This window comes from Triticum aestivum, chromosome 5D, assembly GCF_018294505.1.
Source record: "Triticum aestivum cultivar Chinese Spring chromosome 5D, IWGSC CS RefSeq v2.1, whole genome shotgun sequence".
Classification (NCBI taxonomy): domain Eukaryota; kingdom Viridiplantae; phylum Streptophyta; class Magnoliopsida; order Poales; family Poaceae; genus Triticum; species Triticum aestivum.
The window spans coordinates 92,167,773-92,311,951 of record NC_057808.1 but is presented as its reverse complement, the minus strand read 5'-3'; the positions used below and the strand labels follow the sequence as shown (position 1 = coordinate 92,311,951).

The 144,179-nt window shown below is 47.1% G+C and overlaps 2 protein-coding genes across 3 annotated transcripts; one reads left to right on the top strand and one right to left on the bottom strand.

Annotated features, from left to right (window-relative positions):
• Positions 1-53,730: 53,730 nt before the first annotated feature.
• LOC123119635 (endoribonuclease Dicer homolog 2a) lies at positions 53,731-87,950 on the top strand. The gene is made up of 20 exons (XM_044539496.1): positions 53,731-54,050; positions 54,119-54,545; positions 55,040-55,127; positions 55,236-55,297; positions 55,399-55,539; positions 65,695-65,820; positions 65,905-66,040; positions 66,484-66,574; positions 67,210-67,402; positions 67,486-67,646; positions 73,336-73,554; positions 73,659-73,885; positions 74,578-74,852; positions 74,970-75,388; positions 75,460-75,563; positions 77,072-77,268; positions 77,697-77,906; positions 78,891-79,304; positions 86,227-86,505; positions 87,178-87,950. Exons 1-20 carry the CDS (start codon positions 53,956-53,958, stop codon positions 87,517-87,519), a joined length of 4,206 nt encoding a protein of 1,401 aa, XP_044395431.1. The 5' UTR covers positions 53,731-53,955; the 3' UTR covers positions 87,520-87,950.
• A 21,954-nt stretch (positions 87,951-109,904) lies between these two features.
• LOC123119634 (disease resistance protein PIK6-NP) lies at positions 109,905-118,202 on the bottom strand. 2 transcript variants are annotated; one of them, XM_044539493.1, is made up of 5 exons: positions 117,901-118,202; positions 116,751-117,804; positions 114,763-114,825; positions 112,416-113,090; positions 109,905-112,078 (listed from the first exon to the last, which is right to left on the bottom strand). In XM_044539493.1, exons 2-5 carry the CDS (start codon positions 117,798-117,800, stop codon positions 110,159-110,161), a joined length of 3,708 nt encoding a protein of 1,235 aa, XP_044395428.1. In that variant the 5' UTR covers positions 117,801-117,804; positions 117,901-118,202; the 3' UTR covers positions 109,905-110,158. The 2 variants fall into 2 exon arrangements, with proteins under 2 accessions (XP_044395428.1, XP_044395429.1); XM_044539494.1 differs by lacking the exon at positions 114,763-114,825.
• Between the last annotated feature and the right edge of the window lie 25,977 nt (positions 118,203-144,179).

Sequence of the window (144,179 nt, the reverse complement as noted above, 5' to 3'; positions counted from 1 at the left end):
GTGCTCCCGACGCCGCTGCGTCCAACAGCTCGGCAACACGCTCAAGCAGCATGTCCCGGCCGCTCTCCATCAGCCTGCATCGCAGCAGCTCCCTCGCCACAGTGAGCGCTGCCCGCATGTTTGCTTGCTCCCGCCGTGAGTGCGGCGCCGTTGCCGCGGCATGTCTTGCTGCTCTTGCCGCGGCCCGTACCTGTCGTGGGGTGAGGGTGGATTACGCCTGGCCGCACTGCCCGCGCCCGGCGGGGTTTGGCGGCGCCCGTACCGCTTGGAGTGCAGGGTTGAGACCTTCATGGGAAGGCGGCGCTGCCCGGGCTGGCCAGGCTGCCCAGCGGTCGGAGTCGGCCCTTGAATCGCCAGACATCGCGGCTGGGGAGCGTCGTCAAGCTGGTTGGCGGAGAAGAAGCTCCGGCGCACCCCAACCTGGCGCGCCAAATGTCGGATGTGGGGTTCCGGCAAACCCTTAAGGTTCGAACACTGGGGTGCGCGCGAAGTCTTTTCCTCCTACCAATCTACGCTCTAGCTCACTAAGATCTTGCGGAAAAACTCGACGAACTCGCAACACAGAGAGACACGAGGTTTATACTGGTCCGGGCCACCGTTGTGGTGTAATACCCTACTCCAGTGTGGTGGTGGTGGATTGCCTCTTGGGCTGATGAACAGAACAAGGGAAGAACAACCTCCTGAGGTTGAGGTGTTCTTGTGCTTGTGAACTTGTGGCGTGAGGATTCCATATCTCTACTGTGGTGGCTAGCTCTACTCATATAGGCCCTGGTCCTCTTCCCAAATATCGAGCGGGAAGGGAGCCAACAACGGCGGGCAAATTTGAAGGGGGACAGCTAGTACAAGCTATCTTGACAAAAGCGGTCTTCGCCTGCGAAAAGCTCTGGGGTGACGCCGTCTTGGGATCCACGATGACCTCCGCCTTGCCGTCCTCCGGTCTTGGTCTCGTTGCACCAATATGGCAACCTTTGCCTGATGCCTCGGTACTCTTCGCCTGCGCTGTCCGCCTTAGCACCAAAGAGGAAATAGAGACGTTGCACGCACTGGCGCCCGCCTGGCACCCGCCTGGTGCCGTTCGTCATGGCTCATGTCACGAGAGCCTCGTGAGGTTTGCCTCGCCTTTATATCTCCGCTCCTCGTGAGCTTGCCTGGCTAGGCCACTCCAGAGGAGGTCTTGCGTCGTCCTCCTCGTGAGGCTTGGACCCTCGTGAGGGTCTTGGGTGCCTTGTTGATGAAGATGGGCCGTACGGCCTGCTGCTTAGCCACGTTGTGGGCCGCAGGCAGGCAAGTCTGGGGACCCCCGTTCCCAGAACGCCAACAGCCGCACTGAACAAGGGAGTAATCATCACTACGCGACTGCCAGGCATTCATAACGTCTTGAGTTGCTGGGAAAATGGGTGCGTCACCTAGCGGTGCTTCAAGGACATATGCTTTCTTGTAAGCTATGAGGATGATCCTCAAGTTATGGATCCAGTCCGTATAGTTGCTTCCATCGTCTTTCAGCTTGGTTTTCTCTAGGAACGTGTTGAAGTTGAGGGCAACATTAGTGTGGGCCATTGGATCTACAGGATAGATTGTAAAGACAATTTTAGACTAAGTTCATGATAATTAAGTTCATCTAATCAAATTATTTAATGAACTCCCACTGAGATAGACATCCCTCTAGTCATCTAAGTGATACATGATCCGAATCGACTAGGCCGTGTCCGATCATCACGTGAAACGGACTAGTCATCAACGGTGAACATCTCCATGTTGATCGCGTCTTCCATACGACTCATGTTTGACCTTTCCGTTTCTCGTGTTCCAAGGCCATGTCTGTACATGCTAGGCTCGTCAAGTCAACCTAACTGTTTCACATGTGTAAATCTGGCTTACACCCGTTGTATGCGAACGTTAGAATCTATCACACCCGATCATCACATGGTGCTTCAAAACAACGAACCTTCGTAACGGTGCACAGTTAGGGGGAACACATTTCTTGAAATTTTAGTGAGGGATCATCTTATTTACGCTACCGTCGTTCTAAGAAAATAAGATGTAAACATGATAAACATCACATGCAAATCATAAAGTGACATGTTATGGCCAATATCATCTTGCGCCTTTGAACTCCATCCTCGAGGTGCGGCATTGTAGGATTGAAAGTAGGTCTAGGGGGGTGATTAGACTACTTGACCAAATAAAAATCTAGCCTTTTCCCAATTTTAAGTCTTGGCAGATTTTAGCAAATTATCACAAGTCAAGCAAACAACCTACACATGCAAGTCTAAGACTATAGGAGCGGAATGTAAATCATTGCATATGAAGGTAAAGGGGAGGAGTTTGGAGGGAGCAAACGCAATGTAGACACGGAGATTTTTGGCGTGGTTCCGATAGGTGGTGCTATCGTACATCCACGTTGATGGAGACTACAACCCACGAAGGGTAATGGTTGCGCGAGTCCACGAAGGGCTCCACCCACGAAGGGTCCATGAAGAAGCAACCTTGTCTATCCCACCATGGCCATCGCCCACGAAGGACTTGCCTCACTTGGGTAGATCTTCATGAAGTAGGCGATCTCCTTGCCCTTACAAACTCCTTGGTTCAACTCCACAATCTTGACGGAGGCTCCCAAGTGACACCTAACCAATCTAGGAGACACCACTCTCCAAAAGGTAATAGATGGTGTGTTGATGATGAACTCCTTGCTCTTGTGCTTCAAATGATAGTCTCCCCAACACTCAACTCTCTCTCACAGATTTGGAAAGATCATTTGAGTGGAAAGCAACATGGGGAAGGCTAAAGATCAAGATTCTTGTGGTTGGATTGGAATATCTTGGTCACAACACATGAGTAGGTGGTTCTCTCTCAAAAAATGAATGCTGGAAGTGTAGGCACGTTCTGATGGCTCTCCTCACGAATGGAGGAAGGGTGGAGGGGTATATATAGCCTCCACACAAAATCTAACCGTTACACACAATTTACCAAACTCGATGGGACCGAATACTCAAACTCGGTCAGACCGATTTAGTTCCAAATGTGAACGTTAGGATTTTTCGGTGGGACCGACATGTCAACTCGGTGGGACCGATTTCATTAGGGTTAGGGCATAACATAATCTCGGTGAGACCGGTCACATGAACTCGGTGAGACCGATTTCTATAACAGGAAAACAGATAGTTGGTCAGGCAAACTTGGTGGGACGGATCGCTCATTTCGGTGAGACCGAAATGTTACGAAAAGGAAACAGAGAGTTTGCATTGCGAACTCGGTGGGACCGATCGCTCACCTCGGTTAGACTGAAACATTACGAAGGGAAACAGAGAGTTTGCAATCCCATCTCGGTGAGACCGAGATCCCTATCGGTGAGACCGAACTGATTAGGGTTTCTAGCTATGGCTATGTCAAATGAACTCGGTGGCGCCGGATAGATCAAATCGGTGGGGCCGAGTTTGACTTTTGGTTTGGGACGTATGTGGATATGAGAAAGTGGTTGAGGGCTTTTTGAGCATATCACTAAGCATTTTGAGCAAGCAAGCCATTAAACAACACCTCATCCCCTTTTAATAGTATTGGCTTTTCCTATGGACTCAATGTGATCTTGGATCACTAAAATGGAAATGTAGAGTCTTAAGCTTTAGCCAATATGTGTCCTTAGCATTTTGAGGGGTCCACATCTCTAGTCCATGACATGCCAATCATTGAACTTTCTGAATTTATCATCTTGAAAGAGTATTAGTTCAATGAGCTATATGTTGTTAGGAATTACCAAAAGCACCAAGGGATTAGTTGCACTTTCTCCCCCTTTTTGGTAATTGATGACAACATATAGATCAAAGCTTCGACAAATCAGAATAAGATTGAAATATATCGTTGCTTTGAGAAGTATGTGATAAGCAAGAGCTCCCCCTAAATTTGTGCATTATTTAGAATTTGCTTTTGAATGCAGATGCAAAATCGATTAGGATCATGGGTTACTCTTCCATGTCACATACATCTTGGTGGAGCGCTCAAAATGATAGAATATAAAATATGCACTTATCACCAAGGCAAAGTGAATGATCATACATAAGATATAAATAATATCATCATCCAAGCACAAGCATTAAAGTATGATATGATCAAACACATGACCATACAAATATATCACAAACACATAAAGTATCATCCAGGCAAGCAAACAAATAAGTATCAAACAAGTAGCAAAAGAGATGGCAAAAAGAAGCAAATCTCTCTCTCTCGAAGCCTATGATCTATACACTTTCTCCCCCTTTGACAACAAGTTACCAAAAAGCTTGAAAATGCATAGTGCTACGCGTCTCTCTGGGCTTGATCTTCGGGAGGTGGCGTGGAGAGGACTCCAAGGACGAATGCATCTATTGAAGTTGTTGGAGCTGGTGGAGTGGAAACTGGAGGGGCTACTGAAGCTGTAGCTCCAGGTGCTGACGTAGTAGCTCTTGTGTCTGTCACAGGCACTGCTTCAGATCTCTGTGCCCTAGGCACTCTCTGAAAAGCATCAGTTGTAGCTTTCCCTTTCCTCTTTTCAGCTTTTTCCTGGAGCTGCTCAACAGCTGTTTGCATCTCTGTCACCTTCAAGTCAAGATCATAGAACTTTGTCTCAACGATCCTCTCCAGGCTCTCTTGATTCTGAGTCAGGGTGGCCAATCCTTTCTCAATCCTCAAAGTGGCTTGAATAAGATATCCAAGTTGATCTTGCTTTGATTTGAGGAAGACTTGTGAAGCCTCTTCAACACTTGGCATCTTTGCTGCCTTCTCAGCTTTTGCTTTCAACCTCTTCTCTTGCGTCTCTACTGATGTGGGATCTTCAGCATCCATGACAATTGTGTTGTCCTCAAAGTCAGGCCTCAAGGGAAGGTGTTCTTTATCTAACAAGTATGTGTCAGTGCCCGTCTTGGAGTTGATGAGCATCTGAATGTGTGGAGCATACCCACATGATCTCTTCTGGTCTGCTGCTGTCCTCTTGATTGTCTCAACAATCAAAATCATCACTTTAAACTTTTGGGGCACATCAAACAACTGCAGCAAATTGATGGAGTGGCCTCTGATCATCCCGTGATCTCCTAATTTGGGCAACAAGGTGTGCCTCAAGATGTTGTTAATAGTGGCCAGTCCAGACAACGGGTAATATACAGACCCTAGCTTATGTGTCTCCAAGGCCTTGTCAGGAATCTCCTTATACATGTTGGCCATGGAGTTGTGATCTTTCTTTTTCTTGGCATAGACATCTATGTCATCTTCATGCTCTGCAGGGGCATTGATCAGCTTGTCCCACTCAGCAATTGTTGATTGGTACCTTGTACCTTCAGACATCCATACAATCCTTCCATCAAGATAGAAATGAGATGTAGAATAGAATTGCATAATGAGCTCATCATTCCACTCGGTCAGTTTCTGACCCACAAAAGTGTCTACTCCATTGAGTCTGAAACTTTCATGTACTCCTGGAAAGTGGTCTTCATTGTTGTCGATGTATTTCCAGTCTGCCCACTTCATGTCACACAATATGGGCTTTTTATCTAAAAGAATTGTCTCATAGAAGTCCTGCTGCTCCTTGGTGTGAAATCTATAGTCCACAGCAGTCCTTCTCCTCACAACATATGGATCTGATTCTCTCCACAATCTGAGTCCTGCATCTTTTCTGATTTTCATATTTTCTGCCACTAGATGATCATCATCATGGTCAGGGATCTTGGGCTTTAGCTTCCTAAGCACTTGGGCTTCAGCAACTTCTTCTTCTTCAATCTCAGGCACTAGGGCCTTGTTCTTTTCAGCAGCTGGTATGTTTCTTGTGCTCCTCTTTGGTGCAGTCTTGGGGGCTGGAGCAGAAGCTTTGGGGCAGTCTTGGGGTTTGAAGGGGCAGCCCCAGACTTGATGGCATCCCCCATCAGCTTTTGAGCTTTAGGTGCTGATGCATCATCCTCTTCTTCCTCATCAGACTAAATCATCATGGAGGGTTTTCCAATAACTCTGGCCATGGTCTTCTTGACCCTTTCTCTTCTTGCCCTCACCAGCAACCTCTCCACCAGTTGATTTGGAAGTTTCAAGAATGGAGGCTCTGGCCTTTCACATGGGCACTCTCTTTGCAGGAGCCTTCTTGTTCAGTCCAGGCTTGGTTGATGCAGTTGTGCCAAATTCCTTCTTGACAACCTTCTTCTTGGAGCTGAGCTCCTCCTCAGAAGCAACATAGTCTTCATCCTCTGAATTAGAATTTCTCTTCCTCCTATGCCTAGTAGCAGCCTTAGGCAGGTTGCTAGGAGTACTTCTGCTGCCTTCATCATAACTGCCAGAGGGACTAGTGCCCTCACTCAGATTGACCTGCTCCTCAGACTTGTTTTGGCTATCACTTTGATCTGACATGTCTGACACGGCAAACTGAAAGCTGACCCTGTGAATAGTTATAGATGAGATAGAGTGGATGAGCATCACAAAGTGCAGAGATTTTGCAAAACAAATGAGTCAAAAACTTAGTTTTAGTTTTCCACAAAAAGCATTTCGGAGCTACCGATTTGTTAAACTCGGTGACACCGAAGCAACTTTGGAGTCTAAACTAGTGGAATTGGTCAGACCGAGACACAGTTCGGTGACTCCGAGATTGCTAGGGTTTCAATGAGAGTTGAACTCGGTCACACCGATTTGCAAGTTTCGGTCGGACTGAAAGTTGCAAGTGCAATGGCCTAAGCCAAATCGGTGAGACTGATTTCCACAACTCGGTCGGTCCGAGATGAGTTCAGCGGAAACCTAACCCTAAATTTTTGAATCAAAACTAATCTAAAGGATTTTTTTACTGGATAGGATGATCTCCTACATGGTAAGAAACATGGCATTGACTCTGTGCTAAGAATCAGAGGTAAGGATTGCACAAAGGTTCGACCCTAACTCGGCGATGAGCTCGCTACGGCGGCAACGGAGATGAAGAATTCTGTTGACGGCGACAGAGACGAGCGGCGGGAGGTCGCTGGCAACGAGAGGACGATACGGAGACCCGAGTCGGCAGAGCAGGACACGTGCGGGCAAAAAGGTTTCGGAGAAATTTCCAAAATTTGACTCGTCGGTATATATATCCTGACCCTGTCGGTGTGACCGAGTGGAACAACTCGGTGGCACCGAGTTGCAGAATCGCAAGCGGTTACTGCAACTCGGTGTGACCGAACGGTTCTAATCGGTTGCACCGAGATTGAAAACCTAGATCAACTCAGTGAACTCGGTATGACCGAAAAGGATGAATCGGTCAGACCAAAATGCACAGTGAGGTTTTGGAAGTTTAAGTCTATGACGAATCGGTGCTCCGAGTGCTCCTCACCCAGAGGGTTCGAATCTGACTTGATCAAACTTTGGGATGTAGCATGAATAGAGTTTGAGACGAGAAAAGCATAGATAGCTAGAGGAAGTTCTTAGGCATTCTTGTCATCCATTTGGCAAAATAAGAAAAGCCAAACAATCAAAGCAACAAATGGATGTCCTCGAATGAGAAAAATATGCAATCAACGTGCTCACACAATAAGATAGCAAATGAAATATGTGACAAAGCATGCACAAACACTCTAGCATCTATCAAGCAATTGGCGATGACTAGGTCATCTATATATGAGTATATTGACTTAGGAGTCAAATGAGAACATTTGATCATAGGTCATACTCATCGTTTAAGCGCAAGTGGGGTTACCACTTTTACATAAAGAATTGTTGTGTTCACACCATTAGAGTTGCTTTAGCTCAATTCTTAGAGTAAAGCTCCCCCTGGATGTGATATCCCCCCTAAGAGGGATGACCTAACCTTGGGTTTTGTCGATGATGACTTCATGTAGATGTTGAAGATGTGGATGCTCAATGTTGATGTAGATCATTTGGAGCAATCCATTGGAGTGAGTTGCACTTTCAATACCTACACGGGTTAGTCCCATAAGGAACAAACAAGGATATCCATAGACATAGAGTGAAGTACACACAAGATGATGTCCATGAAAACATTAGGTTACCTTGTCCCTTGTCTTACCAACAAGAGGGTTTGTGACTCCTTGAACTAGTGCAAGATGTGGAAGTTGTTTGCACTTGTTCTTGCCAAAATGACATGAGTGAAGTATGTTGGCGGAGTCACCCTCAAGAACTCTCTAGTTCTTCTTCTTCGGGATCCACATCAACTTGATGGGAATCCTTGGAGTTGTAGTCGTACTTGATGAAGTAGAACTTGATGTAGTCTCGGGAACCCACTTGACCAAGGCTTTGGGAGCTTCTTCAAATGCATTAATCTCCTCTTGAAGCTTGTCCTTGCCTTTTTGCTTGTGGTCTTGAGGTGGAAGATCATCTTTAGCTTGTGTCCCCTTGAAAGAAGTAGGATCATACTTCTCTTGTTGTGGAACAAACTTCGTCTTGGGGTATTGATCTTCTTCCCACTCAACTCCATTGGCATTGAACTTTCGTTCAAAACCAACACCTTGATTCTTCCGGTTCCTTGCTTGCGTACAATTTCCTCAAATTGCTTACTTCCGGCAAGGCTCTTGTAAACACCTTTCTCTATAATTCCCTTCAATAAGCTATTTTCTAGCGCAAGTGTAACTTGGCTAAGAGAATCATTAGTGGAATCAAGAGAACTACTAGAAGCAACAACATTGGATTTAGCATGAATATTGTTACTACTAGAAGAAGAATCTTTCTTGCTCTTGTTACTAGATTTTACTTGTGGCATATAAGTAGACAAGAGTAAACGCTTGGCAATGTAAGAAGAACTTTTCTTACGAAGATCATCATTGATTGCTTTTAAGAACTCGTGCTCTTGCTCAAGGTTGAGCTTTTCAAAGCGTAGCTTCTCATGAGTCTTTAAAACCTCTCGATGATCTTCCAAGGTAGTTTCATGAGCTAACTTAAGAGTGCTTAGTTCTTTAGTTAGACACTCAATCTCCTTCTTATCATCGTCATTCATTTTATCTTGATTAGCATGATTAATAGCAAGTTCATCATAGTTTTCATCACTAGAGTTGTCAACAAGTAAATCATCATCACCTAGCAAATCATCTTCATCACTATTGAAAACAACATACTCGGGGTGTGATACCTTTGGGACTTTAGCCATGAAGCATATTCCAATTCCTTCATTTGGTGAGTCAAATATGTCATAGGAGTTGGTTGACACAAGTGCTAGACCGGCAACACCTTCATCTTGAGTATATTCTGAGTCGGAGTGATGGTCGGAGTCGGAGCCGGATACCCATTCACCAACGTGAGCTTGATGTCTTCTTCTTGTGTAGCTCCTTGATCACTTGTCCTTCCTTTCCGAATCCTTGCTTCTGCGAGAGGTTCTTCGTTCATAACGATCATCTCTACTCCTTCTCTCTCTTGGAGGTGATTCTTCTCTTCTACTTCTCCTTTTAGGTGAGTCTTCTCTTCTTTTGTAGGGAGCCGTACACTCATTGGAGTAGTGTCCGGGTCTTCCACAATTGTAGCAATTACGCTCACGACTACAAAATCTTTTATCATTGTAGGACCTTGACTTGGAACTTCTTTCTTTGCTTCTACTCTTGTAGAACTTGTTGAAGTTCTTCACCATTAGGCTCAATTCTTCATTGAAGGCTTGTTTCTCACTTGATGATGTAGGAGCATCACATGAGGCTTTGTAAGCACCACTAGACTTGTTGTGAAGCTCTTCTTTATCCTTGAGTGACATCTCATGAGCAACAATTCTACCAATGACTTCCGCTGGTTTGAGATCTTTGTAGTTGGGCATCATTTGGATCAATGTGCACACGGTATCATATTTTCCATCCAAGGCTCTTAGGATCTTCTTGATGATGAATCTGTCGGTCATCTCTTCACTTCCTAAGCCGGCAATCTCATTTGTGATGAGAGCAAGCCTAGAGTATATTTCAGCGACACCTTCACCATCCTTCATTGAACTTGTCAAACTGACTTTGAAGCACATCCAATTTGGATTCCTTGATGGAGTCGGTACCTTCGTGCATATCAATCAAAGTATCCCAAATTTCCTTTGCATTCTCAAGACGGCTGATTTTGTTGAATTCTTCAGGGCACAATCCATTAAAGAGGATATCGCAAGCTTGAGCATTGTATTGCAACATCTTCAATTCTTTCGCGGTAGCTTCACGATTCGGTTCTCTCCCATCAAAGAATTCACCTTGCAAGCCAATACACACAATAGCCCAAACGGCGGGGTTATGTCCAAGAATATGCATTTTCATCTTATGCTTCCAACTAGCAAAATTAGTACCATCAAAGTAAGGACCTCTACGGTGGTAATTTCCCTCGCTAGACGTCATACTCTCCTAGGTTGTGAAACCAAGGCTATGATCACCAAAGCTATGGAAATCAAGGCAAATGGAGACCAAAGCTCTGATACCACTTGTAGGATCGAAAGTGTGTCTAGAGGGGGGTGATTAGACTACTTGACCAAATAAAAATCTAGCCTTTTCCCAATTTTAAGTCTTGGTAGATTTTAGCAAATTATCACAAGTCAAGCAAACAACCTACACATGCAAGTCTAAGAGTATAGCAGCGGAATGTAAATCATTGCATATGAAGTTAAATAGGAGGAGTTTGGAGGGAGCAAACGCAATGTAGACACAAAGATTTTTGGCGTGGTTCCGATAGGTGGTGCTATCGTACATCCATGTTGATGGAGACTTCAACCCACGAAGGGTAACGGTTGTGCGAGGCCACGGAGGGCTCCACCCACGAAGGGTCCATGAAGAAGCAACCTTGTCTATCCCACCATGGCCATCGCCCACGAAGGACTTGCCTCACTTGGGTAGATCTTCACGAAGTAGGCGATCTCCTTGCCCTTACAAACTCCTTGGTTCAACTCCACAATCTTGACGGAGGCTCCCAAGTGACACCTAACCAATCTAGGAGACACCACTCACCAAAAGGTAATAGATGGTGTGTTGATGATCAACTCCTTGCCCGTGTGCTTCAAATTATAGTCTCCCCAATACTCAACTTTCTCTCACAGATTTGGATTTGGTGGAAAGATGATTTGAGTGGAAAGCAACTTGGGGAAGGCTAGAGATCAAGATTCTTGTGGTTGGATCGGAATATCTTGGTCTCAACACATGAGTTGGTGGTTCTCTCTCCGAAAATGAATGTTGGAAGTGTAGGCACATTCTGATGGCTCTCCTCACGAATGGAGGAAGGGTGGAGGGGTATATATAGCCTCCACACAAAATCTAACCGTTACACACAGTTTACAAAACTCGGTGGGACCGAATACTCAAACTCGGTCAGACCGATTTAGTTCAAAATGTGAACGTTAGGATTTTCGGTGGGACCGACATGTCAACTCAGTGGGACCGATTTCATTAGGGTTAGGGCATAACGTAATCTCGGTGAGACTGATCACATGAACTCGGTGAGACCGATTTCTGTAATAGGCAAACAGAGAGTTGGTCAGGCAAACTCGGTGGGACCGATCGCTCATTTCGGTGAGACCGAAACGTTACGAAAAGGAAACAGAGAGTTTGCATTGCAAACTCGATGGGACCGATCGCTCATCTCGGTTAGACCGAAATGTTACGAAGGGAAATAGAGAGTTTGCAATCCCATCTCGGTGAGACTGAGATCCCTATCAGTGAGACCGAACTGATTAGGGTTTCTAGCTATGGCTATGTCAAATGAACTCGATGGCGCCGGATAAATCGAATCCGTGGGGCCGAGTTTGACTTTGGGTTTGGGACATATGTGGATATGAGAAAGTGGTTGAGGGCTTTTGGAGCATATCACTAAGCATTTTGAGCAAGGAAGCCATTAAGCAAACCCTCATCCCCTTTTAATAGTATTGGCTTTTCCTATGGACTCAATATGATCTTGGATCACTAAAATGAAAATGTAGAGTCTTGAGCTTGAGCCAATATGTGTCCTTAGCATTTTGAGGGGTCCGCATATCTAGTCCATGCCATGCCAATCATTGAACTTTCTGAAATGATCATCTTGAAAGAGTATTAGTTCAATGAGCTATATGTTGTTAGGAATTACCAAAACCACCCAGGGATTAGTTGCACTTTCAGGCATGATCACCTTCATCACCGGCATGACACCATGATCTCCATCATCGTGTCTTCATGAAGTTGTCTCGGCAACTATTACTTCTACTACATGGCTAACGGTTAGCAATAAAGTAAAGTAATTACATGGTGTTTATATTGTCTCCCAGGTCATACAATAAATTAAGGCAACTCCTATGGCTCCTGCCGGTTGTCATACTCATCGACATGCAAGTCGTGATTCCTATTACAAGAACATGATCAATCTCCTACATCACATATATAATTCATCACATCCTTTTGGCCATATCACATCACATAACATACCTTGCAAAAACAAGTTAGACGTCCTCTAATTGTTGTTGCATGTTTTATGTTGCTGCTATGGGTTTCTAGCAAGAACGTTTCTTACCTACATAAAAGCCACAACGGTGATATGACAATTGCTATTTACCCTTCATAAGAACTCTCTTCATCGAATCCGATCCGACTAAAGTGGGAGAGAAAGACATCCGCTAGCCACCTTATGCAACAAGTGCATGTCAGTCGGTGGAACCTGTCTCACGTAAGCGTACGTGTAAGGTCGGTCCGGGCCGCTTCATCCCACAATGCCACCGAATCAAGATAATACTAGTAACGGTAAGCAAATTGACCAAATCATCGCCCACAACTACTTTGTGTTCTACTCGTGCATAGAATCTATGCATAGACCTAGCTCATGATGCCACTATTGGGGAATGTAGTAATAAATTTTAAAAAATCCTACGTGTCACCAAGATCAATCTAGGAGATGCTAGCAACGAGAGGGAGGGAGTGCATCTTCGTACCCTTGAAGATCGCTAAGCGGAAGCGTTACAAGAACGCGGTTGATGGAGTCGTACTCGCGGCAATTCAAGTCGCGGAAGATCCGAACCAAGCGCCGAACGGACGACGCCTCCGTGTTCAACACACGTATAGCCCGGGGACGTCTCCTCCTTATTGATCCAGCAAGTGGAGAGGAGAAGTTGAGGGAGAACTCCGGCAACACAACGGCGAGGTGGTAGAGCTCGTGGTTCTCCGGCAGGGCTTCGCCAAGCACTACGGGGAAGGAGGAGGTGTTGGAAGGGGAAGGGCTGTGCCAGGGGCTGAGGTGCGGCTGCCCTCCCACCCCCACTATTTATAGGGTGAAGGGGAGAGGGGGGCGGCCCCCCTAGATGCATCTAGAGGGGGGCGGCGGCCAAGGGGAAACCCTAGATGGGTTTGGGCGCCCCCACCCCTAGGAAACTTGCCCCCCAAGCCGGGAGGGGCGGCTGCCCTAGGGGAGGCGCCCCCACCTCTCCAGGTTACGTGAGATGGGGTGGGAGGGGCGCACAGCCCCTTAGTGGGCTGATGTGCCCCCTCCCCTTGGCCCATAAGGCCCCCCAACGCTTGTCGGGGCCTCCGAAACTCCTTTCGGTCACGCTGGTCGTCACCCGGTACTCCCAGAACAATTCCGGACTCCAATACCGTTCGTCCAATATATCAATCTTTACCTCCGGACCATTTCGGAGTTCCTCGTCATGTCCAGGATCTCATCTGGGACTCCGAACAACCTTCGGTAACCACATACGATTCCCATTACAACTCTAGCATCACCGAACCTTAAGTGTGTAGACCCTACGGGTTCGGGAACCATGCAGACATGACCGAGATACCTCTCCGGCCAATAACAAATAGCGGGATCTGGATACCCATATTGGCTCCCACATGTTCCACGATGATCTCATCGGATGAACCACGATGTCGGGGATTCAATCAATCCTGTATACAATTCCCTTTGTCCATCGGTATGTTACTTGCCTGAGATTCGATCGTCGGTATCCCCATACCTCATTCAATCTCGTTACCGGCAAGTATCTTTACTCGTTCTGTAATGCATGATCCCGTGGCTAACTCTTTAGTCACATTGAGCTCATTATGATGATGCATTACCGAGTGGGCCCAGAGATACCTCTCCGTCATACGGAGTGACAAATCCCAGTCTCGATTCGTGCCAACCCAACAAACACTTTCAGAGATACCTGTAGTGCACCTTTATAGTCACCCAGTTACGGTGTGACGTTTGATACACCCAAAGCATTCCTACGGCATCTGGGAGTTGCACAATCTCATGGTCTAAGGAAATGATACTTGACATTAGAAAAGCTCTAGCAAACAAACTACACGATCTTGTGCTATCACTACAAAAAAAGACACATCCGTGACATTTTGGGCCGAACGAATTTTTTTTCTGTCATAGATATGACACTTCTATGACGATAATTGTGACAAAACCCGGTATCATCATAGATGTGGTGGGCTCCTACTTCTATGACAAAAAATCATGACAGAAAATGGGCTTTTCGTCCTGGGCGGGCCGGAGACGCAGCTGCATGACATTCTTTGGGTCGTCCATGACGGAAAAAACCGTGGTAGAAGCAAGGGCGAGGAACATTTCGGGGAGTTCCCGGTTACGGTGGAAGGTCGAGGGCCGAGCGATGCGCGTTTCTCTCGTACACGTATGCGCGTGTGTGTGAGGCGTTGGCTCTAACTGAACCTGAGCGAGGCGTTGGGCTCTAACTGAACCCGAGCGATTGCACTGCAGGTTACGCGTTACTGAACCCGAGTGATCGATCGATGGCTGTTAACTGAACCCGATCGAGCGATTCCTTCGCTACTGCTGCTAACTGAAGCCGATCGATGCTGCCTCTGGATGAACAGCGAGCGTTGCTGGGGGGTTTGGATGAACAGTTCCCGGTGGGGGTGGATGAACAGGACCCCGTGGTGTTGCCTCTGGATGAACAGGACCTCGATCGATCGAGCCGGTTGGGGCTGGATGAACAGGACCCCGTGGAGGGCAGGATGAACAGGACCACCCCGTGGAGGGTAGAATGAACAGTAGACGGTGGAGGGCTGGATGAACAGTAGCCCGTGGAGGGGTGGTTGAACAGGAGCCCGTGGAGAGGGCTGGTTGAACAGTAGCCGGTGGAGTAGCGCGTGGTGGAGGCTGGATGAACAGGAGCCCGTGGATGAATAGTCGCAGGTGGAGGCTGGAGGAGGTCGACGGTGGATGAACAGTAGCCCGTGGAGGCTGGAGGGGGTCGACGGTGGAGATGAACAGTGTCCCGTGGAGTCCCGTTTTGCGGTACGCCACACCCCTCCCGATGAACAGGACCCCCGTTTCGACCGTAGCGCTCCAACACAAGTCCGTTTCCTCCATTTTGCGGTACGCCGCACCCCTCCCGATCAACAGGACCCCCGTTTCGACCGTAGGAGGTCCGTTTCCTCCGTTTTGCGGTACACCAGACCCCTCCCGATGAACAGGATCCCGTTTCAAACGTGGCCGGTCGAACACAAGGCCGTTTCCTCCGTTCTGCGGTACGCCAGGCCTCGTTTCCATCGGCTGTTCCGTCCAAGCCCTCCCGATGAACACGATGACGCATTCCGTTCCGACCCAGCCGGTTGGCTCCCACGCGTTCCGTTGCCTCCCGATGAACACGACGCATTCCGTTGCCTCCCCATGAACACGACGCATTCCGTTGCCTCCCCATGAACACGACGACGACGTTGTTTCTCCGTTCCGACCCAGCCATGTACACGAGCCCTGGCCGTACGTATGCGCAAGTACGCGTTCGAGACCCCGCCCGTATGTACACATACGTGGCCATATTTTCTTTCTTGCACCATGGCCGTTGTACGTACGTGTACATGCTACGTGCGCGGCTCTACTATGACACGTACGCGCCTCTACTACGACGCGTGCGCGCCTCTACATCCACCAGTATATATGTACGTACACGTTCGCGACCAGAATGACAAAGCTACGTACCCTTCGACCAGGTGGGTCCCGACTGTCAGGCACTTCCTTGCATGCGAAGATGTAGCTGGTGGGTCCCAGCAGTCAGGGGGGCGAATCATTTTTTTTTGCCCGGACGCACTTCCTTGCGTGCAAAGATGTAGCTGGTGGGTCCCAGCAGTCAGGGGCAAACATTTTTTTCACGAAATACGGTGGCCCGTCCGGTGGGTCCCAGCTATCAGGTGGAGGAATAATTATTTTGCACGTAATAAGGAGGCACTTCCTTGCTGCGGCCGTGGACCCAGCTGTCAGCCTCTCCACGTACAGTCCACGTCCGATGGAAGCCGTTCCTTGACCATGTTGACCACGCCGCACCGAGAGCACCAGGGCGGTGGACGACGGCGAGGCCTAGGAAGGGGACGACGCGGAGCCGGGGAAGACGCGACAGTGGATGCCCACGCGTAGAGGAGTACGAGGGTTCACTGGTTCGCTGCGGTGTGAGGCTGCCGTCGCCGCAGAATAACAGGGGGTGTGGGTGAGTAGAGGGATGGCCTGGCCAGCGGTGGGAGTAGTAGGGGGCGGTGAGGCCTCCGCCGCATCGCAGCCGGCCACGGGAGGTAGGAGCACGAGGCACGACCGGCGCTGGTTTGGGCGGCTGGAGCAAGAAGACCAGAGGTTGAAGAAGCACTACGGTCGTTGGATGGACATCGTACGGTCACTGGAGCTAGAATCGTGCATATTGACTAAGTTGACAAAGCCCTCCGTCCCCGTCAACTTAGTAGGCCCACAAGTCAGCCTGCCACTATACTGGGTCCCAGCTAACAGGGCGAGTATTCATTTTTTTGTGCGTAATAAGGAGGCACTTCCTTGCGTGCGAAGATATAGCTGGTGGGTCCGAGCTATCAGCGGCGGTAACGTTTTTTTTCGCAAAATACAGAGGCCCTTTCGGTGGGTCCCTAATGTCAGGTGGAGGAATCATTATTTTGCGCGTAATAAGGAGGCATTTCCTTGCGTGCGGCCGTGGACCCAGCTGTCGGCCTCTCCACGTACAGTCCACTTCAGATGCATGTCGGTCGTTGACCACGTTGACCAGGCTGCGCCGAGAGCACCAGGGCGGTGGACGACGGCGAGGCCTAGGAAGGGAACGACACGGAGGCAGGGAAGACTCGGCAGTTGTTCCCCACGCGGAGGGGAGTGCGACTGTACGAGGGTTTACTGGTTCTTCTACCGTCGCCGGAGAATAACAGCAGGTGTGGTGAGTAGATGGATGGCTAGGCCAGCGATGGGAGTACGGTGGGGCGATGAGGCCTGCGCGGCAGCACAGCCGGCCGCGGGGAGAAGGGAGCAGGCAGTCCCGCCGGCGCTTGTTTGAGCGGCTGGAGCAGGAAGAGCAGAGATTGAAGAAGCACGACGGCCGTTCGATGGACATCCAACAGTCACTGCTTGTGCGTCAACCTTTTTTCTTAGGAAAGCCTCAAATCTGTGGAAAACAGCATACAACCCATCTGCCATTAGTTCTAATAATTTACAGCCCATTTGCTAATTCTTAAGGTTTTTTTTGGAGCCCATATTCTTTTTGTTAGCATTACAGCCCATATTGTGGCCACGGTTAAAAAATTATACGAAATTTTGCATATTTCGGTGCGGTCCGAACTGTTTTTAATCCTGAAATTTCGACTCACATTCAAACTGATTTAAAAAATAAATGTATATTAATATAAAATCCAACAAATTCTCCACGCATAAAAATTAATGTAATTTAAAATCTCGAAATGAAAAAAAGATATTTGAAACTAATTGCCGGTTTGATGTGTTTTAAAAATGTACAGCCCATTTCTCATTACTGATAGGCCATTTTCTCGGCCAGCCGAATGAAGCTCTCCTTGTCTTGAAAGATTTGCAGCCCAACAGGCCTGACAAAGCGACTTACTTGGCAAATCACAAAAAACTGGGCTGTGGCCGTGGACCCAGCTGTCAGCCTCTCCACGTACAGTACTCTTCCGATGAAAGTCGGTCGTTGACCACATTGACCACGCCGCGCCGAGAGCACCAAGGCGGTGGACGACGGCGAGGCCTAGGAAGGGGACGACGCGGAGCCGGGGAAGACGCGGCAATGGATGCCCACGCGGAGAGGAGTACGAGGGTTCACTGGTTCGGCTGCGGCTTGAGGCTGCCATCGCCGCAGAATAACAGGGGTGTGGGTGAGTAGAGGGATACCCTGGGCCAGCGGTGGGAGTATAGGGGGCGGTGAGGCCTCCTCGGCATCACACCCGGCGACAAGAGGCAGGAGCACGCGGCACGACCGGCGCTGCTTTGGGCGGCTGGAGCAAGAAGACCAGAGGTTGAAGAAGCACTATGGCCGTTGGATGGACATCGTACGGTCACTGGAGCTAGAATCGTTCATATTGACTAAGTTGATAAAGCCCTCCGTCCTCGTCAACTTAGTAGGCCCACAAGTCAGCCACCCACTATGGTGGGTCCCAGCTAGCAGGGGGTATTCATTTTTTGGTGCGTAATAAGGAGGCACTTCCTTGCGTGCGAAGATATAGCTGGTGGGTCCGACCTGTCAGCGGGGGGAACTTTTTTTCGCGAAATACAGAAGCCCTTCCCACGTACAGTGCATGTACAGTGCGTAATAAGGAGGAACTTTCCTTGCGTGCGACCATGGACCTCGTGGGTCCCAGCCGTCAGGCTCTCCATGTACAGTCCTCTTCCGATGACTTTCGTATGTTGACCATGCCGCGCCGAGCGCACCGAGGCGGTGGACAACGGCGAGGCCCCAGACTAGAATGACCCGGAGATGGGGAAGACGCGGCAGTGGAGTCGCAGATGGAGAGGAGTGGGAAACTTGACTGGTTCGGGTGCGGGGTGGGCCTACACTCGGCAGAGAATAATAGGAGGTGCGGAGTGGAGGGATGGCCTGGCCGTCGGCGGGGTAGCGTTTTGTTGAGGAGCGCAAAACAACGCCGCTGGACGCCGAAGGCTGGAGCAGGCGGTTCCGGCAGCGCTGGGGGAAGAAGACGAGAGATTGAAGAAGAATGCCGACCGTTGGATGTAAATCCAACGCCTTCTTAGGCTTCGACCTACTGGCCCACATGTCAGCCAGTCCATTTGTTTTTTTAGTCCATTTGGTGGGCTGGGTGAAACAATGATGTAGCATCTATGCAGCCTGTTTAAATCCCATTTGCATTTTTCTCAAAATCCGCGGACTTAATGGGCTGGGTGAAAATATCACGTTGGGCTAGACGGAGAAATGTTATAAAAACATAAACACATGATTGCACGTCAGTAAAATCTTTGCAAGCTTATGTAGGCAATCAATAGGAGTTAACTTGCCAAGTTATATATAAACAATTATTATTATTATTTTGTAAGAACTTTCAACTTACGAAATAAAATATCATTTTAATTTGATGAGTTAATAGTACGTGGGGTATTATTATTTTTTAGGCTAGACGTGGGATAGTTGAGTTGGTTCTAGGGGAAAGTACTGGGAGAAAACTTAGTTTACATCGGAAAAGAAAGTGGGAGAAAATTCAGAGACCTGTTGGGTCCACCTGAGGAGGGGAATATGTTGGGAGGAAGGAGATTCAAAGCACGGCAGCCGAGTGAACTAGTTTTTTTTTCGGACAAGTGAACTAGTTTTTTTTACGGACAAGTGAACTAGTTTACATACATAAGCAAATAGCCACTAAAAAAAGCAATCAGGTTAATGGGTTCTTAAAAGAAATATTTCGGACAAAACAGATAATTACGACACATAGGCTAATGCATGAAACACTCAGATGATAAAGGTGCTTATAAACAGATAAAGTACAACATCTAGACCTTCCTGGCACACTTGATCATGACGCTATGGCTGTCCGTGTACTCGTCGGTTATGGGAAGCAGACACGCCCTCATGTCCAAGATCTGCCTGTACATGTCATAGCATGCGTATGCGTCCTTGGTCGCGTAGGTTATGTAGGCTAGATGCAGAGGTACCTCCCACGTGTTCAGGTCGTCTTCTTTCATGTTGGCGTATCAGGGGTCGATGATGGTCTCAGCGAGGTCAACCACGGAGTCCTTCTCCTGCCCGTTGCTGATGATCTTGTATTGCTTCTGGATGTCGACAAGCTTGTTGCACCAGATGGCCGAATCGTCGCGTTCTTCCTTCTCTCCACCGTAGCGAAGGTGCAGTCGGCGCTGCCGATGAAACGGGCGAATGCTCCAGAACCTGGTGCAGCCATAGGACTGAGGCGAGGCAGAGCTTCACCGAGTCCGTATCGTTGGTGTACATCACATTCAACTTGGTGCAGCCATAGGACTGAACGGCGAACTCAAAGGGGAACTCCTTGCTGAAGTCCATATCCAGTAGGCTCACCCCTCGGATCGCCATTGGAGTCTCTTCGAGTGAACGAGTGTGTAGGCGGCGGCAGTTCGTTTTTCAGCTCTTGGGGAACTGGATTCAACAGTAAGCTGAGTGTGTACAGGCGACAACAGTTACTACCCCTCCCTCGTCTGCTGCACGCCCGGCAGAAGATGCACCCTCGGCCACACGTCGGTTCACGAGCGAGTCTGTATTGGTACTGTAATCACAGGAGTTAGTGGTCACTTTACTTAAATTTAATTAACTTTAATAGAAATTTATACTTAAAACAAGCAATGCATTCGCTCGTTCTATCAGTGCCACAGGATCAACATGCACAACAATTAGAATTATTATTCTCAGGACGCTCATGATCAGCACATTTGTCGCACTTTCACAAAGATAATACTACCAAGTTTGAAATGTTTGTTATGGTTGTTGTCCTCTGCATCATCATGCCGTGTTTCCCAGCTTGCAAGATTCAGAACCAACAAATAAGATCCAAATAATAAGTACAACAAAGATGCCTACACATCTCATTGATTCCCAGCTTGCAAGATTCAGAACCAACAAATAAGATCCAAATAATAAGTACAAGAAAGATGCCTACACATATCATTGATTCCCAGCTTGCAAGATTCTGAACCAACAAATAAGATTCACATAATAAGTACAACAAAGATGCCTACACATCTCACTGATTCCCAGCTTGCAAGATTCAGAACCAACCCATTAGAGCCTTTTGATAAAGTGAATATCGGGATTAAATCCATCTTGGCTAGCCATGTCATACAATCAAAGAACTTGGCGAATGCTCTTGACCGTCACAACATCTGTAGTTGAGTATTCCTGTTTGCACAGCGCAGATAATAAAGAGCATGATTACTATAATAGTGGCACTAGTGGAAGTCAACCTGCAGCTCCACCCGATGATTCAATTCATGCCACTTTTTCTGCAGTTCGCCTGAAATGAAGCAAAGATTGCATCATTCAGCTATGGCTCATCTTGCAAAGGCTAATAAAATGTTGCACGAGATTACCAGCAGAATTTGACGAAGATTTTGGAAACTCCAATCACCATTTTGTGCAGTTCCACCAAAATTGAGAGATGTTGCCCATGTAATATTTTAGTTGAACTGCACAAGACACTCATTCCAAAAAAGTGTTTTGTGCAGTTCACCAAAAGGTCACAATAGCAACAAGGTGAAATGGATATCCCTATCTGCACAAAAAGATAGAAAGTAAACAATTGCTGGTCAATAAGAATATACGAAACATATACAAAATGAAAGAAGCATCTTAATTATGTTCATGGCAATCACGCAAGGACAGTAGAAATTTTAAAACGTCAACAATGCTTCATGTTACCAGAAGCATTACGATCAACAATGAGATTCCTCAAATATGGGATTACTTTAATGGTGGCATTGCTTGTTTACCAGACACGGTAAATCAACAGCAGCTAAAGAGTTGGTTTAAGGGCATGGGACCGTGGGGACACCAGGACACTCAGCAGCGTAAAGGAGCAACTTACTTATCATACTGGGGAAAACAGCAGGAGTGCCATTTGTAACACAGTTTAATTGCATCTTATCACTGGAGGCATTAGATTAACAATAACACTGGTTAGACATGTCCCTAAGGTAACAGTGTGATCGCTTCATTTTACATGCGCCCTTACATTAACAACAGCAAAAGGTTGGTATAAGGACATGCGACAGTGGACGCATCAGCACAATGTACCTACAAGGAGGCATAAAGTGGTGATGCCGAGTTTGTTCATGCTATGTGAGGGCAGCAAACCTAATCCTGGAGACCTGTACTATGTGAGGGCAGCAAATCTAATCCTGGAGACCTTTTACTATGTGAGGGCAGCAAATCTAATCCTGGAGACCTTTTACTATGTGAGGGCAGCAAATCTAATCTTGGAGACCTTTTACTATGTGAGGGCGGCAAATCTAATCCTGAGACCTTTTACTATGTGAGGGCAGCAAATCTAATCCTGAGACCTTTTACTATGTGAGGGTAGAAAATCTAATCCTGGAGACCTTTTACTATGTGATGGCAGCAAATCTAATCCTGGACATACTCTGTTGACTTGTCCACCAGCCGCCACTTTCTACCCTTTTTTCAACCAATAATAGATATGTTCCTTATCCAGTTTGTACTGCGTTTTCCCATTATTTCCCTTTTCAACCAAGAGACCAGTTGGGTATCCGGTCTCTACTACTTTCACCATATTATTTCCTCTTTGAATAAAGTCCTAGATTCATGCTACAACTTTCCCCCCCTTTCTTCGTTGTTTGAACAAAGCCCTAGATTCGAATGCATGAAGTAGCTTTACCTCTAATAATACTAAAAATTTAGGTGGCTTTGGAAGAGCTGATGGGAGTAGAAAAAGATGCACATGCAGACTTGGGGAGCTGGGGCAGTAGAGCAAGGCCGCTTTCGAAGAACTTATACCTGAGGGTCGCCGGGATGTCGGCGGCGGCAGGTCGGATCTGCGAACAATACGGCAGGGAGGAAGAAGGGTCGGAGGACCTCTCGAGCCGGCGCTGTGTCGGAGAGAACGGCACGGGCAGAGGATCGGGCCCCTCCAGCAGCTGTGGGTTTCCTCCCTCGGCGGCGATGACCGCGTGAATGATGCACCTTTTAGTCCTCTACACACACCGGCCGAAGGGATCCGGCCGGATCTGTGACCAGCGGTGAGCAGAGAGAAAATGTCACTACCGCTGTCTTGTTTATATCTGGAGAGGTTGAGAGAATGAAGAGAGCAACCCTAGTAAAGCAAGCGCTCAGGCCCCTGCGTCCATATATAGTGGAGTGATTATCTTTTTTCTCTCCACAACAAGCGTTTCAATTTGTGTACGTGGCATTAAAGAAAAGAAACTCTCTATTTAAGGTGACTACTGTACAACTCCTACTTACTACTAGTAGTACTACAGTATTGTTCACTTGTGCTCCCCGCCCCTCCATTCATTGAACAACCCCACGGGTGAATAAACATACAGTAAGTACTGTATTTATATAGAACGAAAAAGCTCGAACTATTTTCGCGTAGTTAAAAGTTGAGGGCGGGGATTTCCCCGGGCAGTACGCGCAGCAGTTTTCGGGTAGGCGGTTTGACAAAGAGGCGAGGAGGGTGAGCGAGTGGGGCTGTGCGATTTGACGGCGCGTTACTGCTGGAAAGACTTGTGATATGACCACTCACTATAGTCATGAATTACTGGCGCTCCGACCGGGGTGATGCCCCCCTTCCGTTCCACGCTCTAATCTGGTGCATGACACGTCAACCCGGATGCTGGCTCTCCCACATGTCGGAGTAGTAAGAAGGAGCAAAGAATGATGCGGTATATACTAGTACTATACTAGAGTACTACTCAGGTCGGAGGAGTGCGAACCACGGCAGCCCAGTGAACCAGCAGTGCGAACCACGGTAGCCCAGTGAACCAGCAGTAGAAAATAATGTGGTGATATGGCCATAAAAAACAATGTGCTACGGTCCACACTGTAGCATGTACAGTAACACTCCTCTTTGTTTGGATCCCTGAGTTAGAGCTAGTTTGGGTTGAAATAGCCTCAAATTATCGAAACAAGAGGGGTTAGTTTGAGCTAGTTTGCTCTAACCCAGCTAAAAAAACTAGCCCGGTGGAGAGGTTCTAATTGGGTTAGTTATCCTCGGGCCCACTAAAAGAGAACTAAAAAAATCTCCTCTGCCCGCACCAGATCGCTCCCCCCCTCTCGCATGACTCCTCTTTGTTCCCCATAGGGCCGCTCGCCCTCTCTCTCCTCCGGCCGCCCTACTCCGGCCGCCCTCTCCCTCCGGCCTTCGAAGGTCGCCCCGCTCCCCCTTCACTTTCTCCCTCTGTCGTGCGCGGCGGCGGCGCATCTACCAGGGAGGTCGCGAGAGGGGTGAGTTTGTTCGTTCCTTCTCTGTCTCATGGCCATATCATTGATCTTGCTTGCTCTAGCGCTAATTCTGATTTGGAAGAGTAGATCCTGATCAAACTTGGTATAGATTTGTGGTGCACGCATGGAATTGTTTGATGCTGCTTGAGGAGGTAATAAATCTTTCTAGAGGCCCAAAGATTCAGGTCACCTTTCTAGGTATTTCAATTTCAGGCTTGCATTATTTCTAGAGGCCCAAAGATTCAGTTCACCTTTCTAGGTATTTCAATTTCAGGCTTGCATTATTTCTAGAGGCCCAAAGATTCAGTTCACCTTTCTAGGTATTTCACTTTCAGGCTTGCATTATTTCTAGAGGCCCAAAGATTCAGTTCACCTTTCTAGGTATTTCACTTTCAGGCTTGCATTATTTCTAGAGGCCCAAAGATTCAGTTCACCTTTCTAGGTATTTTAGTTACAGGCTTGCATTATTTCTAGAGGCCCAAAGATTAAGTTCCCAATTGGTGGCAAGCAGCCCTGCTACCCATGCCGGTGTCGACCTCAACTCGCAAGGGCCGGCGTCGGAGGGGTTCCCGGGGCTTGGGCTCTATAGAGCCTTCCTCCAGAGCGACGATGGCGAGCTCCTCCCTCGGTGCGTGAGGGGCTCCGGGCTCCCTCCCTATCGTGAATGACTTCCGTGATGAGTTAGCTCATTCTTTGTTTCATGAAGTATTATTTTATTTTGTGAAGCTTGATTGACGACTTGTATGTTTAAGTGGGATATCTCATTTGTATGGACAAAGTAAAAATTATCATGTTTTGCATGCTTGATTTGTATAGATGGTTCGTTTATGTCAATTGTGAGTGGGAGGAGGCCACAGAAGAGCCGGCCACACCAAGAGGGTGCTTGGATCCAAGGGACTTATTTTAGTCTGACTAAAAATAGTCTCTTTAGAGGCTAAAGTTCCCAGCACCCCTGACTAAAGAGGGGCTAAAACTAGTCTTGAGACTAAAAAAAATTAGTCAGGGGTACCCCTACTAAAATGTGGATTAGTCCTCTCTCTCCTCATTTAACTCCTCTCCTTTAACACAGGCGAGTTCTGGATTGGAGGGTTTGGAGGATAATAAATGCTCATTAACTTGATTTTAGTCTCTTTAGTATTTGGATCCAAGCATGGGTGAGGCTAGCAAGTTTTAGTCCCACTACTTTTAGTCATGGAACTAAAACGTATCCAAGCACCCTCCAAATCCGGCAGGAAATAGGGTCCAAAGTAGTCAAATATTGAGATAGAGCATTTATTGTCAATCTAACCCTGCCATCCATACACCTCTTTGGTTTAGAGTTAGTTCAGGGTTAGAATCTAACTCTAACCTCTAACTGAGTTAGGGTTCTCCTCGTCTCGGTTCATTGCCATCATACTTTCCCCATTCCTGTGTTCTCAGTATCCTGCGAATCAAAGAGGCCCTTTTTTTGCGGGACAAATCAAAGAGGCCCTTAGACTGGCTTCGGTCCGGTCATTTTTTATAAACGTGTTATGTCCAAAATTTAATGAACGTGCTCCGGTTTCCACGAAAATAATCCGGTTTCATGTAGTAATTCATTCATTTATTTATTCTTCTGCGGGGGGTTTGCATGTAATTCATGAGGTCTGAAATGTAAAGTACCCAGGCATATGCTCCGAGTCGTGCATGCACTACGACCCAGATGCTCTATGTCCCACATGTCGGCGAATGAGAGCACGTGGAAATAGCCTAGGAGTACATATAGGAGGATAAATGCGTGAAATAATATGTAATGTGAAGCGTAGCCGCGGTTCGAAAAGGAGACCTAAAGTGATGACAGCTATAGGTCGCACGCACCCAACTAGTGGTACTAGACATACGACTAATTTTTCCCTCAAAAAAAAGAGGCACGAGTGCTCAGTACTCCTATTCTATAAACATGAGTCCCATCTGACAATAGCGTCTGTGCTACAACTAGCTCTCCTCCCTCGTTTCTCTCTTCTAATTCTAAACTCGGCCGACGCCCGGTGGGCGGGGTGGGTTTGCTCAACTGCGGCCCCACCTCACAGTGAAAATGTTATGACTAGAATAAAAATGCCATATACTCCCTCTGTTCATAAATATAAGCCTTTTTAGATACTATTTCAAATGGAATACATCATACAGATGTATGTAGACATAGTTTAGAGTGTAGATTCACTCATTTTGCTCCGTATGTAGTAGTCACTTGCTGGAATCTTTAGAAAGACTTATATTTGGGAACGGAGGGAGTACTATACTAATAAAACATTAAGGCCACGAGGCGATGCAGTGCTGGTTACAGGAGGCAAGAAGAGATGCATCCATCGACTACGTCCACCTCCTTGACTCAGGGCGCCGGCCCACCGAACGGCGCCTAAGTAGCAGCGGCTTTCGTGGCCAGGTCGACGTGCTTCTGAACAATGGCGTCCAAAGATTCCAGCTGCTCGAAGAAGGCCAACGTCTTTCTGTCCTCGCTTGCCTTGTAGTAGCCTATGTAGACGATTTCCTCGTAGACGTGGATGTGCAGGTCGACGGTTTCTTGCATGGTGAGGCGCTACGCGGCGAGCGCGGCCTCGAGGTGCACATTCTTCGTCGCGACCTCCGGCACCTGCAGGGCCACCAGGGCTTGAAAGAGTTCGTCACCATGGAGGCCGATGAGGGTGGCAGGCAATGAGGAGCATGGGCGCGCGGGCTGGAGCAGTACGGCAAGGTCGTCCGCGCGCTTCTTGACAGCGGTGAACTTGCGGATGGAGTTGACCATCATGTCGTCCATGCGAGAGGCGAAGCCGGCGTCGGCGAGGGCTACGATGCCTGCGGTCGCCAGCACCATCTGGAAACGCTGCACGGTGCGGGGCCGCAGGCCGGCGCCTTGGATGATTTGGCACAGCCGACTGCCGCTCGCGTCCATCGCCTCCATAGGTGCTTGTGGCTTCTGGTCACTTGGTCTTGGGTTGGAGTGAGCAGTGTTGCGCAGAGACTTGGGAGTAGATGGATTGGAGTGGTGGGGCGCCTTTATTATATGAGAGTCCAAACTGTGTTGCATTCACATCGTGCTGGCTCTATTCTGCTTCTCCAATTAATTCCCTCTACATGTAATTGAGGATGCATCATTGACCGTTCAACGTCTCGGGAACCGCTACCCTCTCCCTCCTTGGCATTCAAGAACCTATGGACCCGTCGACGATGAGGTGCCTATGGTGACTTCGTAAATTTCAAGATGATAGTGCCGTGCGTGTGTGCGTTCATAGGGGTGAGTGTATGCGCGTGTATATGAGCGCTTGCGTCTGTACTGTGTAAAAAAATGTAAATGCGTGTCAAAAAGAGACTAGTCAGTATACTCAATATTGTGCACCTCGGAGAGGAAAATGATAGAACTAGTACGTATTTATTTACGGTGCAGATTCACTCATTTTGCTCCATATGTACTCCGTCTCGGTGTAGTCTAGTCACTTGTTGAAATCTCTAGAAGGGCAAATACTCCTTTCTGGTTTACAGGGCTATACTAGCAAGTAGTTGTACGTACTAGTACAATAGGGGGCTCACATAGCAATTTTGTCTCATGCAAGAGCCTGGCTATATGCGTGCTCCAATGTTTGCAACTGCAACGTTCGGTTTGCGCTTGGCTCTTCGCCTCTTTGAGAAGACGAACAATGATGTTACTACTACTGCTTCTACAGTGTCGAATCCACAGCTGCATGTCCGTCCACCGCGAGCGGGATGGATAGCTTGTTGTAGAAGTACTACTAAGCAAAAGCCTGTCCTCGTTTGCGAGCAACCGCGCGCATGGGTGAGGGAGAAGGCATGTAGTAAAATCAAGCTTCTCCTCGTTGTACGAGTTGACGTGACACATCATAGCACTAGCCCCACATGCTTGCCTCTAAACTTGGCTGAAAGACCCACAATGTACAATACATTTGCTGCAACCTCTAACATTTACCCACCACAAATTAAAATATATGTGGCCGTATGCATCGTTCTGATGCAGAGGCCGGGGAGTCCCACCTTTTCGAAAAAAAACAAATTAAAATATATATTCCTGTCTTGACCAGATGAGCGTGCAAACTACAATCACCAGGGTGTCAGGTAGGGCCAGAAGACTATTTTAATTTTTTTTTAAAAACTTCGAGACGGCCACATAGCATGGAGCCGACCCCAACGATTTTAAGCTTACAGGCACGGTACACGCTATCCTAGACTACTCTACACATGAAACTGCCACACGAGCGTCCGGGCTGCGCTTGGCTCTTCGCCTCTTCGGGAGTCGAACAATGATGGAGTACTACTGCACTGGAGGAGTACTACAGTATGCTTCTGGCCATCTGACACCGATTGAACTGCTGCATGTCCACCGCGTGCGGGAGGGAGAGCGTGTAGCGAAAGCTTCTCCTAGTCTTGCCAGCCACCACGCTCATGGGCGAGGGAGGGACGCTCCTGCCTTTGTGTGTATGACAGGTGGGCCCGACAGGTGTGTGGCCAACCTGTCATACAGCCAAAGGCAGGTGCGGTTAAGTCCGCGAGGGAGAGGATAATCAAACTTCTCGTTGATGTACGAGTTGACGCGACACATCAAAGCACTGCACTCGATATATTTCAATAATTTGTGTTTACCGATGCATTAATTACAACGCATGCATGCATGCATGCATGCCGTGACTCTCCTTTTGATACTTGCATGTGTTGATTTAATGCACCTTGAAGTAGTATAAAATATGTGACGGTAAAGCTTTGTAATACCCCGGCCCAAGTCGAGAGATGGTTGTGCACGAGGAGGGCGAGATCATGTAGACCGAACAGGACCCGACGATGGAGCTCTCTAAGGTCTCGATGGACCTCACCGTGCTCCACTGCCCCTTGTGCCTCCGCCCCTTGACGCCTCCAGTGTATGAGGTTCGAATACACCTCATCCGTTCAGCTGATTGAGCAAGGTGCAGGTTTCTTGATTGATGTGTTGTTCGATTCATTTCTGTAGTGCAAGGGAGGGCACCTGGCCTGCGCGGACTGCCGCGTCGAGCGCCCCGGGAACCAGCGGTAGTGCCAGAAGTGCGAGCGCGGCGGTGGCTTCGACGTGCGAAACACGGCGGTGGACTCCGTCCTTTCGTCGGTGAGGGTGGAGTGCCCGCACGAAGGCTGTGGGCTCTACGTCACTTACCACAAGCTCACCGATCACCAGAGCGTGTGTTCGCCCGCGCCCTGCAAATGCCCCGTGCCCGTCTGCAGCTACGAAGGCCCGCCGTCGACGCTCTACCACCACATCAGCACCGCGCATCCCATGCCCATGCACAGGATCCAGTACGGCAAGGTGCTCCAGCTGCAAGTGCCACTGTCGGAGCCACGGCTCTTGCTGTTCGCGGAGGAGGACCGCCGCGCGTTTTTCTTGGTCGGCGGCGTGCTCGACATCGGCGCGCCTATCGCCGTGTCGGTCGTCTACATCAGAGCGGGGGCGTCCCCACTGCTGCACTACGTGGCCAAGCTGTGGGCGAATGGCCCGCCGGGGAGCCCAAAGGCACGACCGACGCCGTCAAGGTGGAAATGGAGGTGACAAGCAGCAAGGATCCCAGCGACGTCGACGTGCAGGAGCTGACCTTCTTGACAGTTCCACCCAAGCTGCTGGCCGGGGCTAAGCTTGTGTCCCTCCACATTCAGATTGACAAGCTCACGTCCTAAATGTTTCTACAGTGCCTTCTGTTTATCTTAGTAATATGCTAATATAGGGATTACCTTGGTCTACTTTAGCTTAATAAATGGTGGGTTTTGGTGGCGATGCAGCAATTACTTCGACATCAGATTAGTAATTTCCAACAGTCGAACGGATATTTTGTGTCTGTTGGATATAAAGTTCCTTTGGGTAAGAAGTACTACTTGTCATCAAAATGGATAAAAGGAGATGTATGTAGACGTATTTTAGTTCTAGATACGTCCCTTTTTATCCATTTTGATGACAAGCACTCCCTCCTTTCCATAATACATGCCTTCCATTTGTCAAAATATAGATGTATCTAGACATGTTTTAGTATATAGGTACATCCATGATAGAGCCAATTGGATGGTTGAGAACACTACAATTCGTAGCTACAGATGCGTGGGTGACTCCCAGATGCAGAGGCCGGGGGTCATCATCCTCCTTTTCGAGAAAAAACAGACGCGTGTGTGAGAGCTCGCCACGCGGCTATTCCTGTTGAACGCCCAATTAACCGTAAGATATGTATACGACGGTGCCAGTTATTGCACGTACACATCAGTACTCCCTCCTTTCCGGTTTATAGGGCTTAATTCAAAAATCTCACCAACCAAGATGGTGAGTGGTGGAATATTTTTTGTAGTTTGCAAAAGCACCTAATTAATGCTCTTGTTTTTCTCAAAAAATTATGTTTATCAATGCATTAATTGCAATGCATGCATGCATAAAGTACATGCATTGGTCAATTTTCTCTTAATACTTGCATGCAATGATTTAATGCACCTTGGAATCTGAACATGTGTTGGGGAACAACCAAATTGAGCCTTATAAAATGGAAAAACTAAAATTTTGAGATAAGCCCTATAAAACCGGAAAGGAGGGAGTAGAAAAAGAAGTACTCCATCCGGGAATAGTGCCGCACTTCGAAACTAGAACCGTCAATAAATTTTGAGCTTGCGTCTCGTCACATTCCAAATTACTCCACGCTATATTGAATTGCAAACCTGTTCACACCGATCACAACCTAAACGGTTTCCCACTTAGGAGCGTATTAGTACCACGCTATATTGAATTGCAAACCAGTTCACACCGATCACAACCTAAACGGTTTCCCACTTAGGAGCGTATTAGTACTCGGTTATAAATACTAGTATGCCAAGATGACTGCACATTCCTCCTCAACTCCTCATCCACAAAAACAAACAAGTCATTCAGCATCCTTCCCTTGCGTCTGCCATGGCCAGCGTGAGTTCTGGGTCGAGAGATTGCCACCAGGGAGAGGCGAGCATGGAAGCGGAAGCACAAGAGATGTCCCGCCTCCCTGTGAGAGCAGCCGACATGTCTCGCCGCGCGGAAGTAGCAGCACAGAGGTCCCGCCACGCCGCTGAAGCAGCACGGAGGTCCCGCCGCGCCGTCGATGCAGCAGACTGGTCCGGCCGCGCCGCGAAAGCAGCAGAGATGTCCCGCCGCGCCACGAATGCAGTAGAGATGTCCCGCCGTGCCGCGGCGGCCTCGGAAAATTTCTCGCGGGTAGGCGACGACTGTTACAGGTGCATGCATGCGATCGTCCATAGCCAGATGGATCAGATCTCCGGCTGGGCGAGGTTGCAGGACGACATGAAAGCCTCGTTTGAACAGGCTACCGGCGTCATCCGGCAACTAAGGGAGGGCAATGAGAGGCTCCGGGCCGAGCGCGACCTGCTGAGGGAGAAGATCGTCCGAAGTGCAGACCAGCAGGAGGAGACCAGTGCCTTGTTGAAGAGGACCGGCGTCATCGTCAAGAAACTTGTGAACGAGAATGACATGCTCCGCAACGAGCGCCAAAGGCTGGTGGAGGAATCCGTGGATGTTCTCAAGCAGCGTCTTGAGGACACGAAAGAGCTCATCGCCGCTCGCCGCGGAGACTAGTTCCCGCGGCCTGCAGCAACGCATCAAGAAAGTAGAGATCAGCGAGCCAGATCCTTGTCTTCCTTCTTCTTTTGCCCTTGTGTATTTCGGGCGTAGCCGCATGTGGCTTTTTTAATTATCTTTCTAATTATGTAAGACAATTAATCGTCCTTATCTTTCTGTGGAAGATCAATGTTGCGAGGCTGGAATGAAGAAAACTCTTGCTGTGGCGACCCTGGCGTTGTTGTTCTTCTAGTTGCTGTTGGGCTTCCTTCAGTTTCCTGGTTTCTTTTGATGTAATAATCGGTTTAGGATGTGGATTGTGTCGTCGGTTGTGAAATGTTGGGTTCTAGCGCGGATGTTTGGCCTTTGTTGGCCTCTTGGGATGTTGCGATTTCAATCTGGTAGCTTTTAGTCCTTCGTGTTAGGCTGGAGTTGTGCTGAACTTCTTGTGAATTGTGGTGGTTTTCAGTAATGAAAATCGGAAGGGGCAAGCCCTTCTTTGATCAAAAAAAATTAATCGTCCTTATACATTCATCAGTCTTGCTATAAGTCGCAGTAGATGCTATATAGGTCCGTCGGATCTTACATCAAGATCCGTGCTTTCAGATTTTCTTTTTTCTCTCTTAAATCTCAGTCGAGTGAGACATAGCCACGCCATTAAACAGAGGCTCGGGTGCCATTAATGGAGACCTTGGGAGAGAGGTGGACGGCAGATGGAGGTCAAAGGGCTCTCCTCCTGATAAGCATGCGCAGGGGTCTGAGCGCACGCCTCTCATACTCAAATAGCTACCCTGCACGGCGCCTCCTAGCTAATAAAAAATGGGGACGCGTGGCGGCACGTAAATGGTACTAGTAAGTAGAACGCCCATGGTTTCAATAATACTTGTGTTTCCGATTGTAACGTGACAACACTTGTTCCAAAATGACTTTGTTGATTGTTAATGTGTGCGCCTTCGCAAATTGGACTGCAAATTTACCACAGCATGTTGGTGCCATGTCATGGCACCAAGCCAAGTTTCATTATTTTCATGCGTGTTTTGGATTTACAGGAATTAAAAAACTAAGTTTCTCAATGTTTCCAACCCAGCCACGACGCCCAGAATTTTGAATTTCATTCCCATTTCTTGCATGGAACCTAGAAATTTACCCGAGGACACACATGTGATTTTTCAACCAACTTTGGTGCACTGGAACATGTGCTTGTATTTCAAATTTGAATTATGCACACAAAGGTGACACGTTCCCTCCCAGAACCACGAGCCTTCTTGAGAGAAGCTCCAATTTGCAAGAAGCTTATACCAAAATTTGTTCCTATTCGGCCATTTTTTTTACCACGGCATGGTACTATCATGACATGACACCATGCCAAGTTTCATGATTTTAAAACCAAGTTTCTCAATGTTCTCGACCGAGCCACGATGCCCAGATGTTTGAATTTTATTCTCATTTTTTGCATGGGACCTACTCCCTCCTTCCATCTATATAGGGCCTAATGTGTTTTTCAAGACAGCCTTCGACTATTGACAAGATTAATAGCACATGAGATGTATACTATGAAAATTATATTATTGGAAGCTCCTTTGACATACAAATTTGAAGGTATGCTTTGTGTAAGTTGCATGTCATATATTATTGCTCTAACGTTTGGTCAAAGTTAGCCTCGAAAAACGCATTAGGACCTATATAGATGGAAGGAGGGAGTAGAAATTCACCCGAGGACACAAATGTGATTTTTCAACCAACTTTGGTGCACGGGAGCATGTGCTTGTAGTTCAAATTTGAATTATGCACATTAAATGGCCAAAAACTCAATTAATGTGTAAATAAGGCCAAACGAAGCCGGAATAATTCCAAAATTTAACAGGGCACTCATGTAGTTCTATGTTGCCTTTGTAAATAAACTGAAGGGGGACAACGTATATCGTTTCGCACTCAAAGGTGGCACGTTCCCTCTCAGAACCACGAGCCTTCTTGAGAGAAGCTTCGGTTTGCTACCAAAATCTGTTCCTATGTTCCTATTCGGCCAATATTTTTACCACAACATGGTAGTACCATGACATGACATCCATGCCAAGTTTCATGATTTTCAGACGTGTTTTGGATTTACAAGAATTTTAAAACCAAGTTTCTCAATGTTCTCGGCCGAGCCACGATGCCCAGATGTTTTAATTTTATTCTCATTTCTTGCATGGGACCTAGAAATTCACCCGAGGACACAAATGTGATTTTTCAACCAACTTTGGTGCACGAGAGCATGTGCTTGTAGTTCAAATTTGACTTATGCACATTAAATGACCAGAAACTCAATTAATGTATAAAAAATGACAAACGAACCCGGAATAATTCCAAAATTTAACAGGGCACTAATGTAGTTCTATGTTGCCTTTGTTAATAAACTCAAGGGGGGCAGCGTATATCGTTTCACACTCAAAGGTGGCACGTTCCCTCTCAGAACCACGAGCCTTCTTGAGAGAAGCTTTGGTTTGCAAGAAGCTTATACCAAAATCTGTTCTTATGTTCCTATTCGGCCAATATTTTTACCACAACATGGTAGTACCATGACATGACATCCATGCCAAGTTTCATGATTTTCAGACGTGTTTTGGATTTACAAGAATTTTAAAACCAAGTTTCTCAATGTTCTCGGCCGAGCCACGATGCCCAGATGTTTTAATTTTATTCTCATTTCTTGCATGGGACCTAGAAATTCACCCGAGGACACAAATGTGATTTTTCAACCAACTTTGGTGCACGAGAGCATGTGCTTGTAGTTCAAATTTGACTTATGCACATTAAATGACCAGAAACTCAATTAATGTATAAAAAACGACAAACGAACCCGGAATAATTCCAAAATTTAACAGGGCACTAATGTAGTTCTATGTTGCCTTTGTTAATAAACTCAAGGGGGGGCAGCGTATATCGTTTCACACTCAAAGGTGGCACGTTCCCTCTTAGAACCACGAGCTTCCAAATCGGCCCAATTTTTTACCACAACATGTTAGTGCCATGACATGACACCATGCCAAGTTTCAAGATTTCCAGGCGAGTTTTGGATTTACATGAATTTAAAATCAAAGTTTCTCGATGTTCTCAGCCGAGTCATGACGCCCAGATGTTTGAATTTCATTCTCATTTCTTCCATGGGACCTAGAAATTCAACCAAGGACACACATGTGATTTTTCAACCCACTTTGGTGCACCGGAGCATGTGCATGCAATTCATATTTATATTATGCACATTAAAAGTCCAGAAACTCAATTAATGTATAAAAAGGCCAAATGAACCCGAAATAATTCCAAAATTTAACAGGGCACTCATATAGTTCTATGTTGCCTCTGTAAATAAAATCAGGGGGGAGGCAGCGTATATCGTTTCGCACACAAAGGTGACACGTTCCCTCTCGGAACCACGAGGCTTGTTGAGAGAATCTCCGGTTTTGCAAGAGGCTTATACCAAAACTTGTCCCAATTCAGCCAAAAATTATACGTATGAAAACAGGGTTTTGATTATCCCAAGCATCACGCTACCTAGACCAATAATGTACTATGATTTGAATTCAACATAAAATGGATACAAATATTTGAATTGGAGAGTGTATGGTACATGTAGTTCATAGTGAAATATGATTACTGTTATATGTATGTTTTTTGTTATCAAGATAATATTTAAATTATTGTATAACTTGACAACAATCGTATTCAAATAAGGAAAATTGATTCAAATTTAGTCCATATGGTAGACGACAATATATATGTTCACATGGTGGAGTAAAATGTTCATATATGATGGAAGGTCAAAATGTACGACTACTTCAATTATAGACCGCAAGGTCACCTAACGATATATTGGAATTCAACATAACGTGGATTCAAAAATTGAATTTCGAGATCATGGCATCTGTAATCATATAAAAAGGGACATTACTCTTTCTTTGGTGGGAATTGATTTGTTTTTTGTTGTTGTTGAGGGAAGTGTGAATCGATTTGGTACTGTGCAGGGTAATCTTGTTCTCCCATTTTTTTTATATTTTTCTTGTAGTTTTTTCAATGGCATCTATAGCAATATAGTAAAAGGGGACATGACTCTCTTGTGTCTTGTATGAATTGTTTTTTTACACGTTAAGTTTGTTCTGCCGAACAAGGAATCCGCACCTTGTTATCCCGAAATTTTCAAGCTCGAGTATCTTTTGTCTCACCTGCTTTGAAACTCCCGCTTCTTCAACCCGCGCCGCGCCTTGTTATCCCGAAATTTGGACGCGCGCGAGAACTCCCTCCTCATCCGACATCGCTCCCGCAGCCCAGACACGCGAAATCCCCCTTCTACCCCTCAGCCGGAAATGAAGCTCCACGTCGCGGTGTCAAAACCGGTGGGGGTACGCTGGTAACTTACCCTACATTTCGGACAAGCGCGTCCCTAAGCTTGGCTCCCCCCTCCCCCTTCACCCCCCCATTCATACATCGAGGCTGCCAAAACCCGCGAAACCCCACGCTCCTCCGTCGGCCTCCCGACCGCCGCCCAGCCGGAGATTCTTCCCCGACTACGTCGTCCACCGCAACAGCTCGCCGTCCCTCATCCACCGCACCGGATGAGGATCCGTTGTCGATCTCGTCGTCCCGCCGGATCAGCCGCCCCGTCCTCCACCTCCAAGGAGCTTCCCCGACGTTCGCCTCATCTATCGCGCCACCTCAATCCCCACAGCGCCGTCTTGACCTGCCCCACCGGAACCGCAGCACCCTCACCAATTCCTCCGATGAAGCCGAGGCCAACTCGACGCCACCAAGGAGGTTCTGCACTCACCGCTGCATTTTATCTTTTATTCGATCTCACGGGGCTGCCGATGCTCGATACCGAGCAGACATGGCGTGTCTCCATCGACGACGCCGTCGCCGGCCACATCATCCACGACGTCTCTCCCCCATGTCGTTGCTTCCTCGGCGGCGACTTCCACAACGGCACTAGCTGCAGCTGCTCCGGCTCTCGCTCGCGCTGCGGCTCTGTTCTTGCTGTCGGTCGCGCTGCTGCACTGCTCCTGCTTTCGTTCGTGCTGCTGCTCTGCTCTTTCTCTCGCTTGCGCTGCTACTGCTGCTGCACGACCTCCGGCAGCTACAGGAGTTGCTGCTTTAGCACTCGCTCGCGGTGCTACTGCACGACTTGCTCTCTGCTAGTGCGTTCCCTGCTCGAGCGTCTGCTGATTTAGATCACTGCTTCTCTGCTACTAGTGCTCGAACGCCCTAAACATCTATTGCAATGCTCTGTTACTAGTTCAATCAGTTTTGACAGTAAAATTCAGTTTCGACTGTGAAGTTCATTTTCTTCAGTTAAGTTCCGAGTGAACAGTACTTACAGCATCTGTCGGAGCGGCCGTGGCGCGGCTGATGCGTTTTACATCTAGCACTTTTTGGTGATGTATTTTACATCATCTATTGCAGATGATATTAGGGTCCCACTTCAGATTAACGTTGTCTGTCTTGTCATGCTTCAGCCTCGTTGCCGTACACCTTAGCGGAGCTGCTCCAATGACGGAACCGTCCATCACAGCGGAGCAGTACCCTCGGCGCCGTTTCCAGATGCATCGGATCTTCTTCCCCCCTCCGACAGTCACACCAGCATCATCACCATCCTCCACGTCCAACCCAATGATGTTGAGGTCCACAAGGCTATGCCAAAGAGGTTGTACACTCGTCGCATCAGTTTGTTTCTCCATTCCTCTGTTCTTCCAATTCATGTGAGCCAAACACCCAGGTTGACTGAAATCCTATGTTTCCAAATGCTCTGTTTTGCACGTGCATTCCTATCCTATTCCTGTGTTTTTCCTGTCCCTGCGTTTATAGAATCCTCCAATTCTAAGGAGCCATTATAGATTTACTTCATTTTCAGATAGGTGTCAAAGAAAACTCTGTGTGTTATGTCCTGCTCCTGCCGTGCCGTCATCCACCCCACCTGAGGTGCACCATCGACAGAAGCGTTCGCTGCAGCAGAGATCCCCCCTGCAGACTTCCTTTCGCCGCCTCAGATCATCTTCCTCGTTGCCGGCAGCCACGCCAACTGCATTACCATCATCGACTGAGCAGATGAACCTGAGGACTACACAGTTCCGGAAGAGAGGTCGCAGTCTTTCGTGTTTGCTTACGTTATACATCGGTTATTATTACCTGCTACTTTATCGTTCAATCTTGAGTTTTGAATTGCCCATGGGTCTCATATCGAGCCAGCAACGAATAGTATCTGTCTACTATCTGGTTCATCTGGGGTCTTCTATGTGGTTCATGTTGGGTGGGCAACAAACAATAGATGATCCATTGTCTATCTTTTTAAACTGAAGCTATAATCTACTGCTATCATTAGTTTTGGATCCATCCATTCGTTTGCTACCATCAGTCTTGATTTTTGCATGCACCCCTTAGGCCTTACAAAATCTAACTATTTTTTTATTATGCATGTCAGATATTGTACACAATCGTACTGAACATGTAGAGAAAAAGAGAAGACCGTTGCGTGCGAATATAATGTCATGCAGACGCCGCTCCATGGTGAGCGAAGTGGCCTCCCCCCTCCTGCATTTCCAGATTGTATTCCAGAGGAAGATAACTGTTCAGATGGAGATTCAGAAGGAGCCGACCATGCCTGTTTACCACCTGATGTGTTTGCTCTAACCTGGCATGCTGATGTTGGTCATATCATGCATATGGCGCCTTGCATTGCGTACATTATACATCTTATATGTCATCAGCTTAGTTTAGATTTGCTTTGTGTGAATGCCACCTATTTGGTTTCTATATCATACTCCCACCATTCCTAAATATTTGTCTTTTTAGAGATTTCAATAAGTGACTACATACGGAACAAAATGAGTGAATCTACACTCTAAAATATGTCTATATACATCCGTATGTGGTAGTCCATTTGAAATCTCTAAAAAGACAAATATTTAGGAACGGAGGGAGTATATGGGAATTATGCAATGCCATCTTCTTTAGCCAGGCATCATATACGTGAATCATGCAATGCCGTCCTGTTTAGCCAGTCATCGTATATGTGAATTGTATTGTGCCATATTTTTTTCCATAATGTATTCCATTTGTCAACAATGTTTATACATTCATCTACTATTCCTGTGCATCAGCCATTTGAGTCGGTCATGGGAAAATCTGGAGTGAAAACAAGGTCTTCTGAGCAGTCAGTGCTACCTGTCGATGCAGATTTATTGCTGGTTACAGATAGCTCCTCAGAGGAGGATTCAGAGAGAGATGACCAGTCGTATTCCCCCCCCCGAGGTGCATGCTCTAACTTGGCTGGGTTATATTGCTCATATCATGCATATGGTGTCTTGCATTGCCATGCCATTTGCTTAGATTAGACATGCTTTGTGTGAATGCCTCTTGTTTGCTTTCTATATCAGATATGTGAATTATGCAATGCCATGTTTTTCAGCCAGTTATCATATATGTGAATTATGCACCGCCATGGAGCCAGGCATCATATATGTGAATTATCTCATGCCATCTTTTTTTTCATTACGTATTCCATTTGTCGACAATCTGTGTATATTGAACTACTCTTCATGTGTATCAGCCATTTGAGCCGGTTATGGAAAAATCTGGAGTGAAAACAAGGTCTTCAGAGCAGGCAATGGTACCTGTTGAAGCATATATCTCGATGGTTACAGGGAGCTCCTCAGAGGAGGATTCAGAGACAGATGACCAGTCCTATATCCCACCTGAGGTGTATGCTCTAAGTTGCAATGTTTATATTTCTCATATGATGCATATGGTGTCTTGCATTGCTTAGTTTAGACATCATATGCACAATATTGAATTCTATCTGCTTAGTTTAGAGATCATACATGCGAGTGCCAGCTGCTTAGTATATGAATCAATTATGTCAATTATATCATGCCATCCTGTATACTTAGACAACATGTATGTGAATTATTTCATCCCAACCTATTTTAGAAAGACATCATATAGTTTTGTCATGTCATCCTGTTTAGGTACTCATCATATGTTGAATTATGCCATTATATCCTGTTAAGTTATCCATCATATATCTGAAACTGTGTCATGCTATCCTGTTTAGTTAGGCATCATATAGTGAAATTGTGTCATGCTGTCCTGTTTGGTTAGACAACATATATGTGAATTACCACATCTGTCTATCATACAATGTCTGTACGTTCAATTTCTTTTCTTGTTTATCAGCCATTTGAATTGGAGGGGGTGATGGCAGTATCTAAGGGAGCAAAAACCCGTTCTTCACAAAAGACAGTGCTACCCGTCGATGCAGATAGAACCATGGTTGTACTGGCCCACAAACTAGCCCCACCACACATAATCGAGACTCTTCTAGATTGCACACTTACACCGTTGGGCAGATAACCAGATACAACCCATCTAACCGCAACCCCAGCGGATAGTAACCCACTTATAGTTGACAAAGCACCATGTCCACCACAGAGTACCCCCACACGAGCAGTTTGTAAATCTACTGCAGTGCCCAAAGCACGAAGACCACCACGGCTAACCCAAACTCCATGTTTAAAGCAGAAGAGCAACTGCAGGTCAGATTCCGTAGCTATGGTCCATACTCCTTTGCTGTTGCATCACTGTATTTACTCATACCAACTACTTTCGAATTTGAAGGATCCAATTGAAACTCCAATGGAGCAACAGGTATGTTTTAAACCTATTTCTTTAACTGGATTGCTGTTCTAACTTCTTGCTCTATGTTGATTTCAGTTTAAGTTGTATAAACAGTTATGTTCTCATGTGATGCACATTACAAGTGCTGCCAATGTTGTGTAGTTTCTCACACTTATATTCTGTCTATGCTACTGTGTCTTAAAAATATATGAGTTGAACTGTGTCTCTATCTTGATTAGGGAACATAAACTAGAATGATATGGACAATACAGTGACCATAGTACATAGATATATGTTTGTTTCATGTTGTTATCCTATCCACCTTACTACTGAACCGGTTTACCAAAATGAGTTTCGTATACAACAAGCTAAACCTGTGATGTGTCTGATTGTTTCTCTTGTAGTATGCAAACAGAATATTGGAGAAGAGCACCCCACTATGCAATGGTAGAGAAAGTAATGCAGATAAGGTTCAAGATAGTGAGACAACCCTGTTGGTCTCCAGGAAAGGTGATAAAAACGATCTTGTAGATAGTGAGAAAACCCCACAGTCCTGCGTTGATGTAGTGTTCGAGTTACTGGCCAGTACCGCTGGCACAAGCTCTTCGAACTCGCTGCCTGAATCACTTCGGCTTCTTCAGTCTCAGCTACAAGCTGAAAGGCATCAGTCAGTTGTGCTGCGGCAAGAAGCCGAAGGACTGAGGAAGTCCCTGCAGAATTCAGATGCGTACTTTCTTGTGCAACAGCAAGCGCTGGAGGATTTAAGCGCCAAACAAGAGAAAGTTAATAAGCTTGCTAAGCATCTTGCCAGCATTATGGGTACCCAGGATATTGTTTCTTGAACTCTTCTGAAGTGGTTTCAGTTCTGGACTTGTTTTGCTGCGGCGTTTATATGCTGCTTTGTTCCCTATATTTGCACTGGTGGCGAACTTTGATGCCCAGTGGATGTAATATGTGTAATAGCCGTGATAGCCTAGCATAAGTTTCTTGCTTATTTATTTCCTTGTTGTCTTGTTTATTTGTTTGCTTGTAGTCGGTGCAGTTCTTTTTCCGCGGTTTGCTAGTGGCTGCAATAACCTATTTTTTAAAACTAGGCCACAATAACCATGGGCTAATATTTACTGTAGTGACACTGGGCCTCCTACGGGCCGTAGAAACAGTGGGCCTTCTACGGGCCGTAGAAACAGTAGGCCTTCTACGAGCCGTAGAAACAATGGGCCTTCTACGGGCCGTAGAAACAATGGGCCTTCTACGGGCCGTATCATCAATGGGCCTTATACGGGCCGTATGATCGATTGGCCAAACATGGGCCAATAACAGGCCGCATTATGGCCGTAAACGGGCTAGAGTTGGAATCGTCCGTTCATGGGCCGACCATAACGGGCCATCGTTAATAGGTCGTATTTGACGATGCTATGAAAACGGCCCAACGTATTAACGGACCACAAACGGGCCGACTGTAACCACGGGCTGAATTTGGCCCACAAGCAGAAAATGACAGTAATGGGCCATAAGTAAACGAATGCTGGAAATGAGCCCAAGAATAAATGGGCTCTGAGAAGGCTGAAAGATAACATGGGCTGGAAACGGCCCAACGGAATAACGGGCCGTTAATGGGTATAAAGTGATACACTGTTCATTACGGGCCAGTTTCACCACGGGCCGTTAATGGGTATAAAGTGACACACTGTTCATTACGGGCCAGTTTCACCACGGGCCATTAATGAGTGTAAAGTGATACACTGTTCATTACGGGCCAGTTTCACCACGGGCCGTTAATAGGCCAAGAGTTACATAGGGCCTCATATGGGCCGAAAGACGTCATGGGCCATACATGGGCCAGAAGTGAAAACGGGCTGGAATCATATTGGATGGCCCAGATGACGCTACTGGGCCTAATTCGGATAGGGCGTAACGGGCCTTGGGTTAGCGGGCTGTAAATGGGCTATATGCGAACAGGCCGTTAACAGGCTTTCCATGGGCCGGCCCGCCACCTTTTGACCAAGTCAAACGGGCCAGCCTTTTCAGAGGAATGGGCCTCTATTGGGTCGTGCCATGTGTCGACGTATCATAGGCGCCTTCCATCCAATGAGTGGATGACATCTGTCCCAACGATGAGCCGACACGTGTTTCCTCCAGCCAATGATGATTTTACATGTGGAAAATCCCCATTGGTCGGGGCTGTTAACGGGTTATCGGATCCAAAACCCGACCCGATAGCTTAACGGCGTTCCGTTACGGTGGATGCCACGTGTCGGTCACCCTTGACGAAAGCACTTCTGTGACGCGCGATTTATCGTCATGGAAGTGGACACTTCCGTGATGATAATTTTGGCAATGTCATGGAACACTTCTACGACAGCACATGTATGACTATCTTGATTCTGTCATAAATTTGTCATGGATGTACATGCATGACAGAAAACGCGACCTACTGCGAGAAACACGTATCATCACGGAAGTGTATTTTTTTTGTAGTGTATGCTTAGGATTGGGTCTTGTCCATCACATCATTCTCCAAATGATGTGATCTCGTTATCAACGACACCCAATGTCCATGGTCAGGAAACCACAACCATCTATTGATTAACGAGCTAGTCAACTAGAGGCTCACTAGGGACATGTTGTGGTCTATGTATTCACACATGTATTACGGTTTCTGGTTAATATAATTATAGCATGAACAATAGACAATTATCATGAACAAGGAAATATAATATAACCATTTTATTATTGCCTCTAGGGCATATTTCCAACAATCGATTCCACCGGTTGGAAATGCGAAGGACGTCTCGGAGAAGGCGGCTCGGCGGCGGCCTTCCACGGCGAGTTCATCGCTGGAGCAAGAGAGGAATGGGCGGGGTCGAGTCGAATGGGTATGGGGGAGAAAACTCCCCCTGCCTGATTCATAACCCCGAGACCCTCCCCGCAGTGGTAGTACCGCTCGGGCTGGCGGTAATATCGCATGGTGCCATTAAGCGGTAGTACCGCCCGTCCTGAGCGGTAGTGCCGCCCAGCAAAAACTTGTCAAGACAGAAAATAAAAGGCCTAGCTCCAACAAAAAGGAAACACCGAGTCGAGCCGAGGGAGCAACTCAAAGAGCAAAACACAATCCAATATGCACCCACGGAGAGACTAGAGACAAAACACACACCAACCACAAACAAACCAACTGGAGAGAAGAAAAACCACACAACTCTCAGAGAGAGGGCGGTGGCCGAGGCCACCTATGTTTGGGTCAAGTGGTATGGCACCGCGAAGATTTTAACCTTGGGACCATGACCTAAATTCATCTTTGAAGCACAAGTACCATAAAAATGGCTAATGTGAAAGACGTGATTGATTTATGCATAATGTGGGGAGGGAGGGTTCATTGAGAGAACAACACTCCCCCTATGTCCATGCCTACATCTAGAACAAGATATAATGATGAGTGTGGTGGGGTGTGCCTAGATTCAAGCCACATTGCTCAAATCAATGATATTTAGCTCATGCCTTAACTCGCGAAATCTTGCTTCATCTAGAGGCTTGGTGAAGATATCCGCCAGTTTCTCTTGAGTGTTGATGTAGATGATGTCAATATCTCCCCGCTTTATGTGGTCCCTAATGAAATGATGACGAATCTCAATATGCGTCGTCTTGCTATGTTGCACCGGATTGTGAGAGATCTTGATAGCACTTTCATTGTCACATAGAAGAGGCACTTTGTCACAAGTGACACCGTAATCCTTTAAAGTTTGCCTCATCCATAGCAATTGTGCACAACAACTTGCGGCAGCTACATATTCAGCCTCGGTGGACAAGAGAGACACATAAATTTGCTTCTTTGAAGACCAACTCACCAAAGAGCGACCAAGGAATTGGCACCCTCCGGAAGTTGACTTCCTCTCCACACAATCTCCCGCCCAATCCGAGTCCGAGTAACCCATGAGATCGAAGCTTGCTCCTTTGGGGTACGATAAGCCAAAGTTTGGGGTATGAGCCAAATATCGAAAGATTCGCTTGACCGCCACATAGTGACTTTCCTTAGGTGTGGCTTGAAACCGTGCACAAATTCCCACACTCAACATGATATCCGGTCTAGATGCACAAAGGTAAAGCAAGGATCCAATCATGGAGCGATATACCTTTTGATCCGCCGCTTTACCATTGGGATCACTGTCAAGCTTTCATTTGGTGGGCATTGGAAACTTGACCAGCTTGACATCATCTAGCTTGAGTCTTTTGAGCATGTCTTTGGGTATACTTGGCTTGGTTGATGAAAGTTCCTTCTCTTCTTTGCTTGACTTCGAACCCAAGAAAGGACTTCAACTCTCCCATCATAGACATCTCAAACTTCTCAGTCATTAGTGCGGCAAACTCATCATTGAAAGATTTGTTAGGAGAACCAAAAATAATATCATCAACATATAGTTGGCATATGAACAAATCCCCTTTAACCCTCTTAGTAAAAAGAGTGGGATCGATTTTCCCAATTTCAAACCCACGATCTTGCAACAACTCGGTAAGGTGCTCATACCACGCACGTGGGGCTTGCTTAAGACCATAGAGCGCCTTTTTGAGTTTGTATACATGAGGGGGGAGCTTGGAATCCCGAAACCCGGAGGTTGTTTGACATACACCAACTCATTCAAAGGACCATTAAGAAATGCACTTTTCACATCCATTTGTTGTAATTTAAAGTCATGATGAGATGCATAAGCAAGCAACATGCGAATAGATTCAAGACGAGCAACGGGGGCAAATGTTTCACCGCAGTCGATACCCTCGACTTGGGAGTAGCCTTGTGCCACCAATCTTGCCTTGTTTCGAACTACAACACCATTTGCATCTTGCTTGTTCTTGAAGATCCATTTGGTCCCAATGACATTATGTTCCTCCGTTGGCCTTGGCACTAATTCCCAAACTTGACTGCACTCGAAGTTGTTGAGTTCATCGTGCATAGATTCAAGCCAATCCTCATCATCGAGCGCCTCATGTACCTTTTTGGGTTCAACACACGAAACAAACGCGTGATGCTCACAAAAGTTTGACAATTTTTTACGAGTAGTTACCCCTTTTCTCAAACTTCCAAGCACATTCTCCATGACATGTTGTTGGCGCTCGAGCTTGGAAGCCACCTTAGTGGCACGGTGCTCCAAAAGTTCCTCAATGGGCATTTGAGGATCATCTTGCACATCTTGCACCGTCTTGAGTTTGCTATTGATCTTGAGCACCGTCTTGAGCTTGCTCTTGATCTTGAGCTAGCTCTTGATTTTGAGCGAGCTCAGAAGCATGAACTTGATCTTGGGCATAATTTGGTGCATCACCAACTTCATGGGGTTGATCTTGCCCTTGATCTTGCTCATTGGGTTGAGGGCCTTCACTTTGTTCTTCAGAAGCGTGTGGGTCTAGAGTAGGTGGTTGCTCCACTTGAGTGGAGCATTGTCCTTCTCCTTCGGCCACAAGGGCTTCCTCAATGGGGAGTATTTGACCAATCCCCATCCTTCTTATGGCTTGGGGAGGAATTTCATCACCTACATCACAAAGACCACTTTGCCCCATGATACGTCTCCAACGTATCTATAATTTTTGATTGCTCCATGCTATATTATCTTCTGTTTTGGACATTATTGGGCTTTATTATTCACTTCTATATTATTTTTGGGACTAACCTACTAACCGGAGGCCCAGCCCAGAATTGCTGTTTTTTGCCTATTTCAGAGTTTCGCAGAAAAAGAATATCAAACGGAGTCCAAACAGAATGAAACCTTCGGGAACGTGATTTTTGGAACGAACATGATCCAGGAGACTTCGACCCTGCGTCAAGAAACAAAAGAGGAAGCCACGAGGTAGGGGGGCGCCTACCCCTAGGGCGCGCCCTCCACCCTCGTGGGCCCCCTGTTGCTCCACCGACGTACTCCTTCCTCCTATATATACCTACGTACCCCCAAACGATCAGATACGGAGCCAAAAACTTAATTCCACCGCGCAACCTTCTGTACCCACGAGATCCCATCTTGGGGCCTGTTCCGGAGCTCCGCCGGAAGGGGCATCGATCACGGAGGGCTTCTACATCAACACCATAGCCTCTCCGATGAAGTGTGAGTAGTTTACCTCAGACCTTCGGGTCCATAGTTAGTAGCTAGATGGCTTTCTCTCTCTTTTTGGATCTCAATACAATGTTCTCCCCCTCTCTCGTGGAGATCTATTCGATGTAATCTTCTTTTGCGGTGTGTTTGTTGAGACCGATGAATTGTGGGTTTATGATCAAGTTTATCTATGAACAATATTTGAATCTTTTGGATTTTTTTATGTATGATTGGTTATCTTTGCAAGTCTCTTCGAATTATCAGTTTGGTTTGGCCTACTAGATTGATCTTTCTTGCAATGGGAGAAGTGCTTAGCTTTGGGTTCAATATTGCGGTGTCCTTTCCCAGTGACAGTAGGGGCAGCAAGGCACGTATAGTATTGTTGCCATCGAGGATAACAAGATGGTTTTTTATCATATTGCATGAATTTATCCCTCTACATCATGTCATCTTGCTTAAGGCGTTACTCTGTTCTTATGAACTTAATACTCTAGATGCATGCTGGATAGTGGTCGATGTGTGGAGTAATAGTAGTAGATGCAGGCAGGAGTCGGTCTACTTGTCTCGGACGTGATGCCTATATACATGATCATACCTAGATATTCTCATAACTATGCTCAATTCTGTCAATTGCTCAACAGTAATTTGTTCACCCACCGTAAAATACTTATGCTCTTGAGAGAAGCCACTAGTGAAACCTATGGCCCCGGGGTCTATCTTCATCATATTAATCTTCCAACACTTAGTTATTTCCGTTGCTTTTTACTTTGCTTTTATTTTACTTTGCATCTTTATCACAAAAATACCAAAAATATTATTCTATCATATCTATCAGATCTCACTCTCGTAAGTGACCGTGTAGGGATTGACAACCCCTTATCGCGTTGGTTGCGAGGATTTATTTGTTTTATGTAGGTGCGAGGGACTCGCGCGTAGCCTCCTACTGGATTGATACCTTGGTTCTCAAAAACTGAGGGAAATACTTACGCTACTTTGCTACATCACCCTTTCCTCTTCAAGGGAAAACCAACGCAGTGCTCAATAGGTAGCACCCCACTTGGGAGCCATTATTTTCATCAAACTCCACGTTACACGTCTCCTCAATGAGTCCGGTGGACTTGTTGAGGACACGGTAAGCATGAGAGTTTGTAGCATAACCAACAAAATATGCCCTCTTGAGCTCTAGGTTTGAATTTAGACAAACGAACACCTTTCTTGAGAATGAAACACTTACAACCGAACACCCGGAAGTACTTGAGGTTGGGATTGTTACCGATAAGTATCTCATATGGAGTCTTGTTCAAGCCTTTGTGGAGGTAGAGCCTATTGGATGCATGCCATGTGGTGTTGATGGCCTCGGCCCAAAAGTTGTACGAAGATTTGAATTCCGCCATCGTGGTCCTTGCCGCGTCCATCAATGTCTGGTTCTTCCTCTCCGCCACACCATTTTGTTGAGGGGTATAGGGTGCGGCATATTGGTGCTTGATCCCCTCGTCACTAAGAAACTCATCCAAGGTGCAGTTCTTGAACTCGGTGCTGTTGTCACTTCTAATCATCAAGATCTTTGCTTCATGTTGGCGTTGAGCTTCATTTGCAAAGTTGATGACGGTTTGTTGAGTCTCACTCTTCCTCTTGAAGAAGTATACCCATGTGTATCTTGAGTAGTCATCCACTATCACCGAGCAAATACTTTCTTCCACCAAGACTATCAAAGGATGGAGGTCCAAAGAGATCCATGTGAAGGAGCTCCAAGGGCCTCTTCTAGTATATGATAGTCGAGGGTCGGTGAGCCGTTTCATGAAGCTTTCCTTCGATACAAGCACTGCAAGCACGACTTTTGCAAAACTTACATTTGTTAGTCCACGGGCGTGGTCCCCTTTGAGGAGACTTTGCAAATATCTCATATTGACATGGGCTAGTCGGCAGTGCCAAAGCTAACCCACATCAACTTTAGCCATTAGGCAAGTCACGGTCTTAGTGGGTCGCTCCAAAAAGTTCACCACATAGAGACCGTTCTCAACATGCCCAACAAAGGCTACTTTAAGAGTCTTGCTCCACAAAAGGTATCAAGATCAAAGAATGTGGCAAATACCATAAGTTGAAGTTGACGAACGGAAAGTAAACTGTATGCAAGGGACTCAACAAGCATGACCTTCTCAATAGATAAATCTTGAGAGATGACCACCTTGCCAAGTCCCAATACCTTAGAAGTTGAGGCGTCACCAAACTGGACATGGGTGGGCATAGATGGAATGGGATGCACATCCACCACCAAGTCCTTACTCCCGCAATCTCATCGGCATAGTCACGACTATGCCCCTCCAACTTGGAGATAGTATCCTCATGCGAATCAATGATATCATTGGCCTCACCAAGTTGTTCCAAGAGAGCAACAAAGTGCTTCTTGGACTCATCCTTGATCTTGCTCACAAACTTGGTGAACTCATTCTCATCAACTTTCTCCACCTCACTATCATCAACACAATCTAACAATGAAGGAGTAACAATGATGGTGGTTTTGATGTTAGGAGTTACCTTGTTGATACCTTTGGCCATGAGACACTTGGCAATGGTGTTTTCGTTGGGGGCGCCGAAGAGAGACACCTTAGACGGGGACGATGTAGGAATGGCAATGGTTGTCGTTGCCATTCCTTCTCCACTTGTATCTTCCTCATCATCATCGGAGGGGTACTCTTCATGTGCCACCAATCCCTTTGGAGGAGGCTTCTTGGTGAAGTTGTTCTTGCTAGGGAAAGACTTGGCTTTGTCTTTGCAATGAGTTTGCCACCATTGTCTTCCCTTTTCTCGTACGGGCAATCCACCACAAAGTGACTCACATTGCCACAATTGTAGCAAGTCCTTACTCGTTGCTTGTTCTTCGACCCACTTGAGTTCTTCTTGGTGAAGTTGGGCCTTGAGTTCCTCTTGTTGATCCAAAATTGCCTTGACGCAAGAGCCATGTGCTCATGGTATGCATATTTGGTGTCCTCGGGGCCACACTCCTCTTCTTCTTCTTCTGGAATGGCCTTGGCCTTCAAGGTAAGGGTGGGAGTGCTTTTCTTTGACCGGACACGAGCAAGAGCATTGTCGGCGGTCTTGTTCATGATGTTCATGGCAATGAACTCATCCAACACTTCACTCGAGGTTAAGGAGTGAAAATTCGGCCTTTGACGAATCACGGAAGACATGCCCTTGTTGAATGGCATGATGGCCTTGAGGAACTTGCGCTTGATCCAAGTATCATTCGTATCCTTGCTTCCATGGTCTTGGAGAGCAACCGCAAGAGTTGTCACCCTCCGGTATAGATCACGCGAATCCTCATCTTCTAGCATCACGAATTCATCGGCCTCATCAAGGACCACTTCAAAGTTGGACCGTTGGATGCTTGAGCTTCCCTTGTACATAGACACAATGTGCTCGAACAATCCTTTGCACGAGTGGAAGGTCGCAAGTGAGATAGATCTTCGGGTGGGACCGCATCTTGAAGGATTAACAAAGCGGAGTGATTGTATTGATTGTCTACCTCTTCTCTTGGGGTGAAGTTGTTTGGATCATGCGGGTAGAAGCCTTGCTCAATGATTCTCCAAAGATTAGTAGAGCAATGATTCAAATGAGACTTAATGCGAAAGACCCAATTAGCAAATTCACCCTTAACAAGCTTGGGAGGAGGACTATAATATTTAATGCGAGGTGTAGGGACCGGTCCTCCATAGACCGGGGAGAGGGAACCGAGGCAAAGGTTCCCGTCCCATTCTTGTCATGAGGAGAAGGAACATGAGTATCTTTAGTCGTTTCCTTGCCGAAATTGGCCTCCGACTCCAATGCCGTGGGATTAACCACAAGCAAGGGATCGGGAGTGGATTTCATACTCTCAAGTAATTCTTTAAGCATAGACTTGACTTATGGTCGTCATAGACATCTTAAGTGAAACCATAGCTTCATTTTAAGTCGTCTCGAGTGATCGAAGTCAACTCCACGGCCTCGGGCACTTCCTCCCCGGTGTCAACCATACTCTTCGGGTGGTGAAACCCTTAATAAAGAGACGAGGCTCTGGTACCAATTGAAAGGATCGATATGGTTGACTAGAGGGGGGGGGTGAATAGGCAACTACCAATTTTTTGCTTTTCTTAACAAATTAGGTTTAGTAACAAATAGGTTGTCTAGATGTGCAACTAGGTGAAGAACCTATATGATGCAAACAACAACAAGTGAAAGCAAAGGATACAACACAATAATAGCTTACACAAAGTAAAGGGAAGAGATAACCACAAGTGGAGACGATGGAGACGAGGATGTGTTATCAAAGTTCGTTCCCTTTGGGGAAGTACGTCTCCGTTGGAGCGGTGTGGAGGCACAATGCTCCCTAAGAAGCCACTAGGGCCACCGTATTCTCCTCACACCCTCACACAATGCGAGATGCCGTGATTCCACTAGTGGTGCCCTTGAAAGCGGCGACCGAACCTTTACAAACAAGGTTGGGGCTATCTCCACAACTTGATTGGAGGCTCCCAACGATACCACAGAGCTTCACCACAATGGAATGTGGCTCCGAGGTGACCTCAACTGTCTAGGGTGCTCAAACACCCAAGAGTAACAAGATCCGCAAGGGATTAGTGGGGGGAATCAAATTTCTCTTGGTGGAAGTGTAGATCCGGGCCTTCTCAACCAATCCCTAGAAAATCAACAAGTTTGATTGGCTAGGGAGAGAGATCGGGCGAAAATGAATTTTGGAGCAACAATGGAGCTCGGGGGGAAAAGAGGCGGGTCTTCTTGGGGAAGAAGACCCCCTTATATAGTGGGGGAAACAATCCAACCGTTATCCCCACTTCAGCCCGCACAAAGCGGTACTACCGCTGCCTGTGAGCCCCAGCGGTACTACCGCGAAGACAGATGCCTCAGCGGGGGAAGGGGCAATAGAGCGAGTGCCCGGGCGGCACTAACAACGGTGGTAGGTGCGGTACTACCGCTCACGAGCGGTACTACCGCTGAACCCGACACGAGACATGCTGGTCTCGATTCGAGGCGGTACCAACGCGGAGCCAGAGCTGTACTACCGCTTATGGCCATGGGTGGTACTACCGCTGAGCACCAGAGGTATTACCGCCTATGGCTATAAGCGGTACTGCCGCTCTGGCCCAGCGATACTACCGCTGTCGTCTTTCTTATGTCACTTCCGCGATAAAGGTAAACTCCAAGAGCGAGGGATGGAGCTGGGGGTGCGAAAGATATGTGTACGCGTGATTCCACCCTAGCCATTCCGATGCGGACCCCCTCTTGATAGTACGGTGTCTCCTATGACTCAAGTCCACCAAAACCGAAACGAAAGAGACTACACCGTCTTCATCTTGAGCTCTGAGGGGAAAGAATCGTCCCGTGCCAATGAATGAATATCTGAAATGCTCAATGCACACGATTAGTCCGCAAATGCATTGTCATCAATCACCAAAACCACTTACAGAGAGACATGCCCTAACATTAACAACAGCAGGGCACATAGTTCCTTATTATTAAATGTTTGCGAAAGTCACCTTATCACACAAGCTTTGCAATTATGGACTGTTTATGATGTCGTGCGCATCGTAAACGTTTGCTCATAGAAGAACGCGTGTGATAGACCCTCATCCCAACGCGGGTACGACGGATGAATCGTGTGGGATATATTCAAACTTCGCATACAGTTTTGTAGGGATTACTGTATGCACTCTTACATCGAATCACATACAGTCGAGGAAGAGTAAATGTGTGTGATTGTCTGCTTATCATACACATTCTATAATGGTGAATTGTTTGTGATGTGGTGCGCATCGTAAACGTATTACCACGGAAGACCGGTTGGGATGGTAATGCAAGCACAAACGGGTAGCAAGGATGGATCGTTTGGGATATGTGAGATATCACAAACAGTTGTCTGAAGACTCGCGTTTGGGATACATGCTGGCAACGCACACGCTTAGTTATGCAAAACGTATGCATCGCTACTCCCTATCCCGACGGTTTCTAGGTCGTGTGGGAAGGACCCTCCTATCGCCCACACTATCCTGGTGACGGTTTAAAACTCCGTCGCGGAAAGGGGTCGGAAAGGGGTTAAAAACCGTTTGTATAGCAGCTCGCTGTACCAGTGATATCTTTGGTTTACATCGTGACCCGGAGCTGACATGTACTCATATCCATGAATACGGTCCTAGGTGGGTCCCCTGCGTGTGCGTGCCTCCCATCCCATGCTACACGCTACTGTGGTGTATTATTTTTAGCAGACAAGGCAACTGAAGACGTAGGATGAAGGGATGGAGGCAACAATCACTCCAGAAGGACGCTAAACAACACCGAAGTCCCTCTGCTTCTCTGGCGCACAACGGTTGTGATGCAGGGTGCCACCGCCGGCAGAGCCAACTCGTCAAAGACTGTGTCTAATGGCACAAATGGATTCCTGTGACGAAGCCTCGAGAGGATTCACCCGACAACGGCGACGACCGCCCTCACCTCCTCCTTGTACAGCGCCGCCCCACCACCGCGCGGAGACGGTTCAACTCCTCGGAGATATAGGTGAAGAAGAAGACCAGTTCAGGAAGTCACAACTCGTTGAAGTCGATGGGGTGATCGAACGTGTTTAGCCTGATGGCCGGCATGGACGCGTTGGCATGACGGTAGGCATCACGTAGTCGTAACATGTGTGTAGCAGCATGGTCCAGCAAGCAGTTGAGACGATCCTGGACCTCGTCACGATCGGCCCGCTCGCGCTCCAGCCGGCTCGCCATCACGGCAACCTGACCGCCTAGCGTATCTGCTGCTTTCTGCGACAACGCCGCCGACGCCTCAAGCATCTTTGTGGTGGATTCTTGTCGCTTTTGAAACTCCGTGAACTCCCGCTCATAACGGAGGAGCATGTCACTCTTCTCCTCCCCGAGCTCACGAAGCTCCATGTCCTTGGCTTGGAGCTCCTCTGTTAGGCGCCTCACCTCAGACTCGGTGATCTGGTGCGTCGCCATGGAACCCGATAAAAGCAATAAAGAAAGAAAGTAAATGAGGCGAAACGGCTGAAAGACAATGCAATCTACGAAAAGGCGGAAGAAGCCAACAAAGTACCCTCAATGGAGTACCCTCTAGTTTTTAATGTTTGGTTACCAACTACGGACAAGTTAACGCTCGTGATTACTATTTAACTCTACAATAAACTAGGAATATTTTTAAGAAATAACTATTGGTATTACCCATGGGGAATGCACAATTTCCAAGAAAAGGAAAATACCAAGGAAAGTGAAAAATACGGAGCAACAGATGGAATCGGAAAAGATGAAAAACAGCCCCACCACGACCGGCGAAGGACGACGCCACTATTCCCACCCGTGAAAGCGAGATTCCCTCCCCTGCCGCCTCGTCTGACGCCGAACGGCAATGGTCCCGAGCAGGTCTCCTCCGTTCCCCCTCCCCCTGTCGAGTCAAAAAGCGCACCCGAAGCGGCCAAGCAGCAAAACCTTCGCCCCTAAGCCTCGCCCCGCCTCGCCAAATCAAACCCCACGGGCGCACGACACAGATTCACCCGCGCGCCTCCGCTGCAGCCAAGCGTCGCCGCCGCCGCCGCCGTCTTGCCTCCGATTTCGTTCTCGCGCCACCCCAGTATCTCACCAGTCACCACCATGGGTGACGCCGCCACCGCCGCCGTCGCCGCCGACGCCGACGCCGCCGCGACAGAGGAAGTACATAAGGAGGATCCGGAGATTGTAGCGAGATGGTGAGTGTTGGTCCACCGCGCGGGTATGAACCGCGACAGGAAACGCCACTGAATGTGCGTGCGTGCAGGTACCAGCTGGAGGCGCTGGAGCGGGCCATGAGCGGGAACACGGTGGCTTTCCTGGACACGGGGGCCGGGAAGACGCTCATCGCGGGGCTGCTGCTGCGCGCGTACGCGCACCGCGTGCGGAAGCCGGCGCGGGATTACGCCGTCTTCCTCGTCCCCACCCGCGTGCTCGTGGAGCAGCAGGCACGGGTCGTCGAGGCGCATACCGACCTCCGCGTGTCCAAGTTCACCGGCGACATGGGCGTCGACTTCTGGAACGCCGCAATCTGGCGCCGCGTGGTGGACGACGCCGAGGTGCTTGTCATGACGCCGCAGATCCTCCTGGACAACCTCCGCCACAGCTTCTTCAGTCTCCAGGACATCGCCCTGCTCATCTTCGACGAGTGCCACCGCGCCAAGGGCAACTCCCCGTATGCGTGCATTCTCAAGGTCCCAATAGTTACAACCGCTCTGTTCCCTTTTGGTTTTGTTAATCTGACTTTTTAGAAGCTTTCCCTTTTTTTTGTCGCACCCACCAACACACTCCCTCCGTTTCTAAATACAGAGCAGTATTTTACTGTCCAAATCTAAACGACCGGGACCTTTCATAGAATACTCCGTTACTGGTTGCAAAATCACAATCATAAGAAAGCTTTACTGAATACGAATCCAACAATGTCAATTTCTGTAACCATAACTCACATTAGATTAATTGTATGTCAAATCACGATTTTGGACAGTTAAAAACACCCTACGATTTGATACTGAGGATGTAATAGTCAGTTTGAAACATTGTTGTTCTCTAGCTACTTGTATCAAGTATCAACTCAAGTGATATCATGACTGCTCATTTTACCACCTATATTGGCCACATTTACTGTTCCAGTTGAAGTCTTGGTCCACTAACCAATTTAGTAAAATCCTTCAGTTTACTTTCATTGTAGGAATTCTACCACCCTGTAATGAATTCTAGACCACGGGGCCCTCTGCCGAGGATATTTGGGATGACTGCTTCACCCACAGATTCAAAAAGTAAGGACGAAGCTGTGAACCTGTATATGTGTTTTACATCCTCAAAGATTATTTTTGAACAAACATCCTCTCAGTTCGACCAAATCTGTCACACTATTCCTTCCATAGATCTGCTGCAAGAGAGCTATTCTAAACGAATCGTCGAACTGGAGAATCTATTGAATTCAAAGGTCAGGCCATGTATAGATTCACATGTACCCTTTACCTATGATAATCATCATTCCTAATTTTTTCACGCATGAGGAATACTTTTGTGTATTTTCTGTTGAAGGTGTACACAGTTGACAATGAATCGGCTTTATCGGAATACATACCATTTGCCACTACGAGGATTGTGCAGTACGATGATTATATCATCCCATCCAACTCACATAACCATATCAAGAGTTGTTTGGACAGGTTGCAAGAAAAGGTATGCTGTTTGTCCCTTTATTTCTTTGAATTAAGGGGTTTCCGCCCAATTCCATTTCTCAATGAAATTGATAATGCGGAAGTCAGGGTGGACCGTTCCTTCAGGATGGTTCCAAACTTTTAACACAATCCACATGCTGAAAATATAACATGAAACACCAGGCAAAATTCTACCACAAAGTTTCTCAAAGCATCATTACAAAAAATCTACATAAAAGCATAAAAAACCGCCACAATCACATTAGCATTACAGAACCTACATTTCGAACTTCCAGTACACCCCCCTTTTAGCAAATTGTTTCTAGTAAGAGCATCTCCAATAGAAGATGCAAATTTGGAGATGTAAAAATTTACATCTCCCAAAAGTGCTTTTTGCATCTCCAAAAAAGTGCCAACTCCAACAGAAGATGCAAAATGGAGATGTAAAAGAGTAACTCCAATAGAAGATGCAAACTAGAGATGTAAAATTGGCCGCCGGCCGCGCGGCTGCTGTTCAGCTGCCGCCGGCCGCATTTGCACATCGATTTTTCGTAATTATAGCAACAGAAGTGCATCATCGACCATAGTTTTAAATCCTACAAGAAAAAGTCGATTGTCTCAAACGAAGTTGTTGGTCCAATAAATGAAAATGCACATGGACATCACTCAGTTTGTGTCCTCTCCGTTGTCACTAGTGCCATTGTCGACGGTGGTTGGTATGATCATCATCAATGGCTTCTTTCTCGACGTTTTCTTGCGTTGAAGTCTTGTTGCTGCGAACTCCACCGGAAGCACCTTCATTGCCATCCCCATGCCGCCCATGTTGCCACCGAAGCCACCTCCCATGCCACTCATCATGTTGCCGCCGAAGCCACCTCCCATGCCACTCATCATGTTGCCGCCGAAGCCACCTCCCATGCCACTCATCATGTTGCCGCCGAAGCCACCTCCCATGCCACTCATGTTGCCGCCGAAGCCACTTCCCATTCCACCTCCCATTACTCCGAAGCCACCATCCATGTTTCCACCAAATGCACCATTCATGGCACCACCCATCATGTTCATGTACCCTCCCATTCCTCCTCCCATGGCACCTCCCATTCCCCCTCCCATGGCACCTCCCATTCCCCCTCCCATTCCTCATCCCATCATGTTTCTAATGAGCATTTCATCGCGACAAAGTTCGACATACGCCTTTACCTTGGCATCAAGAGTAGATGTGTCCATGAACATAAACTTGAGTGCCTTCTCCTCGACTATCTTCATCTCCTCGGCCGCCGCCTTTCTCTCCTCAAGCTCAACCTTTCTCTCCTCGGCCGCTGCCAACCTCTCTTCGGCCGCCGCCCTCTTCTCCTCGGCTGCCGCCCTCCATCGCTCAGCTTCACTCCTCTCATCAATTTCTTTGAGCTTCAACAATTTTTTTCTTCCGCATACCCTTTCCTCGCCGTGACAATGGCATCAAATCCATCCTTGAGATCATTGTCTCCGGCCTTGGATCCCTTCACTTTCTTAGTTCCATCGGGCCTATAGGATTTAGTTGCTGAGTGAGGAATGGGGCTACCTCTCTCCTCACCCGGGCCATCTTCTTCATCCTCCACCACCACACTTTTCTTCTTCGAAGCATCAAAAACTTCTCTAGTTTTCCACTTCTCATCCTCCACCAGCACACTTTTCTTCTTCGAAGCATCGAAAACTTCTCTAGTTTTCCACTTCTCCTCATCCTTGAGCTCTTCCATTCTTCTTCCTCTTCTCTCCTTTGTTGTTCCTCTCTTGAAATAATCCTTGCGCAATCATTTTCTACAAGAAAACAATCAAGATGTCATCATCAAATTAGTGAACATTTCAATATTTGCGGAAAGTGGAGAAAGCACACATGAATAGCAAATGATTATTACCAGGTCACTTTCACCGCAACCACTTGGGTTCATGCGATCAACATTTGCCAAGCAACCCACTCACTTTTGACATTCGGCGTTGATGGTGCCCCAACGTTGACGAAGGGAGTCACTTGAGCGATAGTGGCCGCTAGTGTTGCGCGCATCAAAGAAATCCTTGATGCGTTGCCAATATGTGACGGCGGATTGGTCGGTCCCAACGGTTGCATCTTGAGAGACTTTTTTCCAAGCGATGCAAATCAACACATCTTCGGCGTTGGTATAATTTGCGGTTATTCCCTTCAAAACGAAGCCCTCATCATCCATGTCAAGATTGTCATTACCATATTGTGGAGTTTCATATTCTTGTGATGCATACTCATGTGAATAATCATCATTTGTCACATTTGTGGCGCGCATGAAAACTTCATCATCGAGACTACAAATGGACGTACACACAATCAACTACACATTCCATTGGAATCAACAGTTGGAACAACAAAGAAATGCACAAGATTTTTTTTAGCTTTGCGACATATCAACAAACACGTTGGATGCGGTCGTCATCGGCGTGGACACATCTTCCTCCATGGCCGGCGGCGGCGGAGGTGGATGAGGAGCACCGTAGCCGGATGAGGACGCCATGGTCGCCGACGGCTACAAATCGCCCGTCGAAGCCGCGACCGGCTTTGAGATTTTCGCCGGCCGAGGTTGGTTCCTTGCCAGGTTGCGGCCCCGAGCCGCCGACCGCTTCACGCCTCCACATCGAGGCTTGGCGGCCCCCTTCTTCTTTGCAGCCTCCAGCGTGACCGGTCGGGGTGGAGCAAATCCAGGGTGGCGGCGGCATCGAGGCGGAGGCGGCCGCATTGGGGAAAGTTGCCGCAGAGGCGGCTGCTGCGATGAGGTGGGTCAGGGCACCGTCGGCGGAGTCGGAGAAGGCGGCGGGGTCATCAGCGTCGGCGGGCGGGAGTCGGGCGGCGGCTAGTCGCGCAGAGGGGAAAGGAACTGGCAGTTGGGCGGTTGGCGGGCGGTCGCTTTTTTACATCTCCTGTAGGTGGAGATGCAAATTTGCATCGCGATGTGTTGTAGTTTACATCTCCGGGAGGTGGTGTCAGGCCCGTGGGTCTGGGGGTACCCAGGCCCGTCTGCCTGCGACCCAAGGCACGGCGCCTGGCGTGGGCCCAACACAGCCCATCTTCAAGACCTCACGAGCAGGATCCTCGCGAGGGCCCCCGCCTCGCGAGGTGGGCATTAGCAAGCCTCGTCAGGAGCTCCCTGAGGGCCTCGCGCCGGGCAGCCTCCCGAGGCCCCTCGCGGGGCGGATATGTCTAGGCTCGCCAAACCCCGCCTCGCGTTGCACGTGGGTGACGCAAGCCACGACAAGCGGAGCCAGAAGGGCGCCAGCGAGTGTGGATAAGGATGTTTTCCTCTTTCGTGCCAAGGGAGCAAGGACAGCGCGTCGTTCACAAAGCAATCTCCAAAGGTTGCTATTTTGGTGCAAGAAGACCAGGACAGCGGGCTCGCCAGGACGGAGGTCATCGTCGAGCCCACCGACGTGTCATGGACAAAAGCTTTTGCAGGCGGAGACCACCTTTAGTCAAGATAAGTTGTACTCCTTTTCCCCTTTGAATTTGGCCGTTGTGGCAACCCTTCCCGCCTAGAGTTTTCAGGGGAAGAGGACCAGGGCCAGTATAAGTATAGGCTAGATGCCATCATAGAGGGTGGTCGAATCTTGAGCCCTCCAGAGGCGGTTCATCTTCCTCATACTCATCCTTCTTCGCGAGGCAATCGACACAAAGCAGGAGTAGGGTCTTACACCGCAAGGTGGCCCGAACTTGGGTAAACTGCCGTGTCGTGTATTTCTTTCCTTTCGCTCGAGCACGAAGGAGCGTCGTCGTGAGGCAGTGAGCAGCGAGCCGGAGCTTAGTGGAGTTCTGTGAGCCTAGAGTTCAAACCTTTTGTTGGGTCCCCAGAGCCCCGATTCCGACATTTGGCGCGCCAGGTAGGGGTGTGCCGAAGTTCCTCCGTTTCGCTCCTTTCTTACTTCACCGACCCCATGGCCGACGCTCACCGGGTTCACGCCGAGCGCCGAGCGGCCCGTGTTGCCAAGACGGTGCTCGCTGGAAGCAGCAACCGTTGCCTCTTCTTTGAGCATGCGCTTGCCACCGCCTACCCCGTCGTTTTTTTGAGCGTCGCGGGCTGCCCGGCTTTCACCATCGCCCTTCGCTAGGTGAATTGGCCAGCGAGGTTCAGACCGGCGCTGCCTCCGCGTTACGATGGCGCTGCTGACCCCGAGGAGTTTCTCTGGCTCTATACCCAAAGCATCCTGTTGGCGGGCGGTGGCGGCAAGGCCATGGCGAACTGGTTTCCCCTAGCCCTCGTGGGCGCCCCGCGCTCCTGGCTCCTCAGCATTCCTGAAGCTTCGATCTCTTCCTGGGGCGAGCTACGCGGTCGGTTCGCCGCGCGCTTTGTGCTCCAGGGGCCCCATGCGGTCGCGTGCATCCTCGGTGGGTCCCAGGCGCCTGCGTCCAATTGCCACTCCAAGTAGCTCTTTACGGGGCGAACGTTGCGCGGCCCCAGCCCGAGGCTTCATGGCCTCGCGCGTGTCCCGAGTGCGTCATCACCTTCGATTCCTGAGACCACCCCAAGTTCGCAGCCGCCGTCGGCGCGCTCCCCATGTTGTGCACACCCACCATCAGCAACGTCTCTGTCACCAAGACCCTCATCGACGGCGGCGGCGGCCTCAACGTCCTCTCCGTCGAGACCTTCGAGACGCTCCAAGTGCCTTATGACCAGCTCATGCCCACCAGGCCCTTCTCAGAGGTGACTGACGGCTCTACCGCTCCCCTGGGGCAGGTGCGCCTCCCCGTCATCTTTGGCACCCGCGATAATTACCGCACCGAGCTTATTGACTTAGACATGGCCCGCATCGGCCTTCCGTTCAACGCCATCCTGGGATACCCCACGCTTGCCAAGTTCATGGCGGCGACCCACCCCGGCTACAACGTAATCAAGATGCCCGGCAGCAGCGGCGTTATTACTGTTGCTGGAAGCAAGGAGGATGCGGTCTGGGCCCTCAAGCGCGCCTACAGGGCTACGACAGCCTCGCGCCTGGGCTTCGCAGATGGGGTCGGGCCTCCGGAGGTCGCTCCTGCGAGGAAGAAGCAACTGTTCTCTCAGGACCGCGCCGAAACAAAGAAGGAATTGGTTGACGGCAGCGGCGCAGGTCCTACCTTCACCATCGGCGCCGACCTTCCCCCTGAGCAGGAGGACGCGCTCGTCGCTTTCCTCCGGGCGAACAAGGACGTGTTCGCCTGGAAGGCGTTTGACCTGACCGGCGTCCCGAGGGAAGTAATCAAACACCATTTGGCGGTGTCCTAACGCTCGTCCCATCAAGCAGAAGGCGCGGCGCCAAGCGCCGGAGAAGCAGGCATTCATTGTCCAAGAGGTGCACAAGCTGCAGGAAGCTGGGGTCATTCGAGAGGTGCGCCATCCCGAATGGCTCGCCAACCCAGTCATCGTCCCCAAGAAAGGTGGAAAGGAGCGCATGTGTGTCGACTTCACGAGCCTCAACAAGCCCCGACATTGAGCACAGGAAAGCCTCGGCATCAAGGGACTCCAGGTGAAGAGACATCCCCCAGGACCCTTTCCTGCTCCCACGCATCGACCAAATCGTGGACTCCACCGCTGAATGTGACCTGCTGTGTTTCCTGGACGCATTCTCGGGCTACCACCAGATCAAGATGGCAGCGGAAGATGTGGAAAAGACAGCCTTCATCTCCTCGTGCGGCGTGTTCTGCTACACCTGCATGACGTTCAGTTTGAGGAGCGTCGGCGCTACCTTCCAGCGGCTGATGCGCATCACGCTGGGGCCACAGCTAGGGAGGAACGCGGAGGCCTACATCGACGACATCGTGGTCAAATCGCGCGAAGCCAAGACGCTAATCAAGGACCTAGAAGAAATGTTCGCAAATCTGCGCGAGGTCAGCCTGAAGCTCAACCCCGACAAGTGTCTCGTTGGAGTCCCCTCCGGCAAGCTTCTCGGCTTCCCGTTCAAGTTGCCTTGGGGCGCTTCATCTCCAAGCTAGGTGAGCGCGCCTTGCCCTTCTTCAAGCTGATGAAGAGGACAGGCTCCTTCAAGTGGACCCCTGAAGTGGACGCGGCTTTCGAAGACCTCAAGAGGTACCTCATGAGTCCGACGAGTGGCGTCGCGTTTTCATGAGCCCTTGGTCCTATACCTGGCGGCCACACCGCAGACGGCCTGTGCCGCGCTCGTAGCGCTGTGGGAGGAACACGTCGACACCAAGGAAAGGCTTCCCGAGACTCGCGGGCCCTCCAAGCTTCCTGGACCTTCCAAGCCTCACGAGCTGCCAGAACCTCGCGAGCCCTTCGCGTCTCAAGCCAGCGCCCCCAAGCCTCGTGCGCCTCTTCAAGAGCAAGCCCCTGCCGAAGCCACACGCCTCGTCGAGCACCCCATGTACTTTGTGAGCACGGTGCTGAGGGATGCGCGAGCGCGCTATGCTATGCAGCAGAAACTTCTCCTTGCCTTCCTGGTCGCCTCTAGGAAGCTGCGGCATTACTTTCAGGGTCACCCCATCAAGGTCGTCTCTGCTTACCCCCTGGAGAAAGTGCCGCATAGCCCTAATGCTGCGGGAGGGGTCGCTGAATGGAGCATCGAGCTGCAGGCATTCCAGTTGGAGTTCTGCACCACCAGAGTCATCAAGGGAGCGTCTCTTGCGGACTTCGTGGTGGAGTGGACGGACACATGCGGGGAGGAGCCTCATGAGGACAAGTCCCTCCTGCCTGGGGATGAGGCGCCTGCCGGGTGGGTCATGCACTTTGATGGCGCCTTCTCCAGACAGGGCGTGGGGGCTGGGGTCGTGCTTGTTTCCCCAGCGGAGGACAAGCTTTACTACGCCGTCCAGCTGTGCTTCCAGCATGGCGAGAAGGTCTCCAACAACATTGCGGAGTATGAGGGCTTGATCGCCGGCCTCAAGGCTGCTGCGGCCTTGGGCCTCACCATCAAGGGCGATTCTCAGCTCCTCGTCAACTTCTCCAACAAAAAGTACAAGCCAAAAGACGAGCACATGGCGGCCTACCTAGATGAGGTACGTAAGCTCGAGAAGCGCTTCCTGGGTTTAGAGTTGCAGCATATTCCGCGCGGCGTCAACAAGGAAGGCGACGACATCGCCAGGTGAGCGTCCTCCGCGAACCCCAGAGCCCAAGCGTCTTTGAAGAAAGGCTCTTCAGGCCATCAGCTGCGCCTCTCGCCACCGGTGCGACGCTGCTCCTCGAGGAGCTTCCGCCTGCACCATCCACGGGCGCGCCCGACTGCGGCCCGACCTTTGGGGCTTGCCTACTGTTGGCGTTGGAGCCTCAGGAGGATAGCTGGGTCACGGAGTTCAAGGACTATTTGCTCCACGACACCCTTCTGGAAGAAGATGTAGAAGCAGAGCCCGTGGCCCGGCAGGCCACCGCCTACTGCTTACAAGACAGCGAGCTGTACCGCAAGCACCCCAATAGTGTCTCGCTGCGGCGCATTTAAGAGGAACAAGGGCGCGAGTTGCTAGCTGACATCCATGGGGGAGACTACGGACATCACTCCTCGTCGCGTACCCTCGCGGGTTCTATTGGCCCACGGCGCTCCGCGACGCCACCAAGCTAGTCCAGTCCTGCGAAGCTTGCCAGTTCCACGCCAAGCAAATCCATCAGCCCGTGCAAGGACTCCAGATGATCCCACTCTCGTGGTCCTTCGTGGTATGGGGGCTGGACATACTGGGCCCTTTCCCTCGCGCGGCTGGCGGTTACCGCTACCTCTACGTCGTTATCGACAAGTTCACCAAGTGGGCGGAGGTGGAGCCCGTGCGCACCATCCCGGCGGGTTCGGCTGTCAAGTTCATCAGGGGCCTCGTGAGCCGGTTCGGTGTCCCCAACTGTATTATCATTGATAACGTCTCCCAGTTTACGAGCGGCCTCTTCACGTCATACTGTGCTAACCTTGGAATGCAGATATGCTACGCGTCGGTGGCGCACCCTAGGAGCAATGGCCAGGCCGACCGCACCAACGCGGAGGTCCTCAGGGGCCTCAAGACTAGGAGCTTCAAGAAGAAGCTTGAGCCCTGCGGCAAGGGCTGGCTGGACGAGCTGCAGTCTGTGTTGTGGTCCATCCGCACCACCGGGACGAAGCCCACCGGCGAGACTCCCTTCTTCCTCGTCTACGAGGCCGAGGCGGTCCTCCCATTCGAGCTCAAACATGGTTCTCCGCGAGTCCTGGCATTTGATGAGGCGCGCCAGGACGACTCGCGGGGGGCCGACCGTTTGCTCCTCGAGGAGGCCTGCCGTCAGGCCGCCCTCCACGCCGCGAGGTACCAGCAGGCCTTGCGGCGCTACCACAGCCGCAACATCCGCCCACGCACTCTCGAGCTCGGGGACCTCGTCCTGAGGCGGATCCTATCCAGGGAGGGCCTCCACAAGCTCTCGCCCATGTGGGAAGGCCCTTTCAATGTCGCCCACGTCTCCAGGCCAGGCGCCGCACGCCTGGAGACGGAGGATGGAGTTCTTGTGCAGAACGCTTGGAACATCCAACACCTCCGCAAGTTCTACCCGTGACCCTCTCACGTAAGAATGAGGTGGGGCTGTACACGCCCCAGAGCCTCCCGGTGCGCCGCTCCACGGCCTCGCGGGAGCTCCCACCCACACTCAAGTGGAAGCCCCATGCTCCGCGCTGGCGGAACGATCGTACAACGATCATGTCCACGCCCAAGTGGAGGCCCCATGCTCCGCGCTGGTGGGAAGATCAATGAAGGTGCTGGACGCGGCAGCCTTTTCCTTTTTGCTTGTAAACAAGTTTGCAGTTTCTCTAAGTAAAGACTGTGGTTTTCGCGGCTTCTATATGAAAGGAATTTGTTTTTCTTGTGGCTTTTTTCTGGGTCTCATTCTTTTCGTCAGCTATGCATGCCCAGAGCCTCTCTCATGAGCCACGCGCGAGCGGGGGCTGGGCTTGGTGCTCACGCTTGGGTCAGTCCCAGCGGCACTAATAGCCCAAGTAGCCGGGCCCTGGGCCGCGGGCCTGCACCCGCGCGCACCACCCCACCAAGGCCTTGGTGTCCAATGGCCTTTCGTGACGCACATGAGCGAGCCAATGAGCATGCTGCCCCCCAAGCTTTTCACCTCAGGAGCACTCGCTAGCCCTGGCGCTCTCACCTCCTGGCCTTGCCCAGGCATCGCGACCTAGCATACCAGCGACGGTCAAGCCCCGCGTGGGGCTGTCTTCTAATGACGTAAAGCGTGAAAGCAGACATGAAGGAAAAGCAAGCCTTAGGAGAACACAAAAGTTGCTCGATACATCATTAAGGATTTCAGCAAATGTTCCTCACGCCCCCATGGGGTCATAATCAGGTACCGGCAGGAAAGAAAAGAGGGGCGACCTAAGGAGACGTGACGCCGCTGTCCTCGCCATCGTCGCCCTCGTGTTCCTCGATCCCGCGTCGGTCTTCGTGGCTGTCAGGGGCGAACCGTGCGCTCAGCGCATCCACGTGGTCCTCCACCCATACCGCGAGGGCGTCGCGGATCACCTCAGGCACGGGGGCTATCACGGCCTCGAAGTCGAAGCCGGGGTCGGAGCGGAAGAGATGGCTGAAGACGCGCGTCGAGGCCTGGGCAAGGAGGTCACGACTTTCCATTGATTCGGCACCTGGGAACAAAGAGCACAGAGATTGTGACGCTCCAACCTATCGACTGTCAAGCACTGACGTTAGAGGTCCAGCCACAAGTACTTGTAAGAAAGCAATGCATTGTAGGAAGAGAGCCCTAACGGTTCTCCATACATGCAAAGTATTGCAAATCAGGGGACTACAACTGGCATGTACACTAAAGCCTGCTGACATTAGGTCCTGGTCAGTTTAGGGCCCAGCGCTTAGTTGCATGGTTTTGATATTTGAGGGATGCAAGTTTAACGGCCTTGAAGTTGAGGGTGTGAGTTGAACAGAGGTAAGGTAAACAGCTCAAGGACCTAAAGTTGGTTTTTTCTTAAATAATATTGGCACAATTTTCTCTATTTATGTAACATAATAAACTATGATCAAATTTAGCATCTATATTTAGTCCAAGTGGAAGTTGAAGTAATAATTATATCGTATGATTTGCTTTTCTTATGAAATACAGCCTTGTCTGCATTACAATTGTTTTCACATTTTGTTTTTCCCTGGCATTCTGTTTGTGTTGGTGTGATATAGTAGTTTTTTGTATATGCATGCCTTGTCTTCTAACACATTCAGTAACCTAACATGTTTACATTCTCTTAGCATTTAGAAGTCCTCAAGGCAAATCTACATGGATTGTCTCGGAAAAATGCGAAGAAAGGGATATCAAAATTACACAAGGCATTCTTATATTGCACAGCTAATCTTGGAGTATGGCTAGCAGCAAAGGTGTGAGAACATACAATGATGCATGCTTGTATTACATTTGTGTAGCCCTGAAATGCCTTAACCTTTTATTATTATTATTTTCAGGCTGCTGAGATACACTCAACAACTAATGAACAATTCTTATCTTTCTGGGGTGAAGAACTGGATAAGAATGTTGAAGGCTTTGTTAGAAGCTATAGTGAAGAAGTATACAGGGAACTCTCATGTTTTTCAAAGAGAGGTAGACATGCAGTTGTGATTTTTCGTTTTGTCTATTCAGCTTATATATTCCTGAAAGTCAATTTTGTACGAGTTATTTGGTGTATGACTATACTTCCAATGCTGCTACTGTTAACTCGTAATCATTATTTGTCGGCAAAGCACTGTACTGATTCGTAAGTTGTGTATACCTGGTGATGGCACGGCACATGGTTGTGCTTTTCATGGTGTATCATATCACATCTGGTATCTGTCTGTCAAATCGTAAATGGCTCTGCTTTTAATGTTGTATCATATCACATCTGCTATCCATATGTCAAGCAAAATGTTATACGACAACAAATTAAAATTCACTTGTGAACATATCATCCTAACTTGAAATGAGGTGAAAGATACCATTGATCTGTTTAAACACAAAGTTAACTATTATACCATGGTTTTTTTGATCCTCTGCTATTTTCATAGGTCATATTGGTGAAGATTTTGCAGCTGATTTGCAAGATGGGTTATTGACACCTAAAGTTCATTGTCTTGTTCAGTTTCTTCTGGAATACAGGTGGTAAAATACTTGGACCTTATATTTAGTATGCCAATTTAGTTCACATATTTACTCCCTTGATTGCATTGGCTTTGCTACAACTGTATTGTGCCCCAGTTATCCGTTTAGGGAATAATATCCCGGTAGTTAGGAAAGATAGGATTACTTGAGATCCAAGTTATCTATCTCCATATATACGAGGACTTGTACCCCTTATCAATGAAACAATGAATCAATGGTTTAGTTTGTATCTCTTAGTCTAGCCTATTTATCCTGGATGTTCCAAGATCGATCTAATTAGAATGTGGTGAACAATAGTGCTGTACTCATTTTGTTTAATTACATTTCCCCAAAACATCAACTTTCAGCCTCAGTCCAGTGAAATGACCAGTAAAAAGTGGGACATGGGTATAAATGAAGTTGAGATTCTGAAAAATAACATCCAAGAAATGGACCAGTAAACAGAGATATTGGACAAGGGGATGGCTGGTACAGTGCATAACTTACATAAACATGTCACATGGTCACTGTCAATGTGATTAGTTCCTTCGTTCTACACAAATTTAGTGACTAAAACAACACTTTTTTTGGTGCATGTGTAGTTTCTCATTAAGTTCATTTTGTTTTAGTAGAATAATCTCTCTCTCTTTCAGGCACATGCAAGACTTAAGATGCATTGTATTTGTCGAGAGAGTTGTTACAAGCATTGTATTGGAGTCTCTCCTGTCCACTATCAATCAAATGCCTGGGTGGATTGTTAAACACATTGCAGGAAACAGACCTATGTTCCACAACCAGAGTAGAAATAAACAAACGGAAATTGTTGACGCCTTTAAAGGAGGAAAGGTTCGCCATTAATACTGTTGTCCTGTGCTCACATTCTGTTAACGACATGATAATTCTCTGATAGGAAAGGGATGTTCCTGTAGGTACATATAATTGTGACCACACAAGTATTGGAGGAGGGGCTGAATGTGCCAGGTTGTCACTTAGTAATTCGCTTTGATCCCCCAACAACTGGGCGCAGCTTTATACAGTCACGTGGTCGAGCTCGGATGCCAAACTCTGACTATGTTTTGCTTGTTAGAAGGCATGTCTTTTGATTTTCGTTGCTATTTTTTGTTTCCAGCACACATTTTATTTAATTGTTCATCTAAATGCAAATTAAAATCTTTGTCTTCTATATTGTGGACATTATCCACTGCTTTTCCCACTTCATCAGTTGAATAGCATGTGCTCAGTATATAATCCTTGGTTATTAGTACCAGTAAATTGTTGTTCACCTATATTACTCAGTGCGTTTCGTTTATCAGTTGAATTGTTTATATTGGATTAAGCATACCTGGTTAGATGTTAAATGCTAGTGTTCACTTAATATTGTGAGATGGCTTGATGGGACTGCCGATATGACTCCAAATCCTGATATGTTTAAATCTGAAACAATCAATAAAGGCCAAGTTCAAAAGCCACTTGTTTGCTTTTTCATTAAGAACCCAAAATTGTCTAGTGTTTCCTAGTGTTCACTTAATATTGCAAGCTGGCGTGATGTGAGTGCCGGTATGATTCCAAATTCTGATATGTTTTCCTGTCAGATCTGTATGGAAACCGCAGGTAACCATAACATGGTATGGATCTGTTTTCAATCGAGATAACTATATTTGAGTAGAAAGCCGTCCGATTTTTTGCTCGGTTATTGGTGGAAACTGTTGGAGACAAGAGTTTTGGCAATGCTTCACGATGTATTGATCGGTGCATAGCGCACGTATATATGGAGTACAAGGTGGACCACAACCTCAACTATACAAAGACTAGGAGGTGGGCCAGGCTATACAATATACATGCACAAACCATATATTCAACACCCCCCCGCAGTCGAAGCGTCGCCGGAGACGCAAAGACTGGACCTGAACTCCTCGAAGACAGAAGTAGGCAGTCCTTTTGTCATGACGTCGGCGAACTGCTGCGCCGTCGGGACGTGGAGGACCCGGATGCGCCCAAGAGCCACCTGCTCACGAACAAAGTGTATATCGAGCTCAATATGCTTCGTTCGACGATGATGGACCGGGTTGGCGGAGAGGTAGACGGCGGAGACGTTGTCGCAGTAGACGAGCGTGGCCTTGTGAACATCACAAAGCAACTCCTGAAGCAGCTGATGGAGCCAAGAGCATTCAGCAACGGCGTTAGCCACTGCTCGATACTCAGCCTCGGCACTCGAGCGGGACACAGTGGGCTGTCGCTTGGAGGACCAAGAGATCAGGGACGGCCCAAGGTAGACACAGTACCCCGAGGTGGAGCGCCGTGTGTCCGGGCAGCCGGCCCAGTCCGCATCAGAATAGGCGACGAGGTCGGTGGAGGCGGAGGCCGTCAGCGTAAGTCCCAAAGACTGGGTGCCGCGTATGTATCGGAGGATACGCTTCACCAGAGTCCAGTGGGAGTCGCGCGGAGCATGCATGTGAAGACAGACCTGCTGAACAGCATACTGCAAGTCGGGGCGCGTCAGGGTCCGGTACTGCAAGGCACCCACAATGGAGCGGTAGAAGGCCGCATCAGATGCAGGTGAACCCATCGGGCCGTCGAACCACCTCAATGCCAAGGAAGTAATGCAGGGGACCCAAGTCCTTCAGGTTAAACTCATCGCGAAGACGAGCAGTGAGCCGCTGGAGGAGCGCGACAGTGGATGCCGTCAGAATGATGTCATCGACATACAACGGCAAGTAGGCCGTGTCAACGCCGTGATGATACACGAAGAGGGACGCATCGGAGCGAGTCGATGTACATCCGAGCGTCTGCAGGAAGGCGGCGATGTGCTGGTACCGGGCCCGAGGTGCCTGCTTCAACCTGTAAAGAGAACGGGAGAGCAAACACACATGATCTGGATGCGTGGCGTCGATGAAGCCGGTGGGCTGCTCACAGAACACCTGCTCAGCGAGGTGACCGTGCAAGAAGGCGTTGGACACATCCAACTGATGCACATGCCAAGCGCGAGACACGGCTAGCTGGAGCACGGCGCGGATCGTGCCCGGTTTAACAACCGGGGCAAATGTGTCGGTGAAGTCCACGCCCGCGCGTTGTCGAAAGCCCCGAACCACCCAGCGAGCTTTATAGCGCTCGAGAGTACCGTCCGGACGAGTCTTGTGCCGAAAGACCCACTTGCCCGTGATGATGTTGGCATGGGGCGGCCGAGGGACGAGCTGCCAGGTACGGTTCCGCTGGAGCGCGTCGAACTCTTCCTGCATCGCAGCGAGCCAATGAGGATCCCGAAGGGCGGCTCGAGCTGACGATGGGAGAGTGGACGGCTCAGAGACGGAAGCAGCGAGAAGGTACTCATCGCTGGGGTACCGTGTGCTCGGGCGGAGGGTGCCAGCCCGAGAGCGAGTCATCGGACGGGGCAGCGGGTCCGGAGCGGAGATGGGTGACGACGAGGAAGAACCCGCCTCCTCCGAGGCCGCGGGCGAGGCCGCCAGCAAGGCGGCGGGTGAGGTCGCCGGCGAGGCGGCGGGCGAGGCCGCCGCGGGCGAGGCAGACGGCGGGGTCGGGGACGTCAAGGGCGTCGCGGGCGCCGAGGAAGGGGCAGCCCCCAGGGCAGCCAACCGGGGAGAAACTCGACCCGTGTCGCGGGGGGCACCCTCAAAGCCTGGAGGCGGCCCAAGAGAAGCACGTGAGCGGCTGTCACCGGGAGCGGGTAAAGCCGCAACATCCGAAGGTACCTGCTGAAACGGAAAAACCATCTCGTCAAAGTAAACATGTCGTGAAGTGATAAGCCGATGTGAGATAGGATCATAGCAGCGGTAACCTTTGGTGTTGGGGGGATAGCCGAGAAAGATGCAGGCCACATACCGAGGTGCGAGCTTGTGAGGGGTAGTGGAAGCGATGCTGGGGTAGCACAGGCAACCGAAAATACGGAGCTCAGTATAGGAAGGTGGCGTGCCAAACAAGAGGTGATGAGGTGCAAAGTTCCCGCGAGTGCGACAAGGACGAATGTTGATGAGTAGTGATGCGGTGGCGAGCGCGTCGGGCCAAAAACGTGGTGGCACGTTGGCGTGAAAGAGGAGGGTGCGAACGCAGTCGTTAAGAGTGCGAAGCACGCGCTCAGCGCGACCGTTTTGTTGCGAAGTGTACGGGCAAGTGAGACGAAAGATCGTGCCGTGTGTGGCGAGAAGGTTGCGGATTGCAAGGTTATCAAACTCGTTCCCGTTGTCTGTTTGCAACGCATGAATGGGACGTCGAAACTGCGTGGAGACATAGGAGTAGAAAGCGGTGAGAGTGGCAACAGAATCCGACTTTCGCCGCAACGGGAAGGTCCACACATAGTGCGAAAAATCATCAAGTATGACAAGATAATAAAGATAGCCCGTGTTACTTGCAACAGGAGAGGTCCAAACATCACTATGAATTAACTCAAACGGGTATGATGTGACATGCGAGGAATTGCTAAAAGGAAGACGAACATGTTTGTCGAGACGACAAGCATGACAAGTGTGATCGTCGATCTTATTGCACGTGAATGAAAAACTCCGAAGAATATGACGAAGGGTGGCGGTGTTGGGATGACCGAGACGGGCGTGCCAAAGGTCCACTCCGGCAGAAAGCGCCATGGGTGCAGCGGCAGAGGAAGTGGATGAGTGGACCGGGTAGAGCTCGTCGGGGCTGTCACATCGGTGGAGCACCATCCGGGTACGGGCATCCTTAACAGAAAAGCCAAACATGTCAAATTCAACGGTAACAGGATTTTCACGTGTAAGAGAACGAACGGAAACAAGATTTTTAATGATGTCAGGAGAGACAAGTACGTTAGAAAGATATAACGGCATGGAGAGAAGGAAAAGCAGCATGGCCGACATGAGTAATAGGCATGGAAGAACCGTCACCCACGGTAATGCTTGCAGCGGTGTGAACGGGGTGAGCGGCAAGAAGGTTACCGGGGTTGGCGGCCATGTGAGCCGTGGCTCTGGTGTCCATATACCAGTCGCCACCGCCAGTGTACTGCTGCGGCGTGGGGGCGGTGTGGAGGGCCGCTAGGAGCGCGGGGTCCCAAGGTGCCGGCGGAAGAGCCGGGGCGGACGGCGCCGGCTGAGGCGGTGGCGCCACGAACCCACCGGCCGAGGGCAGCCCATAGACCGCGGAGGGGCCGTAGAGCGGCACGGGCGGGTACGGTTGAGGGGCCGCATGAAGCGCCTGATGAGCGGCCGGGCGGGCGCCGAAGAGGCCCGGAACGGGGGCACGCGGTACAGGCATGGAGTACGCGTGCACAACCCCGGTCCAGGGGTTCTGGCCGGCCTGCCAGGGCGCCGGTGGGAGCTGCTGCTGGTGGTGGCGCGGCGCCCCGCCGGGCGCAGCCAGCTGCTGCTGCTGCTGCGGCTTGCGGCCGCCTCGGCCACGGCGGCCCCCGCGGCGCTGCTGCTGCTGCTCGACGGGGGGCTGCGGTGGGGCCGGCGGCTGCTGCGGGTACGGGAACCCGGGCGGCGGCGGCGCTGGAAGGGGCCCGGGACGGGCCTCGGCGGGGCGGTGGGCGGCGCACCGCTGCGGGTACCGGCGGTGAGGGCGGTGTGGGTGGCCCGGGTGCGTGACATCCGCATCCTCCGCTCCTCCAACTTCAGGTACGCAACGATCTTCGGGAACGTCGGGTTGGTGATGAGGGGGATGTTGGAGGCAGCGTTCCCGAAATTGTCGTTCAGGCCGGCGATGAGGGTGCTGAGGAGGAGCTCGTCGGAGACCGTCTCACCAAGGTCACGGAGCTCGTCAACAAGCTTCTTGAGGCGCATGCAGTAATCATCAACAGACGTGTCGAGCTGCTGGCACCCAAAAAACTCGCCGTGCAAGAAAACCTTGCGTTGGAGCGCGTTGTCGGTGAAGAGGCCGTTGAGCTTGGTCCAAACGGCGTGAGCATCATCGTCGGCGGAGACCACCGTGTGGAAGAGGTCCTTCGAGATGGTGGTGTAGAACCAACGGATGAGAGTGGCGTCGATGGACATCCACTCCTCATCGTCCTCCATGAAGCGGAGTCCACGGAGCCATCGATGTGATCCCGGATGTTGTACTCCCGGAACACGAGGGAGAAGTACGTCTTCCATGCATAGTATGTGGAGGTGAGGTGGTCGAGGACGACGGGAACCCGGGCGAGGATGTTGAGGTCGCGGATGACGACGGGATCGGGACCTTCGAACGGGTTGGTGCGGCGGCTGCGGGTGGTGCGGGGGAGCCGGGGGAGGCCATGGGGGGATGGGGTTGGCGGCGTCTCGCGGGGAAGCGGCGTGGCCGGGGGGCGGCGCGGTAGGGTGGAGGCGGAAGCGGGGGCGGCGGTCGCGGCGGCGACGGCGGCGGGTGGTGGTGGCGGCAGCGGCGGCGGCGGCGGCACACGGGTTAGGGTTAGGATCTTAGGTATGATACCATGTTGGAGACAAGAGTTTTGGCAATGCTTCACGATGTATTGATCGGTGCATAGCGCACGTATATATGGAGTACAAGGTGGGCCACAACCTCAACTATACAAAGACTAGGAGGTGGGCCAGGCTATACAATATACATGCACAAACCATATATTCAACAGAAACTAGTCAGCGCCTATTTTATTATCAGTAGTCTGATCAGATCTGTTAATTCTATTCCTACTGACCACATTTTTCTATTTAGCTACAAAATGTGGATTCATGCTACAGTGAAAAAATGATATACTCAAGTTGTGTCTTAAGTTGATTTATTAGTACAGTTTCCTCTTGAATTGCAAGCAACCCCTACTTTACCTTTGTTCTCATCATTACTTCTAGTTCTTTCTGTATCAGGGGGGATGCAGAGGCCCACTCTAAGACACTGAAGTTTCTTGCAAGCGGGCAAATAATGCGGGAAGCATCTCTGAAGCTTGCATCTACTATGTGTCAACCACTTGAAGACACCTTGTTGCAGGAAGAATATTACCGTGTTGAATCCACTGGAGCAACTGTGACTATGAACTCCAGTGTCCAGTTGATATATTTTTTCTGCTCGAAGCTCCCATCTGATGAGTCTGTTCTATGTACCTTAAATTATGGTTCCTTCTGTTTCATATTGCAAATCATTTTCTGGCACAAGTATCTTATGTTTCTCATGGATTATATCTCTGTCCCAGATACTTTAAACCTCTACCAAGATTCATTATTGACAAGGAACTACGTACTTGCACCCTGTACCTTCCCAATAGCAGCCCTGTGCAGGCTGTTAATACAGAAGGAGAAGTTTCTGCCCTCAAAAAGGCAGTTTGTCTTAAGGCCTGCCGAGAATTACATGCTGTCGGCGCTCTAACAGATTATCTGTTACCAGAATTTGGTTTTCCATGTGAAGAAGAACCCGACATTGGTATGCTTATCATTAAAAACTAACTAATTCACTTGGTCCAGCTATTGTAATTTATGCATATTTAGCTGTGATGGATTATGCAGGGAGTTTACTATGCAGGTTGTGCTGTTTGATTATGTAGGTTATTGTGCAAGTTGTGATGGTTGATTATGCAGGTTGTGCTAGTTCATTGTGCAAGTCGTAATAGTGGTAATTTAATTTGTAGTGTTGGTGACTAAAGAGACTCTTTCCCGACAGCCTACCACGAAGAGAAGAAAGTGCTCTCAGGGTAGAGTTGATAATGTTGAGTTGATCTAGTTTGTAAAATTTCTTGCAGTTAGCAACTTGGGCCTTCTTTGGGTTCTTAAAAACTGCAAAACTCAACCTATGCCAAATGATTTTATCCTAGATAGTCATGGTACTCATGTTGCATGGTAGGTTAGGCTCATAATTACAATTGGCTCTTCTGGTACAAACATATTGAAATATATTCAACAGTACAAAGTTATCTCACATCAATTATACTTGGTACTTGTTGATTTTGCATTTTCATTATACTTGAAAAGTGTAGGCTAAGAACTCAGATTGAAAAATACAAGGTTACTCGTCGCAAACGTATTCCCTCTTTGCCGCATAATATTGTTCAATATGAATATGTACATGCTATTGGATTGGCCTCGCGCATTAACATTGCTTCATCGTTCCTCTTGTAGTTGTTGAGAAATACCAACACGAGCAGCCTGAGTACTTTCCAGAGGAATTTGTGTACAATTGGTTATACTTTTCTCGTCTTGGAATATATTATTGCTACAAGATTTCAGTAGAAGGGTGCTTGAAAACAACTTATTGTCCAAATGATATACTTCTAGCTGTGAAATGTGATTTGGGACCAGACTTTGTCTCTACCTCACTAAAATTGTTTGGTGAGCAAGACAATGCTAGTGTTGCCATGAAATATGTGGGAAACATTCATTTGAATCAAGAACAGGTAAGTTGGGGCTTATGTTTGATATTATCATTCTTATATAGTCCTTCCTCCGTTTCATCAATGGAATTTTTTCTGTGCTAGTCTTCGTGATGAATAGCATAATGTTTGTTTCTTCAGGTAGTTATGGCAAGAAGATTTCAGACTAGCATTCTTTCTTTGCTTATTAATAAAGACCATTCTGAGGTCATTAATGCTGTCAAATACTCCCATGAGATGCAAGTGTCCACTGGAATTGTCTATCTACTGCTACCCTTAGTTTGTGGCAAAGTTGATTGGTGCAGTATGAAGTTCTCGACCTCGCAAGTATATGATGCCAGTAACAAGGATATCAGACATTGCCATTCTTGTAAACAAGTTGATTTACTGCAAACAAAAGATGGTCCTCTGTGCAGATGCATGCTTCAAAATTCCATTGTTTGTACCCCTCACAATAGCAAATTCTATGCTGTTAATGGGTTCCTTGACTTAAATTCCAAATCTCTTCTGCACCTTCGTGATGGCAGAGCCCTTACCTACATAAACTATTTCGATACTAGGTATAAGTTTGTCCTTTTAGTTTAATCTATCTGCACCCGAATATATATGTCCTCACTGATTGCTTTTTCAGGCATGGACTCAGTCTAACACATGAAAATCAACCCCTGTTGGCAGCCAGGAATCCTGTTGAAGTGCGGAATTTCCTCCAGAAGCGCCATTATAAAAATAAAAAAGGTTAGTTTTGACTCGTGCATGCTTTATTAGAAGCATATTTTTAGTCATTCTTTCATATGACATGGGTGCTGCCAACCGCTGTCTGGGCATTCTGCAGATGCTGATTTGCAGTTTCTGATCGTCTATAACTGAGTATGACCCGATTATTATGTGGGTCGTGGCAAACCTTCAAGCTGTTTTAACTTTGAATGGTGTGTGTTCATGCTGTAAAATCAGAGTATACTACGCACCCTTCTGGGGTTCTATACAGCTAATCATATTCTGTCCTAAAATGTGAATTCTCTTAACAATGAATTTTAGTCTGTGTCAACTTTCACAAATCATGCATCCTCCCCATTGTGTCTGCGAAGACAAGACGCCATCCGGCAAGCCTTTTTGGATGCACAATGGGCTCCTTCCCTTTGCATACCTGGGTCTTCCCCTGCACCATCTGGCTGTCCTTTCTTGATGCAAAATTGACTGCTTTCCTTTTGCTACCTTGGTCTTCCCCTGCACCATCGGGCAAGCGAGACCGCGAACGGCCCCGGCGATCAGCCCTACCCAGAGAGCGGCGCTGCGGGGAGCGACGGTCCGTGCGCGCGGGGGAGTGACGGTCAGAGCGGACGGGGGAACGGCGGTTGGAGCGGTCAGAGCGGATGGGGGAGCGGTGGTCGGAGCGAGGGGCGTCGCGGGAGGTAAGCTGCCGGCGCAGATCGGCCTCATGACGTGCGGCGTCGGGGGAAGGCCGCGAGGCGCAGCTCCGCGTCGCCCCACTCGCTGGCTTCAGCCTTCACCATCCTCACTCCCCAGAATTAGCAGAGGCTGCCCCCTATGTTGGAATGCTTGAAGGTGATAAGCATCTTGAGTAGAGTCATATGTTTTTTATTTTTTAAGCTCGTGCTTAACAACAACAACAACAACAACAACAACAACTAAGCCTTTAGTCCCAAACAAGTTGGGGTAGGCTAGAGCTGAAATCCATAAGATTTCGAAACCAACTCATGGTTCTTGCACGTGGCTAGCTAACTTCCACGTAGCCCTGTCCATGGCTAGTTCTTTGGTGCTATTCCAGTCCTTCAGATTTCTCTTTTACTGACTCCTCCCATGCTATGTTTGGTCTACACAGACCTCTCTTGACATTATCAGCACGCTTTAACCACCCGCTATGCGCTGGAGTTTCTGGAGGCCTGCGCTGTATATCACCTAAATTAGGTTTCATGGGCAGCATGCATATCTTTTTGCATAACTATTAATGAAACATGCACAATGAGTTAGAATTAAACACTTATCAGTAATTGATCATACTATTTACCAGAGATTGGTTGTTACAGCTGCGACCATGAGATCATACTTTGTTACAGAATCTTGCCGTTCATGCTTAAGCCCTCCCAAAATAGGGGCCTTAGGAAGCATGTATATTTTGCATAACTATCGATTAAATATGCATAATGAGTTAGTACTTACTTTGACCATACTTCAATTTACAGCTGCGCCCATGACTGACTTGATCATACCTTTCCTTGTTGTAGAATCGCGCACTTCACATGGTGTTGAGTTGCCACCCGAGCTCTGCAGACTAGTCATGTCACCGGTGTCTAATAACACTCTGTACAGCTTCTCGGTCATTCCTTCTGTGATGTACCGCATCCAGTGTCTGCTTCTTTCAGCAAGGTTGAAAGATCAACTGGGCCCAACAATGCAGCAGTTTGCCATACCAGCTCTGAAGGTTCTTTTTCTGATCAAAATTTTCTGTTTGATTTCCAACTTATAGCTAATATATTCTTACATGTCAGAAGGAAACTTGTATTTCCCCCCTTTTTAAGTTTTCAGAATAGATATTTCATGGCAATGTGAGTGCTACTTTTCTAGGTTTGGAGTGAGAATACCAGCTTTGAGTTTTCCATTGTGAAACATAAGTTCTTTTTTACCGAAAGCTATTGGGGAGGCCCCGACAGTAGTGAAACATAAGCTCTAATTTTTCATTGTTGTTTATCATTACAATAATATATAGGGCTGAGACTGGTTAGTCCATAGTGGAGTGCCTTGATGCTGTAGCCAGTACACATGGGACTGTGAATATTTAACTTGGAATTCTTCCCAGTGAGTATTTCTTATACTTGGAATTTTCTTTATATATTTACAACTCACTTACAGATTCTAGAAGCAGTAACAACCAAGGAATGCCAAGAGGAGTTTTCACAGGAATCATTAGAAACTCTTGGGGATTCTTTCCTAAAGTACGTCGCCACACAACATTTGTATGGCAAATACAAGCTTCAGCATGAGGGAACATTAACCAAGATGAAGAAAAACTTGATCTCCAATGCAGCTCTATGCCAGCTAGCCTGCAGCAACAATCTTGTGGTAATTTTGTTTTTAAGCTAATCATTTTGTTCTGAAGTATATTTGCTCTTGCAATGTCATGCTGCATTATGGAGCCCAAAATTATTTCACATCCATTATCTAATTATGCATACCATGTTTGGACATACCTAATTGCTGTCTCAACATTAGGCAGTGTTCCACATTAGCCCACAGCTTAGGAAAAATAAGGGAAGTGCTGTTTCCAGTTGTAATTCGTAGGCCAAAGGAACAAATATATAGAGCCGACACATCACCTTATGCAAAAACTGAAGGTTGGTCCGACCTATGTTCTCTCACTAGCATTGGTGGGTCTGGGGTTTCCCTTATCTGTTCCACTTGCATGCACTATCTGAGCAGTGGCTCAACTGCCAACGAGTGAGCGGGGCTGTTCCTGGAGGGTAACGAGGATACAATTTTCTTGTCATCTTTTGTGCAGATTTTTCCTAAGCTGGGGGCTGGGCAGCGAACGGTTTGCTAAGACATTCAATTCGTGGCATTGCTATATCTGTTCATACTTTCTGGTATGACATGGCTAAGACCAGGTTATGCAATGAAACACAAATTCCATGTTTATGCAAACTAATATAAATTCCATGTGAACAAAAATTATTCACTGCTAAAGTTGCATGCTGTTTGTTTTCCTTTTACCGAAAAAGGCTTCCGCCCCACTGTTATTTTCCTTTTACAATATACTAGCATCGAAGGGGAGCATTGGCGCAGTGGTAAAGCTGTTGCCTTGTGACCATGAGGACACGGGTAATCCTGGTAATAGCCTGTTGCAGAAATGCAGGGAAAGGCTGCATACAGAAGACCCAAAGTGGTCGGACCCTGTGCAAGCGGGAGCTACGTGCACCAGGCTGCCTTTTTTCTTTAATATACTAGCATCTTTTTTTCTCACACTGCACAGAATTAAGACTCATATATGATCATTATTTTTTTATCAGTTGCTAGATAACATTAGTTCCCCTTCTGTTTGGTTGCCAGGGTTACATTCAAGGGGAAGAGTTTAACCCAAAAGGTTGGATCATTCCAGGGCTTGGTTACGACATGTGTGGTAACAGCAAAATTTCCTTTTTAAGCTCCAATGATATGCACATTTTGAGAAAAATGTCTGTTAGAAGTAAGAGAATAGCAGATACAGTTGAGGCGTTGATTGGAGCCTACCTTGGTGCTGCCGGAGAACAGGCTGCATTTGTTTTCCTAAAATCATTAGGATTGGATATAGAATTTCACAGCAATATTCCACTTGAAAGGAAGATTGTATTAAAATCTGAAAAGTTCATCAACGTGAGAAGTTTGGAAATGATTCTTGGTTATGAGTTCAAGGATACCTCATTGTTGGTGGAAGCATTGACACATGGGTCATACCAGACTGCTGGCGCTACTGCATGCTATCAGGTTGATATGAAAACCTCTGGACCTCTCTATCTTAGTTTCAGTAGCTCCTCCTTATTTTATCTTTCATAGAACTTCCTTCATCAAGTACAAAGATATAAACACTGTTGCTACACTGGTAAGTGGTAACCATGGCACAACGTGCCTGCCTGTGGGATAAATTGGCTATGCAACCACACTAAGTTTCTTTAATGCATGAAGTCTATAGAAAATAATATTTAATGCATTTTTCATATATTGTGATATACATGAATATAATCTACTATAGTAGTTAATATCCAGCTGAACTATATCCATACAAGACTAAGCATAATGAAATATATGACATTATTGTATTATATTAACATTTTAAAAGTGTCAGGAAACACAACAACGCATATGTATGCTCATTCAAGAAGATAATTATTGAGGATACAAGACTAAGCCTAATGAAATACTACTCTGTCTCATAGTATAAGAATGTTTTTCAAGCTTAACGTTCTTATACTATGGGATGGAGGGAGTACATGACAGTACTAAGTCCGTCCTGGTTTATTAGCCCCCTTCGTAATTTGTGTCAAATTTTGACTAAAGATTTAAACTGACAAAATATTAATGCATGTCAACAAAAATAATATAGTTGGATTCGTATTTAAACAGTCTTCAATGATATAATTTTTGGTGACATGCATGAACATTTTATTTGTTAAATTTATGGTCAAAATTTGACACAGAATACAATGGGGACCAATAAACCAGGACGGAGGTAGTATTATATTATATTAACCTTTTAAAAATGTCGGGAAATACAACACATATTTTTGCTCATTCAAGAAGAGAATTATTGACTCACCTAACAAGTTTGCTTGATGGATAAATAACTGTGAACGGTGTCAGTGGCGGAGCTATAGTATTGAATCTGGGCGGGCTAGTACAAAGGAAAGGCCACTATTTGTCCTCTCATGACCCAGTCTGATCTTAACCCCTCACTGTTTTCGCTATTGGCTGGGCGGGCCATGGCCATTTGGCCTGGCTGTAGCTCCGCCAGTGAACGGTGTCATGTGCAAGCTGCAGTGGCTCTGATACTGTTCAAATAAGCAGTACCTTGTGGAATTCTTGCATGCAGATCCTCCATTTACATTGTTCATAAGTAAAACCATTTAGTTCAGATTAGAGATAAGATTAGTAGTCTGCGAGTAAGATCTTTTTGTTACTACACCATGTCTGGCTTATGTAATCACAAATTTAGATTTTGCATATTGATGTTTCTGTAACGAACCCAGGAAGGAGGGGAAGATCTGGATCGAGGGAGGGAGGGGAGAGCGAGAGCGAGACTTGGAGAGGAAGAAGGAAAGATGCGATTTCAGAGGAATGCTTGAGGTACAGGAAAAGTGTCAACACGCGCATGCCACTCGTGGCCACAGGCGTCCTCTTTTATCGTCACCCACGCACGCCACTTGGCTAGCCAGCTGGCTGGGCCCACCAGTCAGCTCTAGGGCACACTAAACGTAGGTTAGGTGTGACATTCCTCCCTCCTTAAGGCGTTGCTTCTTCTTCTTCCTCAATGTCCGCGCCGTTGTCTGCCTCCGTCTAGAGCGCTGCTGACGGAAAACGGTGACGGAGCACGTCGTAATCTTCCCACGCCGTCGGAGTGGCGTCGCCGGTGCCCCACTGGACCTTGATCTGCACCACCGGCGCGTCTCCATGCTTCATCATGCGCCGATCCAGGATTCTCGTAGGTGTGAGGGTGTCGATGGAGAGATCCGGCACCTTGGGTGGCTCCCCGTACACTGGCGTGAAGTCAGGTGTGAATGGCTTCAACTGCGAGACGTGGAAGGCGGGGTGGACCTGGCTCTCCGGCGGCAGGTCGAGCTTGTAGGCGAGCGATCCGATCTTCTCGAGGATCTTGTAGGGGCCGAAGTACTTGAAGGTGAGCTTGGTGCACGGGCGGTTGACCACCGAACGCTGGGCGTAGGGCTGGAGCTTGAGCAGCACCTGTTCTCCCTCCTGGAAGTGGCACTCGGTGCGATTGTGGTCGGCGTTCTTCTTGAACCGGCGCTGAGCCCGCTCCAATTGGGCGCGTATGTGCGCGGTCTGCGCCGCCCAATCCATCTCCTCGTCAGCCGGCGCTGTATCCGCCCACGACGCCATTGCTCCGAGGTTGGCTTCCTTGCCGTAGAGGGCCTTGAAGGGCGTGCCATTGAGCGAGGCGTGGAATGTCCGAGTTGTACCAAACCTCGGCCATTGGTAGCCGCCAGCGCCATTTGTGCGGCGAGTCGTGCACCGCGCACGGGAGGTACATCTCCATGCATTGATTCACCCGCTCGCTCTGGCCGTCCGTCTGGGGGTGATAGGCTGTCGAGTAGAGCAGCTTGGTGCCCGCTCCGGCGAGCAGCTCGCGCCAGAGGTGGCTTGTGAAGATCTTGTCGCGGTCGGAGACAATGGATGATGGAATGCCGTGCAACTTCACCACGTTATCCCAGAACGCGCGCGCCACTTGCGTGGCGTTGAAGGGATGACGCAGGGGGACGAAGTGCGCGAATTTGGTGAAGCGGTCGACGACCACCATGATCGTGTCGCAGCCTTCCGAGCGCGGCAAGCCTTCGACGAAATCCATGGTTAGATCCTCCCAGGGCGCGGCCGGAATGGGCAGCGGGGCCAAGAGACCGGCCGGCTTGACGTGCTCGTGTTTGGCCTGTTGGCACACCGCGCACTGCTGCACAAATTCGTCGACGTCGCGCTTGAGTCCCTGCCAGTCAAAGTGTCTGCGCACTCGCTCGTAGGTGGCAGTGGTGCCGGAGTGGCCACCCACTGCAGTGCAGCGCGGCGATGAGCTTGGTGCACAGTGCCGAATTGGCCCCAATCCAGAGGCGGCCCTGGCGCCTGATGGTGCCTCGGTAGAGCTCGTAGCCATGCTCGCCGGGGCTGTGCACGGCGAGTTGCTGTAGTCGCTCCTGGGTGTCGGCGTCGGTGGCGTAGGAGTTGATCACCTCTTGTACCCAGGCTGGCTGGCACGCGGAGAGCGGCGTCGTTGTCGAGTCCTCTCCTGTACTGGAAAAGAAATTGGAGGCCCACCAGTTTCGCCATGGCCTTGCGTTGGAGCTCTGTCTCTAGGTGCTGCTCGCCGAGGTTGCAGAGCGACTTGTGGTCCGTGACGATGTCGAAGGGGCCGCGCTGCAGGTACTGGCGCCACTTGTCGACGGCCATCATCACGGCGAGGAACTCCTTCTCGTAGGTGGACATCTTCTGGTTGCGCACCCCCTTGATCGTGAACGGCCGCTCGAAGTTTGGCAGCGCTAGGACCGGGGTGGTGACCATGGCCTGCTTGAGCATGTCGAACGCCGTTTGTGCTTGGTCGGTCCATGAGAACCCCTTCTTGGTGAGCAGCTGCGTTAGCGGCTTCGCGATGATGCCGTAGTGTGGCACGAACTTTCTGTAATAGCCAGTGAGGCCCAGAAAGCCGTGCAGCTCCGTGGCGTTTGTCTGAGTCGGCCATTGCTCCATGGCCTGCGTCTTCTCCTTGTCCGTGGCCACGCCTACCTTGGAGATCACGTGGCCGAGGTAGTCGATGTGGTCGCAGGCGAAGGTGCACTTGGATTCCTTGATGTAGAGCTGGTGCGCGCGGAGCAGTTCGAAGACGATGCGCAGATGCTCCAGGTGCTCTTCCATGGTCTCGCTGAAGACAAGGATATCATCCAGGAAGATGATAACGAACTTGCGGACATACTTACCAAAGATGGCGTTCATCAGGCACTGAAATGTGGCGGGCGCATTCGTGAGGCCGAACGGCATGACCCTGAACTGAAAATGCCCGTGGTGTGTCTTGAACGCCGTCTTGGATTCGTCCTCCTCTCGCATCCTGATCTGGTGGTAACCAGCGCGCAAATCCAGCTTGGAGAACACCGCTGCGCCGGCCAGTTTATCGAGCAGCTCGTTGATGATGGGTAGAGGGAATTTGTTTTTGACGGTGGCATCATTGAGACGGCGATAGTCGACGCAGAATCGCCATGTGCCGTCCTTCTTCTTGACCAGCAGGATCGGCACGGTGTACGGGCTGACGTTGTGTGTGATCACACCGGAGTCCAGCATCTCCTTGACCTGGCGCTCGATCTCGTCCTTCTGGAGCGGCGAGTAGTGGTAGGGGTGCGTGTTCGCGGGGACCGTGCCCTCCACCAGTGTGACAGCGTGGTCGTACTGGCGGAGAGGAGGGAGCCCCTGCGGTGCCGCGAACACGTCGGTGAACTCCTCGAGCAGGTCGGCGAGCGGAGTTTGGCTTGGACACTTGCGAGCTGGGCGTGCCGTGGGACTGTAGGTGTCCACCATGGCCATGGCCCAGACATCGTTCCCGGCGATCATCTTGCGTAGCTCGTCGGGTTCGACTGCTTTGAGAGTGGTGGCCGTCTTGGTTGGCACACCCCGCAGAGTGACCTCTTCACCGTCGTGCTGGAACTTGACCCATTTGTCTTGCGAGTGATAAGTCATTGGACTGTGCTGGGCGAGCCAGTCCATCCCCAGAATGCCGTCGTACGCTCCGATCTCCAGCTCGCGCATGGGCGTCTCGAAGGTGTGGCCCTGCATCCACCACTTGAGGGCCGGCACAATGCGGTTGCAGGTGAGCTTGTTGCCGTTGGCCACGCGCACCTCTGCCGGTGGCATTTCTTTAGAGGCGAGGCCGAGGCGGTCGACGAAGGCCTTGTTCACAAAACTGTGGGTACTGCCCGAGTCGAGCAGCAGGAGCATGACTTGGTTCCCCACCGGCGCGCGCAACTGGATTGTGGTTGCCGAGTCCGTGCCGTCGAGTGCTTGCGACGAGAGGAGACAGCATTCCGGCGCGTCCACGATCGGTGCAGGCGGTTGCACGACCGGTCCTTGGTCGTCGAGCAGCTGCAAGGCGTGGATGGTGTCGTCCGAGAGGACCTCGCCGTGGTCTCCGACTCTGATGGTGAGTAGCTGCGCGTGCTGGCGCAGCGATGCTCTCTGGAGTAGCGATCCCCGCACTTGAAGCGGAGGTTGTTGGCACGGCGAAAATCGCGCAGTTGCCGCTCCCGCGCGTACTCGTCTCCCTGGGCACGGATCGGGGCAGCTGCAGCTCGTTGAGGTGGTGCTGCTGCTGCTGCTGGGGGCGGTCGGCCGGACGGAGTGATGCGCGGGCGCGCGCGGGTCGTGCCCAGTTCCTCTTCCTGGATGCGTGCGAGCACAGAGGCGCGCGTGATGCCGGAGGGTGCCTGAAGGCGCACCGGAGCGCGTAGCTCGTCCTTCAGGCCGAGGAGGAACTGCGTCACGAAGAATTTTGTGTTGATCGATGGGTCGAGCGCAAGGAGGTGGTACATCTGCTCGTCGAACGCTGCACGGTACTCGGTGACGGTGCCCGTTTGCCGGAGTTGAAGTAGCTTGTGCATCACCACCTTGAACTCGTCCGCGCCGAACTCCTCCAGAATTGCCGTGGTGAAGAGATCCCACGTGATGTTGCGGTGCGTTTGCCTGAACGCCTGTAGCCAGTGCGCGGCCTGGCCGTTGATGTAGAGCGCGGCGGTGGCGACCCAGTGGTGGGAGGCCACTTTGTAGAGCTCGAAGTAGGCGAGGCAGCGATCCAGCCACAGGTAAGGTGCTGTACCATCGAACTTGGGGAAGTCGTGCTTGGGGGGCTTGTGGTATTCGTTGGTGTGGTAGCCCGTCGGAGAAGCGGTCGCCGCGGGCGACGAACCCGCCGTGCGGAGGCACCGGAATGAGCGGCGGACGGTGGTCACCCAGACGCGCGTGGGACGAGGACGGGCGCGCTGGGTCGGGGACGGGGCGCGGTGACGGTGGAGGCGGAGGTGGAGGTGGAGGTTGCTGCTGCTGAGCGGGCTGGTGGAGGTGCGTGGTGACCGAGCCCGTCGGAGAGGCCGACCCTTCCACCGTCTTGCGCGTGGCGTCGAGGTCCGCTTGGGTCAGATCGATCTGCCGAGAGAGACCGCGCACCTGCTGCGAGATCTGGGCGTTGAAGGCGGCCTGCAGCTCGATCTGCTTCTCATGCGCTGCCTTCTGCTCATCGACCTTGGAGAGCAGGGCTTCAGGCATCTTGGTGATGCTGGTGTTCCCCTCGTCCATGGCGGCCAGCACTTGCCGTGTCGCCGCCGAAGCCTTGGAAGGAGCCGTGGTCTTGTGCTGAAGGGGATCGAACCCCGTGACGGATTTTGCGCGGCTTGCTGGAGCAGCTCGCACCGGCGCGGTGGATGTTACCGATCCTCAATCGAACACAAGGGAGAAATTTTTTTTGGCGAACCTGGCTCTGGATACCAACTGTAACGAACCCAGGAAGGAGGGGAAGATCTGGATCGAGAGAGGGAGGGGAGAGCGAGAGCGAGACTTGGAGAGGAAGAAGGAAAGATGCGATTTCAGAGGAATGCTTGAGGTACAGGAAAAGTGTCAGCACGCGCATGCCACTCGCGGCCACAGGCGGCCTCTTTTATCGTCACCCACGCACGCCACTTGGCTAGCCAGCTGGCTGGCCCACCAGTCAGCTCTAGGGCACACTAAATGTAGGTTAGGTGTGACAGTTTCAGATATAACTAGATGCACTTAAAATGTTTTAGTGGGCTGGGCTGAAACTGATGTACCAAAAATCGACCCAGCTGATTTATGGTAGCCCACTTATACAATTGGGGTGCCAAAAAGTGGACCCTTCCAGTTTTTATGGTAGCCTCCACTTCTACACTCTGATGACAGAATGAGAAGTTCTTTGATGACACCACAAAACTTTACATTAGTCATTTTGAAGACTAGCGACTAGCGAGAACGTGAGATTTGATAGAAACTTTTGGTTGCTATGTCTATTGGTATGCAAATTCAATTATAGCACTCTGAAGAATATACACTGTAGCTGAATTGAAGTCTATATCAAGCTGTATAAATAGTTGGGTAATTTCTTTGAGTGACGTTCTTACAATTTTATGCCCTTGTGCAGAGGCTTGAGTTTCTCGGTGACGCTGTGTTGGACCATCTCTTCACTATATATTTCTACAATCAGTACCCTGAATGTACTCCAGAATTGTTGACAGATCTTAGATCTGCTTCCGTCAACAACAATTGCTATGCGCATGCAGCTGCTAAAGCAGGACTAAACAAGCACATTCTTCATTCGTCATTACAATTGCATGGAAGGATGGCTTACTACTTTGAGAATTTTAAGCAGCCATTTACAGGTCCATCACATGGTTGGGAAGCTGGCATTGGTCTACCCAAGGTGCTCTTCTTCTGTTTGATGATTTTGATCCGTATAGTTATTATTCATTCCATGCTTTCTTGCACTTCTGCTTTTGCTTGGTCTGGTATTTGCCTGTACTCTTTCAGTAACCCCTCAAAACATATGTACCAGTCATTCCATGGTTGCAAGACAGGGATACAAAATCACCAGACTCGCAGCCAACCTAGGCTGGTACTGGTTACTGTGCAGTTCCTTATTTTAATCTGTAAAACATGACCTTCCAACTTTTGAGTGCGACTGTAGGCGACCTATTACCGATCCAAATTTGCTTGGCTTACATTTTTGTTATGCAAATACACATCATTGCCTGGATAACAAATATTCGATTCAGGTTATTGAATCACGTATCTAATAGGGATAAGGCAATGGCTGATGACAAAACTATCACCTCTTTCCCTTCAACATGCTCTTTGTTCATTAGCTTTGGACTAGAATATGAGTTGAAATACAAATTCAAGTTCTAAAACGTGCAGGGTGTTCAGAACTACTATTGTTGAGAGAGTCTTGAGACGTGGTTGCTCTATAGGCTTTCTAATCTGGATACAGTTTCTAGATTTTCATATGCATCCTATATTTTGTCCACTTGTGGATTCTTTTCATTTCCGTCACATAACTGATGTTTTGCCTGCTGCTTATTTGCAAACAAAACAGGTTCTTGGGGATGTTATTGAATCATTAGCTGGTGCCATTTATCTTGACAGCAAGTATGACAAAGAGGTGGTTTGGAAAAGCATGAAACAGCTATTGGAGCCTCTTGCGACGCCGGAGACGGTTGAGCGTGACCCAGTGAAACTGCTGCAGGAATTTTGTGCTCGCAGGTCTTATAGCAGTTCTTACACAAAGGCCCATAAAGATGGAGTATCTTCGGTGGTTGTGGAGGTACAGGTAGAAGGCACTACCTACTCGGCAACAGAAACTGGCCCTGATAAGATTGTCGCCAAAAAGCTTGCAGCAAAGTCGCTGCTAAATAATCTGAAGGCTATTGTACCATGACACGCTGCGTTTGCAAATGATCTAACACTGTATAGCTCCTTTCGACTTCACTTGTATTTTAACTAGCCTGTAGGTAGCCTTTTGAAGTTTTTGTGGGAGTAGCGTGTACTTGACAAATGTGCAGCTCAATGATTGCTTGTGAATATTTGTATCATGAAATCTGGTTTGTTCATGCTCCACAAAAGCATCTATTGAACTGCACATCTGTAAAGTACGGGCATAGTCTCTCAGAGCCATGGTACAGGCGCCAATGCTATAGTATTCCTACTTTTCTACTTGTACAGTTGTAAGCACAATCTTGACTCTTGAGAGGGACGCTGGAAAATCCTTTTCTCTCCATAGGGCAGTGCAGTGCAGGTCATTGTATTATTATTTTTGGAATGGCAGGATTCCTGCAATAAGAAAAGAGTTGTAAAGTTAATTATGAAAAACCGAGCGAAAATCAGATTGCCTAGTTAATTATGAAAAAACGGGTGAAAAACCTTCACAACTGCTAAGTGGCACACAAAGATTCGCACTCACACCATTACAGAGCCTCAATGAGATAGCATGCGACATCATCGTCTCTCCTCTAGTAATGTCATAACCATCCATAACATTGAGCAAACGACTTTGCCGTAGGTGAACGTTGACTCAATCCACTGTGGAAGTCCGGTGGAGCTAAATGAAGATCGGCCCTTACTCTGACAAAGAATTGCAACAGAGAACTAGGCATGGCTGCCGCTGCAGAAGATAACTGAACAAACAACCTGCTGCCCGCCATCTACACTACCGGCCCCCGCCATTGCAGCAACAGACTAGTTGAGGCAATTTCACGAACACGCTGAAGAAGAGCTGATTATCGCAACCATTGCCACGTCTCCGACACCGCTCCGCATTGTATTACAGGAAACACCAAGATGGTGGAAGTCTTGAGCGGCTAGCAGATTCGCTAGAAGATTGGGCCTTTGTAATAATGGTTTTAAAGAGAGTAGAGCGTTTTGCAGTTCGGCCTCCATGGAGCCTGAAATTTTCGAAAAATTCAAAATTCAAACTTCTTGGTTCAAAAAATTAATAATCTGATTTTTACCAAGTATACAAGGATGTGATGTGTATGTGTATAAATTTTTAGGATGAAATACTTTGAAATGCAGGTTGTGCAAAAAAAAAACTAAAGGGTCCTTGAAAGGATCAAGATGGACCTAGAGGGGGGGGGGGGTGAGTAGGTACAGTTACAAATTTTAATTACTACTTAGAAATTTTAGGCAATAATGCGGAATATGAAGGTGAGCCTAACAATTGCAAGTATGATGTTAAGAGCTAAGCAAGATAAACAAGTAACACAAGTATGAGAGAAAGCAAGCACAATATGATATAAGTAAGTGCTAAGAGACAAGTAACCACAAGTAGAGAGTTAGAGTTAGGAATAACCGCAACTCCGGGAGACGAGGATGTATGCCGATGTTCACTTCCTTGGAGGGAAGCTACGTCACGGTTAGAGAGGTGGATGTTACCACGAAGGCTCACCCTATTCTCCCTTTGAGACAACACCACAGAGGCATTTCTCAACCACTAGTGGTAGACCTTGGGGTGGTCTCCAAACCCTCACAAACTTTTCCGGGGATAATCACAATGGTCGATTCCTCTTCGAAAGACTCCTACCGCCTAGGAGTCTCCAACCTCCAAGAGTAACAAGAACGATGGGGAAAAACTCAAGACTTCCTCAAATCACAAATTCCTTTGGTGCAAAGAAAAGGAAGGAGTGGATCTATCACTTGATCGGACAATTTCTCTCAAATGCTCTCAAATCCCTTGGGGATCTAAGATTTGATGTGGAGGAGTGAGAGAGAGAGTGAAATGTGTTCTAGGGTTTGTTCAAAGTGAATGGTCAACCCTCTCCCGAGGGGGAGGAGGGCTATATATAGTGTGAGCACAAATATGGTCGTTGTGGCACAAGTGAACGGGCAGACCGGACATCCGGGCAAGGGGGGCGGTCATCCGGCGTGGCGAGGCACTTGAAGAACAGAGCAGAAACAGAGGTAAGAACAGAGGGGCTGGACATCCGGGGGCCAAGCCCGGACATCCGGCATATCAGGAAACGCCGGACATCCGGCACATGGCCGGACATCCGGCAAGTTCACCATATTGAAACGGTCTCTGGATAGCATAGGCCGAACGTCCGGCAAGGAAGGCCCGGACATCCGGCATAGAGGGCCGGACATCCGGCAAACAACACCGGCACACGGTGCTCTCTGGATAGCTAGGTCCGGATATCTGGCGAGCAGGCCGGATATCCGACATGAGGCCCGGACATCCGGCAGGCCAGAGACAGAACATGCCAGAGAGAATAAAGATGGAACTAAAGCATTTTGGGGAAGAAGGTTTGTGGCAAGAGCAAGCCTTTAACTAACCCTATCGACCCCCTCTTAATAGTGCGGGATCCTATACTCAAGGAAACAAACATGTAACCAATTTTGATACTTCATCCCCGAGTAAAATCACTTCGTATGCTCTTAATCCACACACTTTGATGAATCGGGGACTAACACCTGAGATTTACTTGACAAACATAGTTAGTCCCCTACATGTATATTGTCATCAACATCAAAACATGATGTAAGGGCATGATTGCACTTTCAATCTCCCCCTTTTTGTTTGTTGATGACAATCATACATGTAGTATCATAGATGGAATAATTGAATTTAGCATTGACAATCATGAGAGCAAAAAATACAAAATATGTTTATGTTTCTATTTGCTTTTAGCTCCGCCTCATTGTGTGCATGAGATGAATATGTTAGGATGTATAGCACAACCTCTCATGGTGGTATATGTAGCTCAAAGAGATATAAATGTGAGAGAGATGCACATATGAAAGCATCATAACACATATACTAAAATATTTTATAGCCACAAGGATAATAACATAGTCTCAAACGATCAAGTACACAACCAACACATAGCATGACACTCCTAAGATACTACTTCTCCCCCTTTGACAGCAACAAGTAAAAAGGGGCGAAGAACTAGACGGACTCGGTCACTCCTGGCGGATGTAATCATCATCAACAAAGAACTCGGCGTACACGTCACGAGACGGGAAACCGAAGGTGGAAGTGGATGGAGCCGCAGGAATAGGATCATCATCACTCACGGGACTCCCACGGTCATGGAGGCACTGCTTGAGCTGATTCTTCAAAATGATGAGGCGCTTCTGCACATCATGATTTTGCTGACAGTTGAACGTGATTGCCTTCATAATAGCAGACTGGCCCTTGCCCAAGAACGAGGCAAGACGACCACGAGGAGCGGTCGAGGAAGATGGAACAGAGGAACCCGTGGGCTGAGTCCCACTAGTGGACCTCCTAGGCTGAGTAGGAGCTACAGACGGTGCAGGAGCCAGCATGCGCATGTGAGTAGGGGGTTTCCAAGAGGAGTGCACAACAGTCTTAACTACGGCAAAGGGAGCAGAGTGATCAATTCAAGACTGAATGAATGGAGCATGAGGGAATTGTCGCATCTGAATAAAACTAGAAAGACGGATCTCATGCCAAATGTAATGAGCTGTGTCCAGAGGCTCAGTAGGTTTGTCATGCATACGAACCATCAAATCAATGCAATAGTGCTAGCCCTTGAGCGATCTCCCTTCTTAGGATAGAGAGTGCGAAGCACACACTGATAGAGAATGTAGTAAGGAGCCCGGAAGATGGATACCTCATTGAGAGGATATTCACATTCCTCTGGAGTGAGCTGAGTGACAGGCTTAACAAGAGGCATGCACGCATCAATCCCTTTGGGCTTATACTATGGATCCATACTGTGGATGTGATGGCCAACACCGGAGAGGCCCAAAATCTGAACACACTGATCATAGGTGATGCTCAGCGTAGTGTCATCGGTCATCCATGTGAGAGTGTTGTCTGGACCAAAGAAGCAAGTGGCATAGAACTGGAGGATGGCCGCTTCATTCCAATCACACTTGAAAGTCATGGCTGGACCAAGAGTCATATCATCAATGATCTTGACCGGGTTGTTAGGAAACATGGCAGGATGATCACGCATGAATTGAAGATCCAAGAATTTTTGAGGAGCAAGTCAACGGTCACGGACGAAGCTAGAATAGAGGTCCTGCTGCATGCGAGTACGAAACCGTGGATCCTCAGCATCAACCCTCATCTCAAACTGGTTGATGTCCCGGCGAAACTCAAGGTATGGACCAGCCCCCACGATCGTGAAATCGTGAATGGGGCGATTCCCGCTGAAAGGGATCTCCATGGAGATGTGGCGACCATGGGCAACAGGTATAGTAGAGCCTCGAACCTGAGGCACGGGCCCCCTCCGGGTGCCCGGTTTTGACTGACCAACAGAGCTCCTGGGGGCAATTTCTTCCTCTTCTTCCCCAACATAGTCCACATCATCCGGATCAGAGGCTGACGGACTAGGGGATGGGGCCCGACGATTCTTCTTAGTGGTGGTATTCTTCTTCTTAGGTCGAGCATGTTCATCGGAGTCGGTGGAACCTTGTCGGCGATCGACTGAAACAGATACATGATAAGGGTGACGATGAGAAGGAGTCAAAAAGTATGAAACAAGGTAAGCCAAATTAAACAATGGGATGAATATTTTCGAACATGACCATAGGACAAGTCCAAGTGGTAGATCAAAATATTGACATGCCCATGATTAAGTTGTTTAGCCAAGTACATAGAGTATTTTTAGCCTAGGAATGTGACATCAAATCTCTAGAGAGATATATTCACCATGATAGTCATGAGAGATAATGAAACCCTAGGATGGTTGGGTCAAAAACAAGAAGAAGAGGAAAGAGTAGATGGCATCCATACCCCTGGAAGAAGGAGGAGGGCCGCATTGCTTGGTACGCACCATGACGAACTCTGACGGTCGATCCACAAGTCACCGGTCCCTCCTGAGTGATTCACACCACAACCCAAGAAATGGATTGGATGGAAACGTAGATCGGGAGGAGAAGAAGCCGTGGGCAGGAGATCGGGGCCGGAGGACGGGGCAGCGCCGGAGCACAGCCCGGCGGTGGCGGCTGTTGGAAGAGATGGGGAGAGAAAAGGGAGAGAATGGGGAACTGCCCCCAAATCCCGAACCCTCCCCTGTTTTGTGTGGTTGCGAGCGACGGGCCGGACATCCGGGGTCCAAGCCCGGATATCCGGCGGGCGGAGGTCAGAGAGCAGAAATCCAGGGCCGACGGGCCGGACATCCGGGGTCCAAGCCCGGATATCCGGCGTGAAGAAGTTTGAGCGCAAAAGGTCTAGGGCCCGGATGTCCGGCTAGGGCCCCGATGTCCGGCCACTGGAGGCTCTCGATGGGATAGATTAGCAGCAGAATCCTGCCAGGGCCCGGATGTCCGGCTGCGGAGCCGGATGTACGTCCACTGGATAGAGAGCCCAATCAGGAGAAGATTTTGTAAGGAGGAGGGGCCAACTAAAACATATCGATATAGACTCCGCCAAGGAGATTTAGAGTACGTAGGAATGAAAACTTGAGTAAACGATGGCCATACTAAGATATGCAATAATATCCCAACAATATGAAATAAGAAAAGGTTCATATACGCAATCCACGAGCGGTGACTGAAGTCACCATGTTTGAGCATATGTGACTTAGTACCACAAAATTGCGACTTTTGGGTACATAGTCACGACTCCACCATTTTAAAGCACCATAGTTCAAAAATAGACCACGATAGCTTTGAGAGTGTTTTTTCTATTTATGCATTATGTAGGGTGAGAGTACTCATGAATTGAGTGTCTCCCCTAAATATATGCCTACATCAAGACAAGACATTATGAGAATGCATGTATGGGTACTAGATTTCACATAATGTTGTCAAGCTCCAAGATACCAAGTTCACGCCTAAGTTGACAAAACCTTGCTTCATCCAATGGCTTGATGAAAATGTGTGCAAGTTGCATATCTGTGCCAACATGAGCAATATCAATGTCACCTTTTTCCACATGATCTCTCAAGAAATGATACCTAATTAATATCAATGTGCTTGGTCCGGGTATGATCTTTGGGGTTCTCAGCAATATTGATGGCACTTTCATTATCACATAGAAGAGGCACATTTCTATAGGTGATACCGTAATCCTTCAAAGTTTGCCTCATCCATAGCAATTGAGTTGCACAACTAGCGGTTGCAATGTATTCAACTTCGGCGATGGAGAGGGCAACACAATTTTGTTTCTTCGAGGACCAACTTACCAAGGAGCGTCCAAGAAATTGACATGCACCGGAGGTGGACTTACGATCCACTTTGTCTCCAGCCCAATCCGCATCCGTGTACCCAATGAGATCAAACTTAGCATCCTTGGGGTACCATAGACCCAACTTTGGGGTGTGAACAAGGTATCTAAGAATATGCTTAACCGCCTTATGAAGTTTATACACATAGTCTTTGTGATCAGGATCAACGAACCCAGGTGGTTTTGATACATATACTTCTTCTTGTAGAGGACCGTTAAGGAAAGCACTCTTCACATCCATTTGATGTAATGTAAACCCATTGAAAGCAACATAAGCAAGTAAGATGCGAATGGATTCAAGACGGGCAACGGGGGCAAAGGTCTCACCAAGGTCCAAACCTTCAACTTGTGAGTACCCTTGTGCCACTAACCTTGCCTTGTTACGGATGATTACACCATTCTCATCTTGCTTGTTCTTGAAAATCCATTTTGTTCCAATGAAATTGTGCTCCGTAGTTGGCCTCTCAACTAATGACCACACTTGGTTGCGTTCAAAACTGTTCAACTCTTCTTGCATAGCAACGAGCCAATCGTTGTCCATCAATGCATCTTGTACCTTTAGAGGCTCAACACAAGACACAAATGAGAAGTGAGCACAAATGTTTACAAGTGACTCTACCTTCCGATATGCCGGTGAGAATTTTGTCAACATCAACACGACCGGCCACTCGAGGCATGATGGAGGTTAAGGTTTTGCGGGGTTCAACTTCATGTCCATCATCCACGTCCTCAACATATGGATCATTAATATGTGGTGGAAGATCTTCTTCTTCGTATTGCATTTGTTGAGGTTCATCATCAATGATTGCACTTTCTTGCTCTTGCCCTTGATGATGATCTTGTTCATGAGAATTATCATGAAGAGGAACTTGATCATCTTCTTGCACTTGAACTAAGGGCATTGGTTGAGCAATAGGAGCTTGTGATGGTATAGGTGTTGAAGTAGTTTGTTGATGTGTGAGACTTCCATCTTCTTCTTCATCATCATGAGGTTCCCGTTCCATTGGAAGAAGTGCACCAACACCCATGGTCAGAATATCTTGAGAAGAATCTTCTCCACCTACATCACTTAGATCAACTTGCTCCCCATGGGAGCCATTAAATTCATCAAACACCACATCGCAAGTTTATACAATACATCCATTGGATTTTTTGTGGACTCTATAGGCGTGAGAGTTTGATCCATAGCCAACAAATATTCCCTCAATTGTTTTGGATTGAAATTTTCCCAACCGTTCTATTTTGTTGAGGATGAAACATTTACACCCAAATACACGAAAGTACTTGACATTTGGCTTGTTCCCAGTTAGGAGCTCATATGGAGTCTTTTCCAATATTGTGCGGAGGAAGAGCCGGTTTGATGCATGGCATGCGGTGTTGACAGCCTCGGCCCAAAAACTATGTGGGGACTTGTATTCATCCAACATGGACCTCGCCATCTCCACAAGTTTGCGGTTCTTCCTTTCTTCTACACCATTTTGTTGAGGAGTGTATGGAGCTGAATATTGATGCTCAATCCCTTCATCACTAAGAAATTCTTCCAAGGTGTAGTTCTTGAACTCAGAGCCATTATCACTTCTTATTGCCAAGATTTCTTTGTCAAACTTGCATTGTGCTTGCTTGGCAAAATCAATGAAGGTGATCTTCGTCTCATCCTTGGACTTGAGGAAGAAGACCCATGTATATCTTGAGTAATCATCAACAATGACAAGCCCATACTTTTTCCCAGCAAGACTATCCCATGACGGAGGCCCAAAATGATCCACATGAAGGAGCTCCAAAGGCCTTGAAGTAGACACAATATTCTTGGGTGGGTGTGCTACCTCTTGAGCATGCGTTGGCTTTCCCTTGAAGAGGAAAGGGTGATGCAGCAAAGTAGCGTAAGTATTTCCCTTAGTTTTTGAGAACCAAGGTATCAATCCAGTAGGAGACAACGCACAAGTCACCTAGTACCTGCACAAACAATTAAGAACCTTGCAACCAATGCGATAAAGGGGTTGTCAATCCCTTCACGGTCACTCGCAAAAGTGATATCTAATAGAGATAGTAAAGTAAATATTTTTGGTATTTTTGTTGTATAGATTGGAAAGTAAAGATTGCAAAATAGTAAACAAGATGCGATGTAAATAAAAGAGATGCAATATAATAAGAAAGAGGCCATGGGGCCATAGGTTTCACTAGTGGCTTCTCTCAAGATAGCATGTATTACGGTGGGTGAACAAATTACTGCCGAGCAATTGATAGAAAAACGCATAATTATGAAGATATCTAAGGCAATGATCATGAATATAGGCATCACGTCCGTGTCAAGTAGACCGAAACGATTCTGCATCTACTACTATTACTCCACACATCGACCGCTATCCAGCATGCATCTAGAGTATTAAGTTCATAAGAACGGAGTAACGCATTAAGCAAGATGACATGATGTAGAGGGATAAACTCAAGCAATATGATATAAACCCCATCTTTTTATCCTCGATGGCAACAATACAATACGTGCCTTGCTGCCCCTACTGTCACTGGGAAAGGACACCGCAAGATTGAACCCAAAGCTAAGCACTTCTCCCATTGCAAGAAAGATCAATCTAGTAGGCCAAACTAAACCAAAAATTCGAAGAGACTTGCAAAGATATCAAATCATGCATATAAGAATTCAGAGAAGAACCAAATAATATTCATAGATAATCTTGTTCATAAATCCACAATTCATCGGATCTCGGCAAACACACCGCAAAAGAGTATTACATCGAATAGATCTCCAAGAACATCAAGGAGAACTTTGTATTGAGAATCAACGAGAGAGAAGAAGCCATCTAGCTAATAACTATGGACCCGAAGGTCTGTGGTAAACTACTCACGCTTCATCGGAGAGGCTATGGTGTTGATGTAGAAGCCCTCCGTGATCGATTCCCCCTCTGGCAGATCGCCGGAAAAGGCCCAAAGATGGGATCTCACGGGTACAGAAGGTTGCGGCGGTGGAAAAGTGGTTTCGTGGCTCCCCCTGATGTTTCTAGGGTATAAGAGTATATATAGGCGAAAGCAGTACGTCGGTGGAGCTACGAGGGGCCCACGAGGGTGGGGGCACGCCTACCCCCCTGGGCGCGCCCTCCTGCCTCGTGGAGTTCCAGACTTTGACTCCAAGTCTTCTGGATTGCTTTCGGTCCAAGAAAGATCATCGCGAAGGTTTCATTCCGTTTGGCATTCCTTTTCTGTGAAACTCTAAAATAGGCAAAAAAAACTGGCACTGGGCCTCCGGTTAACAGGTTAGTCCCAAAATTAATATAAAAGAGCATACTAAAGCCCATTAAACATCCAAAACAGATAATATAATAGCATGGAACAATAAAAAATTATAGATACGTTGGAGACGTATCAAGCATCCCCAAGCTTAATTCCTGCTCATCCTCGAGTAGGTAAATGATAAAAACAAAATTTTTGATGTGGAATGCTACCTAACATAATTATCAATGTAATTTTCTTTATTGTGGCATGAATCTTTAGATCCAAAAGATTGAAGACAAAAGTTTAATATTGACATAAAAATAATAATACTTCAAGCATGCTAACAAAGTAATCATGTCTTCTCAAAATAACAAGGCCAAAGAAAGTTCATCCCTACAAAATCATATAGTTTGGCTATGCTCCATCTTCGTCACACAAAATATTCAAATCGTGCACAACCCCGATGACAAGCCAAGCAATTGTTTCATACTTTAGTATTCTCAAACTTTTTCAACTTTCACGCAATACATGAGCGTGAGCCATGGACATAGCACTATAGGTGGAATAGAGTGGTGGTTGTGGAGTAGACAAAAAGGAGGAAGATGGTTTCACATCAACTAGGCATATTAATGGGCTATGGAGATGCCCATCAATAGATATCAATGTGAGTGAGTAGGGATTGCCATGCAACGGATGCACTAGAGCTATAAATGTATGAAAGCTCAACAAAAGAAACTAAGTGAGTGTGCATCCAACTTGCTTGCTCATGAAGACCTAGGGCATTTTGAGGAAGCCCATTATTGGAATATACAAGCCAAGTTCTATAACGAAAATTCCCACTAGTATATGAAACTGACAAAATAAGAGACTCTCTATCATGAAGATCATGGTGCTACTTTGAAGCACAAGTGTGGAAAAAGGATAGTAGCATTGTCCCTTCTCTCCTTTTCTCTCTCTCTCTTTTTTGTTTGGCTTCTTTGGCCTCCCCTTTTTTTCATTGGCTTCTTTGGCCTCTTTTTTTCCTCAGACGGGACAATGCTCTAATAATGATGATCATCACACTTCTATTTATTTACAACTCAAGAATTACAACTCGATACTTAGAACAAAATGTGACTCTATATGCGTGCCTCCGGCGGTGTACCGGTATGTGCAATGAATCAAGAGTGACATGTATGAAAAAATTATGAATGGTGGCTTTGCCACAAATACGATGTTAACTACATGATCATGCAAGGCAATATGACAATGATGGAGCGTGTCATAATAGACGGAACGGTGGAAAGTTGCATGGCAATATATCTCGGAATGGCTATGGAAATGCCATAATAGATAGGTATGGTGGCTGTTTTGAGGAAGGTAAATGGTGGGTTTATGGTACGGGTGAAGGTTGCGCGGTACTAGAGAGGCTAGCAACGGTGGAAGGGTGAGAGTGCGTATAATCCATGGACTCAACATTAGTCATAAAGAACTCACATACTTATTGCAAAAATCTACAAGTCATCAAAACCAAGCACTACGCGCATGCTCCTAGGGATATAGATTGGTAGGAAAATACCATCACTCGTCCTCGACCGCCACTCATAAGGAAGACAATCAAAGAAACACCTCCTGCTTCAAATTTGTTACACAACGGTTACCATACGTGCATGCTACGGGACTTGCAAACCTCAACACAAGTATTTCTCAAATTCACAATTAATCTACTAGCATGACTCTAATAGCACCATCCTCGTGTCTCAAACCAATCATCAAGCATCAAACTTCTCATAGTATTCAACGCACTTTATATGAAAGTTTTTATTATACCCATCTTGGATGCCCATCATATTAGGACTAGTTTTATAGCCAAAGCAAATTACCATGCTGTTCTAAAAGACTCTCAAAATAATATAAGTGAAGCATGAGAGATCAATAATTTCTATAAAATAAAACCACCACCGTGCTCTAAAAAGATATAAGTGAAGCACTAGAGCAAAATTATCTAGCTCAAAAGATATAAGTGAAGCACATAGAGTATTCTAATAAATTCCGATTCATGCGTGTCTCTCCCAAAAGGTGTGTACAGCAAGGATGATTCTGGTAAACTAAAAATCAAAGACTCAAATCATACAAGATGCTCCAAGCAAAACACATATCATGTGGTGAATAAAAATATAGCCTCAAGTAAAGTTACCGATAGACGAAGGCGAAAGAGGGGATGCCTTCCGGGGCATCCCCAAGCTTAGGCTTTTGATTGTCCTTGAATTTTACCTTGGGGTGCCTTGGTCACCCCAAGCTTATGCTCTTGCCACTCCTTATTCCAAAATCCATCAAATCTTTACCCAAAAACTTGAAAACTTCACAACACAAAACTTCAACAGAAAATCTCATGAGCTCCGTTAGTATAAGAAAATAAACCACCACTTTAAGCTACTGTAATTAACTCATTCTTTATTTATATTGGTGTTAAACCTACTGTATTCGAACTTCTCTATGGTTCATACCCCCCCGACACTACTCATAGATTCATCAAAATAAGCAAACAACACACGAAAAACAGAATCTGTCAAAAACAGAACAGTCTGTAGTAATCTGACTTGTTCCAATACTTCTGGAACTCCAAAAATTCTGAAATAAATTGGTGAACGTGAGGAATTTGTCTATTAATCATCTGCAAAAAGAATAAACCTAAAAGAACTTTCCAGTAAAAAATGGCAGCTAATCTCGTGAGCGCAAAAGTTTCTGTTTTTTTACAGCAAGATCGCAAAGACTTCACCCAAGTCTTCCCAAAGGTTCTACTTGGCACAAACACTAATTAAAACACAAAAAACACAATCATAACAGTATCATGATGAATTATTTATTACTAAACAGTATCAAAAAGCAAATAACAAAAATAAAATTGGGTTGCCTCCCAACAAGCGCTATCGTTTAATGCCCCTAGCTAGGCATCTATAATTTTAATGATGCTCACATGAAAGATAGCAATTGAAACACGAAGGGAGCGTCATGAAGCACATGAAAATAACATCTAAGTCTAACATACTTCCTATGCATAGGCATTTTATAGGAAAACAAATTAGCAAGACAAGCAAGATCTAGCATATGCAAGGAAGAAGAAAGAAACATTAGCAATATCAACATAACGAGAGGTAATTTAGTAACATGAAAATTTCTACAACCATATTTCCCTCTCATAATAATTACATGTGAGATCATAATCAAATTCAACAATATAACTATCACATAAAATTTTCTCTTCATGATCCTCATGCATGCAAAGTTGACACTCTTTCGAAATAGTGGGATTATCATAAAATAAAGTCATGACCTCTCCGAACCCACTTTTATCAAAAACTTCATAAGATTGAAAATTATCCAAATATGTGGGATCTAAAGTTGACACTCTTCCAAACCCACTTTCAGTATTATTGCAAACATTATTATCAATCTCATATTCATCATGGGGCTTAAATAAATTTTCAAAATTATAAGAAGAATCACCCCAATCATGATCATTGAAACAAGTAGTAGACATAGCAAAATTAGCATCCCCAAGATTAGGGTTTTCATTATTATTAGCACAATTGACATCAATAGAACTTATAGTAAAATCATTGCAATCATGCTTTTTATTCAAGGGGCTATCGTGAGTCTCTTCATAAATTTCTTCATCACAATTTTTAGATTCACGAATTTCAAGCAAAACTTCATGAAGATAATCTAGTGCATAAAACTCACTAGCAATTGATTCATCATAATTGGATCTCTTAAAGAGATTAGCAAGTGGATGGGGATCCATAAACTTTTATCAAGCGAAGATGCAAGCAAAAAGAAGGCACATGGTAACACAAGATCGAACGGAAGAAGGGCGAAAGAAAAGGGCAAATCTTTTCAAAAATCATTTAGAAGTGGGGGAGAGGAAAACGAGAGGCGAATGGCAAATAATGTAATGCGAGGGAGAAGAGTTTATGATGGGTACTTGGTATGTCTTGACTTGGCGTAGATCTCCCCGGCAACGGCGCCAGAAATCCTTCTTGCTACCTCTTGAGCATGCATTGGCTTTCCCTTGAAGAGGAAAGGGTGATGCAGCAAAGTAGCGTAAGTATTTCCCTCAGTTTTTGAGAACCAAGGTATCAATCCAGTAGGAGGCAACACACAAGTCACCTAGTACCTGCACAAACAATCAAGAATCTTGCAATCAACGCGATAAAGGGGTTGTCAATCCCTTCACGGTCACTCGCAAAAGTGAGATCTAATAGAGATAGTAAAGTAAATATTTGTGGTATTTTTGTTGTATAGACTGAAAAGTAAAGATTGCAAAATAGTAAATGAGATGCGATGTAAATAAAAGAGATGCAATATAATAAGAAAGAGACCCGAGGGGCATAGGTTTCACTAGTGGATTCTCTCAAGATAGCATGTATTACGGTGGGTGAACAAATTACTGTCGAGCAATTGATAGAAAAGCGCATAATTATGAAGATATCTAAGGCAATGATCATGAATATAGGCATCACGTCCGTGTCAAGTAGACCGAAATGATTCTGCATCACGTCGACCGCTATCCAACATGCATCTAGAGTATTAAGTTCATAAGAACGGAGTAACACATTAAGCAAGATAACATGATGTAGAGGGATAAACTCAAGCAATATGATATAAACCCCATCTTTTTATCCTCGATGGTAACAATACAATACGTGCCTTGCTGCCCCTACTGTCACTGGGAAAGGACACCGCAAGATTGAACCCAAAGCTAAGCACTTCTCCCATTGCAAGAAAGATCAATCTAGTAGGCCAAACTAAACCAAAAATTCGAAGAGACTTGCAAAGATATCAAATCATGCATATAAGAATTCAGAGAAGAACCAAATAATATTCATAGATAATCTTGTTCATAAATCCACAATTCATCGGATCTCGGCAAACACACCGCAAAAGAGTATTACATCGAATAGATCTCCAAGAACATCGAGGAGAACTTTGTATTGAGAATCAGAGAGAGAGAGAGAGAGAGAGAGAGAGAGAGAGAGAGAAGCCATCTAGCTAATAACTATGGACCCGAAGGTCTGTGGTAAATTACTCACGCTTCATCGGAGAGGCTATGGTGTTGATGTAGAAGCCCTTCGTGATCGATTCCCCCTCCGGCAGATCTCCGGAAAAGGCCCCAAGATGGGATCTCACGGGTACAGAAGGTTGTGGCGGTGGAAAAGTGATTTTGTGGCTCCCCCTGATGTTTCTAGGGTATAAGAGCATATATAGGCGAAATAAGTACGTCGGTGGAGCTACGAGGGGCCCACGAGGGTGGGGGCGCGCCTACCCCCCTGGGCGCGCCCTCCTACCTCGTGGCCGCCTCGTGGAGTTCCAGACTTCGACTCCAAATCTTCTGGATTGCTTTCGGTCGAAGAAAGATCATCGCGGAGGTTTCATTCTATTTGGACTCCATTTGGTATTCCTTTTCTATGAAACTCTAAAATAGGCAAAAATAGAAACTGGCACTGGGCCTCCAGTTAATAGGTTAGTCCCAAAAATAATATAAAAGAGGATATTAAAGCCCATTAAACATCCAAAACAGATAATATAATAGCATGGAACAATAAAAAATTATAGTTACATTGGAGACGTATCAGGGTGCTTTGATTGATGTTGCTTCTCGGCTATGCATGCACTACACATAGGATCTTTCTCAAAAGAGACATTGGTTAGTCCAAGGATGTGATTACCCTTTAAGAGATCTTGAAGATTTCTCATGCCGACATGGGCTAGCCGGCAATGCCATAGCCACCCCTTGTCGGCCTTGGCCATTAGACAAGTTGCATGGAATGTGCTCTCTTTCGAGAAATCAATCGTGTAAAGGTTGCCATCCAACTCTCCAACAAAGGCCACTTCGAGAGTATCTCTCTTAAAGACTTTCACATCCGTCAGTCCAAAGAGTGTATCATAACGAACAGAAGCCAATTGGCGAACAGAAAGCAAATGGTATTTAAGGGATTGGACAAGCATGACATTTGCAAGAGACATGTCATTTGTGATAGCCACCTTGCCCAACCCGAGTACCTGTCCTTTTGATCCTCCACCAAACATAATGATCATAAATGGTTGAATAGCTTCCATGAAATCGTAGAGCAATTTGCTATCTCCGGTCATATGATTGGTACATCCACTATCAATCACCCATTTTACTCCACCGGAGAAAGCAACCTACACACAATTATGACTTGGTTAGAGGCACCCATTTCGCAATGGGACCTCTCAAGTTAGTCACTAGGGTCTTAGGGACCCAAATAGCATAAAATCGGAATGCATTTCGAGGACCATCAAACTTTGCATAAACTTCTCCATCCTTAGTCTTATGAAGTACATAGGATGGAGGCATGAACTCTTTTGGCTTGTTGAGAGTGGGCATGCCCCTTGTGGCCTTCCCACTAACAACCTTACCTTTCTCCTTGTGCCCTTCTCGTACAAATATTTCTTTTAGAGGGGTGGTGCACTTTTGAGAGGACGTCTTCTTCTTGCTTGTGCTTGGGTCAAACCCGAGCCCCTCTTTGGCAAACACCTCATTGTGTTGGCTCAATACCTCATTAAGGTTCTTTTGTCCTTGAGCACATGTCATGTGACCTTTCTCGATTTGAGCCTTGAGGCTAGATCACTACTAGAGTTAGTAGTACAAGCATCAACATTGATAATAGGATAAGAGTAAGCCTTGGCTAGAGTTTCAAGATAAGTAAGCTTGAGCGTCTCAAAAATCTTTGTAAGAAGGGTGTGCTCTTCTTCCTTAGTCTTGAGGGACACGGATAGGAGCTCACAATACTTAGAGAGAGAAGCATGAGACTTCACAAGCTTACTTTTATCATTCATCAACTCTTTGCAAGAGTCATTAGCCTTTTTCAAGGAGGCAAGATCTTTAGTATGAACATCAATGTTTGCACCAATTTTCAAGCATAGTTCATCATTTCATGCTTCCTCATATTGGACTTTCCGCTCAAGGATTTCATATTTTTCCTTTTCCTCGGTGACGAGGGTTTCGAGTTCCTTAATGGTGATGGTGTGCTTACTCACCATCTCCATAAGCATACGAAACATAGTGAGCTTCTTTCCTTTGAGGGAGCACATGAACTTATTTAGTTTAGGAAGCATAGGATCATCTATATCATCATCCTCATAGCTATCCTCCGCATCAAGATACTCATCACTAGGAGTAGAAGGAGTGAAAAGAGGAGGGTTTGATCGTGGGGTTACCTTGACCTTGTCAGGAGAGCTTTGGTTCTCTCCATCTTCTACCACGGCCTTTGCCATTAGGCACTTGTGAGCGTTGCCCTTGTAGTCTTTCATATAGTTGTAGGTGACAACGTCACCACTCTTGTTGACTAGCCTCAAAGTGTTTTGAGAATCTTGAGCAACTCCGGCAACACCACTAACATCATCCAGATCGGATTCTTCATGAGCAACCATTGCTTTCCCATCTCTCTTTTTGAGCTTGGAGTTCAAAGGATTTGGCAACTTCTTCTTGGGAAAGGTCTTGGGAAACCTTGGTTTATCTTCTCTTCTCATACAGGCACTCGTTGGAGAAGTGGTTGGTTTCTTCACAGTTGTAGCATTTTCTCACTTTCTTCTTCTGGAATCTTCCCTTGAATTCTCCCGCGCTAAACTTCTTGACAAAGAGAGCAATGTCTTCATATGACGGGCTCTCATCTGAGTCAATCTCATCACCATCCTCCTCCTCCTCATCATCTTCTTCTTCACTTTGCTCTTCTTCACATACATGCTTGGCCTTCAATGCAAGATTGATCTTTGATGTTGAGGTACCATGCATGGCAAGATGTTTTGTGGCATTTGCCTTTGACTCTTCAAATAGTTGGAAAGTGGATATGATGTCATCTGGAGTCATTTCCTTGAATCCATGGTGTTTTCTTATGTCCCATACCATTTGGTGATGGTATGGAGCAAGAGCATGAAGCAACTTATCCACGAGAAATCGCTTAGTCAAGTTGAATCCATCTTGAGTCTTGTCACATTCACATGACTCAATGTCGGCGGTGAGAGTCATGAGATGCTCAAGTAGTTGCTTGGGAGATTCACCTTTCTCCATACAAAAGTTTTGCAATTGACCCTTGGCAATTTCATATTGAGCAAGCCGGAGTGTGGAGGTACCGATCTTGGTCCTCACAATGCTATCCCATAATTCCTTGGCACTTGTGATATGTATGTATGGTCTCCTTTGCTTGTCAGTCATACCTCTTCTTATGCACATGGTTGTTGTGTCGTTGAGATTCTTGTCATATACCTCTCTTGGAGTAAGATTCTTCAGGTCAACAGCTTGGTAGCCATACTCCAAGATCTCCAACATCTCATCATTTCCATATCGAAGATGATCCTGCATAGCAACTCTCCACAAAGCAAAATCGGTAGTGTCATCAAGTAAAGGAGGTTTGCCTTGAGGGTTATACTTAGGTTTCTCTATTTGAGGTCTTGCATAAAGCCAAGGAACACTGGAGTGTTCATTGCTAGGAGGTTGTTGGCCAAGTGAAGGAGTAGGCACAGCTGGCCTCGAGGCTGCACCACTAGAAAGTGGTGCAAGCATCGTGGTTAGTGTGACTATCCTCATTTGTACCAAGGCCTCAAGAGAGGCATCATGCTCCTCCTTTTGCTTAGCAAGAGCTCGCTCCAGATCCTCTGAAGTGAAGGACTTGGCTTCCGTGCCGCGTCCGTATTCTTTGGATCTGCAACAAGGGGAGTCCCATCGGGGTTCATCTCGCTCTAGGGCGGTTAAGCCACAAGAATAGAGCACGAGGCTCTGATACCAGATGAAAGGATCGAGATGGACCTAAAGGGGGGTGAATAGGTACAGTTACAAATTTTAATTACTACTTAGCAATTTTAGGCAATAATGCGGAATATGAAGGCGAGCCTAACAATTGCAAGTATGATGTTAAGAACTAAGCAAGATAAACAAGTAACACAAGTATGAGAGAAAGAACGCACAATATGATATAAGTAAGTGCTAAGAGACAAGTAACCACAAGTAGAGAGTTAGAGTTAGGAATAACCGCAACTCCGGGAGACGAGGATGTATGCCGATGTTCACTTCCTTGGAGGGAAGCTACGCCACGGTTAGAGAGGTGGATGTTACCACGAAGGCACCCCAACGCCACGAAGGCTCACCCTATTCTCCCTTTGAGACAACACCACAGAGGTGTTTCTCAACCACTAGTGGTAGACCTTGGGGTGGTCTCCAAACCCTCACAAACTTTTCCGGGGGTAATCACAATGGTCGATTCCTCTCCGAAAGACTCCTATCGCCTAGGAGTCTCCAACCTCCAAGAGTAACAAGAACAATGGGGAAAAGCTCAAGACTTGCTCAAATCACAAATTCCTTTGGTGCAAAGAAAAGGAAGGAGTGGATCTATCACTTGATCGGACAATTTGCCTCAAATGCTCTCAAATCCCTTGGGGATCTAAGATTTGGTGTGGAGGAGTGAGAGAGAGTGAGAGTGAAATGTGTTCTAGGGTTTCTTCAAAGTGAATGGTCAACCCTCTCCCGAGGGGGAGGAGGGCTATATATAGTGTGAGCACAAATATGGCCATTGTAGCACAAGTGAACGGGCAGGACGGACATCCGGCCTGGCGAGGCACTTGAAGAACAAAGCAGAAACAGAGGTAAGAACAGAGGGGCTGGACATCCGGGGGTCAAGCCCGGACATCCTGCATATCAGGAAACCACGGACATTCGGCACATGGCCGGACATCCGGCAAGTTCACCATATTGAAACAGTCTCTGGATAGCATAGGCCGGACGTCCGGCAAGGGAGACCCGAACATCCGGGGTGAAAGGAGAGCCCGGACATCCGGTATAGAGGGTCAGACATCCGGCAAACAGCACCAGCACAAGGTGCTCTCTGGATAGCTAGGTCCGGATATCCGGCGAGCAGGCCGGATATTTGACGTGAGGCCCGGACATCCGGGGTGAAGCCCGGACATCCGGCAGGCCAGAGACAGAACATGCCAGAGAGAATAAAGATGGAACTAAAGCATTTTTGGGAAGAAGGTTTGTGGCAAGAGCAAGACTTTAACTAACCCTATCGATCCCCTCTTAATAGTGCGGGATCCTATACTCAAGAAAACAAACATGTAACCAATTTTGATACTTCATCCTTGAGTAAAATCACTTCGTATGCTCTTGATCCACACACTTTGATGAACAGGGGACTAACACCTGAGATTTACTTGACAAACAGTTAGTCCCCTACATGTATATTGTCATCAACATCAAAACATGATGTAAGGGCATGATTGCACTTTCAGTCCTTTAAATTTTTGTAATGACTTTACTGTGGGAAGTCAAATTCCCTAAACTAGCACCTTATAAAAAATTTCTCTCCTATCTTATATATTTATTACTCCCTCTGTCTCATAATGTAAGACTTATTTGAGAGGGAGTATTTATAAGACTCAATTTCAGCTCATTTCATGGATATGCAACACACTTTTACACAATTTAACTCAGTAGCAAATTGCACTATGAGGCTCTGAGCACGATTTGTGGCTCACATTCCCCAACTAGGAGTGGTGCACACATGTGATGGACGCGTTGATGCAGGTCCGGTGCGTCGGCGCCTGGATCGAGTTTTTTTTTTGCGAGAAAACTTCCAATCTATTCATCAACTGTTAAGGTAGTACAAAGAACACCAGAAATAAAAATTACATCTAGGTCCGTAGACCACGTAGCCACGACTACAATCACTGGAGCGAGCCGAAGGCGCGCCGCTGTCATCGCCCCTCCTTCATCGGAGCCGGGCAAACCTTGTTGTAGTAGACAGTCGGGAAGTCGTCGTGCTAAGGCCCAATAGGACCAGCACACCAGAACAGCAACCACCGTCGATGAAGAGAATCGTAGATCAGAAGGATCTAACCTGCAGACACACTGACATAGACAAACAAAGACCAGATCCAAGCAGAACCGAGCAACGGGTGCTATGGAGTATATATAAGATGCAGCTGAGCTTCCAAGGGCTCCCGAAGAGAAGGAGCTCGATTGTGGGCTCATTGACATCGTGTTGCTGGAGGATAGGCAGGGACAAGTTGGAGATGAACGTGTGGCTCTATGACCCGTGCATTGTCTTGAAGGTGCTCATCGTGGTGGACGAAGAAGCGCACACACTCCTACACACAATCATCGTCCATTTCAATGACGTGCTAGGCCGTGGCCCTTTCCTCACCCAAGACTTACCAGGCGAATGCTCTAGACGAAGACGCCAACCTCAGTCGCACTCACCATTTTAACACTTGGCATGACAAGATGCACAACACCGAACCTGACCGTGACGATGTTGGCCCTGGTGCGAACTGAACTTCATTGAAGTGCAGTCAGTTTTAAGTGGATATGCCTAGTTTCAATTTGGAACCCAACATCTCCCGAACGTTCGGTGGGAGCCCTTTCCAGATCGAACGAAACGTTCACTGGGAAGGAGTCCCGAACGAACATGCGATGTCCTACTTCAGCCCATCGAAAACAATCTGACTTAGGCCTCCTGGCCCAACACAATCCCCCTTACCCAAAAGAATTTAAAGTGAGAAAGTGTACTAGAAAAGGGAACTATTATGTATAAAAAAACAGAAAAAACAAACAAACGAGATATGAGTGAGTTCTTGCCATGTAGGGTACAAACAATTTGACCTGTTATGTAGTATACAAGTCTATGCCATGATGTATACAAAACAACAATTTACGAATTGTTACTATAAGATGCCAAGAGAATCATGCAAATGCTAAAAATTGCCGTGGAAAAAAATATAGTAAAGAGACTTTAAGTTTTGCGGTGTGGTTAATAAACATGATGGCAAATACGAAACATATTACAAAATGGCAAGGCAAAAAACATGGCAAAAAAATGCTTGGAAATTTGCCATCTAGAAGCATGGCAAAAAGTTTTGGAAAAGAAAAATCAAAGATCAAAATGCAAAACGTTAGAACAAATGTTTATAAGTCACATTACAATTTGGCATGATGGCAACAATATGCATCATTCGTTTGCCACATGGTCCAAATTTTCATGGTACATTAGGTAGGTTTGCTATGGTAAATATAAAATAAGTTTGCCATGGGCTGTGGAGTTAAATTGCCATGGGATTTAAAGTTATTTTTCCATGGTTGTAAGGTTAATTTGCCATGAACTTTAAATTAAAATTGCCATGGGTTTTAAAAATAAATTGCCATGGGAAAAAAATTAAAAAAAGCCATGGGCTATGAGCAAAATTTGCCATGGCTCTAAAGTTAATTTACCATGGTTGTAAAGTTAATTTTCCCATGCACTACAAAAAATAAACTTCCCATGGGTTGTGAAAATTAAATTGCCATGGATGTAAGGTCAAATTTGCCATGGACTATGATTATATTTTTACATGAGTTGTGTAGTTAATTTTCCATTGTTGTAATGTTAAATTTGCCATGGACTTTTAAGATAAATTTGACATGCGGTGTGAAGTTAAAATGCCATGGGTGTAACATAATAGAATTTGTCGCCCCATAAACTACATTTGCCAAGGATCTAGTTCAAACCTTCCAGCTCTGCTGCTGAGAAGAAATACACTTTTTTGAATAAAAAAAGGGGGCTTTCCCCGGGCCCTGCTTTTTATATAATGATAATGAGGCAACACCGCCAACACATTTTACAGCATTCGGGGCACAGATCAAAACATATCTGCATCATGAAAGTAAGCATAACAAGTTTTGCAAACTGCTGAACAATAGCTTGGATCTAGTTCCAGGCTTCCATCTGCCGCTGAGAAGATTATACATGTATGGAGCTCCCGATCCCAATCTATAACCCAGCTCTTCTCTACAGATTAAATCGATCCCAATCTATAACCCAGCAAATATATGTATGGAGCTTTAATTTCGATCCAACAGACACATAAACTGGAGCATAATGGCCCGACTGGATTCTTCTTTTATGATGACTTCCGTATCCAGACAAATCTAAGACAAGTAGTAATATGGATCCGAGAGAGAGTAGAAATTTTCTTGCAGTAGAGATAAAAACCAAACAGCTTATGTATACTACTATGACCAAATATGTGTACATGCATAAATCATCACTGAAGCTTTTGACGCTCACAGATGTATGCTAGTAGGTTTTAGCGATCGAACCTGGAATCTGCAGTCTGAAGCAATTCAGTTGAGCTTCAAAACAGGTCTGTTTGGATTTCCCGCAAGCTGGGCCCGCAAGTCATCCACGAAGCCATCCTCATAGCGACCCTTGAGCAAAACTTGCTTGAGGCTCGGGAGAGAAGGCAGCCCTGCAAACAACACCATGTTGGCTTTGTAGCGCCAGCCACGAAACTGCAGCAGCTCGATCTTTGGGGCTGCCCCTCCTTGGAACTCCACAGATTCGAGCTTGTCTAGGAGGCTGAGCTCCAGCACCGTCAGACTCGGGAATGCCGTGTCCCGATTTAGACTGAAACGAAGCTCTTCACCAGCAAACGAGTGCCTCAGCAGGCGCAGTATGGCCAGGTTTGGTAAATTGCCAAGGACCTGCATGGCTGCATCAACCTCCAATATCCTGCTGCTCCGCAGCTCCATCTTCACGAGATTCCGGAGCCCCTCGATCCAGTCGGGCAATTTCACCAGGTTACCGTACAGCTTGAGGCTCTGTAGTTTTTTCGGAGGGGACGGTAGGGCATCCAAGCAGCCGGATAAACCAGGGTTTCCCTCTGACCGCACTAACAAAGATTCCAGGCAACTGAGCTTTGAAAGCGCTGAACACAAGTCTTGAGAGTTTTTCTTGTTGATGCCGGTCACTCTTAACTTCCGCAGCCTGGTGAGACTTTTTAGGTCGTTTAGAACAGCCCTACCCCTTGATCCTGAGACGTTCACAACACCCATTGTGTCCAGGGCTTTCAGTCTACGAGTGCCCCTTGGCACTTCGACACCATTTGGACTTTGGCGCGTCGCGGCAGAAGGTAATTTATTGCAGCAACACGCAGTGCATATATCACGCCTGTTAGGGTCACCATCCATATCCATTACCTCTTTCAGAACCTGAGGTGCGCAACAACCCACACAGAATGCCATTGACGACAAAGCCAGAGTGCATAGGGTGTCTGCATATGTTTCATGTGTACCACCATCGTTACTTCCAATGCCCCCAGCACGAATATGCTCTAGCTTGCTAAGTTTGATAATGGTCTTCGGTAGTTTGATTATGCTTGTATATGTAACATCTAGTGTCTGCAGCTGCCTCAGGTTACCCAACGAGTCTGGCAAGTGATAAATATCATCACATCCTCTTAAAGAAAGGTACCTTAGATGAAGAAGCTTCCCAATGCCCGTAAGATGGTGATCAACTAGACCTGATGTCCCCTCTAGGTCCAGCACTCGCAGCAACCTCATCTTCTCAGACATGAAAAATGGCCTCCACTTCCCAAACACCGTTAATGATCTTATACAAGACATGTCCACTATGCTCTTGAACTCACACTGATCTCCCTTCCAGCTACTACTTACGGCAAGATGGCGTATTGTTCCCCGGTTGTTTAATTCGCAGCCTTCCTCCAATGTGAAAACAAGATTATCCTCCGCTGATTTTGAGATACCAATTTCACGAATGAGATCATGGACTTGGCAGGAGTCAACTCCTCTTCGACTATGAATGGATTCTTGAGATGGTAGGATCATGCTCCTGCTTATGAGTTCCATGAAATAGCTCTCCGCTATTTCCTCCGCGGATTTGCCACGCAACTCCCTTGAGTAGCCCTCTGCAATCCACCGACGCACCAGACGTCTTCGGCTAACCTTGTCATCTTGGGGGAAGATGGAGAAATACAACATACATGACTTGAGATGGTAGGGTAAACCATCGTAACTTTTGTTAAGGACTGCTGCTATCCTTTCAAGCTCTGGATTCATCTCCAACTCGGCACTAATATGGTCATTCAATTTCATCCACTCCAAAGCGGTTTTAGGTTGGTTTGCCAAGAAGCCACCTATGGTGACAATTGCAAGGGGAAGTCCATCACACTTCTTTAGGATCAGATTTGCTTGTTCAACCAACTCCGGATATTCATCATTCAGATATGTAATCTTGTGAAATACCTGAAATGTATTCAATTTAAATTTTTAGTTGCCACAAAACTAAATTAGCTGCATGCCTAATAACGGATTTTGTGCTTTAAAAGTTTATTACCAAAGGTAAATTGCACCGTGAGTTCTTTAATTAAGCATGCAAGTAGCTACTAGCCAGTCATGCCCCCCACAGGGTTTTAGCTATCTTCTAAAATAATCTCAACATATTAAATTAATATGGAGGGGGAACCTTGTAAAATACAGATTGTGTCTGCTCAAAAAACACATTAAAGAAAAGATCTTGGCACTTACAAAATAGAAATTAAACAAATAGGGCATTGATGCATGATGATAGGGTCGCAGGTACCTTTTCCATGAAGAGGTTAAGTCCATCTTCATACCCCAGAATTTGAAGCTTGTATATGTTTTCTTGTTTCTTTGAACAGTGCCTAGCAATATTTTCTGACCTTGTGGTAACTATGATACGACTTGATGTTTCCCTTGCAGGTAAATGTTGTATTATAGAGTCCCATTCTGTGGTAGACGATAGATCATCAAGAACAATCAAGTACTTCTTTCCTTCTAAAATATCCGTCAGTGACCGTTGGAGCCTAGGTTTTGTTCTGCCACCCGCCAAGCCTGCTTCCTCCTTATTTTCATAATCCTCTGCATCTAATTGTCGAGCTAAACTCTTGATGAGCTCGTCACAATTGAAGGGATGCATAATTGTTACACAAGCGCGGTACCTGAATTTGACACTGAGGTGTTGGCTTTGATACACATCTCTAACTAGTGTTGTTTTCCCAAGACCGCCCATTCCCCACACAGAAATCACATCAAGCTGTTGGCTATCTTCATTTGAAATTAGTTTGATAATATCAGATTTTTCTTTCTCTCGACCGACTTGCTCATATTCCTTAAAATCAGCTATCGCCGTCTCTGTGTGAGCGAGGCTCTTGTTGTCTGCAGAGTTGCTACTAGTGGTACTAGCTATGTTAAAGCTAGACCCTGCCTCAGTTGCATCAGCTCCATCTTGCAAACCCTATACAGAAATAGATAATGATTAGGTGCTGCCTTCTATTCCCCAGTAATGTTTCAGCAAGTTTTAATTTGAGTAAACTGCAGCAAGACACAACTCTCCAGGTTGTTGTACCACAAAACTACAACTCTAGGGGTTTTGATACCCCACTCTGTCAGGTAAAATGAAATCCGACAGATGTGGCTCACATGGTGTTGACTATGGCAGGGGCAGCTCATTTTTGGCTTAAGCTGATAGGTGAGCTCGCCTTGAGCATTCCTGTTCACTGAGCTCTTAAAAAAATTGGTTGCTTTTTCAATTGCGGGCCAAATTTTAAAGCAAAACTCCAATTTTCCAAATAAATATGAAAAAAATCTAGTAACTCAATCTACATACCATGAGTATTCTAGGGAAGTTTGAGCGCATTTTGGCTTAGACTTCAAATTTGGTAGAGAATTACAAAAAAATTCTAGACATTCAAATGGCTCACCAAAATGTGCTAAAAAGTTCCCAGAACACTCGAGAAGATAGATTGGATTACTAGAATTTTCTAAGATTATTTTTTGAGAAGTTTTAATCTTTAAATTTGTCTGTTTTTTTAAGTCAAGGTTTTTGTTGTAGAGCCCAATGAGTCTGCTCTGCCCGAACCGGGCTCACTTACTGACTCAAGCCGAAAATGAGCCAAGTCACTGTCATAGTAAATGCCATGCGGGCCCTGTCTGTTAGATTTCATCTTAATTGACTAATTGACTTGATTACGTTTTTTTGTTACCCTAGTGTCCGGGGTATCAGTTAAAGAAACCCAGAGTTGGAGTTCTGCGTTACACCAGCTCCTAGAGCTGTGTCTTGCTGCATTTTTTCACTTCTAATTTTTGCAAATGTTCATATGACATTTTCCAATGTTCACAATCAAATAATTTCCAAGGAAAACTATGTAAAAATTATGTAGTTTGCAGGTCAAAGAAGTTATAATTCAATTACAAGAGCAGTATTGGTCAATAAGTGAATTATAACATGATAATTATGATCATCAATATGGGTTCAGCACCACAAAAGCACGCCACAAAGCACAATGTAGACCTAAAATGATCCCATCTCCTACAATGTATGTGCCAAAACCAGATGAACATGTAGGCTGAAACGCTCTTACCAATCTAGATGCATCACTAAAAGATAAGAATATCAGCGTCAATGAGCTCTTAATGCTCAGCATGCCTGTATCTACATGGGATGTAAGTGACCAGCAAGACAAGTGTGAGATTTGCTGATCTCCTCTCTTCTCTGCAACCCACACGTCCATCAGCCACAATACCGTACCAACATTTGCTCGAACACATTTAATGTGTCTGAGGAGTTGCTGCCCCGGCAGACAAAATAAACCATCCTAGATCTCATCTCACCAACCGAATAGCATGATGCAGGCCCTGTGTCGTGTCATATCCCTCCCCATCTTTCTCCCTTCTTCATTGGTGACAAGGAGAGAGAAGCGCCACCATCCGAATACATGGCTGTTACCAAAACATAAACGTTGGTAACTTTCCCACAAAGTCTTCTATCTCCAATGCCAGTCCCTATGGTCGGAATGCAAGATGCTTGGACGAGAGAGAGAGAAGAAGCTGCAGTGGAAATCAGGTGATCTAACGAGTCTGTCTTTCGTGTAAATGAAAAGCACGGGGACTGCAAATTATTGGTTTACCATTGTGATGGCGCCTTCACCTTTTGCTTTGCCTTCGGACGCCCCCCACATCCGGCTCTGCCTCTGGAGCAGTCACTTCCATCGGCATTCATCAGCAAGCGGACACACACTTAAGAAGAAAAATGCAAAATAATAGGGCTTTCAAGTATCAACTATCATTCCATGAGCTTCCAAATTTTCCGAAGAGAAATATTTTAAAGAGACAAGCTTTCCCAAACTTGAGCGAGCTTTGACAAATTTGGCATAAGCTTTCAAAATTCAATGGGATGACTACAGAAAATCGTAATTGAGTCCTTTTCACTGAACAATCAAGAAATTTAGTAAGTAGTTTCAACCTCATTACATTAATCACAAATTTTCCTATGATTGAAGCATTTAAGCTATGGAGATCTCAACCTCCAAAAATCTCAATCACAAGATTCGATCCTCAACAGAAATCCCCAATTCCAACAATAAAACATGAAGCCTAGGATCACCACACATGGTGATCTAGCTCCTCAAGCAGGAATGGTCGTCCATGGCAGAGCTCTCGGAGACATCCTATGGATAGAGAAGAAAAGGGGAAGGAAAGGTGATGTGGTTTTTCCATGGCTGCACTATCCAACGCTAATGTGTAAGTAGAGCACCGGCAGTTGCAGACAGGGCCGCCCTAGTCGGGAGAAGTGGGACTGTGGGAGGCAAAGCTCCCATGTGTGACTCTTGATGTTTTTTTTCGTGATACGAAAACACTCAATGTTGTGAAGAAGGCTTAAGAAGGAAACATGAAATTAAGGATAACAGGGTGACAGAGAGGTCGATGATGGTCACAAGGAGCCCTTCTGTTGGTATCACGCCATGATGTGCTGGACGTGTCAAATTGTGCTCATTGGTGAAACTTAATGGTTTTTCACAAAACACATCCGAAAATCACCAGGGATAGTAAAATTATCCAATGTGAGAAGTTTAAGGACTATGTGAGATAAACATTTTAGTGGGTTATACTCGTCAATGGTTCAAGGGAATAAAGTAATCATTTTCTTTAGAAGCAACTACGTGAAATGCCAATATGCATATATATTTATCAAGCAAATACAATCATGCATCTCACTTATCTAAAAAGGGGTTAATGATGGAACTTGGATGCCAAAAGAAAACAGGAGAGTTGGCAAAATTTTATCCAAAAAGGGATGGCATGTTTACCAACTGATAAGGTTTTTTTTTTTTTTTTTTTGCATTTTCAACAAGACATGCCTGCACAGTTGTGTGTATAGTGTTGTACAATTTTTACATTTATCTTTGGAAATTGCTCAAACATCAATATTTTGATATATGCTGACACTGCAATGAGCTAGGGTAATGCCATAACATTTTGTAATCAATTGATGAATGCAATTTGATACTAATTAGGGTTCACAAAACTAAGCAATCGAGTGATGTATTTACCATCAGATTTTTATTTGAAAAAAAGTACACCTATCGTCTTTCAATTATTAACCGAGTTATGATTTCCTATCTAAACTCCATCACAGACAATTTTGCCCATCCACCAATGGAACCGTTTACATCTCATCGATATCTCAGAAACTGTTCTAAGACACTATTGGGTGACAACTGCCAACCCTGTGGCTCTTCCATGTCTGCTTCCTATCAGCGTACCATTAAACATTGCCACACTCAGCACCAAGGTGTCAGGACTAGATTATACTCCCTCCGTTCCTAAATATTTGTCTTTCTAGAGATTTCAACAAGTGACTACATACGGAGCAAAATGAGTGAATCTACACTCTAAAATATGTCTATATACATCCGTATGTGGTAGTCCATTTGAAATCTCTAGAAAGACAAATATTTAGGAACGGAGGGAGTATGTTGGTAAATAATGCACAAAAACTACTGAGAAATAGTAACCTTACCTACTGTCAGATATTGTTGTTAATTATTACTGCATTAGTTGACTCTGAAGATAATGTAGCACTAGTCAGAGTATATTTTGACAAGAAAAAGAATACCTTCTCGTAGAAAGCATAGAGAGCCTGGTCCATATGCAACTGCTTGTGGTCAGCTGCTGCAGTCTGTTGTCTTATGCATAAGCTAGCAACCTCAACTTGCTCCGTGGATACTATGATTCGACTTCCTTTCTTGTAATTTAAGAAGAAAACTTTAACACAGTCCCATTCTTCAATAGTACGTATGTCCTTGAGCACAATCAGGTAACTCTTTGTACTCACAAATCTCTTGAACTCATCAACCAAATCATTTTCCTTTGTCATCTCCATCCACCTCAGATCTTGCGCCTCCGTAGTTGTCCCTTGTAGTGAATTTACATAAAACTGCCTCAAAATACTCCGCAAGTACTCTGTTGGATTGACAGGACGCACCAACTTGATCCAAGCAAAGCATTCAAACTTCTTGTGCATCTTCAGATCTTCGTATGCCTTTTTTATGACAGAGGTCTCCCCAAGATCACCATTTGCTCTCCATAATGCGATTACTCTAAGGGCGTCATCCTTCTTGGAACTGATCAGGCGGATGAGATCCATTTTTGCTTTGTCCAACTGCCGCCTAGCTTCCTCGGCGCCGGACATTGTTACGCCAGCAACGGGGAACTCACTTGTGGTCGTGGAGATATTGCTAGGCTTGGAACCAGAGCCGTCACCATTGATGAGGCGGTAGCGCTTGTTCCTGCGGCTGACATCCTCGACCTTGGCTCTAAGCTCCCTCATCTGCTTGCCAACGAGGCGCCGGTCCAGAAGGGTGCGAGCAACGCGCCACCAAGACTGCTTCTGTAGCCGGACAGCGAATTCCTGGAGGGAGTCCTCGACCTCATAGGCCACGTCGCGGACCTGCTTCACCCAGACCCTGACCACCCTGTCCTTGTCCTCTGACCCGTCGTGTGCGGCCATCAGGAACGCCTGCATCATCTCCAGCTCATCGGCGATGAAGGCCTGATCACGCTGAACTCCAAGACGTGAGGCTACCTCCCCAGCACCGGCAGACCTGGCGTAGCTGAGCGCCCCAATCACCACAGACTTGCCCAGACTTAGCACGGTGGCCTCCATTTAGCTGCCCCGTTGTAAACGATTGTTAATGCTAATCCTTAATGCAGCAGGGTGTACTCAAGTCGTTAATAAAAGAATCAGCTTGGTTACAAGGGTGTACGTTGAAGTGCTGCAGTGGAGTGGGCGAACCGAGGGCCAGCCGGAGCCCCGCGCCCCTGTCCAATCCGATGGCAGAGGTAGAAGAGCACCGTACCGGATCTGGTGGAGGTCGGCGGCGACTGTAACACGGGGGAGGTTGAGGTGGTTAGTGGAGGAGTCGGAGTCGCGTCACCTGGTGCCGCCTGTTGCCGGTGTCGCGCTCGGCGCACCGCCGGGAGCCGCCGTCTCGGTGAAGGTGAGGATTAAGGGAGGGATAGGCAGGGTTCGGAGAACGGATTGGGGATTGTTTTTTTTTTTTTGGAAAAGGCCCACCAAGACGAAGTAATACGTGAAAGCTGAATAAAACTGTTGTTTATTGATGATTTGGTGCGGCATACAAGAGTATATAAGAGGGTACAAACCGACTTGGGGTAGGGGTACAAAACTGACTTGGACTAGAAGTCGTATACCATAATGACTACTCTAACATCCCCCGCAGTATCAACGGCAGGCTCGACGACGTTGAGACTGAAACAGATATCTTGAAACGGCTTAGTAGGCAGTGCCTTGGTGAAAATGTCAGCAAACTGAGCCGTAGAGGGAACATGAAGCACCCGAACCTGACCAAGAGCAACCTTTTCACGAACAAAATGAATATCAATCTCAATATGCTTTGTGCGTCGGTGTTGAACTGGATTGCTGGTCATGTAGATTGCTGATATGTTGTCACAGTAGACAATAGTGGCCTGCTCAATAGGCATGTGTAGCTCGGAGAGTAACTGTCGAATCCAGATGGTATCTGCAACGGCATGTGCCACAGCGCGATACTCAGCCTCGGCCGACGAACGTGAGACTGTAACCTGTCTTTTCGAAGACCAAGAAATCAAATTGTTACCAAGAAAAACACAAAAACCGGAAGTGGACCTTCGAGTGTCAGGACAACCAGCCCAGTCTGCATCAGAGTATGCGGTAAGCGAGTTTGGAGAAGAATTATTGAGGTGGAGACCATGATTGAGAGTTCCTTTTAAATACCGAAGAATGCGTTTAACATGAGTATAGTGAGGAACCCGGGGATCATGCATATAGAGACATGCTTGTTGAACAGCAAAAGAGATTTCAGGACGAGTAATGGTGAGATATTGGAGAGCACCTGTTAGGCTACGATAGAGAGTAGGATCGGAAAAGGGTTCACCGGTAGCCGAAAGTTTAAAACTAGTATCGACAGGAGTGCGAGATGATTGACAGTCAAGCATACCAGCACGATTAAGAAGATCAAGAATATACTGGCGTTGGGAAAGAAAAAGGCTGGAGGAATCTCGAACAACAGCAATGCCTAAGAAATGATGAAGGAGTCCTAGGTCAGTCATAGAAAATTCAGATCTAAGAAGAGAGACAATGTGATCTAAGAACTTTTGAGAGGAGGCGGTAAGAATGATATCATCTACATAGAGAAGTAAATAGGCAGTGTCAGAAGTTTGATGATACACAAAAAGAGAGGTGTCGGAGAGAGATGGAGTGAAGCCTATTGTTTGAATGAAGGAGGAGAAGCGTTGAAACCAAGCTCGTGGGGCCTGTTTAAGACCGTAGAGAGATTTCTGAAGAAGACATACATGAGTTGGAAAGGATGGATTTTCAGAACCCAGAGGTTGCTGGCAGTAGACAGTTTCTTGAAGGGAACCATGGAGGAAAGCATTTTTAACATCAAGTTGGTGAATGGGCCATGAAGAGGAGACAGCAACACTAAGAACGGTGCGAATGGTGCTAGGTTTAACAAGAGGAGAGAAGGTTTCTTCGTAATCAATTCCTTGTTGCTGAGAAAAGCCACGACAAACCCACCTGGCTTTATATCGTGAGAGGCTCCCATCGGAGTGGAACTTTTGGCGAAAATCCATTTGCCAGAAACAATATTTGTATTGGGAGGACGAGGAACAAGTTGCCAAGGTGTTGTTTTGAAGTAAAGCATTATATTCTTCTTGCATGGCAGCGGCCCAATTGGGATCAAGTAGAGCAGTTTTGTAATTCTTTGGAAGAGAAGTGAGAGATACGGAGGTATGAAGGTTTAGGCGGTCTTGGGGTTGATGAAATCCTGATTTGGCCCTAGTACGCATGCGATGATCATTAATCGGGGCTGCTGTAGGAATAACACGAGGGGGTAAGGTGGGTACTGGTGAGTCCGGCGCAGCGGAAGAGTCGGACGAAGGAGTAGGGCTGGGTGGTGGAGTGGGAGCAGGGCTGGGTGGTGGAGTGGGAGTAGGGGCCGGGGGTGTTGGGGAGGAAGCAGGGGTCGGGGGTGTTGGGGACGTCTCGGGTGGGGTGAGTGTATGGTTGGGATTGGCTATGGTGGGTGTTAATGGTGGTGGTGATAAGTTGTGTTCGGCAGGCAGGGGAGTATATAGTTGGAAAGGACGGGGAGAGGGGGTGTTTGCGGAGCTAGGGGTGTTGGATGGTGTACTAGTGCGTTGTGAGAAAGGAAAAATGTGCTCAGCAAACGTGACATGACGAGAGACATGAACGTGTCCGGTGTGAAGGTCGAGACAGCGATAGCCTTTGTGCTCGTCAGAGAAGCCGAGAAAAGCACATGGGATAGAGCGTGGTGACAATTTATTTGCAGAAGTGGCGTAGGCATTGGGAAAACAGAGACAGCCGAAAACACGAACCGCGGAGTAGTCGGGGTGGGAAAGAAAGAGGGAATAATAGGGAGTAGTGTTGGGTTTAGTTTTAGAAGGTCGAATATTTAGAAGGAAGGTGGCCATGTGTAGGGCTTCAGCCCAAAACTTGGGAGGCATAGATGATTGAATGAGGAGAGTGCGAACTATATCATTGAGGGTGCGAAGAGAGCGTTCTGCTTTACCATTTTGAGGGGAGGTGTAGGGACATGAGAACCTAAGCAGGATGCCATGTTGTAAGAAGAAAGTACAATTTTAATGTTATCAAACTCGCGACCATTGTCACATTGGATAAAGCGAATTGGGAGGAAGAAGTGAACACACACATAGCGTTGAAAATTAAGGAAAAGAGAATGGACCTCGGATTTGTTGCGTAGAGGAAAAGTCCAGACAAAGTGGGTGAAATCATCTAGGATAACAAGGTAGTATTTAAAACCCGAAACACTTGCAATGGGAGAGGTCCATAAATCACAATGTATTAATTCAAAGGGATAAGTGCTACAAGAACTAGAGGAACTAAAGGGAAGACGCACATGTTTGCCTAATTGACAAGACTCGCAAAACACAGAATTATGAGAGTCCCTATTACATGGTATGGTAAATTCACTAAGCATAGAAGCTAAGACGGCGGGGTTGGGATGGCCCAAGCGACGATGCCAGAGATCGACGGAGGCCAGCATGGATGTTGGAGGGGTGGCGGCAGGAACTCCATTAAGAGAATAAAGATCACCGGAGCTATTGAAGCGAGCGATCTCGGCCTTGGTCAGGTAATCCTTCACAGATAAACCAAAAGGGTCAAATTCAGCCGAAACTAGATTGTCGCAAGTAAATTGGCGAACAGAGATAAGATTTTTAATGAGGGCGGGTGCAACTAGAACATCGCGAAGGTAAAAGAGGTTTGGTGGAAGAGGGAAGTTGAGCCTGACCAACACAATATATAGGAATAGATGATCCATCTCCAAGGATAATGGAAGGGAAAGGAGATTTAGTGCAAGAAGATAACCAATTACTAGATGCAGACATATGACTAGAGGCCCCTGAATCAAAGATCCAATCCGTACCTGAGTTTCCTTGTGCAGCAAAGTTATTCATGGCCTGGAGAAAGGCAGCTTGATCCCAGCTCGGCGTCGCAGGTGAGGGTGGCGTCGGAAGCAGTGCCGGCGGATACGATGGTGAAGGCAGTAGGGCCGGCTGGGGAGTGTAGTAGGCATTGGCCGGCTGTGGTGGGGGTGGCGTCGGGAGCAGGGCCGGCTGAGGTGTGTAGTAGGCGCCGCCGTCGGTGCTGTAATGACCATAAGGAGCATACGTCGGGGCGGCGTGATAGGCATTGGCCGGCTGTCGGGGGTTGAGAACCCCGGGAGCACCAGTAGGCGGCCGAAGGCCGGGTTGCCAGGCACCTGAGTATGTCGGCGGAGCACCGAGGGTGGACGGAGCGGACCAGGGCATGGGCCATGCTTGACAAGCCCCGTCCAAGGATCATGAGGAGGCCGCCATGCAACCGCAGATGGAGCACTGGCGGGTGGTGCAGGACTCGGTGCTGGTGATGTCGTAGGCGGAACCGAATGAGTCGACGGCGGCCTGTAGATAGGGTTTGTGCCGCGGTAGTTTGGACTAGGACGCCAGCCTGGGGGCGGTTTAACAGATGACGATGCGGACGGCCCGGCGGCAGCAGCCGGCCTGGAAGGCGGCGCTGGTGTAGACGACAGAGGAGGACGAGCCGCAGCATGAAAGACCTTGGGGCGAGAGTCCTTGCGAGCTTGTGTTTCCGCCGCGAGTTGTAGCAAGGAACGAACTTCAGCGAAGGTAGGAGGGGGCCGTATCATCGGTATGAACGAGGCTTGCTTGTCAAAGTCTTCGCTGAGGCCGACGACGACGATATTGATTAGCTGTGAGTTGCTAACTGTATCGCCGAGTTCGCGGAGCTCATCACCAATGGTCTTAACGCGCTGGCAGAACAGGTTCACCGGGGCGTCTCCTTGCACCATATTGCGAAGCTCGGTGTGGAGAGCGTTTTTCCGAGCGTCGGTGTTGCTTTGGAAGAGCTGACGGAGGGAGTGCCAGATGTTGGCAGCGGTGGTGCCGTCGTGATCGAGCATGTTGAAGATCTCGGTGGTGATGCGGGTGTAGAACCACTGGACGATCGCGAGATCGTCTTTCAACCATTGCGGATCGTCGGGGCGGGGAAGACAGTTGGCGGCGACATGCGAGCGCAGGTTGCAGCGGCCGAGGTGGAGATCGAAGAGATGTCTCCAATGGTAGTAGTTGTGGGCGGCGAGATCAAGAACTATGGGGATGTAGGGGCTGACGTCGGAGATTGTGTCAGCAAGAGATATTGGTGCGGCGAGGATGGGTGCAGGGTAGTTTTGTGGAGCTATGGTGAGGGCCGAGAGAGAAGCGGCCGCGGCGTTGGCAGCCTTGGCGATGAGTGCGGCCCGGCGCTCGAAGTAGCCGGGCGGCGGCGGCGGCGGCGGCGGTGGCGTTGGCGGAGCCATACCCTAAACCCTGGGACCGGTATCTGATACCATGAAAGCTGAATAAAACTGTTGCTTATTGATGATTTGGTGCGGCATACAATGAGTATATAAGAAGGTACAAACCGATTTGGGTAGGGGTACAAAACTGACTTGGACTAGAAGTCGTATACCATAATAACTACTCTAACAATACGTACTAGAAGCGAGATGACTTGTAAGCTGGGACCCTCGTACGTTTTCCCCCTCTCTCCCGCAAAAAAAATCAATCAATCAATGAGCTTCACAAAAAACAAAAACAAAATCAAAATCAATCAAATCCACGTATCTCGCCGCTGCCGGACCGTCTTCCTCACTCAAAAAAACATGGCCTTTTCTTTTCATTTTTCTCTTGGATGGAAACCGATGGAACACAACAAGATCCGCATTCTTCCCCAATTCTGGCTGCTGCGGACGCCATTTTTTCCTTTGGAGCCTAAGAACAACTCCAACGGGCCGACCCAAACGGCCGGCGATTTCGTCCGTGTTATGTCCATTTAGGTCGGCCACCCGCCCGGCGTCCGCTCTTTTTTATATTTGTGTCGACAGCGCGTCCAACGCGCCGACCCATATGTGCCGGCGTGGCCGGCTGATCGCCCAATATTACATTGATTTGCATTTAAACATATTATCAAATAACATAGTTTACCGAATAAAATAGTATAGTTTTACAAGCCGGATACAAATAAAAATGTTTCACATAGTTTTTCAAACGAATAAAAAAAGATACATCTATTGGTTGCCAACATGAGCCCACATATGCTCAACCAAATCATTTTACAGCTGCACGTGAGTTTCCCACTCACGCATGTCTTCATGAAATTGGGTGAACTATTCAAATGTTGACGCTACTCCATGCTCAGGCACAACATTCTCACCCTAAAACTAAAACCCTTGATCGTACAGACGTTCCGGGCGCTCGTTTTCTACGATCATATTGTGCATGATCACACAAGCAGTCATCACCTTCCACAGTTTCTGCGTGCTCCAGGTATTAGCAGGATACCGAACGATGCCCCATCGAGATTGCAAAACACCAAAGGCACGCTCGACATCCTTCCTAGCACTCTCTTGCTCTTGGGCAAATATTTTCCTCTTCTCTCCGATAGGGTTGGGTATTGTCTTGACAATAGTGGTGCACTAAGGATAGATACCGTCACCCATGTAGTATCCTTTGTCGTAGTTGTGACCGTTGACAGTAAAGTTCACCGGTGGGCTGTTGCCTTCGGCAAGCCTAGCAAACTCCGGCGACCGCTGAAGCACGTTGATATTATTGCGTGATCCAGCCATGCCAAAGAAAGAGTTCCAAATCCAGAGATCTTGAGACGCCACGGCCTCTAGTATGACAGTGCAAGCCCTGACATGTCCCTTATACTGCCCTTGCCAAGCAGAAGGACAGTTCTTCCACTCCCAGTGCATGCAGTCTATGCTGCCAAGCATCCCTGGCAAGCCCCTTCTGTCATTCATCGCCAACAAACGGGCTGTATCTTCAGCTGTTGGCTCTCTCAAGTACTCAGGGTCAAACACAACAATAACAACCTTGCAAAACTTATACAGGGACTCTAGGCATGTAGACTCACTCATACGGACGTACTCGTCAATGAGATCACCGGGCACTCCGTATGCAAGCATTCGGATGGCGGTGATAACCCACAAGTATAGGGGATCAATTGTAGCCTCTTTCGATAAGTAAGAGTGTCGAACCCAACGAGGAGCTAAAGGTAGAAATGTTGGAAATATGCCCTAGCTAGAGGCAATAATAAAATGGTTATTATTGTATTTCTTTGTTCATGATAATTTTCTATTGTTCATGCTATAATTGTATTAACTGGAAACCGTAATACATGTGTGAATACATAGACCACAACATGTCCCTAGTAAGCCTCTAGTTGACTAGCTCGTTGATCAATAGATGGTTATGGTTTCCTGACCATGGACATTGGATGTCATTGATAACGGGATCACATCATTAGGAGAATGATGTGATGGACAAGACCCAATCCTAAGCATAGCACAAGATCGTGTAGTTCGTTTGCTAGAGCTTTTCTAATGTCAAGTATCCTTTCCTTAGACCATGAGATTGTGCAACTCCCGGATACCGTAGGAATGCTTTGGGTGTACCAAACGTCACAACGTAACTGGGTGGCTATAAAGGTGCACTACAGGTATCTCCGAAAGTGTCTGTTGAGTTGGCACGAATCGAGACTGGGATTTGTCACTCCGTATGACGGAGAGGTATCTCTGGGCCCACTCGGTAATGCATCATCATAATGAGCTCAACGTGACTAAGGAGTTAGCCACGGGACCATGCGTTACGGAACGAGTAAAGAGACTTGCCGGTAACAAGATTGAACGAGGTATTGGGATACCGACGATCGAATCTCGGGCAAGCAACATGCCGATAGACAAAGGGAATTGTATACGGGATTGATTGAATCCCCGACATCGTGGTTCATCCGATGAGATCATCGTGGAACATGTGGGAGCCAATATGGGTATCCAGATCCCGCTATTGGTTATTGGCCGGAGAGGTGTCTCGGTCATGTCTGCATGGTTCCCGAACCCGTAGGGTCTACACACTTAAGGTTCGGTGACGCTAGAGTTGTTATGGGAAATAGTATGTGGTTACCGAAGGTTTTTCGGAGTCCCGGATAGGATCCCGGACGTCACGAGGAGTTTCGGAATGGTCCGGAGGTAAAGATTTATATATGGGAAGTCATCATACGGTCACCGGAAGTATTCGGGGGTACCAGGCTATGGCCAGCATGACCGAAGGGGTTCCGGGGGTCCACCGGGAGGGTCCACCTGCCCCGGAGGGCCTTATGGGCTGTAGGTGGAAGGGAACCAGCCCCTAAGTGGGCTGGGCACCAACCTCCCCCTAGGTCCCATGCGCCTAGGGTTGGGGGAAACCCTGGAGGGGGCGCCCCCCTTGACTTGGGGGGCAAGCCACCCTCCCTGGCCGCCGCCCCTCCCACCAGATGGGATCTAAGGGGCCGGCCCCCCTCTCCCTTGCCCCTATATATAGTGGAGGGGTAGGAGGGCAGCCGCACCCCTTGGCCTGGCGCAGCCCTCTCCTCCTCCTCCTCCGTAGTGCTTAGCGAAGCTCTGCCGGAGAACAACGAGCTCCATTGCCACCACACCGTCGTGCTGCTGGAGTTCTCCCTCAACTTCTCCTCTCCCCTTGCTGGATCAAGAAGGAGGAGACATCCCCGGGCTGTACGTGTGTTGAACGCGGAGGCGCCGTCCGTTCGGCGCTAGATCGGATCTTCCGCGATTTGAATCGCCACGAGTACGACTCCATCAACCGCGTTCTTGTAACGCTTCCGCTTAGCGATCTTCAAGGGTATGAAGATGCACTCCCTCTCTCTCGTTGCTAGCATCTCCTAGATTGATCTTGGTGATACGTAGGAAAATTTTGAATTATTGCTACGTTCCCCAACAGTGGCATCATGAGCTAGGTCTATGCGTAGATTCTATGCACGAGTAGAACACAAAGTAGTTGTGGGCGATGATTTGTTCAATTTGCTTGCCGTTACTAGTCTTATCTTGATTCGGCGGCATTGTGGGATGAAGCGGCCCGGACCGACCTTACACGTACTCTTACGTGAGACAGGTTCCACCGACTGACATGCACTTGATGCATAAGGTGGCTAGCGGGTGTCTGTCTCTCCCACTTTAGTCGGATCGGATTCGATGAAGAGGGTCCTTATGAAGGGTAAATAGCAATTGGCATATCACCGTTGTGGCTTTTGCGTAGGTAAGAAACGTTCTTGCTAGAAACCCATAGCAGCCACGTAAAACATGCAACAACAATTAGAGGACGTCTAACTTGTTTTTGCAGGGTATGCTATGTGATGTGATATGGCCAAAAGGATGTGATGAATTATATATGTGATGTATGAGATTGATCATGTTCTTGTAATAGGAATCACGACTTGCATGTCGATGAGTATGACAACCGGCAGGAGCCATAGGAGTTGTCTTAATTTATTGTATGACCTGCGTGTCAATGAAAACGCCATGTAATTACTTTACTTTATTGCTAACCGTTAGCCATAGTAGTAGAAGTAATAGTTGGCGAGACAACTTCATGAAGACACGATGATGGAGATCATGGTGTCATGCCGGTGACGAAGGTGATCATGCCGCGCCTCGAAGATGGAGATCAAAAGGCGCAAGATGATATTGGCCATATCATGTCACTTTATGATTTGCATGTGATGTTTGTCATGTTTACATCTTATTTGCTTAGAACGACGGTAGCATAAATAAGATGATCCCTCACTAAAATTTCAAGAGATGTGTTCCCCCTAACTGTGCACCGTTGCGAAGGTTCGTTGTTTCGAAGCACCACGTGATGATCGGGTGTGATAGATTCTAACGTTCGCATACAACGGGTGTAAGCCAGATTTACACATGCCGAAAACACTTAGGTTGACTTGACGAGCCTAGCATGTACAGACATGGCCTCGGAACACAAGAGACCGAAAGGTCGAACATGAGTCGTATAGTAGATACGATCAACATGGAGATGTTCACCGATGATGACTAGTCCGTCTCACGTGATGATCGGACACGGCCTAGTTGACTCGGATCATGTATCACTTAGATGACTAGAGGGATGTCTATCTGAGTGGGAGTTCATTAAATAATTAGATGAACTTAATTATCATGAACATAGTCAAAAGGTCTTTGCAAATTATGTCGTAGCTTACGCTTTAGTTCTACTAAGATATGTTCCTAGAGAAAATTTAGTTGAAAGTTGATAGTAGCAATTATGCGGACTGGGTCCGTAAACTGAGGATTGTCCTCATTGCTGCACAGAAGGCTTATGTCCTTAATGCACCGCTCGATGTGCTGTACCTCGAGCGTTGTTTGTGGATGTTGCGAACATCTGACATACACGTTTTGATGACTACGTGATAGTTCAGTGCGTAATGTTGAACGGTTTAGAATTGAGGCACCAAAGACATTTTGAAACGTCGCGGAACATATGAGATGTTCCAAGAGCTGAAATTGGGATTTTAGGCTCGTGCCCACGTCAAGAGGTATGAGACCTCTGTCAAGTTTCTTAAGCCTGCAAACTAAGGGAGAAAAGCTCAATCGTTGAGCATGTGCTCAGATTGTCTGAGTACTACAATCGCTTGAATCGAGTGGGAGTTAATCTTCCAGATGAGATAGTGATGGTTCTCCATAGTCACTGCCACCAAGCTATTAGAGCTTCGTGATGAACTATAACATATCAGGGATAGACATGATGATCCTTGAGCAACTCGCGATGTTTGTCACCGCGAAAGTAGAAATCAAGTAGGAGCATCAATTGTTGATGGTTAGTAAAACCACTAGTTTCAAGAAGGGCAAGGGAAAGAAGGGATACTTCATGAAACGGCAAATCAGTTGCTGCTCTAGTGAAGAAACCCAAGGTTGAACCCAAACCCGAGACTAAGTGCTTCTGTAATGAGGGGAACGGTCACTGAAGCAGAACTACCCTAGATACTTGGTAGATGAGAAGGCTAGGCAAGGTCGACAGAAGTATATTGGATATACATTATATTAATGTGTACTTTACTAGTACTCCTAGTAGCACCAAGGTATTAGATACCGGTTCGGTCGCTAAGTGTTGGTAACTCGAAATAAAAGGCTACGGAATAAACGGAGACTAGCTAAAGGTGAGATGACGATATGTGTTGGAAGTGTTTCCAAGGTTGATGTGATCAAGCATCGCATGCTCCCTCTACCATCGAGATTGGTGTTAAACCTAAATAATTGTTATTTGGTGTTTGCGTTGAGCATAGACATGATTGGATTATGTTTATCGCAATACGATAATTCATTTAAGGAGAATAATGGTTACTCTGTTTATTTGAATAATATCTTCAATGGTCTTGCACTTAAAATGAATGGTTTATTGAATCTCGATCGTAGTGATACACATGTTCATGCCAAAAGATATAAGATAGTAATGATAGTACCACATACTTGTGGCACTGCCACTTGAGTCATATTGGTATAAAACGCATGAAGAAGCTCCATGTTGATGGATCTTTGGACTCACTCGTTTTTGAAAAGATTGAGACATGCGAACCATGTCTATTAGTATATATGCATGAAGAAAGTCCATACAGATGGATCATTTGGACTCACTTGATTTTGAATCACTTGAGACATGCAAATCATACCACATGGGCAAGATGACTGAAAGGCCTCGTTTTCAGTAAGATGGAACAAGAAAGCAACTTGTTGGAAGTAATACATTTTGATGTGTGCAGTCCAATGAGTGCTGAGGCATGCAGTGGATATCGTTATGTTCTTGCTTCACAGATGATTTGAGTAGATGCTGAGTATATTTACTTGATGAAACACAAGTCTGAATTATTGAAAGGTTCAAGTAATTTCAGAGTGAAGTTGAAGATCGTCGTGACAAGAGGATAAAATGTCTGTGATATGATCATAGAGATGAATATCTGAGTTACGAGTTTGGCACACAATTAAGAAATTGTGGAAATTGTTTCACGACTAATACCGCCTGGAACACCATAGTGTGATGGTGTGTCCGAACATCATAACTGCACCCTATTGGATATGGTGCATACCATGATGTCTCTTATCGAATTACACTATCGTTTATGGGTTAGGCATTAGAGACAACCGCATTCACTTTAAATAGGGCACCACGCAATTCCGTTGAGACGACACCGTATGAACTATGGTTTAGAGAAACCTAAGCTGTCGTTTCTTAAAAGTTTGGGGCTGCGACGCTTATGTGGAAAAGTTTCAGGCTGATAAGCTCGAACCCAAAGCGGATAAATGCATCTTCATAGAATACCCAAAACAGTTGGGTATACCTCCTATTTCAGATCTGGAAGCAAAAGTGATTGTTTCTAGAAACGGGTCCTTTCTCGAGGAAAAGTTTCTCTCGAAAGAATTGAGTGGGAGGATGGTGGAGACTTGATGAGGTTATTGAACCGTCACTTCAACTAGTGTGTAGCAGGGCACAAGAAGTTGTTCCTGTGGCACCTACACCAATTGAAGTGGAAGCTTATGATAGTGATCATGAAACTTCGGATCAAGTCACTACCAAACCTCGTAGGACGACAAGGATGCGTACTACTTCAGAGTGGTACGTAATCCTGTCTTGGAAGTCATGTTGCTAGACAACAATGAACCTACGAGCTATGGAGAAGCGATGGTGGGCCCGGATTCCGACGAATGGCTCGAGGCCATAAAATCCGAGAGAGGATCCATGTATAAAAACAAAGTATAGACTTTGGAAGAACTACTTGATGGTCGTAAGGCTGTTGGGTGCAGATGGATTTTAAAAGGAAGACAGACAATGATGGTAAGTGTCACCATTAAGAAAGCTCGACTTGTCGTTAAGATGTTTTCCGACAAGTTCAAGGAGTTGACTACGATGAGATTTTCTCACTCGTAGCGATGCTAAGAGTCTGTTGGAATTATATTAGCAGTTACTGCATTATTTATGAAATCTTGCAGATAGGATGTCAAAACATTGTTTCCTCGACGATTTTCTTGAGGAAAGGTTGTATGTGATACAACCAGAAGGTTTTGTCAATCCTGAAAGATGCTAACAAGTATGCAAAGCTCCAGCAATCCTTCTAAGGACTGGAGTAAGCATCTCGGAGTTGGAATGTACGCTTTGATGAGATGATCAAAGATTTTGGGTTTATACAAAGTTTATGAGAAACTTGTATTTCCAAAGAAGTGAGTGGGAGCACTATAGAATTTTTGATGAGTATATGTTGTTAACATATTGTTGATCAGAAATGATGTAGAATTTCTGGAAAGCATACAGGGTTATTTGAAAAGTGTTTTTCAATGGAAAACCTGGATTAAGCTACTTGAACATTGAGCATCAAGATCTATAAGGATAGATCAAAAACGCTTAATAGTACTTTCAAATGAATACATACCGTGACAAGATTTTGAAGGAGTTCAAAATAGATCAGCAAAGAAGGAGTTCTTGGCTGTGTTACAAGGTGTGAGTATTGAGTAAGACTCAAGACCTGACCACGGCAGAAGAGAGAGAAAGGACGAAGGTCGTCCCCTATGCTTTAGACGTAGGCTCTACAATATGCTATGCTGTGTACCGCACCTGAAGTGTGCCTTGCCATGAGTTAGTCAAGGGGTACAATAGTGATCCAGGAATGGATCACATGACAGCGGTCGAACTTATCCTTAGTAACTAGTGGACTAAGGAATTTTCTCGATTATGGAGGTGGTAAAAGAGTTCGTCGTAAAGGGTTACGTCGATGCAAACTTTGACACTAATCCGGATGACTCTGAGTAGTAAACCGGATTCGTATAGTAGAGCAGTTATTTGGAATAGCTCCAAGTAGCGCGTGGTAGCTGCATCTACAAGATGACATAGAGATTTGTAAAGCACACACGATCTGAAAGGTTCAGACCCGTTGACTAGTAACCTCTCTCACAAGCGAGATATGAACAAACCCCATGGGTGTTGGATTCATTACAATCACATAGTGATGTGAACTAGATTATTGACTCTAGTGCAAGTGGGAGACTGTTGGAAATATGCCCTAGAGGCAATAATAAAATGGTTATTATTGTATTTCCTTGTTCATGATAATTGTCTATTGTTCATGCTATAATTGTATTAACTGGAAACCGTAATACATGTGTGAATACATAGACCACAACATGTCCCTAGTAAGCCTCTAGTTGACTAGCTCGTTGATCAATAGATGGTTATGGTTTCCTGACCATGGACATTGGATGTCATTGATAACGGGATCACATCATTAGGAGAATGATGTGATGGACAAGACCCAATCCTAAGCATAGCACAAGATCGTGTAGTTCGTTTGCTAAGAGCTTTTCTAATGTCAAGTATCGTTTCCTTAGACCATGAGATTGTGCAACTCCCGGATACCGTAGGAATGCTTTGGGTGTACCAAACGTCACAACGTAACTGGGTGGCTATAAAGGTGCACTACAGGTATCTCCGAAAGTGTCTGTTGAGTTGGCACGAATCGAGACTGGGATTTGTCACTCCGTATGACGGAGAGGTATCTCTGGGCCCACTCGGTAATGCATCATCATAATGAGCTCAACGTGACTAAGGAGTTAGCCACGGGATCATGCGTTACGGAACGAGTAAAGAGACTTGCCCGGTAACAAGATTGAACGAGGTATTGGGATACCGACGATCGAATCTCGGGCAAGCAACATGCCGATAGACAAAGGGAATTGTATACGATATTGATTGAATCCCCAACATCGTGGTTCATCCGATGAGATCATCGTGGAACATGTGGGAGCCAATATGGGTATCCAGATCCCGCTATTGGTTATTGGCCGGAGAGGTGTCTCGGTCATGTCTGCATGGTTCCCGAACCCGTAGGGTCTACACACTTAAGGTTCGGTGACGCTAGAGTTGTTATGGGAAATAGTATGTGGTTACCGAAGGTTGTTCGGAGTCCCGGATAGGATCCCGGACGTCACGAGGAGTTCGGAATGGTCCGGAGGTAAAGATTTATATATGGGAAGTCATCATACGGTCACCGGAAGTATTCGGGGGTACCAGGCTATGGCCAGCATGACCGAAGGGGTTCCGGGGGTCCACCGGGAGGGTCCACCTGCCCCGGAGGGCCTTATGGGCTGTAGGTGGAAGGGAACCAGCCCCTAAGTGGGCTGGGCACCAACCTCCCCCTAGGGCCCATGCGCCTAGGGTTGGGGGAAACCCTGGAGGGGGCGCCCCCCTTGACTTGGGGGGCAAGCCACCCTCCCTGGCCGCCGCCCCTCCCACCAGATGGGATCTAAGGGGCCGGCCCCCCTCTCCCTTGCCCCTATATATAGTGGAGGGGTGGGAGGGCAGCCGCACCCCTTGGCCTGGCGCAGCCCTCTCCTCCTCCTCCTCCGTAGTGCTTAGCGAAGCTCTGCCGGAGAACCACGAGCTCCATTGCCACCACGCCGTCGTGCTGCTGGAGTTCTCCCTCAACTTCTCCTCTCCCCTTGCTGGATCAAGAAGGAGGAGACGTCCCCGGGCTGTACGTGTGTTGAACGCGGAGGCGCCGTCCGTTCGGCGCTAGATCGGATCTTCCGCGATTTGAATCGCCGCGAGTACGACTCCATCAACCGCGTTCTTGTAACGCTTCCGCTTAGCGATCTTCAAGGGTATGAAGATGCACTCCCTCTCTCTCGTTGCTAGCATCTCCTAGATTGATCTTGGTGATACGTAGGAAAATTTTGAATTATTGCTACGTCCCCAACAAGAACAAATATTCCCTCAAGTTCTATCGACCACCGATACAACTCTACTCACGCTTGACGTTTGCTTTACCTAGAACAAGTATGAAACTAGAAGTACTTTGTAGGTGTTTTTGGATAGGCTTGCAAGAAAGTAAAGAGCACGTAAATAAAGACTAGGGGCTGTTTAGATAAAGACACAACTAAATTAGTTTTAGTAGAGAGCTTTTTGTCACGAGAAAGTTATTTGTCCCTAGGCAATCGATAACTAGACCGGTAATCATTATTGCAATTTTATTTGAGGGAGAGGCATAAGCTAAGATACTTTCTCTACTTGGATCATATGCACTTATAATTGGAACTCTAGCAAGCATCCGCAACTACTAAAGATCATTAAGGTAAAACCCAACCATAGCATTAAAGCATCAAGTCCCCTTTATCCCATACGCAAACAACCTACTTACTCGGGTCTGTGCTTCTGTCCCTCACGACACCCACCATAAGCAAATCATGAACATATTGCAAACCCTACAGCGGGAATCCCTCACGCTTGCGCGACACGGAGAGCACCATAGGACAACACCAATAATAAAACATGCAACTCAAACCAATCTTGATCATCAAATAGCCCATAGGACAAAACGAATCTACTCAAACATCATAGGATAGCCATACATCATTGGGAAATAATATATAGCGTTGAGCACCATGTTTAAGTAGAGATTACGGCGGGTAAGAGAGAGGTTACACCGCTGCGTAGAGGGGGGAAGGGTTGGTGATGATGGTGGTGAAGTTGTTGGTGAAGATTGTGGTGATGATGATGGCCACGGCAGCGTTCCGGCGCCACCGGAAGAGAAGGGGAGAGGGGGCCCCTTCGTCTTCTTCTTCCTTGACCTCCTCCCTAGATGGGAGAAGGGTTTCCCCTCTGGTCCTTGGCCTCCATGGTGTGGGAGGGGCGAGAGCCCCTCCGAGATTGGATCTGTTTCTCTGTCTCTCTCTGTTTCTGCGTTCTCGTCTGGTGCCCTTTCACCGTTTCGTATATATATGGAGATCCGTAACTCCGATTGGACTGAAACCTTCGCCGTGATTTTTTTTACCAAAAATTAGCTTTCTTGCGGCCGAAGAAGGGCATCAACCGCCTTACGGGTGGCCCACGAGGGTCAGGGGCGCGCCCAGGGGGCAGGGGCGCCCCCCTGCCTCGTGGCCACCTCGGGCACCGTCTCGCGTGGATTTTTCTTCCGGAATTTTCCAAATATTCCAAAAATAAGCTCCGTCCGTTTTTATCCCGTTTGGATTCCGTTTGATATGGATATTCTGCGAAACATAAAACATGCAACAAACAGGAACTGGCACTGGGCACTGGATCAATATGTTAGTCCCAAAAATAGTATAAAAAGTTGCCAAAAAGTATATGAAAGTTGAATAATATTGGCATGGAACAATCAAAAATTATAGATACGACGGAGACGTATCAGCATCCCCAAGCTTAATTCCTGCTCGTCCTCGAGTAGGTAAATGATAAAAAAGATAATTTTTGATGTGGAATGCTACCTAGCATAATCTTGATCATATGTCTAATCATGGCATGAATATTAAGACACGAGTGATTCAAAGCAATAGTCTATCCTTTGACATAAAAACAATAATACTTCAAGCATACCAACCAAGCAATTATGTCTTATTGAAATAACATAGCCAAAGAAAGCTCATCCCTACAAAATCATATAGTCTGGCTATGCTCCATCTTCACCACACAAAATATTCACATCATGCACAACCCCGATGACAAGCCAAGCAATTGTTTCATACTTTTGACGTTTCTCAAACCTTTTCAACTTTCACGCAATACATGAGCGTGAGCCATGGACATAGCACTATAGGTGGAATAGAATATGATGATGGGGGTTATGTGGAGAAGACAAAAAAGGAGAAAGTCTCACATCGACGCGGCTAATCAACGGGCTATGGAGATGCCCATCAATTGATGTCAATGTGAGGAGTAGGGATTGCCATGCAACGGATGCACTAGAGCTATAAGTGTATGAAATCTCAAACTGAAACTAAGTGGGTGTGCATCCAACTTGCTTGCTCATGAAGACCTAGGGCATTTGAGGAAGCCCATCGTTGGAATATACAAGCCAAGTTCTATAATGAAAATTCCCACTAGTATATGAAAGTGATAACTCAAGAGACTCTCTATATGAAGAACATGGTGCTACTTTGAAGCACAAGTGTGGTAAAAGGATAGTAATATTGCCCCTTCTCTCTTTTTCTCTCATTTTTTTGTTTTCTTTTTTTTGGGCCTTCTCTTTTTTTTGCCTTTCTCTCTCTTTTTTTATTATTATTTTGGTCCGGAGTCTCATCCCGACTTGTGGGGGAATCATAGTCTCCATCATCCTTTCCTCACTGGGGCAATGCTCTAATAATGATGATCATCACGCTTTTATTTACTTACAACTCAATATTACAACTCGATATTTAGAACAAAGATATGACTCTATATGAATGCCTCCGGCGGTGTACCGGGATGTGCAATGATCTAGCGTAGCAATGACATCAAGAAACGGACAAGCCATGAAAACATCATGCTAGCTATCTTACGATCATGCAAAGCAATATGACAATAAATGCTCAAGTCATGTATATGATGATGATGGAAGTTGCATGGCAATATATCTTGGAATGGCTATGGAAATGCCATAATAGGTAGGTATGGTGGCTGTTTTGAGGAAGATATAAGGAGGTTTATGTGTGATAGAGCGTATCGTATCACGGGGTTTGGATGCACCGGCGAAGTTTGCACCAACTCTCGAGGTGAGAAAGGGCAATGCACGGTACCGAAGAGGCTAGCAATGATGGAAGGGTGAGAGTGCGTATAATCCATGGACTCAACATTAGTCATAAAGAACTCACATACTTATTGCAAAAGTCTATTAGCTATCGAAACAAAGTACTACGCGCCTGCTCCTAGGGGGATAGATTGGTAGGAAAAGACCATCGCTCGTCCCCGACCGCCACTCATAAGGAAGACAATCAATAAACACCTCATGCTCCAACTTCGTTACATAACGGTTCACCATACGTGCATGCTACGGGACTTGCAAACCTCAACACAAGTATTTCTCAATTTCACAATTACTCAACTAGCACGACTCTAATATCACCACCTTTATATCGCAAAACTATTGCAAGGAATCAAACATATCATATTCAGTGATCTACAAGTTTTATGTAGGGTTTTATGACTAACCATGTGAATGACCAGTTCCTGTCATCTCTCTAAATAGATATAAGTGAAGCACGAGAGTTTAATTCTTTCTACAAAAGATATGCCCACGCTCTAACAAATATAAGTGAAGCAAAAGAGCATTCTACAAATGGCGGTTGTCTATGTAAAGAGAAACAGGCAATCCAAGCTTCAAATGATATAAGTGAAGCACATGAAGCATTCTATAAAGCCATACTCAAAAGATATAAGTGAAGTGCAATGAGCATTCTATAAATCAACCAAGGACTATCTCATACCAGCATGGTGCATAAAAGAAAAGTGAAAACTAAATGCAAAAGACGCTCCAAGATTTGCACATATCACATGAATGAAACGAATCCGAAAACATACCGATATTTGTTGAAGAAAGAGGGGATGCCTTCCGGGGCATCCCCAAGCTTAGACGCTTGAGTCTCCTTGAATATTTACTTGGGGTGCCTCGGGCATCCCCAAGCTTGAGCTCTTGCCTCTCTTCCTTCTTCTCACATCGAAACCTTCTCGATCATCGAACACTTCATCCACACAAAACTTCAACAGAAAACTCGGTAAGATCCGTTAGTATAATAAAGTAAATCACTACTCTAAGTACTGTTGCAAACCAATTCATATTTTGTTTTTGCATTGTGTCTACTGTAATATAACTTTTTCATGGCTTAATCCACTGATATAAATTGATAGTTTCATCAAAACAAGCAAACTATGCATCAAAAACAGAATCTGTCTAAAACAGAACAGTCTGTAATAATCTGAACATTCACCATACTTCTGATACTTGAAAAATTCTTCCAAAATTAGGAAAAATAAAAATTTGTATAGAAAGACAGTGCAAAAAGAATCAGAACCATTTGACGTTCCAGTAAAAAATTAAAAATCGCGCACTACAGCCAAAGTTTCTGTCCTGCACCGTACAAACCAACAAGTATTGTAAACATCCTAAAGGCAAACCTTGGCACATTATTTTTATAATACAATGGAATTGTACAAGGGGATAATTATTTTTGTTGAAAAGTTTCTGTAATCAAGATTCACAAAGTTGCCGTGAGCATGAACAAAGTTCAAGGAGCTCTCCCACTTCAACAATGCTTGTCTTTCTCACTTTCACTTTCCTTTTTGAAAAGTTTTGGGTTCCCCTCTTTATTTTTGTTGTTTTTAAACTATATGAAAGCACTCAACAGAAATAAATGACTCTCTAAAACTTCCGGGTTGTCTCCCTGGCAGCGCTTTCTTTAAAGCCATTAAGCTAGGCATATAGTGCTCAAGTAGTGAATCCACCCGGATCCCAAGGTATATCAAAGCCAATTTTAATTAGCAATGATTTGTAATTTAGTAGTGAGCACAAAGTAACATATATCATGTAATGACGAAGTCTAACTCTCTTCCTATGCATCGGCATGTCATAAAAGAACAATTCATGCACACATAGTAAAGGCCAATGCATAGTATAAACAGTTTCTTGCAATTTTATCATGTGGGAAACATAGAGAGGTGGAGATATAGTTCCTCTCTCATAATAATTGCAAGTAGGAGCAGCAAGAACATGCATATTATATCTATCAAAATCATCATGTGCAACGGTAAAAGGCAACCCATCAATGTAATCCTTAATAAGTGCAAACTTCTCCGATATAGTGTAGTTTGGAGGATTCAAAAAGATAATAGGACTATCATGTGTGGGTGCAATAGCAACAATTTCATGTTTAACATAAGGAACTATAGCAAGTTCATCTCCATAAGCATAATTCATATTGGCATCTTGGCCACAAGCATAGCAAGCATCATCAAAAAGGGATATTTCAAAAGTCAACGGGATCATAGCAATCATCCCTCGGTAAGCACGAAGGGAAATTAAACAATGTATGAGTTGAAGAGTTACTCTCATTAGAAGGTGGTCACGGGTAGCTAATCCGCTCTTCCTCCTTTTGTTCTTCGCTCTCCTCATCATCTTTTTCATCCAATGAGTTCACAGTTTTAGTAATTTCTTCTTCCATAGACTCCTGCAAAATATTAGTCTCTTCTTGGACAGCGGAGACTTTCTCAATAAGTGCATTAATATCGTAATTGTATTCATAATTCTCATAACAATATTTAAGGATAGCTAAATTTTCAGGTCTATAAACCGAATCATCAAAATCTTCAAACTCTTTAAACATAGATTCAATTTCATAAGCACCCATAAAAGCAACAAATTCTTCTATTTGTTCCACATCATAGTAATCATATATACCATTAGCATAAGAAGCTATGGTTTTATTATCATTAAATTCGCATGAAAAGGGAAGGTGTGGAGACTTCATCCTAGAGCAACAAGTATAATCATATCTCAAGCATAGTTGCCTAGCATACCAATACACCATATAAATTTGATCCCATAATAGTTTCCCTTTTTGAGTCAAGCGATAATCCCTAAAGTATTCACGTTGATCCAATGTTACTCCCATTATAAAGTTGAATGGGGGTTTCTCAAGATTATCAAAGTAGTACATAACATCTGTCACATAACGAGCATCGAGGGTTTCAGGAGGTTCCTCATCTCCATGAGCAGCAAGTACACCTTTTTTTTTGGTATTTTGTGTTCCATATCCATAACTAAAGATAAAGAACAACTAAGAAGATCAAATAAAAATTACTTAGTGATAAAGCAAACAAGCACACACGAGAATATTCACCCCACGCTATTGCTCCCCGGCAATGGCGCCAGAAAAAGGTCTTGATAACCCACAAGTATAGGGGATCAATTGTAGCCTCTTTCGATAAGTAAGAGTGTCGAACCCAACGAGGAGGTAAAGGTAGAACAAATATTCCCTCAAGTTCTATCGACCACCGATACAACTCTACGCACGCTTGACATTCGCTTTACCTAGAACAAGTATGAAACTAGAAGTACTTTGTAGGTGTTTTTGGATAGGCTTGCAAGAAAGTAAAGAGCACGTAAATAAAGACTAGGGGCTGTTTAGATAAAGACACAACTAAATTAGTTTTAGTAGAGAGATTTTTGTCACGAGAAAGTTATTTGTCCCTAGGCACTCGATAACTAGACCGGTAATCATTATTGCAATTTTATTTGAGGGAGAGGCATAAGCTAACATACTTTCTCTACTTGGATCATATGCACTTATGATTGGAACTCTAGCAAGCATCCGCAACTACTAAAGATCATTAAGGTAAAACCCAACCATAGCATTAAAGCATCAAGTCCCCTTTATCCCATATGCAAACAACCTACTTACTCGGGTCTGTGCTTCTGTCACTCACGCCACCCACCATAAGCAAATCATGAACATATTGCAAACCCTACAGCGGGAATCTCTCACGCTTGTGCGACACGGAGAGCACCATAGGACAGCACAATAATAAAACATGCAACTCAAACCAATCTTGATCATCAAATAGCCCATAGGACAAAACGAATCTACTCAAACATCATAGGATAGCCATACATCATTGGGAAATAATATATAGCGTTGAGCACCATGTTTAATGTGACGCCCCCGATTTGACCGTACACTAATCATGCACGCAAATGTGTACGATCAAGATCAGGGACTCACGGGAAGATATCACAACACAACTCTAAAACATAAATAAGTCATACAAGCATCATAATACAAGCCAGGGGCCTCGAGGGCTCGAATACAAGTGCTCGATCATAGACGAGTCAGCGGAAGCAACAATATCTGAGTACAGACATAAGTTAACCAAGTTTGCCTTAAGAAGGCTAGCACAAAAGTAGCAACGATCGAAAAGGCAAGGCCTCCTGCCTGGGACCTCCTAACTACTCCTCGAAGCCGAACTCCATGTAGAATCATCCTCGGGATCTCTAGCTCCTGGACTCCAGCATCTGGTTGCGACAATCCGGTATAGAAAGGGGAAAAGAGGGAGAAAAGCAACCGTGAGTACTCATCCAAAGTACTCGCAAGCAAGGAGCTACACTACATATGCATGGGTATATGTGTAAAGGGCCATATCAGTGGACTGAACTGCAGAATGCCAGAATAAGAGGGGGATAGCTAATCCTGTCGAAGACTACGCTTCTGGCCACCTCCATCTTGCAGCATGTAGAAGAGAGTAGATGGTAAGTTCACCAAGTAGCATCGCATAGCATAATCCTACCCGGCGATCCCCTCCTCGTCGCCCTGTTAGAGAGCGATCACCGGGTTGTATCTGGCACTTGGAAGGGTGTGTTTTATTGAGTATCCGGTTCTAGTTGTCATAAGGTCAAGGTACAACTCCGGGTCGTCCTTTTACCGAGGGACACGGCTATTCGAATAGATAAACTTCCCTGCAGGGGTGCACCACATAACCCAACACGCTCGATCCCATTTGGCCGGACACACTTTTCTGGGTCATGCCCGGCCTCGGAAGATCAACACGTCGCAGCCCCACCTAGGCTCAACAGAGAGGTCAGCACGCCGGTCTAAATCCTATGCGCGCAGGGGTCTGGGCCCATCGCCCATTGCACACCTGCACGTTGCGAGGGCGGCCGGAAGCAGACCTAGCCTAGCAGGCGTTCCAGTCCAATCCGGCGCGCGCCGCTCCGTCGCTGACGTCAAGAAGAGCTTCGGCTGATACCACGACGTCGAGTGCCCATAACTGTTCCCGCGTAGCTGGTTAGTGCGTATAGACCAAATGGCCAGACTCAGATCAAATACCAAGATCTCGTTAAGCGTGTTAAGTATCCGCGAACGCCGACCAGGGCCAGGCCCACCTCTCTCCTAGGTGGTCTCAACCTGCCCTGTCGCTCCGCCATAAAGTAACAGTCGGGGGCCGTCAGGAACCCAGGCCCACCTCTACCGGGATGGAGCCACCTGTCCTTTCAGCCCCCTCATCAGAATCACTTGCGGGTACTCAACGAGCCGACCCGACTTTAGTCACCACATGTGTCATGTATATAAAGTATATAGTATATACCCGTGATCACCTCCCGAAGTGATCACGGCCCAGTAGTATAGCATGGCAGACGGACAAGAGTGTAGGGCCACTGATGGAACACTAGCATCCTATACTAAGCAGTAGGATAGCAGGTAAGGGTAACAACTGTAGCAACAAGGACAGGCTATGCATCAGGATAGGATTAACGGAAAGCAGTAACATGCTACACTACTCTAATGCAAGCAGTATAGAGAAGAATAGGCGATATCTGGTGATCAAGGGGGGGGGCTTGCCTGGTTGCTCTGGCAAGGAGGGGGTCGTCGTCGACGTAGTCGATCATAGGGGCAACATCGGTCTCGGGGTCTACCGGAGAGAAGAGGGGGAATAAACAGTAAATATAAAGCAAACATAGCTTCACAAAGCATAACGTAGCAATATGATGTGCCGGGTGTGACCTAACGTATGGCTACACGATATAGGTGAAGGGGGAATTCAACCGGGAAGGGGTTCCCGGTTCCGGACCTGTGTCAGTCAGATGACCGGAGGGGGAATGTTCCATGTTCAGCATGCTAAGGGCATGTGACAGATGAACGGACCGCGTATTCGGATTCTTTGGATTTTTCTGAGCAACATTCATATAGAAAACATTTTCATCGGAGTTACGGTTTAATTACTATGAATTTCTAAACGTTAAGGTATTTTCTGGAATTATTAATATTAACATAAAAGGAATATTGCATCAGCATGATGTCACTGTGACGTCAGCGGTCAACAGGACGGCTGACCAGGTCAAACTGACCAGTGGGTCCCACCTGTCATCGACAGTGGACTGACAGTGGGTTATTTTAATTAAACATGGGTAATTAGCAGCTGGGCCCCACATGTCAGTGACTATTTAGCTTAACTAATTATTTTTAATTATAAAACATTTTAATTAGTTTAATTAAGTGGTGGGGCCTGCATGTCAGTGGCACTGGGCTGCCCAGTCAGCAGTTGACTGGGTCAACCCAGTCAATTGGGGCCCGTGGGGCCCACTGGCAGCCTCAATGGGGTGGCCCCCATAGGGCCACGTTGGCGCCAGGTCAGCACGGCGGCCGGAGCAACGCCGACGACCAAATCGCACGGCGGCGCGCACGGGAGGCCGCCGGATTTGCTCTACGGTGGCTCAAATCGGACGCGGCTGGACTCGTTCGAACAAGAAGACGACGGCGAGGCGATGTGGGGTGGTGGCAGAGGCTGCGGTGGTCGGGAACGTCGACGGCGAGCGGCGAGGCGGACGCCGGACTTCGGCCCTCGCGCGAACTGCGGCTAGAGGGCATGGCAGGACTACTGGGGAGGCTCTACGGGGTCCTGGCGAGGCCTAGATCACGGTGGCGAGCTCGGGTGAGCACGACATCGACGAGGACGACGGTGACGAGCTCCGTTGCGGAGTGGGTTTCGGGCGGCGATGGCAACGGCTGCTACGGTGATGAATCCGTGCGGGGGGAGCGAGGGGGGAGACGTGGTGGCTCACCGGGAGCCGTAGGGAAGTGGCAGTGTGCTCGGGGAGGCGCGGAGCATCCAGAATCGACGGCGATAGACGGCGGCGATCCGAGGAAGGAGAAGAAGATGGCGGCGGCGTGGAGGCTTCCCAGCTCGTTTCGTTCGGCGTAGTCGACGTCGGGGAGCCGTTCGGGCACGTCGGCGGGGCAATCGGGGCACGGTGGCCGCGGGATCGAGCGTCGCGGCGGCGAGCTCTCAGGAAAGCTCGCAGCGGGAGCGATAGAGAGAGCGAGGGGGAAAACTGGGGGTAGCTAGGGTTTCCCGGGGGTCGGGGGCGGCCTTAGCCGTGCGGGGGCTCGGCGGATGGTCGCCGCGTGGCCATCCGCGGCCTGGATGAGCGCCTGGCGGCCACCGAGCTCGGATGAGCCGTAGGAGGAAGGAGGGGACTCCAGGTGGGCTGGGCCGCACCTGTAGCTAGTAGGCCTAAGTGCACAGTAGAACTTAGGCCCCTTTTTTTTCTTATTTCTGTCTTCTGTTTTTCTTTTACTGTTTTATTTTAGTTCCTCTTTTATTTAGTTTTATAAATTATAATGTAAAATCCTAAATTAGCGATATTAATTATGCTACTTCCCCATTATCTTTTTGGCAACTAAATGAATAGTTTAATATTTTATAACATACAAAAGGATTTATTTAATTGTTTTAACTACTGTTTTAATTATCTTAGAGCCTTTAAGCATTCTATAAAAGTGTGGTTTCTCCACCATAATCACCCATGTAATACTTGGCACTAACCGGACATTTTTGTTTTAATGTTTGAAAACTTATGTTGTTTGCCATATTTTGAATTTGAATTTTGAATCGGTTCTGAACTAACGCGTGATTAGCAACAGTAATCGAAGTGACATGGCATCATTAGCAGAGAATTACTGTAGCTTGATTATCCGGGCGTCACAATTCTCGTGCACTACAAGAAATCCCGTCCCGAGATTTACGCGGTGTAGTAAGGGGGGAAGGTGCTGGTAGCGAAAAATCTAACGAGTCTTGCCAGTCTTGGCTGCCCTTTCGAAGAGGTTGATCCCTTTCGTTGATGTCTTCATTTCTCTGCTTCAAGTCACCATGTTCAAGTCGTCATCCTTTCTTCAGGAACTCCATCGTACTTACGAAAGAATAAAGGGTGGTTATTCCGGAAGAACGGACCTCGGCAAGGTTGATTACCTGGTAGCTAACATCGGGGAAAGGTGGCGGGAAGTAACTCTCGAACTGAAACTTAAGAAAA

What these genes read in the sequence shown, in the direction of transcription:
- LOC123119635 (XM_044539496.1), top strand. Translation starts at nt 53,956, where the DNA reads ATGGGTGACGCCGCCACCGCCGCCGTCGCCGCCGACGCCGACGCCGCC. An exon ending in CTCATGTTTTTCAAAGAGAG is followed by an intron (nt 66,041 to 66,483) that starts GTAGACATGCAG and finishes CTATTTTCATAG; the next exon opens with GTCATATTGGTGAAGATTTT. An exon ending in CAGTTTCTTCTGGAATACAG is followed by an intron (nt 66,575 to 67,209) that starts GTGGTAAAATAC and finishes TCTCTCTTTCAG; the next exon opens with GCACATGCAAGACTTAAGAT.
- LOC123119634 (XM_044539493.1), bottom strand. Translation starts at nt 117,800, where the DNA reads ATGGAGGCCACCGTGCTAAGTCTGGGCAAGTCTGTGGTGATTGGGGCG. An exon ending in TCTATGCTTTCTACGAGAAG is followed by an intron (nt 114,826 to 116,750) that starts GTATTCTTTTTC and finishes TGACTGCTCCAG; the next exon opens with AGGCAGAGCCGGATGTGGGG. An exon ending in TTAACCTCTTCATGGAAAAG is followed by an intron (nt 112,079 to 112,415) that starts GTACCTGCGACC and finishes AATACATTTCAG; the next exon opens with GTATTTCACAAGATTACATA.